Raw genomic sequence first — 144,179 nt, forward strand, 5'->3', positions numbered from 1 at the left:
AAACATATTTTTGATATAGCAGTTATGAAACACTCTTTTTGTAGAAAATGCAAGTGGAGATTCGGAGCGCTAAGAGGGTAATAGTGGAAAAAGGAATGTCTTCAAATATAAACTACACAGAATCATTCGGTGAAACTTCTTTCTGATCTGTGCATTCAGCTAACAGAGTTAAACCATACTTTTGATTGAGCAGATCTGAACACTCTTTCTGTTGAAAATGCAACTGGACAATTGGAGCGCTAAGAGCGTAGTAGTGGAAAAAGGAATATATTCAAATATAAACTTCACAGAAGCATTCTGTGAAACTACTTTCTGATCTAAGCATTCAGCTAACAGAGTTAAACCATACATTTGATTGAGCAGTTTTGAAACACTCTTTCTGTAGAAAATGCAAGTGGACATTCGGAGCGCTAAGTGGGTAATAGTGGAAAAAAGAATATGTTCAAATATAAATTACACAGAAGCATTGTATGAAACTACTTTCTGTTCTCTGCATTCAACTAACAGAGTTGAACCTTACTTTTGATTGAGCCTTTCTGAAACACTCTTTCTGTAGAAACTGCAATTGGACATCCTGAGCGCTAAGAGGCCTCTATCGGGAAAAATAATATCTTCAAATAAAAACTACACAGAAGCATTGTGTGAAACTTATTTCTGATATGTTCATTAAGCTAACAGAGTTAAACCATACTTCTGATTGCGCAGTTCTGAACACTCTTTCTGTAGAAAATGCAAGGGGACATTCGGAGCGCTAAGAGGGTAATAGTGGAAAAAGGAATATATTCAAATATAAACTACACAGTAGCATTCTGTGAAAATTCTTTCTGTTCTGTGCATTCAACTAACAGAGTTGAACCTTACTTTTGATTGAGCCGTTCTGAAACACTCTTTCTGTAGAAACTGCAATTGGACATGCTAAGCGCTAAGAGGCCTACATTGGGAAAAAGAATATCTTCAAATGAAAACTACACAGATGCATTCTGTGAAACTTATTTCTGATCTGTAAATTCAGTTAACAGAGATAAAACATATTTTTGATTGAGCAGTTATGAAACACTCTTTTTGTAGAAAATGCAAGTGGAGATTCGGAGCGCTAAGAGGGTAATAGTGGAAAAAGGAATGTCTCCAAATATAAACTACACAGAATCATTCGGTGAAACTTCTTTCTGATCTGTGCATTCAGCTAACAGAGTTAAACCATACTTTTGATTGAGCAGATCTGAACACTATTTCTGTAGCAAATGCAACTGGACATTTGGAGCGCTAAGAGCGTAGTAGTGGAAAAAGGAATATATTCAAATATAAACAACCCAGAAGCATTCTGTGAAACTTCTTTCTGATCTGAGCAATCAGCTAACAGAGTTAAACCATACTTTTGATTGAGCAGTTTTGAAACACTCTGTCTGTAGAAAATGCAACTGGACATTCGTAGCGCTAAGTGGGTAATAGTGGAAAAAAGAATATGTTCAAATATAAACTACACAGAAGCATTGTATGAAACTTCTTTCTGTTCTGTGCATTCAACTAACAGAGTTGAACCTTACTTTTGATGGAGCCGTTCTGAAACACTCTTTCTGTAGAAACTGCAATTGGACATTCGGAGCGCTAAGAGGCCTATATTGGGAAAAAGAATGTCTACAAATAAAAACTACACAGAAGAATTGTGTGAAACTTCTTTCTGTTCTGTTTGTTCAACTAAAAGCGTTGAACCTTAGTTTTGATTGAGCCGTTCTGAAACACTCTTTCTGTAGAAAATGCAAGTGGAGATTCGGAGCGCTAAGAGGGTAATAGTGGAAAAAGGAATGTCTCCAAATATAAACTACACAGAATCATTCTGTGAAACTTCTTTCTGATCTGTGCATTCAGCTAACAGAGTTAAACCATACTTTTGATTGAGCAGATCTGAACACTCTTTCTGTAGAAAATGCAACTGGACATTTGGAGCGCTAAGAGAGTAGTAGTGGAAAAAGGAATATATTCAAATATAAACTACACAGAAGCATTCTGTGAAACTTCTTTCTGATCTGAGCATTCAGCTAACAGAGTTAAACCATACTTTTGATTCAGCAGTTTTGAAACACTCTGACTGTAGAAAATGCAACTGGACATTCGTAGCGCTAAGTGGGTAATAGTGGAAAAAAGAATATGTTCAAATATAAATTACACAGAAGCATTGTATGAAACTTCTTTCTGTTCTCTGCATTCAACTAACAGAGTTGAACCTTACTTTTGATTGAGCCTTTCTGAAACACTCTTTCTGTAGAAACTGCAATTGGACATCCTGAGCGCTAAGAGGCCTCTATTGGGAAAAATAATATCTTCAAATGAAAACTACACAGAAGCATTGTGTGAAACTTATTTCTGATATGTTCATTAAGCTAACAGAGTTAAACCATACTTTTGATTGCGCAGTTCTGAACACTCTTTCTGTAGAAAATGCAAGGGGACATTCGGAGCGCTAAGAGGGTAATAGTGGAAAAAGGAATATATTCAAATATAAACTGCACAGTAGCATTCTGTGAAAATCCTTTCTGTTCTGTGCATTCAACTAACAGAGTTGAACCTTACTTTTGATTGAGCCGTTCTGAAACACTCTTTCTGTAGAAACTGCAATTGGACATGCTAAGCGCTAAGAGGCCTACATTGGGAAAAAGAATATCTTCAAATAAAAACTACACAGATGCATTCTGTGAAACTTATTTCTGATCTGTAAATTCAGTTAACAGAGATAAAACATATTTTTGATTGAGCAGTTATGAAACACTCTTTTTGTAGAAAATGCAAGTGGAGATTCGGAGCGCTAAGAGGGTAATAGTGGAAAAAGGAATGTCTTCAAATATAAACTACACAGAATCATTCGGTGAAACTTCTTTCTGATCTGTGCATTCAGCTAACAGAGTTAAACCATACTTTTGATTGAGCAGATCTGAACACTCTTTCTGTGGAAAATGCAACTGGACATTTGGAGCGCTAAGAGCGTAGTAGTGGAAAAAGGAATATATTCAAATATAAACTACACAGAAGCATTCTGTGAAACTTCTTTCTGATCTGAGCATTCAGCTAACAGAGTTAAACCATACTTTTGATTGAGCAGTTTTGAAACACTCTGTCTGTAGAAAATGCAACTGGACATTCGTAGCGCTAAGTGGGTAATAGTGGAAAAAAGAATATGTTCAAGTATGAACTACACAGAAGCATTGTATGAAACTTCTTTCTGTTCTGTGCATTCAACTAACAGAGTTGAACCTTACTTTTGATTGAGCCGTTCTGAAACACTCTTTCTGTAGAAACTGCGACTGGACATTCTGAGCGCTAAGAGGCCTATATTGGGAAAAAGAATGTCTACAAATAAAAACTACACAGAAGAATTGTGTGAAACTTCTTTCTGTTCTGTCTGTTCAACTAAAAGAGTTGAACCTTAGTTTTGATTGAGCCGTTCTGAAACACTCTTTCTGTAGAAAATGCAAGTGGAGATTCGGAGCGCTAAGAGGGTAATAGTGGAAAAAGGAATGTCTCCAAATATAAACTACACAGAATCATTCTGTGAAACTTCTTTCTGATCTGTGCATTCAGCTAACAGAGTTAAACCATACTTTTGATTGAGCAGATCTGAACACTATTTCTGTAGAAAATGCAACTGGACATTTTGAGCGCTAAGAGAGTAGTAGTGGAAAAAGGAATATATTCAAATATAAACTACACAGAAGCATTCTGTGAAACTTCTTTCTGATCTGAGCATTCAGCTAACAGAGTTAAACCATACTTTTGATTGAGCAGTTTTGAAACACTCTGTCTGTAGAAAATGCAACTGGACATTCGTAGCGCTAAGTGGGTAATAGTGGAAAAAAGAATATGTTCAAATATAAACTACACAGAAGCATTGTATGAAACTACTTTCTGTTCTGTGCATTCAACTAACAGAATTGAACCTTACTTTTGATTGAGCCGTTCTGAAACAATCTATCTGTACAAATTGCAATTGGACATTCGGAGCGCTAAGAGGCCTATATTGGGAAAAAGAATGTCTACAAATAAAAACTACACAGAAGAATTGTGTGAAACTTCTTTCTGTTCTGTTTGTTCAACTAAAAGAGTTGAACCTTATTTTTGATTGAGTCGTTCTGAAACACTCTTTCTGTAGAAAATGCAAGTGGAGATTCGGAGCGCTAAGAGGGTAATAGTGGAAAAAGGAATGTCTCCAAATATAAACTACACAGAATCATTCTGTGAAACTTCTTTCTGATCTGTGCATTCAGCTAACAGAGTTAAACCATACTTTTGATTGAGCAGATCTGAACACTCTTTCTGTAGAAAATGCAACTGGACATTTGGAGCGCTAAGAGAGTAGTAGTGGAAAAAGGAATATATTCAAATATAAACTACACAGAAGCATTCTGTGAAACTTCTTTCTGATCTGAGCATTCAGCTAACAGAGTTAAACCATACTTTTGATTGAGCAGTTTTGAAACACTCTGTCTGTAGAAAATGCAACTGGACATTCGTAGCGCTAAGTGGGTAATAGTGGAAAAAAGAATATGTTCAAATATAAATTACACAGAAGCATTGTATGAAACTACTTTCTGTTCTCTGCATTCAACTAACAGAGTTGAACCTTACTTTTGATTGAGCCTTTCTGAAACACTCTTTCTGTAGAAACTGCAATTGGACATCCTGAGCGCTAAGAGGCCTCTATTGGGAAAAATAATATCTTCAAATAAAAACTACACAGAAGCATTGTGTGAAACTTATTTCTGATATGTTCATTAAGCTAACAGAGTTAAACCATACTTTTGATTGCGCAGTTCTGAACACTCTTTCTGTAGAAAATGCAAGTGGACATTCGGAGCGCTAAGAGGGTAATAGTGGAAAAAGGAATATATTCAAATATAAACTACACAGTAGCATTCTGTGAAAATCCTTTCTGTTCTGTGCATTCAACTAACAGAGTTGAACCTTACTTTTGATTGAGCCGTTCTGAAACACTCTTTCTGTAGAAACTGCAATTGGACATGCTAAGCGCTAAGAGGCCTACATTGGGAAAAAGAATATCTTCAAATAAAAACTACACAGATGCATTCTGTGAAACTTATTTCTGATCTGTAAATTCAGTTAACAGAGATAAAACATATTTTTGATATAGCAGTTATGAAACACTCTTTTTGTAGAAAATGCAAGTGGAGATTCGGAGCGCTAAGAGGGTAATAGTGGAAAAAGGAATGTCTTCAAATATAAACTACACAGAATCATTCGGTGAAACTTCTTTCTGATCTGTGCATTCAGCTAACAGAGTTAAACCATACTTTTGATTGAGCAGATCTGAACACTCTTTCTGTTGAAAATGCAACTGGACAATTGGAGCGCTAAGAGCGTAGTAGTGGAAAAAGGAATATATTCAAATATAAACTTCACAGAAGCATTCTGTGAAACTACTTTCTGATCTGAGCATTCAGCTAACAGAGTTAAACCATACTTTTGATTGAGCAGTTTTGAAACACTCTTTCTGTAGAAAATGCAAGTGGACATTCGGAGCGCTAAGTGGGTAATAGTGGAAAAAAGAATATGTTCAAATATAAATTACACAGAAGCATTGTATGAAACTACTTTCTGTTCTCTGCATTCAACTAACAGAGTTGAACCTTACTATTGATTGAGCCTTTCTGAAACACTCTTTCTGTAGAAACTGCAATTGGACATCCTGAGCGCTAAGAGGCCTCTATTGGGAAAAATAATATCTTCAAATAAAAACTACACAGAAGCATTGTGTGAAACTTATTTCTGATATGTTCATTAAGCTAACAGAGTTAAACCATACTTTTGATTGCGCAGTTCTGAACACTCTTTCTGTAGAAAATGCAAGGGGACATTCGGAGCGCTAAGAGGGTAATAGTGGAAAAAGGAATATATTCAAATATAAACTACACAGTAGCATTCTGTGAAAATTCTTTCTGTTCTGTGCATTCAACTAACAGAGTTGAACCTTACTTTTGATTGAGCCGTTCTGAAACACTCTTTCTGTAGAAACTGCAATTGGACATGCTAAGCGCTAAGAGGCCTACATTGGGAAAAAGAATATCTTCAAATAAAAACTACACAGATGCATTCTGTGAAACTTATTTCTGATCTGTAAATTCAGTTAACAGAGATAAAACATATTTTTGATTGAGCAGTTATGAAACACTCTTTTTGTAGAAAATGCAAGTGGAGATTCGGAGCGCTAAGAGGGTAATAGTCGAAAAAGGAATGTCTCCAAATATAAACTACACAGAATCATTCGGTGAAACTTCTTTCTGATCTGTGCATTCAGCTAACAGAGTTAAACCATACTTTTGATTGAGCAGATCTGAACACTATTTCTGTAGCAAATGCAACTGGACATTTGGAGCGCTAAGAGCGTAGTAGTGGAAAAAGGAATATATTCAAATATAAACAACCCAGAAGCATTCTGTGAAACTTCTTTCTGATCTGAGCAATCAGCTAACAGAGTTAAACCATACTTTTGATTGAGCAGTTTTGAAACACTCTGTCTGTAGAAAATGCAACTGGACATTCGTAGCGCTAAGTGGGTAATAGTGGAAAAAAGAATATGTTCAAATATAAACTACACAGAAGCATTGTATGAAACTTCTTTCTGTTCTGTGCATTCAACTAACAGAGTTGAACCTTACTTTTGATGGAGCCGTTCTGAAACACTCTTTCTGTAGAAACTGCAATTGGACATTCGGAGCGCTAAGAGGCCTATATTGGGAAAAAGAATGTCTACAAATAAAAACTACACAGAAGAATTGTGTGAAACTTCTTTCTGTTCTGTTTGTTCAACTAAAAGCGTTGAACCTTAGTTTTGATTGAGCCGTTCTGAAACACTCTTTCTGTAGAAAATGCAAGTGGAGATTCGGAGCGCTAAGAGGGTAATAGTGGAAAAAGGAATGTCTCCAAATATAAACTACACAGAATCATTCTGTGAAACTTCTTTCTGATCTGTGCATTCAGCTAACAGAGTTAAACCATACTTTTGATTGAGCAGATCTGAACACTCTTTCTGTAGAAAATGCAACTGGACATTTGGAGCGCTAAGAGAGTAGTAGTGGAAAAAGGAATATATTCAAATATAAACTACACAGAAGCATTCTGTGAAACTTCTTTCTGATCTGAGCATTCAGCTAACAGAGTTAAACCATACTTTTGATTGAGCAGTTTTGAAACACTCTGACTGTAGAAAATGCAACTGGACATTCGTAGCGCTAAGTGGGTAATAGTGGAAAAAAGAATATGTTCAAATATGAACTACACAGAAGCATTGTATGAAACTTCTTTCTGTTCTGTGCATTCAACTAACAGAGTTGAACCTTACTTTTGATTGAGCCTTTCTGAAACACTCTATCTGTAGAAATTGCAATTGGACATTCTGAGCGCTAAGAGGCCTATATTGGGAAAAAGAATGTCTACAAATAAAAACTACACAGAAGAATTGTGTGAAACTTCTTTCTGTTTTGTTTGTTCAACTAAAAGAGTTGAACCTTATTTTTGATTGAGCCGTTCTGAAACACTCTTTCTGTAGAAAATGCAAGTGGAGATTCGGAGCGCTAAGAGGGTAATAGTGGAAAAAGGAATGTCTCCAAATATAAACTACACAGAATCTTTCTGTGAAACTTATTTCTGATCTGTGCATTCAGCTAACAGATTTAAACCATACTTTTGATTGAGCAGATCTGAACACTCTTTCTGTAGAAAATGCAACTGGACATTTGGAGCGCTAAGAGATTAGTAGTGGAAAAAGGAATATATTCAAATATAAACTACACAGAAGCATTCTGTGAAACTTCTTTCTGATCTGAGCATTCAGCTAACAGAGTTAAACCATACTTTTGATTGAGCAGTTTTGAAACACTCTGTCTGTAGAAAATGCAACTGGACATTCGTAGCGCTAAGTGGGTAATAGTGGAAAAAAGAATATGTTCATATATAAATTACACAGAAGCATTGTATGAAACTACTTTCTGTTCTCTGCATTCAACTAACAGAGTTGAACCTTACTTTTGATTGAGCCTTTCTGAAACACTCTTTCTGTAGAAACTGCAATTGGACATTCTGAGCGCTAAGAGGCCTCTATTGGGAAAAATAATATCTTCAAATAAAAACTACACAGAAGCATTGTGTGAAACTTATTTCTGATATGTTCATTAAGCTAACAGAGTTAAACCATACTTTTGATTGCGCAGTTCTGAACACTCTTTCTGTATAAAATGCAAGTGGACATTCGGAGCGCTAAGAGGGTAATAGTGGAAAAAGGAATATATTCAAATATAAACTACACAGTAGCATTCTGTGAAAATTCTTTCTGTTCTGTGCATTTAAGTAACAGAGTTGAACCTTACTTTTGATTGAGCCGTTCTGAAACACTCTATCTGTAGAAATTGCAATTGGACATTCGGAGCGCTACGAGGCCTATATTGGGAAAAAGAATGTCTACAAATAAAAACTACACAGAAGAATTGTGTGAAACTTCTTTCTGTTCTGTTTGTTCAACTAAAAGCATTGAACCTTAGTTTTGATTGAGCCGTTCTGAAACACTCTTTCCGTAGAAAATGCAAGTGGAGATTCGGAGCGCTAAGAGGGTAATAGTGGAAAAAGGAATGTCTCCAAATATAAACTACACAGAATCATTCTGTGAAACTTCTTTCTGATCTGTGCATTCAGCTAACAGAGTTAAACCATACTTTTGATTGAGGAGATCTGAACACTCTTTCTGTAGAAAATGCAACTGGACATTTGGAGCGATAAGAGAGTAGTAGTGGAAAAAGGAATATATTCAAATATAAACTACACAGAAGCATTCTGTGAAACTTCTTTCTGATCTGAGCATTCAGCTAACAGAGTTAAACCATACTTTTGATTGAGCAGTTTTGAAACACTCTGTCTGTAGAAAATGCAACTGGACATTCGTAGCGCTAAGTGGGTAATAGTGGAAAAAAGAATATGTTCAAATATAAACTACACAGAAGCATTGTATGAAACTTCTTTCTGTTCTGTGCATTCAACTAACAGAGTTGAACCTTACTTTTGATTGAGCCGTTCTGAAACACTCTTTCTGTAGAAATTGCAATTGGACATTCTGAGCGCTAAGAGGCCTATATTGGGAAAAAGAATGTCTACAAATAAAAACTAAACAGAAGAATTGTGTGAAACTTCTTTCTGTTCTGTTTGTTCTACTAAAAGAGTTGAACCTTAGTTTTGATTGAGCCGTTCTGAAACACTCTTTCTGTAGAAACTGCAATTGGACATTCTGAGCGCTAAGAGGCCTCTATTGGGAAAAATAATATCTTCAAACAAAAACTACACAGAAGCATTGTGTGAAACTTATTTCTGATATGTTCATTAAGCTAACAGAGTTAAACCATACTTTTGATTGCGCAGTTCTGAACACTCTTTCTGTAGAAAATGCAAGTGGACATTCGGAGCGCTAAGAGGGTAATAGTGGAAAAAGGAATATATTCAAATATAAACTACACAGTAGCATTCTGTGAAAATTCTTTCTGTTCTGTGCATTCAACTGAAAGAGTTGAACCTTACTTTTGATTGAGCCGTTCTGAAACACTCTTTGTGTAGAAACTGCAATTGGACATGCTAAGCGCTAAGAGGCCTACATTGGGAAAAAGAATATCTTCAAATAAAAACTACACAGATGCATTCTGTGAAACTTATTTCTGATCTGTAAATTCAGTTAACAGAGATAAAACATATTTTTGATTGAGCAGTTATGAAACACTCTTTTTGTAGAAAATGCAAGTGGAGATTCGGAGCGCTAAGAGGGTAATAGTGGAAAAAGGAATGTCTTCAAATATAAACTACACAGAATCATTCGGTGAAACTTCTTTCTGATCTGTGCATTCAGCTAACAGAGTTAAACCATACTTTTGATTGAGCAGATCTGAACACTCTTTCTGTAGAAAATGCAACTGGACATTTGGAGCGCTAAGAGCGTAGTAGTGGAAAAAGGAATATATTCAAATATAAACTACACAGAAGTATTCTGTGAAACTTCTTTCTGATCTGAGCATTCAGCTAACAGAGTTAAACCATACTTTTGATTGAGCAGTTTTGAAACACTCTGTCTGTAGAAAATGCAACTGGACATTCGTAGCGCTAAGTGGGTAATAGTGGAAAAAAGAATATGTTCAAATATAAACTACACAGAAGCATTGTATGAAACTTCTTTCTGTTCTGTGCATTCAACTAACAGAGTTGAACCTTACTTTTGATTGAGCCGTTCTGAAACACTCTTTCTGTAGAAACTGCAATTGGACATTCTGAGCGCTAAGAGGCCTATATTGGGAAAAAGAATGTCTACAAATAAAAACTACACAGAAGAATTGTGTGAAACTTCTTTCTGTTCTGTTTGTTCAACTAAAAGAGTTGAACCTTAGTTTTGATTGAGCCGTTCTGAAACACTCTTTCTGTAGAAAATGCAAGTGGAGATTCGGAGCGCTAAGAGGGTAATAGTGGAAAAAGGAATGTCTCCAAATATAAACTACACAGAATCATTCTGTGAAACTTCTTTCTGATCTGTGCATTCAGCTAACAGTGTTAAACCATACTTTTGATTGAGCAGATCTGAACACTCTTTCTGTAGAAAATGCAACTGGACATTTGGAGCGATAAGAGAGTAGTAGTGGAAAAGGAATATATTCAAATATAAACTACACAGAAGCATTCTGTGAAACTTCTTTCTGATCTGAGCATTCAGCTAACAGAGTTAAACCATACTTTTGATTGAGCAGTTTTGAAACACTCTGTCTGTAGAAAATGCAACTGGACATTCGTAGCGCTAAGTGGGTAATAGTGGAAAAAAGAATATGTTCAAATATAAACTACACAGAAGCATTGTATGAAACTTCTTTCTGTTCTGTGCATTCAACTAACAGAGTTGAACCTTACTTTTTATTGAGCCTTTCTGAAACACTCTTTCTGTAGAAACTGCAATTGGACATTCTGAGCGCTAAGAGGCCTCTATTGGGAAAAATAATATCTTCAAATAAAAACTACACAGAAGCATTGTGTGAAACTTATTTCTGATATGTTCATTAAGCTAACAGAGTTAAACCATACTTTTGATTGCGCAGTTCTGAACACTCTTTCTGTAGAAAATGCAAGTGGACATTCGGAGCGCTAAGAGGGTAATAGTGGAAAAAGGAATATATTCAAATATAAACTACACAGTAGCATTCTGTGAAAATTCTTTCTGTTCTGTGCATTCAACTAACAGAGTTGAACCTTACTTTTGATTGAGCCGTTCTGAAACACTCTTTCTGTAGTAACTGCAATTGGACATGCTAAGCGCTAAGAGGCCTACATTGGGAAAAAGAATATCTTCAAATAAAAACTACACAGATGCATTCTGTGAAACTTATTTCTGATCTGTAAATTCAGTTAACAGATATAAAACATATTTTTGATTGAGCAGTTATGAAACACTCTTTTTGTAGAAAATGCAAGTGGAGATTCGGAGCGCTAAGTGGGTAACAGTGGAAAAAGGAATGTCTTCAAATATAAACTACACAGAATCATTCGGTGAAACTTCTTTCTGATCTGTGCATTCAGCTAACAGAGTTAAACCATACTTTTGATTGAGCAGATCTGAACACTCTTTCTGTAGAAATTGCAACTGGACATTTTGCGCGCTAAGAGCGTAGTAGTGGAAAAAGGAATATATTCAAATATAAACTACACAGAAGCATTCTGTGAAACTTCTTTCTGATCTGAGCAATCAGCTAACAGAGTTAAACCATACTTTTGATTGAGCAGTTTTGAAACACTCTGTCTGTAGAAAATGCAACTGGACATTCGTAGCGCTAAGCGGGTAATAGTGGAAAAAAGAATATGTTCAAATATAAACTATACAGAAGCATTGTATGAAACTTCTTTCTGTTCTGTGCATTCAACTAACAGAGTTGAACCTTACTTTTGATTGAGCCGTTCTGAAACACTCCTTCTGTAGAAACTGCAATTGGACATTCTGAGCGCTAAGAGGCCTATATTGGGAAAAAGAATGTCTACAAATAAAAACTACACAGAAGAATTGTGTGAAACTTCTTTCTGTTCTGTTTGTTCAACTAAAAGAGTTGAACCTTAGTTTTGATTGAGCCGTTCTGAAACACTCTTTCTGTAGAAAATGCAAGTGGAGATTCGGAGCGCTAAGAGGGTAGTAGTGGAAAAAGGAATATATTCAAATATAAGCTACACAGAAGCATTCTGTGAAACTTCTTTCTGATCTGAGCATTCAGCTAACAGAGTTAAACCATACTTTTGATTGAGCAGTTTAGAAACACTCTGTCTGTAGAAAATGCAACTGGACATTCGTAGCACTAAGTGGGTAATAGTGGAAAAAAGAATATGTTCAAATATAAACTACACAGAAGCATTGTATGAAACTTCTTTCTGTTCTGTGCATTCAACTAACAGAGTTGAACCTTACTTTTGATTGAGCCGTTCTGAAACACTCTTTCTGTAGAAACTGCAATTGGACATTCTGAGCGCTAAGAGGCCTATATTGGGAAAATGAATGTCTACAAATAAAAACTACACAGAAGAATTGTGTGAAACTTCTTTCTGTTCTGTTTGTTCAACTAAAAGAGTTGAACCTTAGTTTTGTTTGAGCCGTTCTGAAACACTCTTTCTGTAGAAAATGCAAGTGGAGATTCGGAGCGCTAAGAGGGTAATAGTGGAAAAAGGAATGTCTCCAAATATAAACTACACAGAATCATTCTGTGAAACTTCTTTCTGGTCTGTGCATTCAGCTAACAGGGTTAAACCATACTTTTGATTGAGCAGATCTGAACACTCTTTCTGTAGAAAATGCAACTGGACATTTGGAGCGCTAAGAGAGTAGTAGTGGAAAAAGGAATATATTCAAATATAAACTACACAGAAGCATTCTGTGAAACTTCTTTCTGATCTGAGCATTCAGCTAACAGAGTTAAACCATACTTATGATTGAGCAGTTTTGAAACACTCTGTCTGTAGAAAATGCAACTGGACATTCGTAGCGCTAAGTGGGTAATAGTGGAAAAAAGAATATGTTCAAATATAAACTACACAGAAGCATTGTATGAAACTTCTTTCTGTTCTGTGCATTCAACTAACAGAGTTGAACCTTACTTTTGATTGAGCCTTTCTGAAACACTCTTTCTGTAGAAACTGCAATTGGACATTCTGAGCGCTAAGAGGCCTATATTGGGAAAAATAATATCTTCAAATAAAAACTACACAGAAGCATTGTGTGAAACTTATTTCTGATATGTTCATTAAGCTAACAGAGTTAAACCATACTTTTGATTGCGCAGTTCTGAACACTCTTTCTGTAGAAAATGCAAGTGGACATTCGGAGCGCTAAGAGGGTAATAGTGGAAAAAGGAATATATTCAAATATAAACTACACAGTAGCATTCTGTGAAAATTCTTTCTGTTCTGTGCATTCAACTGAAAGAGTTGAACCTTACTTTTGATTGAGCCGTTCTGAAACACTCTTTGTGTAGAAACTGCAATTGGACATGCTAAGCGCTAAGAGGCCTACATTGGGAAAAAGAATATCTTCAAATAAAAACTACACAGATGCATTCTGTGAAACTTATTTCTGATCTGTAAATTCAGTTAACAGAGATAAAACATATTTTTGATTGAGCAGTTATGAAACACTCTTTTTGTAGAAAATGCAAGTGGAGATTCGGAGCGCTAAGAGGGTAATAGTGGAAAAAGGAATGTCTTCAAATATAAACTACACAGAATCATTCGGTGAAACTTCTTTCTGATCTGTGCATTCAGCTAACAGAGTTAAACCATACTTTTGATTGAGCAGATCTGAACACTCTTTCTGTAGAAAATGCAACTGGACATTTGGAGCGCTAAGAGCGTAGTAGTGGAAAAAGGAATATATTCAAATATAAACTACACAGAAGTATTCTGTGAAACTTCTTTCTGATCTGAGCATTCAGCTAACAGAGTTAAACCATACTTTTGATTGAGCAGTTTTGAAACACTCTGTCTGTAGAAAATGCAACTGGACATTCGTAGCGCTAAGTGGGTAATAGTGGAAAAAAGAATATGTTCAAATATGAACTACACAGAAGCATTGTATGAAACTTCTTTCTGTTCTGTGCATTCTACTAACAGAGTTGAACCTTACTTTTGATTGAGCTGTTCTGAAACACTCTTTCTGTAGAAATTGCAATTGGACATTCTGAGCGCTAAGAGTCCTATATTGGGAAAAAGAATGTCTACAAATAAAAGCTACACAGAAGAATTGTGTGAAACTTCTTTCTGTTCTGTTTGTTCAACTAAAAGAGTTGAAACTTAGTTTTGATTGAGCCGTTCAGAAACACTCTTTCTGTAGAAAATGCAAGTGGAGATTCGGAGCGCTAAGAGGGTAATAGTGGAAAAAGGAATGTCTCCAAATATAAACTACACAGAATCATTCTGTGAAACTTCTTTCTGATCTGTGCATTCAGCTAACAGAGTTAAACCATACTTTTGATTGAGCAGATCTGAACACTCTTTCTGTAGAAAATGCAACTGGACATTTGGAGCGCTAAGAGTGTAGTAGTGGAAAAAGGAATATATTCAAATATAAACTACACAGAAGCATTCGGTGAAACTTCTTTCTGATCTGAGCATTCAGCTAACAGAGTTAAACCATACTTTTGATTGAGCAGTTTTGAAACACTCTGTCTGTAGAAAATGCAACTGGACATTCGTAGTGCTAAGTGGGTAATAGTGGAAAAAAGAATATGTTCAAATATAAACTACACAGAAGCATTGTATGAAACTCCTTTCTGTTCTGTGCATTCAACTAACAGAGTTGAACTTTACTTTTGATTGAGCCTTTCTGAAACACTCTTTCTGTAGAAACTGCAATTGGACATTCTGAGCGCTAAGAGGCCTCTATTGGGAAAAATAATATCTTCAAATAAAAACTACACAGAAGCATTGTGTGAAACTTATTTCTGATATGTTCATTAAGCTAACAGATTTAAACCATACTTTTGATTGCGCAGTTCTGAAGACTCTTTCTGTAGAAAATGCAAGTGGACATTCGGAGCGCTAAGAGGGTAATAGTGGAAAAAGGAATATATTCAAATATAAACTACACAGTAGCATTCTGTGAAAATTCTTTCTGTTCTGTGCATTCAACTAACAGAGTTGAACCTTACTTTTGATTGAGCCGTTCTGAAACACTCTTTCTGTAGAAACTGCAATTGGACATGCTAAGCGCTAAGAGGCCTACATTGGGAAAAAGAATATCTTCAAATAAAAACTACACAGATGCATTCTGTGAAACTTATTTCTGATCTGTAAATTCAGTTAACAGAGATAAAACATATTTTTGATTGAGCAGTTATGAAACACTCTTTTTGTAGAAAATGCAAGTGGAGATTCGGAGCGCTAAGTGGGTAATAGTGGAAAAAGGAATGTCTTCAAATATAAACTACACAGAATCATTCGGTGAAAGTTCTTTCTGATCTGTGCATTCAGCTAACAGAGTTTAACCATACTTTTGATTGAGCAGATCTGAACACTCTTTCTGTTGAAAATGCAACTGGACATTTGGAGCGCTAAGAGCGTAGTAGTGGAAAAAGGAATATATTCAAATATAAACTACCCAGAAGCATTCTGTGAAACTTCTTTCTGATCTGAGCATACAGCTAACAGAGTTAAACCATACTTTTGATTGAGCAGTTTTGAAACACTGTGTCGGTAGAAAATGCAACTGGACATTCGTAGCGCTAAGTGGGTAATAGTGGAAAAAAGAATATGTTCAAATATAAACTACACAGAAGCATTCTATGAAACTTCTTTCTGTTCTGTGCATTCAACTAACAGAGTTGAACCTTACTTTTGATGGAGCCGTTCTGAAACACTCTTTCTGTAGAAACTGCAATTGGACATTCTGAGCGCTAAGAGGCCTATATTGGGAAAAAGAATGTCTACAAATAAAAACTACACAGAAGAATTGTGTGAAACTTCTTTCTGTTCTGTTTGTTCAACTAAAAGCGTTGAACCTTAGTTTTGATTGAGCCGTTCTGAAACACTCTTTCTGTAGAAAATGCAAGTGGAGATTCGGAGCGCTAAGAGGGTAATAGTGGAAAAAGGAATGTCTCCAAATATAAACTACACAGAATCATTCTGTGAAACTTCTTTCTGATCTGTGCATTCAGCTAACAGAGTTAAACCATACTTTTGATTGAGGAGATCTGAACACTCTTTCTGTAGAAAATGCAACTGGACATTTGGAGCGATAAGAGAGTAGTAGTGGAAAAAGGAATATATTCAAATATAAAATACACAGAAGCATTCTGTGAAACTTCTTTCTGATCTGAGCATTCAGCTAACAGAGTTAAACCATACTTTTGATTGAGCAGTTTAGAAACACTCTGTCTGTAGAAAATGCAACTGGACATTCGTAGCACTAAGTGGGTAATAGTGGAAAAAAGAATATGTTCAAATATAAACTACACAGAAGCATTGTATGAAACTTCTTTCTGTTCTGTGCATTCAACTAACAGAGTTGAACCTTACTTTTGATTGAGCCGTTCTGAAACACTCTTTCTGTAGAAACTGCAATTGGACATTCTGAGCGCTAAGAGGCCTATATTGGGAAAATGAATGTCTACAAATAAAAACTACACAGAAGAATTGTGTGAAACTTCTTTCTGTTCTGTTTGTTCAACTAAAAGAGTTGAACCTTAGTTTTGTTTGAGCCGTTCTGAAACACTCTTTCTGTAGAAAATGCAAGTGGAGATTCGGAGCGCTAAGAGGGTAATAGTGGAAAAAGGAATGTCTCCAAATATAAACTACACAGAATCATTCTGTGAAACTTCTTTCTGGTCTGTGCATTCAGCTAACAGGGTTAAACCATACTTTTGATTGAGCAGATCTGAACACTCTTTCTGTAGAAAATGCAACTGGACATTTGGAGCGCTAAGAGAGTAGTAGTGGAAAAAGGAATATATTCAAATATAAACTACACAGAAGCATTCTGTGAAACTTCTTTCTGATCTGAGCATTCAGCTAACAGAGTTAAACCATACTTATGATTGAGCAGTTTTGAAACACTCTGTCTGTAGAAAATGCAACTGGACATTCGTAGCGCTAAGTGGGTAATAGTGGAAAAAAGAATATGTTCAAATATAAACTACACAGAAGCATTGTATGAAACTTCTTTCTGTTCTGTGCATTCAACTAACAGAGTTGAACCTTACTTTTGATTGAGCCTTTCTGAAACACTCTTTCTGTAGAAACTGCAATTGGACATTCTGAGCGCTAAGAGGCCTATATTGGGAAAAATAATATCTTCAAATAAAAACTACACAGAAGCATTGTGTGAAACTTATTTCTGATATGTTCATTAAGCTAACAGAGTTAAACCATACTTTTGATTGCGCAGTTCTGAACACTCTTTCTGTAGAAAATGCAAGTGGACATTCGGAGCGCTAAGAGGGTAATAGTGGAAAAAGGAATATATTCAAATATAAACTACACAGTAGCATTCTGTGAAAATTCTTTCTGTTCTGTGCATTCAACTGAAAGAGTTGAACCTTACTTTTGATTGAGCCGTTCTGAAACACTCTTTGTGTAGAAACTGCAATTGGACATGCTAAGCGCTAAGAGGCCTACATTGGGAAAAAGAATATCTTCAAATAAAAACTACACAGATGCATTCTGTGAAACTTATTTCTGATCTGTAAGTTCAGTTAACAGAGATAAAACATATTTTTGATTGAGCAGTTATGAAACACTCTTTTTGTAGAAAATGCAAGTGGAGATTCGGAGCGCTAAGAGGGTAATAGTGGAAAAAGGAATGTCTTCAAATATAAACTACACAGAATCATTCGGTGAAACTTCTTTCTGATCTGTGCATTCAGCTAACAGAGTTAAACCATACTTTTGATTGAGCAGATCTGAACACTCTTTCTGTAGAAAATGCAACTGGACATTTGGAGCGCTAAGAGCGTAGTAGTGGAAAAAGGAATATATTCAAATATAAACTACACAGAAGCATTCTGTGAAACTTCTTTCTGATCTGAGCATTCAGCTAACAGAGTTAAACCATACTTTTGATTGAGCAGTTTTGAAACACTCTGTCTGTAGAAAATGCAACTGGACATTCGTAGCGCTAAGTGGGTAATAGTGGAAAAAAGAATATGTTCAAATATGAACTACACAGAAGCATTGTATGAAACTTCTTTCTGTTCTGTGCATTCTACTAACAGAGTTGAACCTTACTTTTGATTGAGCTGTTCTGAAACACTCTTTCTGTAGAAACTGCAATTGGACATTCTGAGCGCTAAGAGGCCTATATTGGGAAAAAGAATGTCTACAAATAAAAGCTACACAGAAGAATTGTGTGAAACTTCTTTCTGTTCTGTTTGTTCAACTAAAAGAGTTGAACCTTAGTTTTGATTGAGCCGTTCAGAAACACTCTTTCTGTAGAAAATGCAAGTGGAGATTCGGAGCGCTAAGAGGGTAATAGTGGAAAAAGGAATGTCTCCAAATATAAACTACACAGAATCATTCTGTGAAACTTCTTTCTGATCTGTGCATTCAGCTAACAGAGTTAAACCATACTTTTGATTGAGCAGATCTGAACACTCTTTCTGTAGAAAATGCAACTGGACATTTGGAGCGCTAAGAGTGTAGTAGTGGAAAAAGGAATATATTCAAATATAAACTACACAGAAGCATTCTGTGAAACTTCTTTCTGATCTGAGCATTCAGCTAACAGAGTTAAACCATACTTTTGATTGAGCAGTTTTGAAACACTCTGTCTGTAGAAAATGCAACTGGACATTCGTAGTGCTAAGTGGGTAATAGTGGAAAAAAGAATATGTTCAAATATAAACTACACAGAAGCATTGTATGAAACTCCTTTCTGTTCTGTGCATTCAACTAACAGAGTTGAACTTTACTTTTGATTGAGCCTTTCTGAAACACTCTTTCTGTAGAAACTGCAATTGTACATTCTGAGCGCTAAGAGGACTCTATTGGGAAAAATAATATCTTCAAATAAAAACTACACAGAAGCATTGTGTGAAACTTATTTCTGATATGTTCATTAAGCTAACAGATTTAAACCATACTTTTGATTGCGCAGTTCTGAACACTCTTTCTGTGGAAAATGCAAGTGGACATTCGGAGCGCTAAGAGGGTAATAGTGGAAAAAGGAATATATTCAAATATAAACTACACAGTAGCATTCTGTGAAAATTCTTTCTGTTCTGTGCATTCAACTAACAGAGTTGAACCTTACTTTTGATTGAGCCGTTCTGAAACACTCTTTCTGTAGAAACTGCAATTGGACATGCTAAGCGCTAAGAGGCCTACATTGGGAAAAAGAATATCTTCAAATAAAAACTACACAGATGCATTCTGTGAAACTTATTTCTGATCTGTAAATTCAGTTAACAGAGATAAAACATATTTTTGATTGAGCAGTTATGAAACACTCTTTTTGTAGAAAATGCAAGTGGAGATTCGGAGCGCTAAGTGGGTAATAGTGGAAAAAGGAATGTCTTCAAATATAAACTACACAGAATCATTCGGTGAAACTTCTTTCTGATCTGTGCATTCAGCTAACAGAGTTAAACCATACTTTTGATTGAGCAGATCTGAACACTCTTTCTGTGGAAAATGCAACTGGACATTTGGAGCGCTAAGTGCGTAGTAGTGGAAAAAGGAATATATTCCAATATAAACTACCCAGAAGCATTCTGTGAAACTTCTTTCTGATCTGAGCATACAGCTAACAGAGTTAAACCATACTTTTGATTGAGCAGTTTTGAAACACTGTGTCGGTAGAAAATGCAACTGGACATTCGTAGCGCTAAGTGGGTAATAGTGGAAAAAAGAATATGTTCAAATATAAACTACACAGAAGCATTGTATGAAACTTCTTTCTGTTCTGTGCATTCAACTAACAGAGTTGAACCTTACTTTTGATGGAGCCGTTCTGAAACACTCTTTCTGTAGAAACTGCAATTGGACATTCTGAGCGCTAAGAGGCCTATATTGGGAAAAAGAATGTCTACAAATAAAAACTACACAGAAGAATTGTGTGAAACTTCTTTCTGTTCTGTTTGTTCAACTAAAAGCGTTGAACCTTAGTTTTGATTGAGCCGTTCTGAAACACTCTTTCTGTAGAAAATGCAAGTGGAGATTCGGAGCGCTAAGAGGGTAATAGTGGAAAAAGGAATGTCTCCAAATATAAACTACACAGAATCATTCTGTGAAACTTCTTTCTGATCTGTGCATTCAGCTAACAGAGTTAAACCATACTTTTGATTGAGGAGATCTGAACACACTTTCTGTAGAAAATGCAACTGGACATTTGGAGCGATAAGAGAGTAGTAGTGGAAAAAGGAATATATTCAAATATAAACTACACAGAAGCATTCTGTGAAACTTCTTTCTGATCTGAGCATTCAGCTAACAGAGTTAAACCATACTTTTGATTGAGCAGTTTTGAAACACTCTGTCTGTAGAAAATGCAACTGGACATTCGTAGCGCTAAGTGGGTAATAGTGGAAAAAAGAATATGTTCAAATATAAACTACACAGAAGCATTGTATGAAACTTCTTTCTGTTCTGTGCATTCAACTAACAGAGTTGAACCTTACTTTTGATTGAGCCGTTCTGAAACACTCTTTCTGTAGAAATTGCAATTGGACATTCTGAGCGCTAAGAGGCCTATATTGGGAAAAAGAATGTCTACAAATAAAAACTAAACAGAAGAATTGTGTGAAACTTCTTTCTGTTCTGTTTGTTCTACTAAAAGAGTTGAACCTTAGTTTTGATTGAGCCGTTCTGAAACACTCTTTCTGTAGAAACTGCAATTGGACATTCTGAGCGCTAAGAGGACTCTATTGGGAAAAATAATATCTTCAAACAAAAACTACACAGAAGCATTGTGTGAAACTTATTTCTGATATGTTCATTAAGCTAACAGAGTTAAACCATACTTTTGATTGCGCAGTTCTGAACACTCTTTCTGTAGAAAATGCAAGTGGACATTCGGAGCGCTAAGACGGTAATAGTGGAAAAAGGAATATATTCAAATATAAACTACACAGTAGCATTCTGTGAAAATTCTTTCTGTTCTGTGCATTCAACTAACAGAGTTGAACCTTACATTTGATTGAGCCGTTCTGAAACACTCTTTCTGTAGAAACTGCAATTGGACATGCTAAGCGCTAAGAGGCCTACATTGGGAAAAAAATATCTTCAAATAAAAACTACACAGATGCACTCTGTGAAACTTATTTCTGATCTGTAAATTCAGTTAACAGAGATAAAACATACTTTTGATTGAGCAGTTATGAAACACTCTTTTTGTAGAAAATGCAAGTGGAGATTCGGAGCGCTAAGAGGGTAATAGTGGAAAAAGGAATGTCTTCAAATATAAACTACACAGAATCATTCGGTGAAACTTCTTTCTGATCTGTGAATTCAGCTAACAGAGTTAAACCATACTTTTGATTGAGCAGATCTGAATACTCTTTCTCTTGAAAATGCAACTGGACATTTGGAGCGGTAAGAGCGTAGTAGTGAAAAAAGTAATATATTCAAATATAAACTACACAGAAGCATTCTGTGAAACTTCTTTCTGATCTGAGCATACAGCTAACAGAGTTAAACCATACTTTTGATTGAGCAGTTTTGAAACTCTCTGTCTGTAGAAAATGCAACTGGACATTCGTAGCGCTAAGTGTGTAATAGTGGAAAAAAGAATATGTTCAAATATAAACTACACAGAAGCATTGTATGAAACTTCTGTCTGTTCTGTGCATTCAACTAACAGAGTTGAACCTTACTTTTGATTGAGCCGTTCTGAAACACTCTTTCTGTAGAAACTGCAATTGGACATTCTGAGCGCTAAGAGGCCTATATTGGGAAAAAGAATGTCTACAAATAAAAACTACACAGAAGAATTGTGTGAAACTGCTTTCTGTTCTGTTTGTTCAACTAAAAGAGTTGAATCTTAGTTTTGATTGAGCCGTTCTGAAACACTCTTTCTGTAGAAAATGCAAGTGGAGATTCGGAGCGCTAAGAGGGTAATAGTGGAAAAAGGAATGTCTCCAAATATAAACTACACAGAATCATTCTGTGAAACTTCTTTCTGATCTGTGCATTCAGCTAACAGAGTTAAACCATAATTTTGATTGAGCAGATCTGAACACTCTTTCTGTAGAAAATGCAACTGGACATTTGGAGCGCTAAGAGAGTAGTAGTGGAAAAAGGAATATATTCAAATATAAACTACACAGAAGCATTCTGTGAAACTTCTTTCTGATCTGAGCATTCAGCTAACAGAGTTAAACCATACTTATGATTGAGCAGTTTTGAAACACTCTGTCTGTAGAAAATGCAATTGGACATTCGTAGCGCTAAGTGGGTAATAGTGGAAAAAAGAATATGTTCAAATATAAACTACACAGAAGCATTGTATGAAACTTCTTTCTGTTCTGTGCATTCAACTAACAGAGTTGAACCTTACTTTTGATTGAGCCTTTCTGAAACACTCTTTCTGTAGAAACTGCAATTGGACATTCTGAGCGCTAAGAGGACTCTATTGGGAAAAATAATATCTTCAAATAAAAACTACACAGAAGCATTGTGTGAAACTTATTTCTGATATGTTCATTAAGCTAACAGAGTTAAACCATACCTTTGATTGCGCAGTTCTGAACACTCTTTCTGTAGAAAATGCAAGTGGACATTCGGAGCGCTACGAGGGTAATAGTGGAAAAAGGAATATATTCAAATATAAACTACACAGTAGCATTCTGTGAAAATTCTTTCTGTTCTGTGCATTCAACTAACAGAGTTGAACCTTACTTTTGATTGAGCCGTTCTGAAACACTCTTTGTGTAGAAACTGCAATTGGACATGCTAAGCGCTAAGAGGCCTACATTAGGAAAAAGAATATCTTCAAATAAAAACTACACAGATGCATTCTGTGAAACTTATTTCTGATCTGTAAATTCAGTTAACAGAGATAAAACATGTTTTTGATTGAGCAGTTATGAAACACTCTTTTTGTAGAAAATGCAAGTGGAGATTCGGAGCGCTAAGAGTGTAATAGTGGAAAAAGGAATGTCTTCAAATATAAACTACACAGAATCATTCGGTGAAACTTCTTTCTGATCTGTGCATTCAGCTAACAGAGTTAAACCATACTTTTGATTGAGCACATCTGAACACTCTTTCTGTTGAAAATGCAACTGGACATTTGGAGCGCAAAGATCGTAGTAGTGGAAAAATGAATATATGCAAATATAAACTACACAGAAGCATTCTGTGAAACTTCTTTCTAATCTGAGCATACAGCTAACAGAGTTAAACCATACTTTTGATTGAGTAGTTTTGAAACTCTCTGTCTGTAGAAAATGCAACTGGACATTCGTAGCTCTAAGTGGGTAATAGTGGAAAAAAGAATATGTTCAAATATAAACTACACAGAAGCATTGTATGAAACTTCTTTCTGTTCTGTGCATTCAACTAACAGATTTGAACCTTACTTTTGATTGAGCCGTTCTGGAACACTCTTTCTGTAGAAACTGCAATTGGACATTCTGAGAGCTAAGAGGCCTATATTGGGAAAAAGAATGTCTACAAATAAAAACTACACAGAAGAATTGTGTGAAACTACTTTCTGTTCTGTTTGTTCAACTAAAAGAGTTGAACCTTAGTTTTGATTGAGCCGTTCTGAAACACTATTTCTGTAGAAAATGCAACTGGACATTTGGAGCGCTAAGAGAGTAGTAGTGGAAAAAGGAATATATGCAAATATAAACTACACAGAAGCATTCTGTGAAACTTCTTTCTGATCTGAGCATTCAGCTAACAGAGTTAAACCATACTTATGATTGAGCAGTTTTGAAACACTCTGTCTGTAGGAAATGCAATTGGACATTCGTAGCGCTAAGTGGGTAATAGTGGAAAAAAGAAAATATTCAAATATAAAGTACACAGAAGCATTGTATGAAACTTCTTTCTGTTCTCTGCATTCAACTAACAGAGTTGAACCTTACTTTTGATTGAGCCTTTCTGAAACACTCTTTCTGTAGAAACTGCAATTGGACATTCTGAGCGCTAAGAGGACTCTATTGGGAAAAATAATATCTTCAAATAAAAACTACACAGAAGCATTGTGTGAAACTTATTTCTGATATGTTCATTAAGCTAACAGAGTTAAACCATACTTTTGATTGCGCAGTTCTGAACACTCTTTCTGTAGAAAATGCAAGTGGACATTCGGAGCGCTACGAGGGTAATAGTGGAAAAAGGAATATATTCAAATATAAACTACACAGTAGCATTCTGTGAAAATTCTTTCTGTTCTGTGCATTCAACTAACAGAGTTGAACCTTACTTTTGATTGAGCCGTTCTGAAACACTCTTTGTGTAGAAACTGCAATTGGACATGCTAAGCGCTAAGAGGCCTACATTAGGAAAAAGAATATCTTCAAATAAAAACTACACAGATGCATTCTGTGAAACTTATTTCTGATCTGTAAATTCAGTTAACAGAGATAAAACATGTTTTTGATTGAGCAGTTATGAAACACTCTTTTTGTAGAAAATGCAAGTGGAGATTCGGAGCTCTAAGAGTGTAATAGTGGAAAAAGGAATGTCTTCAAATATAAACTACACAGAATCATTCGGTGAAACTTCTTTCTGATCTGTGCATTCAGCTAACAGAGTTAAACCATACTTTTGATTGAGCACATCTGAACACTCTTTCTGTTGAAAATGCAACTGGACATTTGGAGCGCTAAGAGCGTAGTAGTGGAAAAAGGAATATATGCAAATATAAACTACACAGAAGCATTCTGTGAAACTTCTTTCTGATCTGAGCATACAGCTAACAGAGTTAAACCATACTTTTGATTGAGCAGTTTTGAAACTCTCTGTCTGTAGAAAATGCAACTGGACATTCGTAGCTCTAAGTGGGTAATAGTGGAAAAAAGAATATGTTCAAATATAAACTACACAGAAGCATTGTATGAAACTTCTTTCTGTTCTGTGCATTCAACTAACAGAGTTGAACCTTACTTTTGATTGAGCCGTTCTGAAACACTCTTTCTGTAGAAACTGCAATTGGACATTCTGAGCGCTAAGAGGCCTATATTGGGAAAATGAATGTCTACAAATAAAAACTACACAGAATAATTGTGTGAAACTACTTTCTGTTCTGTTTGTTCAACTAAAAGAGTTGAACCTTAGTTTTGATTGAGCCGTTCTGAAACACTCTTTCTGTAGAAAATGCAACTGGACTTTTGGAGCGCTAAGAGATTAGTAGTGGAAAAAGGAATATATTCAAATATAAACTACACAGAAGAATTCTGTGAAACTTCTTTCTGATCTGAGCATTCAGCTAACAGAGTTAAACCATACTTATGATTGAGCAGTTTTGAAACACTCTGTCTGTAGAAAATGCAACTGGACATTCGTAGCGCTAAGTGGGTAATAGTGGAAAAAAGAATATTTTCAAATATAAACTACACAGAAGCATTGTATGAAACTTCTTTCTGTTCTGTGCATTCAACTAACAGAGTTGAACCTTACTTTTGATTGAGCCTTTCTGAAACACTCTTTCTGTAGAAACTGCAATTGGACATTCTGAGCGCTAAGAGGCCTATATTGGGAAAAATAATATCTTCAAATAAAAACTACACAGAAGCATTGTGTGAAACTTATTTCTGATATGTTCATTAAGCTAACAGAGTTAAACCATACTTTTGATTGCGCAGTTCTGAACACTCTTTCTGTAGAAAATGCAAGTGGATATTCGGAGCGCTAAGAGGGTAATAGTGGAAAAAGGAATATATTCAAATATAAACTACACAGTAGCATTCTGTGAAAATTCTTTCTGTTCTGTGCATTCAACTAACAGAGTTGAACCTTACTTTTGATTGAGCCGTTCTGAAACACCCTTTGTGTAGAAACTGCAATTGGACATGCTAAGCGCTAAGAGGCCTACATTAGGAAAAAGAATATCTTCAAATAAAAACTACACAGATGCATTCTGTGAAACTTATTTCTGATCTGTAAATTCACTTAACAGAGATAAAACATATTTTTGATTGAGCAGTTATGAAACACTCTTTTTGTAGAAAATGCAAGTGGAGATTCGGAGCGCTAAGAGGGTAATAGTGGAAAAAGGAACGTCTTCAAATATAAACTACACAGAATCATTCGGTGAAACTTCTTTCTGATCTGTGCATTCCGCTAACAGAGTTAAACCATACTTTTGATTGAGCACATCTGAACACTCTTTCTGTTGAAAATGCAACTGGACATTTGGAGCGCTAAGAGCGTAGTAGTGGAAAAAGTAATATATGCAAATATAAACTACACAGAAGCATTCTGTGAAACTTCTTTCTGATCTGAGCATACAGCTAACAGAGTTAAACCATACTTTTGATTGAGCAGTTTTGAAACTCTCTGTCTGTAGAAAATGCAACTGGACATTCGTAGCGCTAAGTGGGTAATAGTGGAAAAAAGGATATGTTCAAATATAAACTACACAGAAGCATTGTATGAAACTTCTGTCTGCTCTGTGCATTCAACTAACAGAGTTGAACCTTTCTTTTGATTGAGCCGTTCTGAAACACTCTTTCTGTAGAAACTGCAATTGGACATTCTGAGCGCTAAGAGGCCTATATTGGGAAAAAGAATGTCTACAAATAAAAACTACACAGAAGAATTGTGTGAAACTACTTTCTGTTCTGTTTGTTCAACTAAAAGAGTTGAACCTTAGTTTTGATTGAGCCGTTCTGAAACACTCTTTCTGTAGAAAATGCAAGTGGAGATTCGGAGCGCTAAGAGGGTAATAGTGGAAAAAGGAATGTCTCCAAATATAAACTACACAGAATCATTCTGTGAAACTTCTTTCTGATCTGTGCATTCAGCTAACAGAGTTAAACCATACTTTTGATTGAGCAGATCTGAACACTCTTTCTGTAGAAAATGCAACTGGACATTTGGAGCGCTAAGAGAGTAGTAGTGGAAAAAGGAATATATTCAAATATAAACTACACAGAAGCATTCTGTGAAACTTCTTTCTGATCTGAGCATTCAGCTAACAGAGTTAAACCATACTTATGATTGAGCAGTTTTGAAACACTCTGTCTGTAGAAAATGCAATTGGACATTCGTAGCGCTAAGTGGGTAATAGTGGAAAAAAGAATATGTTCAAATATAAACTACACAGAAGCATTGTATGAAACTTCTTTCTGTTCTGTGCATTCAACTAACAGAGTTGAACCTTACTTTTGATTGAGCCTTTCTGAAACACTCTTTCTGTAGAAACTGCAATTGGACATTCTGAGCGCTAAGAGGACTCTATTCGGAAAAATAATATCTTCAAATAAAAACTACACAGAAGCATTGTGTGAAACTTATTTCTGATATGTTCATTAAGCTAACAGAGTTAAACCATACTTTTGATTGCGCAGTTCTGAACACTCTTTCTGTAGAAAATGCAAGTGGACATTCGGAGCGCTACGAGGGTAATAGTGGAAAAAGGAATATATTCAAATATAAACTACACAGTAGCATTCTGTGAAAATTCTTTCTGTTCTGTGCATTCAACTAACAGAGTTGAACCTTACTTTTGATTGAGCCGTTCTGAAACACTCTTTGTGTAGAAACTGCAATTGGACATGCTAAGCGCTAAGAGGCCTACATTAGGAAAAAGAATATCTTCAAATAAAAACTACACAGATGCATTCTGTGAAACTTATTTCTGATCTGTAAATTCAGTTAACAGAGATAAAACATGTTTTTGATTGAGCAGTTATGAAACACTCTTTTTGTAGAAAATGCAAGTGGAGATTCGGAGCGCTAAGAGTGTAATAGTGGAAAAAGGAATGTCTTCAAATATAAACTACACAGAATCATTCGGTGAAACTTCTTTCTGATCTGTGCATTCAGCTAACAGAGTTAAACCATACTTTTGATTGAGCACATCTGAACACTCTTTCTGTTGAAAATGCAACTGGACATTTGGAGCGCTAAGAGCGTAGTAGTGGAAAAATGAATATATGCAAATATAAACTACACAGAAGCATTCTGTGAAACTTCTTTCTGATCTGAGCATACAGCTAACAGAGTTAAACCATACTTTTGATTGAGCAGTTTTGAAACTCTCTGTCTGTAGAAAATGCAAATAGACATTCGTAGCTCTAAGTGGGTAATAGTGGAAAAAAGAATATGTTCAAATATAAACTACACAGAAGCATTGTATGAAACTTCTTTCTGTTCTGTGCATTCAACTAACAGATTTGAACCTTACTTTTGATTGAGCCGTTCTGGAACACTCTTTCTGTAGAAACTGCAATTGGACATTCTGAGCGCTAAGAGGCCTATATTGGGAAAAAGAATGTCTACAAATAAAAACTACACAGAAGAATTGTGTGAAACTACTTTCTGTTCTGTTTGTTCAACTAAAAGAGTTGAACCTTAGTTTTGATTGAGCCGTTCTGAAACACTATTTCTGTAGAAAATGCAACTGGACATTTGGAGCGCTAAGAGAGTAGTAGTGGAAAAAGGAATATATTCAAATATAAACTACACAGAAGCATTCTGTGAAACTTCTTTCTGATCTGAGCATTCAGCTAACAGAGTTAAACCATACTTATGATTGAGCAGTTTTGAAACACTCTGTCTGTAGAAAATGCAACTGGACATTCGTAGCGCTAAGTGGGTAATAGTGGAAAAAAGAATATTTTCAAATATAAACTACACAGAAGCATTGTATGAAACTTCTTTCTGTTCTGTGCATTCAACTAACAGAGTTGAACCTTACTTTTGATTGAGCCTTTCTGAAACACTCTTTCTGTAGAAACTGCAATTGGACATTCTGAGCGCTAAGAGGCCTATATTGGGAAAAATAATATCTTCAAATAAAAACTACACAGAAGCATTGTGTGAAACTTATTTCTGATATGTTCATTAAGCTAACAGAGTTAAACCATACTTTTGATTGCGCAGTTCTGAACACTCTTTCTGTAGAAAATGCAAGTGGATATTCGGAGCGCTAAGAGGGTAATAGTGGAAAAAGGAATATATTCAAATATAAACTACACAGTAGCATTCTGTGAAAAATCTTTCTGTTCTGTGCATTCAACTAACAGAGTTGAACCTTACTTTTGATTGAGCCGTTCTGAAACACTCTTTGTGTAGAAACTGCAATTGGACATGCTAAGCGCTAAGAGGCCTACATTAGGAAAAAGAATATCTTCAAATAAAAACTACACAGATGCATTCTGTGAAACTTATTTCTGATCTGTAAATTCAGTTAACAGAGATAAAACATATTTTTGATTGAGCAGTTATGAAACACTCTTTTTGTAGAAAATGCAAGTGGAGATTCGGAGCGCTAAGAGGGTAATAGTGGAAAAAGGAATGTCTTCAAATATAAACTACACAGAATCATTCGGTGAAACTTCTTTCTGATCTGTGCATTCCGTTAACAGAGTTAAACCATACTTTTGATTGAGCACATCTGAACACTCTTTCTGTTGAAAATGCAACTGGACATTAGGAGCGCTAAGAGCGTAGTAGTGGAAAAAGGAATATATGCAAATATAAACTACACAGAAGCATTCTGTGAAACTTCTTTCTGATCTGAGCATACAGCTAACAGAGTTAAACCATACTTTTGATTGAGCAGTTTTGAAACTCTCTGTCTGTAGAAAATGCAACTGGACATTCGTAGCGCTAAGTGGGTAATAGTGGAAAAAAGGATATGTTCAAATATAAACTACACAGAAGCATTGTATGAAACTTCTGTCTGTTCTGTGCATTCAACTAACAGAGTTGAACCTTACTTTTGATTGAGCCGTTCTGAAACACTCTTTCTGTAGAAACTGCAGTTGGACATTCTGAGCGCTAAGAGGCCTATATTGGGAAAAAGAATGTCTACAAATAAAAACTACACAGAAGAATTGTGTGAAACTACTTTCTGTTCTGTTTGTTCCACTAAAAGAGTTGAACCTTAGTTTTGATTGAGCCGTTCTGAAACACTCTTTCTGTAGAAAATGCAAGTGGAGATTCGGAGCGCTAAGAGGGTAATAGTGGAAAAAGGTATGTCTCCAAATATAAACTACACAGAATTAATGTGTGAAACTTTTTCTGATCTGTGCATTCAGCTAACAGAGTTAAACCATACTTTTGATTGAGCAGATCTGAACACTCTTTCTGTAGAAAATGCAACTGGACATTTGGAGCGCTAAGAGAGTAGTAGTGGAAAAAGGAATATATGCAAATATAAACTACACAGAAGCATTCTGTGAAACTTCTTTCTGATCTGAGCATTCACCTAACACAGTTAAACCATACTTATGATTGAGCAGTTTTGAAACACTCTGTCTGTAGAAAATGCAATTGGACATTCGTAGCGCTAAGTGGGTAATAGTGGAAAAAGAATATGTTCAAATATAAACTACACAGAAGCATTGTATGAAACTTCTTTCTGTTCTGTGCATTCAACTAACAGAGTTGAACCTTACTTTTGATTGAGCCTTTCTGAAACACTCTTTCTGTAGAAACTGCAATTGGACATTCTGAGCGCTAAGAGGACTCTATTCGGAAAAATAATATCTTCAAATAAAAACTACACAGAAGCATTTTGTGAAACTTATTTCTGATATGTTCATTAAGCTAACAGAGTTAAACCATACTTTTGATTGCGCAGTTCTGAACACTCTTTCTGTAGAAAATGCAAGTGGACATTCGGAGCGCTACGAGGGTAATAGTGGAAAAAGGAATATATTCAAATATAAACTACACAGTAGCATTCTGTGAAAATTCTTCCTGTTCTGTGCATTCAACTAACAGAGTTGAACCTTACTTTTGATTGAGCCGTTCTGAAACACTCTTTGTGTAGAAACTGCAATTGGACATGCTAAGCGCTAAGAGGCCTACATTAGGAAAAAGAATATCTTCAAATAAAAACTACACAGATGCATTCTGTGAAACTTATTTCTGATCTGTAAATTCAGTTAACAGAGATAAAACATGTTTTTGATTGAGCAGTTATGAAACACTCTTTTTGTAGAAAATGCAAGTGGAGATTCGGAGCGCTAAGAGTGTAATAGTGGAAAAAGGAATGTCTTCAAATATAAACTACACAGAATCATTCGGTGAAACTTCTTTCTGATCTGTGCATTCAGCTAACAGAGTTAAACCATACTTTTGATTGAGCACATCTGAACACTCTTTCTGTTGAAAATGCAACTGGACATTTGGAGCGCTAAGAGCGTAGTAGTGGAAAAAGGAATATATGCAAATATAAACTACACAGAAGCATTCTGTGAAACTTCTTTCTGATCTGAGCATACAGCTAACAGAGTTAAACCATACTTTTGATTGAGCAGTTTTGAAACTCTCTGTCTGTAGAAAATGCAACTGGACATTCGTAGCTCTAAGTTGGTAATAGTGGAAAAAAGAATATGTTCAAATATAAACTACACAGAAGCATTGTATGAAACTTCTTTCTGTTCTGTGCATTCAACTAACAGAGTTGAACCTTACTTTTGATTGAGCCTTTCTGAAACACTCTTTCTGTAGAAACTGCAATTGGACATTCTGAGCGCTAAGAGGCCTATATTGGGAAAAAGAATGTCTACAAATAAAAACTACACAGAAGAATTGTGTGAAACTACTTTCTGTTCTGTTTGTTCAACTAAAAGAATTGAACCTTAGTTTTGATTGAGCCGTTCTGAAACACTCTTTCTGTAGAAAATGCAAGTGGAGATTCGGAGCGCTAAGAGGGTAATAGTGGAAAAAGGTATGTCTCCAAATATAAACTACACAGAATTAATGTGTGAAACTTTTTCTGATCTGTGCATTCAGCTAACAGAGTTAAACCATACTTTTGATTGAGCAGATCTGAACACTCTTTCTGTAGAAAATGCAACTGGACATTTGGAGCGCTAAGAGAGTAGTAGTGGAAAAAGGAATATATGCAAATATAAACTACACAGAAGCATTCTGTGAAACTTCTTTCTGATCTGAGCATTCACCTAACACAGTTAAACCATACTTATGATTGAGCAGTTTTGAAACACTCTGTCTGTAGAAAATGCAATTGGACATTCGTAGCGCTAAGTGGGTAATAGTGGAAAAAGAATATGTTCAAATATAAACTACACAGAAGCATTGTATGAAACTTCTTTCTGTTCTGTGCATTCAACTAACAGAGTTGAACCTTACTTTTGATTGAGCCTTTCTGAAACACTCTTTCTGTAGAAACTGCAATTGGACATTCTGAGCGCTAAGAGGACTCTATTCGGAAAAATAATATCTTCAAATAAAAACTACACAGAAGCATTTTGTGAAACTTATTTCTGATATGTTCATTAAGCTAACAGAGTTAAACCATACTTTTGATTGCGCAGTTCTGAACACTCTTTCTGTAGAAAATGCAAGTGGACATTCGGAGCGCTACGAGGGTAATAGTGGAAAAAGGAATATATTCAAATATAAACTACACAGTAGCATTCTGTGAAAATTCTTCCTGTTCTGTGCATTCAACTAACAGAGTTGAACCTTACTTTTGATTGAGCCGTTCTGAAACACTCTTTGTGTAGAAACTGCAATTGGACATGCTAAGCGCTAAGAGGCCTACATTAGGAAAAAGAATATCTTCAAATAAAAACTACACAGATGCATTCTGTGAAACTTATTTCTGATCTGTAAATTCAGTTAACAGAGATAAAACATGTTTTTGATTGAGCAGTTATGAAACACTCTTTTTGTAGAAAATGCAAGTGGAGATTCGGAGCGCTAAGAGTGTAATAGTGGAAAAAGGAATGTCTTCAAATATAAACTACACAGAATCATTCGGTGAAACTTCTTTCTGATCTGTGCATTCAGCTAACAGAGTTAAACCATACTTTTGATTGAGCACATCTGAACACTCTTTCTGTTGAAAATGCAACTGGACATTTGGAGCGCTAAGAGCGTAGTAGTGGAAAAATGAATATATGCAAATATAAACTACACAGAAGCATTCTGTGAAACTTCTTTCTGATCTGAGCATACAGCTAACAGAGTTAAACCATACTTTTGATTGAGCAGTTTTGAAACTCTCTGTCTGTAGAAAATGCAACTGGACATTCGTAGCTCTAAGTTGGTAATAGTGGAAAAAAGAATATGTTCAAATATAAACTACACAGAAGCATTGTATGAAACTTCTTTCTGTTCTGTGCATTCAACTAACAGAGTTGAACCTTACTTTTGATTGAGCCTTTCTGAAACACTCTTTCTGTAGAAACTGCAATTGGACATTCTGAGCGCTAAGAGGCCTATATTGGGAAAAAGAATGTCTACAAATAAAAACTACACAGAAGAATTGTGTGAAACTACTTTCTGTTCTGTTTGTTCAACTAAAAGAGTTGAACCTTAGTTTTGATTGAGCCGTTCTGAAACACTCTTTCTGTAGAAAATGCAACTGGACATTTGGAGCGCTAAGAGAGTAGTAGTGGAAAAAGGAATATATTCAAATATAAACTACACAGAAGCATTCTGTGAAACTTCTTTCTGATCTGAGCATTCAGCTAACAGAGTTAAACCATACTTATGATTGAGCAGTTTTGAAACACTCTGTCTGTAGAAAATGCAACTGGACATTCGTAGCGCTAAGTGGGTAATAGTGGAAAAAAGAATATTTTCAAATATAAACTACACAGAAGCATTGTATGAAACTTCTTTCTGTTCTGTGCATTCAACTAACAGAGTTGAACCTTACTTTTGATTGAGCCTTTCTGAAACACTCTTTCTGTAGAAACTGCAATTGGACATTCTGAGCGCTAAGAGGCCTATATTGGGAAAAATAATATCTTCAAATAAAAACTACACAGAAGCATTGTGTGAAACTTATTTCTGATATGTTCATTAGGCTAACAGAGTTAAACCATACTTTTGATTGCGCAGTTCTGAACACTCTTTCTGTAGAAAATGCAAGTGGACATTCGGAGCGCTAAGAGGGTAATAGTGGAAAAAGGAATATATTCAAATATAAACTACACAGTAACATTCTGTGAAAATTCTTTCTGTTCTGTGCATTCAACTAACAGAGTTGAACCTTACTTTTGATTGAGCCGTTCTGAAACACTCTTTGTGTAGAAACTGCAATTGGACATGCTAAGCGCTAAGAGGCCTACATTAGGAAAAAGAATATCTTCAAATAAAAACTACACAGATGCATTCTGTGAAACTTATTTCTGATCTGTAAATTCAGTTAACAGAGATAAAACATATTTTTGATTGAGCAGTTATGAAACACTCTTTTTGTAGAAAATGCAAGTGGAGATTCGGAGCGCTAAGAGGGTAATAGTGGAAAAAGGAATGTCTTCAAATATAAACTACACAGAATCATTCGGCGAAACTTCTTTCTGATCTGTGCATTCAGCTAACAGAGTTAAAACATACTTTTGATTGAGCACATCTGAACACTCTTTCTGTTGAAAATGCAACAGGACATTTGGAGCGCTAAGAGCGTAGTAGTGGAAAAAGGAATATATTCAAATATAAACTACACAGAAGCATTCTGTGAAACTTCTTTCTGATCTGAGCATACAGCTAACAGAGTTAAACCATACTTTTGATTGAGCAGTTTTGAAACTCTCTGTCTGTAGAAAATGCAACTGGACATTCGTAGCGCTAAGTGGGTAATAGTGGAAAAAAGAATATGTTCAAATATAAACTACACAGAAGCATTGTATGAAACTTCTGTCTGTTCTGTGCATTCAACTAACAGAGTTGAACCTTACTTTTGATTGAGCCGTTCTGAAACACTCTTTCTGTGGAAACTGCAGTTGGACATTCTGAGCGCTAAGAGGCCTATATTGGGAAAAAGAATGTCTACATATAAAAACTACACAGAAGAATTGTGTGAAACTACTTTCTGTTCTGTTTGTTCCACTAAAAGAGTTGAACCTTAGTTTTGATTGAGCCGTTCTGAAACACTCTTTCTGTAGAAAATGCAAGTGGAGATTCGGAGCGCTAAGAGGGTAATAGTGGAAAAAGGAATGTCTCCAAATATAAACTACGCAGAATCAATCTGTGAAACTTCTTTCTGATCTGTGCATTCAGCTAACAGAGTTAAACCATACTTTTGATTGAGCAGATCTGAACACTCTTTCTGTAGAAAATGCAACTGGACATTTGGAGGGCTAAGAGAGTAGTAGTGGAAAAAGGAATATATGCAAATATAAACTACACAGAAGCATTCTGTGAAACTTCTTTCTGATCTGAGCATTAACCTAACAGAGTTAAACCATACTTATGATTGAGCAGTTTTGAAACACTCTGTCTGTAGAAAATGCAATTGGACATTCGTAGCGCTAAGTGGGTAATAGTGGAAAAAAGAATATGTTCAAATATAAACTACACAGAAGCATTGTATGAAACTACTTTCTGTTCTGTGCATTCAACTAACAGAGTTGAACCTTACTTTTGATTGAGCCTTTCTGAAACACTCTTTCTGTAGAAACTGCAATTGGACATTCTGAGCGCTAAGAGGCCTCTATTGGGAAAAATAATATCTTCAAATAAAAACTACACAGAAGCATTGTGTGAAACTTATTTCTGATATGTTCATTAAGCTAACAGAGTTAAACCATACTTTTGATTGCGCAGTTCTGAACACTCTTTCTGTAGAAAATGCAAGTGGACATTCGGAGCGCTACGAGGGTAATAGTGGAAAAAGGAATATATTCAAATATAAACTACACGGTAGCATTCTGTGAAAATTCTTTCTGTTCTGTGCATTCAACTAACAGAGTTGAACCTTACTTTTGATTGAGCCGTTCTGAAACACTCTTTGTGTAGAAACTGCAATTTGACATGCTAAGCGCTAAGAGGCCTACATTAGGAAAAAGAATATCTTCAAATAAAAACTACACAGATGCATTCTGTGAAACTTATTTCTGATCTGTAAATTCAGTTAACAGAGATAAAACATATTTTTGATTGAGCAGTTATGAAACACTCTTTTTGTAGAAAATGCAAGTGGAGATTCGGAGCGCTAAGAGGGTAATAGTGGAAAAAGGAATGTCTTCAAATATAAACTACACAGAATCATTCGGTGAAACTTCTTTCTGATCTGTGCATTCAGCTAACAGAGTTAAACCATACTTTTGATTGAGCACATCTGAATACTCTTTCTGTTGAAAATGCAACTGGACATTTGGAGCGCTAAGAGCGTAGTAGTGGAAAAAGGAATATATGCAAATATAAACTACACAGAAGCATTCTGTGAAACTTCTTTCTGATCTGAGCATACAGCTAACAGAGTTAAACCATACTTTTGATTGAGCAGTTTTGAAACTCTCTGTCTGTAGAAAATGCAACTGGACATTCGTAGCGTTAAGTGGGTAATAGTGGAAAAAAGAATATGTTCAAATATAAACTACACAGAAGCATTGTATGAAACTCCTTTCTGTTCTGTGCATTCAACTAACAGAGTTGAACCTTACTTTTGATTGAGCCGTTCTGAAACACTCTTTCTGTAGAAACTGCAATTGGACATTCTGAGCGCTAAGAGGCCTATATTGGGAAAAAAATGTCTACAAATAAAAACTACACAGAAGAATTGTGTGAAACTACTTTCTGTTCTGTTTGTTCAACTAAAAGAGTTGAACCTTAGTTTTGATTGAGCCGTTCTGAAACACTCTTTCTGTAGAAAATGCAAGTGGAGATTCGGAGCGCTAAGAGGGTAATAGTGGAAAAAGGAATGTCTCCAAATATAAACTACACAGAATCATTCGGTGAAACTTCTTTCTGATCTGTGCATTCAGCTAACAGAGTTAAACCATACTTTTGATTGAGCACATCTGAACACTCTTTCTGTTGAAAATGCAACTGGACATTTGGAGCGCTAAGAGCGTAGTAGTGGAAAAAGGAATATATGCAAATATAAACTACACAGAAGCATTCTGTGAAACTTCTTTCTGATCTGAGCATACAGCTAACAGAGTTAAACCATACTTTTGATTGAGCAGTTTTGAAACTCTCTGTCTGTAGAAAATGCAACTGGACATTCGTAGCGCTAAGTGGGTAATAGTGGAAAAAAGAATATGTTCAAATATAAACTACACAGAAGCATTGTATGAAACTTCTTTCTGTTCTGTGCATTCAACTAACAGAGTTGAACCTTACTTTTGATTGAGCCGTTCTGAAACACTCTTTCTATAGAAACTGCAATTGGACATTCTGAGCGCTAAGAGGCCTATATTGGGAAAAAGAATGTCTACAAATAAAAACTACACAGAAGAATTGTGTGAAACTAATTTCTGTTCTGTTTGTTCAACTAAAAGAGTTGAACCTTATTTTTGATTGAGCCGTTCTGAAACACTGTTTCTGTAGAAATTGCAAGTGGAGATTCGGAGCGCTAAGAGGGTAATAGTGGAAAAAGGAATGTCTCCAAATATAAACTACACAGAATCATTCTGTGAAACTTCTTTCTGATCTGTGCATTCAGCTAACAGAGTTAAACCATACTTTTGATTGAGCAGATCTGAACACTCTTTCTGGAGAAAATGCAACTGGACATTTGGAGCGCTAAGAGAGTAGTAGTGGAAAAAGGAATATATTCAAATATAAACTACACAGAAGCATTCTGTGAAACTTCTTTCTGATCTGAGCATTCAGCTAACAGAGTTAAACCATACTTATGATTGAGCAGTTTTGAAACACTCTGTCTGTAGAAAATGCAACTGGACATTCGTAGCGCTAAGTGGGTAATAGTGGAAAAAAGAATATGTTCAAATATAAACTACACAAAAGCATTGTATGAAACTTCTTTCTGTTCTGTGCATTCAACTAACAGAGTTGAACCTTACTTTTGATTGAGCCGTTCTGAAACACTCTTTCTGTAGAAACTGCAATTGGACATTCTGAGCGCTAAGAGGCCTATATTGGGAAAAAGAATGTCTACAAATAAAAACTACACAGAAGAATTGTGTGAAACTACTTTCTGTTCTGTTTGTTCAACTAAAAGAGTTGAACCTTAGTTTTGATTGAGCCGTTCTGAAACACTCTTTCTGTAGAAAATGCAAGTGGAGATTCGGAGCGCTAAGAGGGTAATAGTGGAAAAAGGAATGTCTCCAAATATAAACTACACAGAATCATTCTGTGAAACTTCTTTCTGATCTGTGCATTCAGCTAACAGAGTTAAACCATACTTTTGATTGAGCAGATCTGAACACTCTTTCTGTAGAAAATGCAACTGGACATTTGGAGCGCTAAGAGAGTAGTAGTGGAAAAAGGAATATATTCAAATATAAACTACACAGAAGCATTCTGTGAAACTTCTTTCTGATCTGAGCATTCAGCTAACAGAGTTAAACCATACTTATGATTGAGCAGTTTTGAAACACTCTGTCTGTAGAAAATGCAACTGGACATTCGTAGCGCTAAGTGGGTAATAGTGGAAAAAAGAATATGTTCAAATATAAACTACACAGAAGCATTGTATGAAACTTCTTTCTGTTCTGTGCATTCAACTAACAGAGTTGAACCTTACTTTTGATTGAGTCTTTCTGAAACACTCTTTCTGTAGAAACTGCAATTGGACATTCTGAGCGCTAAGAGGCCTATATTGGGAAAAATAATATCTTCAAATAAAAACTACACAGAAGCATTGTGTGAAACTTATTTCTGATATGTTCATTAAGCTAACAGAGTTAAACCATACTTTTGATTGCGCAGTTCTGAACACTCTTTCTGTAGAAAATGCAAGTGGACATTCGGAGCGCTAAGAGGGTAATAGTGGAAAAAGGAATATATTCAAATATAAACTACACAGTAGCATTCTGTGAAAATTCTTTCTGTTCTGTGCATTCAACTAACAGAGTTGAACCTTACTTTTGATTGAGCCGTTCTGAAACACTCTTTGTGTAGAAACTGCAATTGGACATGCTAAGCGCTAAGAGGCCTACATTAGGAAAAAGAATATCTTCAAATAAAAACTACACAGATGCATTCTGTGAAACTTATTTCTGATCTGTAAATTCAGTTAACAGAGATAAAACATATTTTTGATTGAGCAGTTATGAAACACTCTTTTTGTAGAAAATGCAAGTGGAGATTCGGAGCGCTAAGGGGGTAATAGTGGAAAAAGGAATGTCTTCAAATATAAACTACACAGAATCATTCGGTGAAACTTCTTTCTGATCTGTGCATTCAGCTAACAGAGTTAAACCATACTTTTGATTGAGCACATCTGAACACTCTTTCTGTTGAAAATGCAACTGGACATTTGGAGCGCTAAGAGCGTAGTAGTGGAAAAAGGAATATATGCAAATATAAACTACACAGAAGCATTCTGTGAAACTTCTTTCTGATCTGAGCATACAGCTAACAGAGTTAAACCATACTTTTGATTGAGCAGTTTTGAAACTCTCTGTCTGTAGAAAATGCAACTGGACATTCGTAGCGCTAAGTGGGTAATAGTGGAAAAAAGAATATATTCAAATATAAACTACACAGAAGCATTGTATGAAACTTCTTTCTGTTCTGTGCATTCAACAAACAGAGTTGAACCTTACTTTTGATTGAGCCGTTCTGAAACACTCTTTCTGTAGAAACTGCAATTGGACATTCTGAGCGCTAAGAGGCCTATATTGGGAAAAAGAATGTCTAAAAATAAAAACTACACAGAAGAATTGTGTGAAACTACTTTCTGTTCTGTTTGTTCAACTAAAAGAGTTGAACCTTATTTTTGATTGAGCCGCTCTGAAACACTCTTTCTGTAGAAAATGCAAGTGGAGATTCGGAGCGCTAAGAGGGTAATAGTGGAAAAAGGAATGTCTCCAAATATAAACTACACAGAATCATTCTGTGAAACTTCTTTCTGATCTGTGCATTCAGCTAACAGAGTTAAACCATACTTTTGATTGAGCAGATCTGAACACTCTTTCTGTAGAAAATGCAGCTGGACATTTGGAGCGCTAAGAGAGTAGTAGTGGAAAAAGGAATATATTCAAATATAAACTACACAGAAGCATTCTGTGAAACTTCTTTCTGATCTGAGCATTCAGCTAACAGAGTTAAACCATACTTATGATTGAGCAGTTTTGAAACACTCTGTCTGTAGAAAATGCAACTGGACATTCGTAGCGCTACGTGGGTAATAGTGGAAAAAAGAATATTTTCAAATATAAACTACACAGAAGCATTGTATGAAACTTCTTTCTGTTCTGTGCATTCAACTAACAGAGTTGAACCTTACTTTTGATTGAGCCTTTCTGAAACACTCTTTCTGTAGAAACTGCAATTGGACATTCTGAGCGCTAAGAGGCCTCTATTGGGAAAAATAATATCTTCAAATAAAACTACACAGAAGCATTGTGTGAAACTTATTTCTGATATGTTCATTAAGCTAACAGAGTTAAACCATACTTTTGATTGCGCAGTTCTGAACACTCTTTCTGTAGAAAATGCAAGTGGACATTCGGAGCGCTAAGAGGGTAATAGTGGAAAAAGGAATATATTCAAATATAAACTACACAGTAGCATTCTGTGAAAATTATTTCTGTTCTGTGCATTCAACTAACAGAGTTGAACCTTACTTTTGATTGAGCCGTTCTGAAACACTCTTTCTGTAGAAACTGCAATTGGACATGCTAAGCGCTAAGAGGCCTACATTAGGAAAAAGAATATCTTCAAATAAAAACTACACAGATGCATTCTGTGAAACTTATTTCTGATCTGTAAATTCAGTTAACAGAGATAAAACATATTTTTGATTGAGCAGTTATGAAACACTCTTTTTGTAGAAAATGCAAGTGGAGATTCGGAGCGCTAAGAGGGTAATAGTGGAAAAAGGAATGTCTTCAAATATAAACTACACAGAATCATTCTGTGAAACTTCCTTCTGATCTGTGCATTCAGCTAACAGAGTTAAACCATACTTTTGATTGAGCAGATCTGAACACTCTTTCTGTTGAAAATGCAACTGGACATTTGGAGCGCTAAGAGCGTAGTAGTGGAAAAAGGAATATATTCAAATATAAACTACACAGAAGCATTCTGTGAAACTTCTTTCTGATCTGAGCATTCAGCTAACAGAGTTAAACCATACTTTTGATTGAGCAGTTTTGAAACACTCTGTCTGTAGTAAATGCAACTGGACATTCGTAGAGCTAAGTGGGTAATAGTGGAAAAAAGAATATGTTCAAATATAAACTACACAGAAGCATTGTATGAAACTACTTTCTGTTCTGTGCATTCAACTAACAGAGTTGAACCTTACTTTTGATTGAGCCTTTCTGAAACACTCTTTCTGTAGAAACTGCAAGTGGACATTCTGAGCGCTAAGAGGCGTATATTGGGAAAAATAATATCTTCAAATAAAAACTACACAGAAGCATTGTGTGAAACTTATTTCTGATATGTTCATTAAGCTAACAGAGTTAAACCATACTTTTGATTGCGCAGTTCTGAACACTCTTTCTGTAGAAAATGCAAGTGGACATTCGGAGCGCTAAGAGGGTAATAGTGGAAAAAGGAATATATTCAAATATAAACTACACAGTAGCATTCTGTGAAAATTCTTTCTGTTCTGTGCATTCAACTAACAGAGTTGAACCTTACTTTTGATTGAGCCATTCTGAAACACTGTTTCTGTAGAAACTGCAATTGGACATGCTAAGCGCTAAGAGGCCTACATTGGGAAAAAGAATATCTTCAAATAAAAACTACACAGATGCATTCTGTGAAACTTATTTCTGATCTGTAAATTCAGTTAACAGAGATAAAACATATTTTTGATTGAGCAGTTATGAAACACTCTTTTTGTAGAAAATGCAAGTGGAGATTCGGAGCGCTAAGAGGGTAATAGTGGAAAAAGGAATGTCTTCAAATATAAACTACACAGAATCATTCGGTGAAACTTATTTCTGATCTGTGCATTCAGCTAACAGAGTTAAAACATACTTTTGATTGAGCAGATCTGAACACTCTTTCTGTTGAAAATGCAACTGGACATTTGGAGCGCTAAGAGCCTAGTAGTGGAAAAAGGAATATATTCAAATATAAACTACACAGAAGCATTCTGTGAAACTTCTTTCTGATCTGAGCATACAGCTAACAGAGTTAAACCATACTTTTGATTGAGGAGTTTTGACACTCTCTGTCTGTAGAAAATGCAACTGGACATTCGTAGCGCTAAGTGGGTAATAGTGGAAAAAAGAATATGTTCAAATATAAACTACACAGAAGCATTGTATGAAACTTCTTTCTGTTCTGTGCATTCAACTAACAGAGTTGAACCTTACTTTTGATTGAGCCGTTCTGAAACACTCTTTCTATAGAAACTGCAATTGGACATTCTGAGCGCTAAGAGGCCTATATTGGGAAAAAGAATGTCTACAAATAAAAACTACACAGAAGAATTGTGTGAAACTACTTTCTGTTCTGTTTGTTCAACTAAAAGAGTTGAACCTTAGTTTTGATTGAGCCGTTCTGAAACACTCTTTCTGTAGAAAATGCAAGTGGAGATTCGGAGCGCTAAGAGGGTAATAGTGGAAAAAGGAATGTCTCCAAATATAAACTACACAGAATCATTCTGTGAAACTTCTTTCTGATCTGTGCATTCAGCTAACAGAGTTAAACCATACTTTTGATTGAGCAGATCTGAACACTCTTTCTGTAGAAAATGCAACTGGACATTTGGAGCACTAAGAGAGTAGTAGTGGAAAAAGGAATATATTCAAATATAAACTACACAGAAGCATTCTGTGAAACTTCTTTCTGATCTGAGCATTCAGCTAACAGAGTTAAACCATACTTATGATTGAGCAGTTTTGAAACACTCTGTCTGTAGAAAATGCAACTGGACATTCGTAGCGCTAAGTGGGTAATAGTGGAAAAAAGAATATGTTCAAATATAAACTACACAGAAGCATTGTATGAAACTTCTTTCTGTTCTGTGCATTCAACTAACAGAGTTGAACCTTACTTTTGATTGAGCCTTTCTGAAACACTCTTTCTGTAGAAACTGCAATTGGACATTCTGAGCGCTATGAGGCCTATATTGGGAAAAATAATATCTTCAAATAAAAACTACACAGAAGCATTGTGTGAAACTTATTTCTGATATGTTCACTAAGCTAACAGAGTTAAACCATAATTTTGATTGCGCAGTTCTGAACACTCTTTCTGTAGAAAATGCAAGTGGACATTCGGAGCGCTAAGAGGGTAATAGTGGAAAAAGGGATATATTCAAATATAAACTACACAGTAGCATTCTGTGAAAATTCTTTCTGTTCTGTGCTTTCAACTAACAGAGTTGAACCTTACTTTTGATTGAGCCGTTCTGAAACACTCCTTCTGTAGAAACTGCAATTGGACATCCTAAGCGATAAGAGGCCTACATTGGGAAAAAGAATATCTTCAAATAAAAACTACACAGATGCATTCTGTGAAACTTATTTCTGATCTGTAATTGCAGTTAACAGAGATAAAACATATTTTTGATTGAGCAGTTAAGAAACACTCTTTTTGTAGAAAATGCAAGTGGAGATTCGGAGCGCTAAGAGGGTAATAGTGGAAAAAGGAATGTCTTCAAATATAAACTACACAGAATCATTCGGTGAAACTTTTTTCTGATCTGCGCATTCAGCTAACAGAGTTAAACCATACTTTTGATTGAGTAGATCTGAACACTCTTTCTGTAGAAAATGCAACTGGACATTTGGAGCGCTAAGAGAGTAGTAGAGGAAAAAGGAATATATTCAAATATAAACTACACAGAAGCATTCTGTGAAACTTCTTTCTGATATGAGCATTCAGCTAACAGAGTTAAACCATACTTATGATTGAGCAGTTTTGAAACACTCTGTCTGTAGAAAATGCAACTGGACATTCGTAGCGCTAAGTGGGTAATAGTGGAAAAAAGAATATTTTCAAATATAAACTACACAGAATCATTGTATGAAACTTCTTTCTGTTCTGTGCATTCAACTAACAGAGTTGAACCTTACTTTTGATTGAGCCTTTCTGAAACACTCTTTCTGTAGAAACTGCAATTGGACATTCTGAGCGCTAAGAGGCCTATATTGGGAAAAATAATATCTTCAAATAAAAACTACACAGAAGCATTGTGTGAAACTTATTTCTGATATGTTCATTAAGCTAACAGAGTTAAACCATACTTTTGATTGCGCAGTTCTGAACACTCTTTCTGTAGAAAATGCAAGTGGACATTCGGAGCGCTATGAGGGTAATAGTGGAAAAAGGAATATATTCAAATATAAACTACACAGTAGCATTCTGTGAAAATTCTTTCTGTTCTGTGCATTCAACTAACAGAGTTGAACCTTACTTTTGATTGAGCCGTTCTGAAACACTCTTTCTGTAGAAACTGCAATTGGACATGCTAAGCGCTAAGAGGCCTACATTGGGAAAAAGAATATCTTCAAATAAAAACTACACAGATGCATTCTGTGAAACTTATTTCTGATCTGTAAATTCAGTTAACAGAGATAAAACATATTTTTGATTGAGCAGTTATGAAACACTCTTTTTGTAGAAAATGCAAGTGGAGATTCGGAGCGCTAAGAGAGTAATAGTGGAAAAAGGAATGTCTTCAAATATAAACTACACAGAATCATTCGGTGAAACTTCTTTCTGATCTGTGCATTCAGCTAACAGAGTTAAACCATACTTTTGATTGAGCAGATCTGAACACTCTTTCTGTTGAAAATGCAACTGGACATTTGGAGCGCTAAGAGCGTAGTAGTGGAAAAAGGAATATTTTCAAATATAAACTACACAGAAGCATTCTGTGAAACTTCTTTCTGATCTGAGCATTCAGCTAATAGAGTTAAACCATACTTTTGATTGAGCAGTTTTGAAACACTCTGTCTGTAGAAAATGCAACTGGACATTCGTAGCGCTAAGTGGGTAATAGTGGAAAAAAGAATATGTTCAAATATAAACTACACAGAAGCATTGTATGAAACTTCTTTCTGTTCTGTGCATTCAACTAACAGAGTTGAACCTTACTTTTGATTGAGCCTTTCTGAAACACTCTTTCTGTAGAAACTGCAAGTGGACATTCTGAGCGCTAAGAGGCCTATATTGGGAAAAATAATATCTTCAAATAAAAACTACACAGAAGCATTGTGTGAAATTTATTTCTGATATGTTCATTAAGCTAACAGAGTTAAACCATACTTTTGATTGCGCAGTTCCGAACACTCTTTCTGTAGAAAATGCAAGTGGACATTCGGAGCGCTAAGAGGGTAATAGTGGAAAAAGGAATATATTCAAATATAAACTACACAGTAGCATTCTGTGAAAATTCTTTCTGTTCTGTGCATTCAACTAACAGAGTTGAACCTTACTTTTGATTGAGCCGTTCTGAAACACTCTTTCTGTAGAAACTGCAATTGGACATTATGAGCGTTAAGAGGCCTATATTGGGAAAAAGAATGTCTACAAATAAAAACTACACAGAAGAATTGTGTGAAACTTCTTTCTGTTCTGTTTGTTCAACTAAAAGAGTTGAACCTTAGTTTTGATTGAGCCGTTCTGAAACACTCTTTCTGTAGAAAATGCAAGTGGAGATTCGGAGAGCTAAGAGGGTAATAGTGGAAAAAGGAATGTCTCCAAATATAAACTACACAGAATCATTCTGTGAAACTTCTTTCTGATCTGTGCATTCAGCTAACAGAGTTAAACCATACTTTTGATTGAGCAGTTTTGAAACACTCTGTCTGTAGAAAATGCAACTGAACATTCGTAGCGCTAAGTGGGTAATAGTGGAAAAAAGAATATGTTCAAATATAAACTACACAGAAGCATTGTATGAAACTTCTTTCTGTTCTGTGCATTCAACTAACAGAGTTGAACCTTACTTTTGATTGAGCCTTTCTGAAACACTCTTTCTGTAGAAACTGCAATTGGACATTCTGAGCGCTAAGAGGCCTCTATTGGGAAAAATAATATCTTCAAATAAAAACTACACAGAAGCATTGTGTGAAACTTATTTCTGATATGTTCATTAAGCTAAAAGAGTTAAACCATACTTTTGATTGCGCAGTTCTGAACACTCTTTCTGTAGAAAATGCAAGTGGACATTCGGAGCGCTAAGAGGGTAATAGTGGAAAAAGGAATATATTCAAATATAAACTACACAGTAGCATTCTGTGAAAATTCTTTCTGTTCTGTGCATTCAACTAACAGAGTTGAACCTTACTTTTGATTGAGCCGTTCTGAAACACTCTTTCTGTAGAAACTGCAATTGGACATGCTAAGCGCTAAGAGGCCTACATTGGGAAAAAGAATATCTTCAAATAAAAACTACACAGATGCATTCTGTGAAACTTATTTCTGATCTGTAATTGCAGTTAACAGAGATAAAACATATTTTTGATTGAGCAGTTATGAAACACTCTTTTTGTAGAAAATGCAAGGGGAGATTCGGAGCGCTAAGAGGGTAATAGTGGAAAATGGAATGTCTTCAAATATAAACTACACAGAAGCATTCTGTGAAACTTCTTTCTGATCTGAGCATTCAGCTAACAGAGTTAAACCATACTTATGATTGAGCAGTTTTGAAACACTCTGTCTGTAGAAAATGCAACTTTACATTCGTAGCGCTAAGTGGGTAATAGTGGAAAAAAGAATATTTTCAAATATAAACTACACAGAAGCATTGTATGAAACTTCTTTCTGTTCTGTGCATTCAACTAACAGAGTTGAACCTTACTTTTGATTGAGCCTTTCTGAAACACTCTTTCTGTAGAAACTGCAATTGGACATTCTGAGCGCTAAGAGGCCTATATTGGGAAAAATAATATCTTCAAATAAAAACTACACAGAAGCATTGTGTGAAACTTATTTCTGATATGTTCATTAAGCTAACAGAGTTAAACCATACTTTTGATTGCGCAGTTCTTAACACTGTTTCTGTAGAAAATGCAAGTGGACATTCGGAGCGCTAAGAGGGTAATAGTGGAAAAAGGAATATATTCAAATATAAACTACACAGTAGCATTCTGTGAAAATTCTTTCTGTTCTGTGCATTCAACTAACAGAGTTAAACCTTACTTTTGATTGAGCCGTTCTGAAACACTCCTTCTGTAGAAACTGCAATTGGACATGCTAAGCGCTAAGAGGCCTACATTGGGAAAAATAATATCTTCAAATAAAAACTACACAAATGCATTCTGTGAAACTTATTTCTGATCTGTAATTTCAGTTAACAGAGATAAAACATATTTTTGATTGAGCAGTTATGAAACACTCTTTTTGTAGAAAATGCAAGTGGACATTCGGAGCGCTAAGAGGGTAATAGTGGAAAAAGGAATGTCTTCAAATATAAACTACACAGAATCATTCGGTGAAACTTCTTTCTGATCTGTGCATTCAGCTAACAGAGTTAAACCATACTTTTGATTGAGCAGATCTGAACACTCTTTCTGTTGAAAATGCAACTGGACATTTGGAGCGCTAAGAGCGTAGTAGTGGAAAAAGGAATATATTCAAATATAAACTACACAGAAGCATTCTGTGAAACTTCTTTCTCATCTGAGCATACAGCTAACAGAGTTAAACCATACTTTTGATTGAGCAGTTTTGAAACACTCTGTCTGTAGAAAATGCAACTGGACATTCGTAGCGCTAAGTGGGAAATAGTGGAAAAAAGAATATGTTCAAATATAAATTACACAGAAGCATTGTATGAAACTTCTTTCTGTTCTCTGCATTCAACTAACAGAGTTGAACCTTACTTTTGATTAAGCCTTTCTGAAACACTCTTTCTGTAGAAACTGCAATTGGACATTCTGAGCGCTAAGAGGCCTCTATTGGGAAAAATAATATCTTCAAATAAAAACTACACAGAATCATTGTGTGAAACTTATTTCTGATATGTTCATTAAGCTAACAGAGTTAAACCATACTTTTGATTGCGCAGTTCTGAACACTCTTTCTGTAGAAAATGCAAGTGGACATTCGGAGCGCTAAGAGGATAATAGTGGAAAAAGGAATGTCTCCAAATATAAACTACACAGAATCATTCTGTGAAACTTCTTTCTGATCTGTGCATTCAGATAACAGAGTTAAACCATACTTTTGATTGAGCAGATCTGAACACTCTTTCTGTAGAAAATGCAACTGGACATTTGGAGCGCTAAGAGAGTAGTAGTGGAAAAAGGAATATATTCAAATATAAACTACACAGAAGCATTCTGTGAAACTTCTTTCTGATCTGAGCATTCAGCTAACAGTGTTAAACCATACTTTTGATTGCGCCGTTCTGAAACACTCTTTCTGTAGAAACTGCAATTGGACATGCTAAGCGCTAAGAGGCCTACATTGGGAAAAAGAATATCTTCAAATAAAAACTACACAGATGCATTCTGTGAAACTTATTTCTGATCTGTAATTGCAGTTAACAGAGATAAAACATATTTTTGATTGTGCAGTTATGAAACACTCTTTTTGTAGAAATTGCAAGGGGAGATTCGGAGCGCTAAGAGGGTAATAGTGGAAAAAGGAATCTCTTCAAATATAAACTACACAGAAGCATTCTGTGAAACTTCTTTCTGATCTGAGCATTCAGCTAACAGAGTTAAACCATACTTATGATTGAGCAGTTTTGAAACACTCTGTCTGTAGAAAATGCAACTGGACATTCGTAGCGCTAGGTGGGTAATAGTGGAAAAAAGAATATTTTCAAATATAAACCACACAGAAACATTGTATGAAACATCTTTCTGTTCTGTGCATTCAACTAACAGAGTTGAACCTTACTTTTGATTGAGCCTTTCTGAAACACTCTTTCTGTAGAAACTGCAATTGGACATTTTGAGCGCTAAGTGGCCTCTATTGGGAAAAATAATATCTTCAAATAAAAACTACACAGAAGCATTGTGTGAAACTTATTTCTGATATGTTCATTAAGCTAACAGAGTTAAACCATACTTTTGATTGCGCAGTTCTGAACACTGTTTCTGTAGAAAATGCAAGTGGACATTCGGAGCGCTAAGAGGGTAATAGTGGAAAAAGTAATATATTCAAATATAAACTACACAGTAGCATTCTGTGAAAATTCTTTCTGTTCTGTGCATTCAACTAACAGAGTTAAACCTTACTTTTGATTGAGCCGTTCTGAAACACTCCTTCTGTAGAAACTGCAATTGGACATGCTAAGCGCTAAGAGGCCTACATTGGGAAAAATAATATCTTCAAATAAAAACTACACAAATGCATTCTGTGAAACTTATTTCTGATCTGTAATTTCAGTTAACAGAGATAAAACATATTTTTGATTGAGCAGTTATGAAACACTCTTTTTGTAGAAAACGCAAGTGGACATTCGGAGCGCTAAGAGGGTAATAGTGGAAAAAGGAATGTCTTCAAATATAAACTACACAGAATCATTCGGTGAAACTTCTTTCTGATCTGTGCATTCAGCTAACAGAGTTAAACCATACTTTTGATTGAGCAGATCTGAACACTCTTTCTGTTGAAAATGCAACTGGACATTTGGAGCGCTAAGAGCGTAGTAGTGGAAAAAGGAATATATTCAAATATAAACTACACAGAAGCATTCTGTGAAACTTCTTTCTCATCTGAGCATACAGCTAACAGAGTTAAACCATACTTTTGATTGAGCAGTTTTGAAACACTCTGTCTGTAGAAAATGCAACTGGACATTCGTAGCGCTAAGTGGGAAATAGTGGAAAAAAGAATATGTTCAAATATAAATTACACAGAAGCATTGTATGAAACTTCTTTCTGTTCTCTGCATTCAACTAACAGAGTTGAACCTTACTTTTGATTAAGCCTTTCTGAAACACTCTTTCTGTAGAAACTGCAATTGGACATTCTGAGCGCTAAGAGGCCTCTATTGGGAAAAATAATATCTTCAAATAAAAACTACACAGAATCATTGTGTGAAACTTATTTCTGATATGTTCATTAAGCTAACAGAGTTAAACCATACTTTTGATTGCGCAGTTCTGAACACTCTTTCTGTAGAAAATGCAAGTGGACATTCGGAGCGCTAAGAGGATAATAGTGGAAAAAGGAATGTCTCCAAATATAAACTACACAGAATCATTCTGTGAAACTTCTTTCTGATCTGTGCATTCAGATAACAGAGTTAAACCATACTTTTGATTGAGCAGATCTGAACACTCTTTCTGTAGAAAATGCAACTGGACATTTGGAGCGCTAAGAGAGTAGTAGTGGAAAAAGGAATGTATTCAAATATAAACTACACAGAAGCATTCTGTGAAACTTCTTTCTGATCTGAGCATTCAGCTAACAGTGTTAAACCATACTTTTGATTGCGCCGTTCTGAAACACTCTTTCTGTAGAAACTGCAATTGGACATGCTAAGCGCTAAGAGGCCTACATTGGGAAAAAGAATATCTTCAAATAAAAACTACACAGATGCATTCTGTGAAACTTATTTCTGATCTGTAATTGCAGTTAACAGAGATAAAACATATTTTTGATTGTGCAGTTATGAAACACTCTTTTTGTAGAAAATGCAAGGGGAGATTCGGAGCGCTAAGAGGGTAATAGTGGAAAAAGGAATGTCTTCAAATATAAACTACACAGAAGCATTCTGTGAAACTTCTTTCTGATCTGAGCATTCAGCTAACAGAGTTAAACCATACTTATGATTGAGCAGTTTTGAAACACTCTGTCTGTAGAAAATGCAACTGGACATTCGTAGCGCTAAGTGGGTAATAGTGGAAAAAAGAATATTTTCAAATATAAACTACACAGAAACATTGTATGAAACATCTTTCTGTTCTGTGCATTCAACTAACAGAGTTGAACCTTACTTTTGATTGAGCCTTTCTGAAACACTCTTTCTGTAGAAACTGCAATTGGACATTTTGAGCGCTAAGAGGCCTCTATTGGGAAAAATAATATCTTCAAATAAAAACTACACAGAAGCATTGTGTGAAACTTATTTCTGATATGTTCATTAAGCTAACAGAGTTAAACCATACTTTTGATTGCGCAGTTCTGAACACTCTTTCTGTAGAAAATGCAAGTAGACCTTCCGAGCGCTAAGAGGGTAATAGTGGAAAAAGGAATATATTCAAATATAAACTACACAGTAGCATTCTGTGAAAATTCTTTCTGTTCTGTGCATTCAACTAACAGAGTTGAACCTTACTTTTGATTGAGCCGTTCTGAAACACTCTTTCTGTAGAAACTGCAATTGGACATGCTAAGCGCTAAGAGGCCTACATTGGGAAAAAGAATATCTTCAAATAAAAACTACACAGATGCATTCCGTGAAACTTATTTCTGATCTGTAAATTCAGTTAACAGAGATAAAACATATTTTTGATTGAGCAGATATGAAACACTCTTTTTGTAGAAAATGCAAGTGGAGATTCGGAGCGCTAAGAGGGTAATAGTGGAAAAAGGAATGTCTTCAAATATAAACTACACAGAATCATTCGGTGAAACTTCTTTCTGATCTGTGCATTCAGCTAACAGAGTTAAACCATACTTTTGATTGAGCAGATCTGAACACTATTTCTGTAGAAAATGCAACTGGACATTTGGAGCGCTAAGAGAGTAGTAGTGGAAAAAGGAATATATTCAAATATAAACTACACAGAATCATTCTGTGAAACTTCTTTCTGATCTGAGCATTCAGCTAACAGAGTTAAACCATACTTATGATTGAGCAGTTTTGAAACACTCTGTCTGTAGAAAATGCAACTGGACATTCGTAGCGCTAAGTGGGTAATAGTGGAAAAAAGAATATTTTCAAATATAAACTACACAGAAGCATTGTATGAAACTTCTTTCTGTTCTGTGCATTCAACTAACAGAGTTGCACCTTACTTTTGATTGAGCCTTTCTGAAACACTCTTTCTTTAGAAACTGCAATTGGACATTCTGAGCGCTAAGAGGCCTATATTGGGAAAAATAATATCTTCAAATAAAAACTACACAGAAGCATTGTGTGAAACTTATTTCTGATATGTTCATTAAGCTAACAGAGTTAAACCATACTTTTGATTGCGCAGTTCTGAACACTCTTTCTGTAGAAAATGCAAGTGGACATTCGGAGCGCTAAGAGGGTAATAGTGGAAAAAGGAATATATTCAAATATAAACTACACAGTAGCATTCTGTGAAAATTCTTTCTGTTCTGTGCATTCAACTAACAGAGTTGAACCTTACTTTTGATTGAGCCGTTCTGAAACACTCTTTGTGTAGAAACTGCAATTGGACATGCTAAGCGCTAAGAGGCCTACATTAGGAAAAAGAATATCTTCAAATAAAAACTACACAGATGCATTCTGTGAAACTTATTTCTGATCTGTAAATTCAGTTAACAGAGATAAAACATATTTTTGATTGAGCAGTTATGAAACACTCTTTTTGTAGAAAATGCAAGTGGAGATTCGGAGCGCTAAGAGGGTAATAGTGGAAAAAGAATGTCTTCAAATATAAACTACACAGAATCATTCTGTGAAACTTCTTTCTGATCTGTGCATTCAGCTAACAGAGTTAAACCATACTTTTGATTGAGCAGATCTGAACACTCTTTCTGTTGAAAATGCAACTGGACATTTGGAGCGCTAAGAGCGTAGTAGTGGAAAAAGGAATATATTCAAATATAAACTACACAGAAGCACTCTGTGAAACTTCTTTCTGATCTGAGCATTCAGCTAACAGAGTTAAACCATACTTTTGATTGAGCAGTTTTGAAACACTCTGTCTGTAGAAAATGCAACTGGACATTCGTAGCGCTAAGTGGGTAATAGTGGAAAAAAGAATATGTTCAAATATAAACTACACAGAAGCATTGTATGAAACTTCTTTCTGTTCTGTGCATTCAACTAACAGAGTTGAACCTTACTTTTGATTGAGCCTTTCTGAAACACTCTTTCTGTAGAAACTGCAATTGGACATTCTGAGCGCTAAGAGGCCTATATTGGGAAAAATAATATCTTCAAATAAAAACTACACAGAAGCATTGTGTGAAACTTATTTCTGATATGTTCATTAAGCTAACAGAGTTAAACCATACTTTTGATTGCGCAGTTCTGAACACTCTTTCTGTAGAAAATGCAAGTGGACATTCGGAGCGCTAAGAGGGTAATATTGGAAAAAGGAATATATTCAAATATAAACTACACAGTAGCATTCTGTGAAAATTCTTTCTGTTCTGTGCATTCAACTAACAGAGTTGAACCTTACTTTTGATTGAGCCGTTCTGAAACACTCCTTCTGTAGAAACTGCAATTGGACATGCTAAGCGCTAAGAGGCCTACATTGGGAAAAAGAATATCTTCAAATAAAAACTACACAGATGCATTCTGTGAAACTTATTTGTGATCTGTAATTGCAGTTAACAGAGATAAAACATATTTTTGATTGAGCAGTTATGAAACACTCTTTTTGTAGAAAATGCAAGTGGAGATTCGGAGCGCTAAGAGGGTAATAGTGGAAAAAGGAATGTCTTCAAATATAAACTACACAGAATCATTCGGTGAAACTTTTTTCTGATCTGCGCATTCAGCTAACAGAGTTAAACCATACTTTTGATTGAGTAGATCTGAACACTCTTTCTGTAGAAAATGCAACTGGACATTTGGAGCGCTAAGAGAGTAGTAGAGGTAAAAGGAATATATTCAAATATAAACTACACAGAAGCATTCTGTGAAACTTCTTTCTGATCTGAGCATTCAGCTAACAGAGTTAAACCATACTTATGATTGAGCAGTTTTGAAACACTCTGTCTGTAGAAAATGCAACTGGACATTCGTAGCGCTAAGTGGGTAATAGTGGAAAAAAGAATATTTTCAAATATAAACTACACAGAAGCATTGTATGAAACTTCTTTCTGTTCTGTGCATTCAACTAACAGAGTTGAACCTTACTTTTGATTGAGCCTTTCTGAAACACTCTTTCTGTAGAAACTGCAATTGGACATTCTGAGCGCTAAGAGGGCTATATTGGGAAAAATAATATCTTCAAATAAAAACTACACAGAAGCATTGTGTGAAACTTATTTCTGATATGTTCATTAAGCTAACAGAGTTAAAAAATACTTTTGATTGCGCAGTTCTGAACACTCTTTCTGTAGAAAATGCAAGTGGACATTCGGAGCGCTATGAGGGTAATAGTGGAAAAAGGAATATATTCAAATATAAACTACACAGTAGCATTCTGTGAAAATTCTTTCTGTTCTGTGCATTCAACAAACAGAGTTGAACCTTACTTTTGATTGAGCCGTTCTGAAACACTCTTTCTGTAGAAACTGCAATTGGACATGCTAAGCGCTAAGAGGCCTACATTGGGAAAAAGAATATCTTCAAATAAAAACTACACAGATGCATTCTGTGAAACTTATTTCTGATCTGTAAATTCAGTTAACAGAGATAAAACATGTTTTTGATTGAGCAGTTATGAAACACTCTTTTTGTAGAAAATGCAAGTGGAGATTCGGAGCGCTAAGAGGGTAATAGTGGAAAAAGGAATGTCTTCAAATATAAACTACACAGAATCATTCTGTGAAACTTCTTTCTGATCTGTGCATTCAGCGAACAGAGTTAAACCATACTTTTGATTGAGCAGATCTGAACACTCTTTCTGTTGAAAATGCAACTGGACATTTGGAGCGCTAAGAGCGTAGTAGTGGAAAAAGGAATATATTCAAATATAAACTACACAGAAGCATTCTGTGAAATTTCTTTCTGATCTGAGCATTCAGCTAATAGAGTTAAACCATACTTTTGATTGAGCAGTTTTGAAACACTCTGTCTGTAGAAAATGCAACTGGACATTCGTAGCGCTAAGTGGGTAATAGTGGAAAAAAGAATATGTTCAAATATAAACTACACAGAAGCATTGTATGAAACTTCTTTCTGTTCTGTGCATTCAACTAACAGAGTTGAACCTTACTTTTGATTGAGCCTTTCTGAAACACTCTTTCTGTAGAAACTGCAAGTGGACATCCTGAGCGCTAAGAGGCTTATATTGGGAAAAATAATATCTTCAAATAAAAACTACACAGAAGCATTGTGTGAAACTTATTTCTGATATGTTCATTAAGCTAAAAGAGTTAAACCATACTTTTGATTGCGCAGTTCTGAACACTCTTTCTGTAGAAAATGCAAGTGGACATTCGGAGCGCTAAGAGGGTAATAGTGGAAAAAGGAATATATTCAAATATAAACTACACAGTAGCATTCTGTGAAAATTCTTTCTGTTCTGTGCATTCAACTAACAGAGTTGAACCATACTTTTGATTGAGCCGTTCTGAAACACTCTTTGTGTAGAAACCGCAATTGGACATGCTAAGCGCTAAGAGGCCTACATTAGGAAAAAGAATATCTTCAAATAAAAACTACACAGATGCATTCTGTGAAACTTATTTCTGATCTGTAATTGCAGTTAACAGAGATAAAACATATTTTTGATTGAGCAGTTATGAAACATTCTTTTTGTAGAAAATGCAAGTGGAGATTCGGAGCGCTAAGAGGGTAATAGTGGAAAAAGGAATGTCTTCAAATATAAACTACACAGAATCATTCGGTGAAACTTTTTTCTGATCTGCGCATTCAGCTAACAGAGTTAAACCATACTTTTGATTGAGTAGATCTGAACACTCTTTCTGTAGAAAATGCAACTGGACATTTGGAGCGCAAAGAGAGTAGTAGAGGAAAAAGGAATATATTCAAATATAAACTACACAGAAGCATTCTGTGAAACTTCTTTCTGATCTGAGCATTCAGCTAACAGAGTTAAACCATACTTATGATTGAGCAGTTTTGAAACACTCTGTCTGTAGAAAATGCAACTGGACATTCGTAGCGCTAAGTGGGTAATAGTGGAAAAAAGAATATTTTCAAATATAAACTACACAGAAGCATTGTATGAAACTTCTTTCTGTTCTGTGCATTCAACTAACAGAGTTGAACCTTACTTTTGATTGAGCCTTTCTGAAACACTCTTTCTGTAGAAACTGCAATTGGACATTCTGAGCACTAAGAGGCCTATATTGGGAAAAATAATATCTTCAAATAAAAACTACACAGAAGCATTTTGTGAAACTTATTTCTGATATGTTCATTAAGCTCACAGAGTTAAACCATACTTTTGATTGCGCAGTTCTGAACACTCTTTCTGTAGAAAATGCAAGTGGACATTCGGAGCGCTATGAGGGTAATAGTGGAAAAAGGAATATATTCAAATATAAACTACACAGTAGCATTCTGTGAAAATTCTTTCTGTTCTGTGCATTCAACAAACAGAGTTGAACCTTACTTTTGATTGAGCCGTTCTGAAACACTCTTTCTGTAGAAACTGCAATTGGACATGCTAAGCGCTAAGAGGCCTACATTGGGAAAAAGAATATCTTCAAATAAAAACTACACAGATGCATTCTGTGAAACTTATTTCTGATCTGTAAATTCAGTTAACAGAGATAAAACATGTTTTTGATTGAGCAGTTATGAAACACTCTTTTTGTAGAAAATGCAAGTGGAGATTCGGAGCGCTAAGAGGGTAATAGTGGAAAAAGGAATGTCTTCAAATATAAACTACACAGAATCATTCGGTGAAACTTCTTTCTGATCTGTGCATTCAGCTAACAGAGTTAAACCATACTTTTGATTGAGCAGATCTGAACACTCTTTCTGTTGAAAATGCAACTGGACATTTGGAGCGCTAAGAGCGTAGTAGTGGAAAAAGGAATATATTCAAATATAAACTACACAGAAGCATTCTGTGAAACTTCTTTCTGATCTGAGCATTCAGCTAATAGAGTTAAACCATACTTTTGATTGAGCAGTTTTGAAACACTCTGTCTGTAGAAAATGCAACTGGACATTCGTAGCGCTAAGTGGGTAATAGTGGAAAAAAGAATATGTTCAAATATAAACTACACAGAAGCATTGTATGAAACTTCTTTCTGTTCTGTGCATTCAACTAACAGAGTTGAACCTTACTTTTGATTGAGCCTTTCTGAAACACTCTTTCTGTAGAAACTGCAAGTGGACATTCTGAGCGCTAAGAGGCCTATATTGGGAAAAATAATATCTTCAAATAAAAACTACACAGAAGCATTGTGTGAAACTTATTTCTGATATGTTCATTAAGCTAACAGAGTTAAACCATACTTTTGATTGCGCAGTTCCGAACACTCTTTCTGTAGAAAATGCAAGTGGACATTCGGAGCGCTATGAGGGTAATAGTGGAAAAAGGAATATATTCAAATATAAACTACACAGTAGCATTCTGTGAAAATTCTTTCTGTTCTGTGCATTCAACTAACAGAGTTGAACCTTACTTTTGATTGAGCCGTTCTGAAACACTCTTTCTGTAGAAACTGCAATTGGACATGCTAAGCGCTAAGATGCCTACATTGGGAAAAAGAATATCTTCAAATAAAAACTACACAGATGCATTCTGTGAAACTTATTTCTGATCTGTAAATTCAGTTAACAGAGATAAAACATATTTTTGATTGAGCAGTTATGAAACACTCTTTTTGTAGAAAATGCAAGTGGAGATTCGGAGCGCTAAGAGAGTAATAGTGGAAAAAGGAATGTCTTCAAATATAAACTACACAGAATCATTCGGTGAAACTTCTTTCTGATCTGTGCATTCAGCTAACAGAGTTAAACCATACTTTCGATTGAGCAGATCTGAACACTCTTTCTGTTGAAAATGCAACTGGACATTTGGAGCGCTAAGAGCGTAGTAGTGGAAAAAGGAATATATTCAAATATAAACTACACAGAAGCATTCTGTGAAACTTCTTTCTGATCTGAGCATTCAGCTAATAGAGTTAAACCATACTTTTGATTGAGCAGTTTTGAAACACTCTGTCTGTAGAAAATGCAACTGGACATTCGTAGCGCTAAGTGGGTAATAGTGGAAAAAAGAATATGTTCAAATATAAACTACACAGAAGCATTGTATGAAACTTCTTTCTGTTCTGTGCATTCAACTAACAGAGTTGAACCTTACTTTTGATTGAGCCTTTCTGAAACACTCTTTCTGTAGAAACTGCAAGTGGACATTCTGAGCGCTAAGAGGCCTATATTGGGAAAAATAATATCTTCAAATAAAAACTACACAGAAGCATTGTGTGAAATTTATTTCTGATATGTTCATTAAGCTAACAGAGTTAAACCATACTTTTGATTGCGCAGTTCCGAACACTCTTTCTGTAGAAAATGCAAGTGGACATTCGGAGCGCTAAGAGGGTAATAGTGGAAAAAGTAATATATTCAAATAAAACTACACAGTAGCATTCTGTGAAAATTCTTTCTGTTCTGTGCATTCAACTAACAGAGTTGAACCTTACTTTTGATTGAGCCGTTCTGAAACACTCTTTCTGTAGAAACTGCAATTGGACATTATGAGCGTTAAGAGGCCTATATTGGGAAAAAGAATGTCTACAAATAAAAACTACACAGAAGAATTGTGTGAAACTTATTTCTGTTCTGTTTGTTCAACTAAAAGAGTTGAACCTTAGTTTTGATTGAGCCGTTCTGAAACACTCTTTCTGTAGAAAATGCAAGTGGAGATTCGGAGCGCTAAGAGGGTAATAGTGGAAAAAGGAATGTCTCCAAATATAAACTACACAGAATCATTCTGTGAAACTTCTTTCTGATCTGTGCATTCAGCTAACAGAGTTAAACCATACTTTTGATTGAGCAGATCTGAACACTCTTTCTGTAGAAAATGCAACTGGACATTTGGAGCGCTAAGAGAGTAGTAGTGGAAAAAGGAATATATTCAAATATAAACTACACAGAAGCATTCTGTGAAACTTCTTTCTGATCTGAGCATTCAGCTAAGAGAGTTAAACCATACTTTTGATTGAGCAGTTTTGAAACACTCTGTCTGTAGAAAATGCAACTGGACATTCGTAGCGCTAAGTGGGTAATAGTGGAAAAAAGAATATGTTCAAATATAAACTACACAGAAGCATTGTATGAAACTTCTTTCTGTTCTGTGCATTCAACTAACAGAGTTGAACCTTACTTTTGATTGAGCCTTTCTGAAACACTCTTTCTGTAGAAACTGCAATTGGACATCCTGAGCGCTAAGAGGCCTATATTGGGAAAAATAATATCTTCAAATAAAAACTACACAGAAGCATTGTGTGAAACTTATTTCTGATATGTTCATTAAGCTAAAAGAGTTAAACCATACTTTTGATTGCGCAGTTCTGAACACTCTTTCTGTAGAAAATGCAAGTGGACATTCGGAGCGCTAAGAGGGTAATAGTGGAAAAAGGAATATATTCAAATATAAACTACACAGTAGCATTCTGTGAAAATTCTTTCTGTTCTGTGCATTCAACTAACAGAGTTGAACCTTACTTTTGATTGAGCCGTTCTGAAACACTCTTTCTGTAGAAACTGCAATTGGACATGCTAAGCGCTAAGAGGCCTACATTGGGAAAAAGAATATCTTCAAATAAAAACTACACAGATGCATTCTGTGAAACTTATTTCTGATCTGTAATTGCAGTTAACAGAGATAAAACATATTTTTGATTGAGCAGTTATGAAACATTCTTTTTGTAGAAAATGCAAGGGGAGATTCGGAGCGCTAAGATGGTAATAGTGGAAAATGGAATGTCTTCAAATATAAACTACACAGAAGCATTCTGTGAAACTTCTTTCTGATCTGAGCATTCAGCTAACAGAGTTAAACCATACTTATGATTGAGCAGTTTTGAAACACTCTGTCTGTAGAAAATGCAACTGGACCTTCGTAGCGCTAAGTGGGTAATAGTGGAAAAAAGAATATTTTCAAATATAAACTACACAGAAGCATTGTATGAAACTTCTTTCTGTTCTGTGCATTCAACTAACAGAGTTGAACCTTACTTTTGATTGAGCCTTTCTGAAACACTCTTTCTGTAGAAACTGCAATTGGACATTCTGAGCGCTAAGAGGCCTATATTGGGAAAAATAATATCTTCAAATAAAAACTACACAGAAGCATTGTGTGAAACTTATTTCTGATATGTTCATTAAGCTAACAGAGTTAAACCATACTTTTGATTGCGCAGTTCTGAACACTCTTTCTGTAGAAAATGCAAGTGGACATTCGGAGCGCTAAGAGGGTAATAGTGGAAAAAGGAATATATTCAAATATAAACTACACAGTAGCATTCTGTGAAAATTCTTTCTGTTCTGTGCATTCAACTAACAGAGTTAAACCTTACTTTTGATTGAGCCGTTCTGAAACACTCCTTCTGTAGAAACTGCAATTGGACATGCTAAGCGCTAAGAGGCCTACATTGGGAAAAATAATATCTTCAAATAAAAACTACACAGATGCATTCTGTGAAACTTATTTCTGATCTGTAATTTCAGTTAACAGAGATAAAACATATTTTTGATTGAGCAGTTATGAAACACTCTTTTTGTAGAAAATGCAAGTGGACATTTGGAGCGCTAAGAGGGTAATAGTGGAAAAAGGAATGTCTTCAAATATAAACTACACAGAATCATTCGGTGAAACTTCTTTCTGATCTGTGCATTCAGCTAACAGAGTTAAACCATACTTTTGATTGAGCAGATCTGAACACTCTTTCTGTAGAAAATGCAACTGGACATTTGGAGCGCTAAGAGCGTAGTAGTGGAAAAAGTAATATATTCAAATATAAACTACACAGAAGCATTCTGTGAAACTTCTTTCTGATCTGAGCATTCAGCTAACAGAGTTAAACCATACTTTTGATTGCGCCGTTCTGAAACACTCTTTCTGTAGAAACTGCAATTGGACATGCTAAGCGCTAAGAGGCCTACATTGGGAAAAAGAATATCTTCAAATAAAAACTACACAGATGCATTCTGTGAAACTTATTTCTGATCTGTAATTGCAGTTAACAGAGATAAAACATATTTTTGATTGAGCAGATCTGAACACTCTTTCTGTTGAAAATGCAACTGGACATTTGTAGCGCTAACAGCGTAGTAGTGGAAAAAGGAATATATTCAAATATAAACTACACAGAAGCATTCTGTGAAACTTCTTTCTGATCTGAGCATTCAGCTAACAGATTTAAACCATACTTTTGATTGAGCAGATTTGAAACACTCTGTCTGTAGAAAATGCAACTGGACATTCGTAGCGCTAAGTGGGTAATAGTGGAAAAAAGAATATGTTCAAATATAAACTACACAGAAGCATTGTATGAAACTTCTTTCTGTTCTGTGCATTCAACTAACAGAGTTGAACCTTACTTTTGATTGAGCCTTTCTGAAACACTCTTTCTGTAGAAACTGCAATTGGACATTCTGAGCGCTAAGAGGCCTATATTGGGAAAAATAATATCTTCAAATAAAAACTACACAGAAGCATTGTGTGAAACTTATTTCTGATATGTTCATTAAGCTAACAGAGTTAAACCATACTTTTGATTGCGCAGTTCTGAACACTCTTTCTGTAGAAAATGCAAGTGGACATTCGGAGCGCTAAGAGGGTAATAGTGGAAAAAGGAATATATTCAAATATAAACTACACAGTAGCATTCTGTGAAAATTCTTTCTGTTCTGTGCATTCAACTAACAGAGTTGAACCTTACTTTTGTTTGAGCCGTTCTGAAACACTGTTTCTGTAGAAACTGCAATTGGACATGCTAAGCGCTAAGAGGCCTACATTGGGAAAAAGAATATCTTCAAATAAAAACTACACAGATGCATTCTGTGAAACTTATTTCTGATCTGTAAATTCAGTTAACAGAGATAAAACATATTTTTGATTGAGCAGTTATGAAACACTCTTTTTGTAGAAAATGCAAGTGGAGATTCGGAGCGCTAAGAGGGTAATAGTGGAAAAAGGAATGTCTTCAAATATAAACTACACAGAATCATTCGGTGAAACTTCTTTCTGATCTGTGCATTCAGCTAACAGAGTTAAACCATACTTTTGATTGAGCAGATCTGAACACTCTTTCTGTTGAAAATGCAACTGGACATTTGGAGCGCTAAGAGCGTAGTAGTGGAAAAAGGAATATATTCAAATATAAACTACACAGAAGCAGTCTGTGAAACTTCTTTCTGATCTGAGCATACAGCTAACAGAGTTAAACCATACTTTTGATTGAGCAGTTTTGAAACACTCTGTCTGTAGAAAATGCAACTGGACATTCGTAGCGCTAAGTGGGTAATAGTGGAAAAAAGAATATGTTCAAATATAAACTACACAGAAGCATTGTATGAAACTTCTTTCTGTTCTGTGCATTCAACTAACAGAGTTGAACCTTACTTTTAATTGAGCCGTTCTGAAACACTCTTTCTGTAGAAACTGCAATTGGACATTCTGAGCTTTAAGAAGCCTATATTGGGAAAAAGAATGTCTACAAATAAAAACTACACAGAAGAATTGTGTGAAACTTCTTTCTGTTCTGTTTGTTCAACTATAAGATTTGAACCTTAGTTTTGATTGAGCCGTTCTGAAACACTCTTTCTGTAGAAAATGCAAGTGGAGATTCGGAGCGCTAAGAGGGTAATAGTGGAAAAAGGAATGTCTCCAAATATAAACTACACAGAATCATTCTGTGAAACTTCTTTCTGATCTGTGCATTCAGCTAACAGAGTTAAAACATACTTTTGATTGAGCAGATCTGAACACTCTTTCTGTAGAAAATGCAACTGGACATTTGGAGCGCTAAGAGAGTAGTAGTGGAAAAAGGAATATATTCACATATAAACTACACAGAAGCATTCTGTGAAACTTCTTTCTGATCTGAGCATTCAGCTAACAGAGTTAAACCATACTTTTGATTGAGCAGTTTTGAAACACTCTGTCTGTAGAAAATGCAACTGGACATTCGTAGCGCTAAGTGGGTAATAGTGGAAAAAAGAATATGTTCAAATATAAACTACACAGAAGCATTGTATGAAACTTCTTTCAGTTCTGTGCATTCAACTAACAGAGTTGAACCTTACTTTTGATTGAGCCTTTCTGAAACACTCTTTCTGTAGAAACTGCAATTGGACATTCTGAGCGCTAAGAGGCCTATATTGGGAAAAATAATATCTTCAAATAAAAACTACACAGAAGCATTGTGTGAAACTTATTTCTGATATGTTCATTAAGCTAACAGATTTAAACCATACTTTTGATTGCGCAGTTCTGAACACTCTTTCTGTAGAAAATGCAAGTGGACATTCGGAGCGCTAAGAGGGTAATAGTGGAAAAAGGAATATATTCAAATATAAACTACACAGTAGCATTCTGTGAAAATTCTTTCTGTTCTGTGCATTCAACTAACAGATTTGAACCTTACTTTTGATTGAGCCGTTCTGAAACACTCTTTCTGTAGAAACTGCAATTGGACATGCTAAGCGCTAAGAGGCCTACATTGGGAAAAAGAATATCTTCAAATAAAACCTACACAGATGCATTCTGTGAAACTTATTTCTGATCTGTAAATTCAGTTAACAGAGATAAAACATATTTTTGATTGAGCAGTTATGAAACACTCTTTTTGTAGAAAATGCAAGTGGAGATTCGGAGCGCTAAGAGGGTAATAGTGCAAAAAGGAATGTCTTCAAATATAAACTACACAGAATCATTCGGTGAAAATTCTTTCTGATCTGTGCATTCAGCTAACAGAGTTAAACCATACTTTTGATTGAGCAGATCTGAACACTCTTTCTGTAGAAAATGCAACTGGACATTTGGAGCGCTAAGAGAGTAGTAGTGGAAAAAGGAATATATTCAAATATAAACTACACAGAAGCATTCTGTGAAACTTCTTTCTGATCTGAGCATTCAGCTAACAGAGTTAAACCATACTTTTGATTGAGCAGTTTTGAAACACTCTGTCTGTAGAAAATGCAACTGGACATTCGTAGCGCTAAGTGGGTAATAGTGGAAAAAAGAATATGTTCAAATATAAACTACACAGAAGCATTGTATGAAACTACTTTCTGTTCTGTGCATTCAACTAACAGAGTTGAACCTTACTTTTGATTGAGCCTTTCTGAAACACTCTTTCTGTAGAAACTGCAATTGGACATTCTGAGCGCTAAGAGGCCTCTATTGGGAAAAATAATATCTTCAAATAAAAACTACACAGAAGCATTGTGTGAAACTTATTTCTGATATGTTCGTTAAGCTAACAGAGTTAAACCATACTATTGATTGCGCAGTTCTGAACACTCTTTCTGTAGAAAATGCAAGTGGACATTCGGAGCGCTAAGAGGGTAATAGTGGAAAAAGGAATATATTCAAATATAAACTACACAGTAGGATTCTGTGAAAATTCTTTCTGTTCTGTGCATTCAACTAACAGAGTTGAACCTTACTTTTGATTGAGCCGTTCTGAAACACTCTTTCTGTAGTAACTGCAATTGGACATGCTAAGCGCTAAGAGGCCTACATTGGGAAAAAGAATATCTTCAAATAAAAACTACACAGATGCATTCTGTGAAACTTATTTCTGATCTGTAAATTCAGTTAACAGATATAAAACATATTTTTGATTGAGCAGTTATGAAACACTCTTTTTGTAGAAAATGCAAGTGGAGATTCGGAGCGCTAAGAGGGTAACAGTGGAAAAAGGAATGTCTTCAAATATAAACTACACAGAATCATTCGGTGAAACTTCTTTCTGATCTGTGCATTCAGCTAACAGAGTTAAACCATACTTTTGATTGAGCAGATCTGAACACTCTTTCTGTAGAAAATGCAACTGGACATTTGGAGCGCTAAGAGCGTAGTAGTGGAAAAAGGAATATATTCAAATATAAACTACACAGAAGCATTCTGTGAAACTTCTTTCTGATCTGAGCATTCAGCTAACAGAGTTAAACCATACTTTTGATTGAGCAGTTTTGAAACACTCTGTCTGTAGAAAATGCAACTGGACATTCGTAGCGCTAAGTGGGTAATAGTGGAAAAAAGAATATGTTCAAATATAAACTACACAGAAGCATTGTATGAAACTTCTTTCTGTTCTGTGCATTCAAATAACAGAGTTGAACCTTACTTTTGATTGAGCCGTTCTGAAACACTCTTTCTGTAGAAACTGCAATTGGACATTCTGAGCGCTAAGAGGCATATATTGGGAAAAAGAATGTCTACAAATAAAAACTACACAGAAGAATTGTGTGAAACTTCTTTCTGTTCTGTTTGTTCAACTAAAAGAGTTGAACCTTAGTTTTGTTTGAGCCGTTCTGACACACTCTTTCTGTAGAAAATGCAAGTGCAGATTCGGAGCGCTAAGAGGGTAATAGTGGAAAAAGGAATGTCTCCAAATATAAACTACACAGAATCATTCTGTGAAACTTCTTTCTGATCTGTGCATTCAGCTAACAGAGTTAAACCATACTTTTGACTAAGCAGATCTGAACACTCTTTCTGTAGAAAATGCAACTGGACATTTGGAGCGCTAAGAGAGTAGTAGTGGAAAAAGGAATATATTCAAATATAAACTACACAGAAGCATTCTGTGAAACTTCTTTCTGATCTGAGCATTCAGCTAACAGAGTTAAACCATACTTTTGATTGAGCAGTTTTGAAACACTCTGTCTGTAGAAAATGCAACTGGACATTCGTAGCGCTAAGTGGGTAATAGTGGAAAAAAGAATATGTTCAAATATAAACTACACAGAAGCATTGTATGAAACTTCTTTCTGTTCTGTGCATTCAACTAACAGAGTTGAACCTTACATTTGATTGAGCCTTTCTGAAACACTCTTTCTGTAGAAACTGCAATTGGACATTCTGAGCGCTAAGAGGCCTCTATTGGGAAAAATAATATCTTCAAATAAAAACTACACAGAAGTATTGTGTGAAACTTATTTCTGATATGTTCATTAAGCTAACAGAGTTAAACCATACTTTTGATTGCGCAGTTCTGAACAATCTTTCTGTAGAAAATGCAAGTGGACATTCGGAGCGCTAAGAGTGTAATAGTGGAAAAAGGAATATATTCAAATATAAACTACACAGTAGCATTCTGTGAAAATTCTTTCTGTTCTGTGCATTCAACTAACAGAGTTGAACCTTACTTTTGATTGAGCCGTTCTGAAACACTCTTTCTGTAGTAACTGCAATTGGACATGCTAAGCGCTAAGAGGCCTACATTGGGAAAAAGAATATCTTCAAATAAAAACTACACAGATGCATTCTGTGAAACTTATTTCTGATCTGTAAATTTAGTTAACAGATATAAAACATATTTTTGATTGAGCAGTTATGAAACACTCTTTTTGTAGAAAATGCAAGTGGAGATTCGGAGCGCTAAGAGGGTAACAGTGGAAAAAGGAATGTCTTCAAATATAAACTACACAGAATCATTCGGTGAAACTTCTTTCTGATCTGTGCATTCAGCTAACAGAGTTAAACCATACTTTTGATTGAGCAGATCTGAACACTCTTTCTGTAGAAAATGCAACTGGACATTTGGAGCGCTAAGAGCGTAGTAGTGGAAAAAGGAATATATTCAAATATAAACTACACAGAAGCATTCTGTGAAACTTCTTTCTGATCTGAGCATTCAGCTAACAGAGTTAAACCATACTTTTGATTGAGCAGTTTTGAAACACTCTGTCTGTAGAAAATGCAACTGGACATTCGTAGCGCTAAGTGGGTAATAGTGGAAAAAAGAATATGTTCAAATATAAACTACACAGAAGCATTGTATGAAACTTCTTTCTGTTCTGTGCATTCAACTAACAGAGTTGAACCTTACTTTTGATTGAGCCGTTCTGAAACACTCTTTCTGTAGAAACTGCAATTGGACATTCTGAGCGCTAAGAGGCCTATATTGGGAAAAAGAATGTCAACAAATAAAAACTACACAGAAGAATTGTGTGAAACTTCTTTCTGTTCTGTTTGTTCAACTAAAAGAGTTGAACCTTAGTTTTGATTGAGCCGTTCTGAAACACTCTTTCTGTAGAAAATGCAAGTGGAGATTCGGAGCGCTAAGAGGGTAATAGTGGAAAAAGGAATGTCTCCAAATATAAACTACACAGAATCATTCTGTGAAACTTCTTTCTGATCTGTGCATTCAGCTAACAGAGTTAAACCATACTTTTGATTGAGCAGATCTGAACACTCTTTCTGTAGAAAATGCAACTGGACATTTGGAGCGCTAAGAGCGTAGTAGTGGAAAAAGGAATATATTCAAATATAAACTACACAGAAGCATTCTGTGAAACTTCTTTCTGATCTGAGCATTCAGCTAACAGAGTTAAACCATACTTTTGATTGAGCAGTTTTGAAACACTCTGTCTGTAGAAAATGCAACTGGACATTCGTAGCGCTAAGTGGGTAATAGTGGAAAAAAGAATATGTTAAATATAAACTACACAGAAGCATTGTATGAAACTTCTTTCTGTTCTGTGCATTCAACTAACAGAGTTGAACCTTACTTTTGATTGAGCCGTTCTGAAACACTCTTTCTGTAGAAACTGCAATTGGACATTCTGAGCGCTAAGAGGCCTATATTGGGAAAAAGAATGTCAACAAATAAAAACTACACAGAAGAATTGTGTGAAACTTCTTTCTGTTCTGTTTGTTCAAGTAAAAGAGTTGAACCTTAGTTTTGATTGAGCCGTTCTGAAACACTCTTTCTGTAGAAAATGCAAGTGGAGATTCGGAGCGCTAAGAGGGTAATAGTGGATAAAGGAATGTCTCCAAATATAAACTACACAGAATCATTCTGTGAAACTTCTTTCTGATCTGTGCATTCAGCTAACAGAGTTAAACCATACTTTTGATTGAGCAGATCTGAACACTCTTTCTGTAGAAAATGCAACTGGACATTTGGAGCGCTAAGAGAGTAGTAGTGGAAAAAGGAATATATTCAAATATAAACTACACAGAAGCATTCTGTGAAACTTCTTTCTGATCTGAGCATTCAGCTAACAGAGTTAAACCATACTTTTGATTGAGCAGTTTTGAAACACTCTGTCTGTAGGAAATGCAACTGGACATTCGTAGCGCTAAGTGGGTAATAGTGGAAAAAAGAATATGTTCAAATATAAACTACACAGAAGCATTGTATGAAACTTCTTTCTGTTCTGTGCATTCAGCTAACAGAGTTGAACCTTACTTTTGATTGAGCCTTTCTGAAACACTCTTTCTGTAGAAACTGCAATTGGACATTCTGAGCGCTAAGAGGCCTCTATTGGGAAAAATAATATCTTCAAATAAAAACTACACAGAAGCATTGTGTGAAACTTATTTCTGATATGTTCATTAAGCTAACAGAGTTAAACCATACTTTTGATTGTGCAGTTCTGAACACTCTTTCTGTAGGAAATGCAAGTGGACATTCGGAGCGCTAAGAGGGTAATAGTGGAAAAAGGAATATATTCAAATATAAACTACACAGTAGCATTCTGTGAAAATTCTTACTGTTCTGTGCATTCAACTAACAGAGTTGAACCTTACTTTTGATTGAGCCGTTCTGAAACACTCTTTCTGTAGAAACTGCAATTGGACATGCTAAGCGCTAAGAGGCCTCCATTGGGAAAAAGAATATCTTCAAATAAAAACTACACAGATGCACTCTGTGAAACTTATTTCTGATCTGTAAATTCAGTTAACAGAGATAAAACATATTTTTGATTGAGCAGTTATGAAACACTCTTTTTGTAGAAAATGCAAGTGGAGATTCGGAGCGCTAAGAGGGTAATAGTGGAAAAAGGAATGTCTTCAAATATAAACTACACAGAATCATTTGGTGAAACATCTTTCTGATCTGTGCATTCAACTAACAGAGTTAAACCATACTTTTGATTGAGCAGATCTGAACACTCTTTCTGTTGAAAATGCAACTGGACATTTGGAGCGGTAAGAGCGTAGTAGTGGAAAAAGGAATATATTCAAATATAAACTACACAGAAGCATTCTGTGAAACTTCTTTCTGATCTGAGCATTCAGCTAACAGAGTTAAACCATACTTTTGATTGAGCAGTTTTGAAACACTCTGTCTGTAGAAAATGCAACTGGACATTCGTAGCGCTAAGTGGGTAATAGTGGAAAAAAGTATATGTTCAAATATAAACTACACAGAAGCATTGTATGAAACTTCTTTCTGTTCTGTGCATTCAACTAACAGAGTTGAACCTTACTTTTGATTGAGCCGTTCTGAAACACTCTTTCTGTAGAAACTGCAATTGGACATTCTGAGCGCTAAGAGGCCTATATTGGGAAAAAGAATGTCTACAAATAAAAACTACACAGAAGAATTGTGTGAAACTTCTTTCTGTTCTGTTTGTTCAACTAAAAGAGTTGAACCTTAGTTTTGATTGAGCCGTTCTGAAACACACTTTCTGTAGAAAATGCAAGTGGAGATTCGGAGCGCTAAGAGGGTAATAGTGGAAAAAGGAATGTCTCCAAATATAAACTACACAGAATCATTCTGTGAAACTTCTTTCTGATCTGTGCATTCAGCTAACAGAATTAAACCATACTTTTGATTGAGCAGATCTGAACACACTTTCTGTAGAAAATGCAACTGGACATTTGGAGCGCTAAGAGAGTAGTAGTGGAAAAAGGAATATATTCAAATATAAACTACACAGAAGCATTCTGTGAAACTTCTTTCTGATCTGAGCATTCAGCTAACAGATTTAAACCATACTTTTGATTGAGCAGTTTTGAAACACTCTGTCTGTAGAAAATGCAACTGGACATTCGTAGCGCTAAGTGGGTAATAGTGGAAAAAAGAATATGTTCAAATATAAACTACACAGAAGCATTGTATGAAACTTCTTTCTGTTCTGTGCATTCAACTAACAGAGTTGAACCTTACTTTTGATTGAGCCTTTCTGAAACACTCTTTCTGTAGAAACTGCAATTGGACATTCTGAGCGCTAAGAGGCCTCTATTGGGAAAAATAATATCTTCAAATAAAAACTACACAGAAGCATTGTGTGAAACTTATTTCTGATATGTTCATTAAGCTAACAGAGTTAAACCATACTTTTGATTGCGCAGTTCTGAACACTCTTTCTGTAGAAAATGCAAGTGGACATTCGGAGCGCTAAGAGGGTAATAGTGGAAAAAGGAATATATTCAAATATAAACTACACAGTAGCATTCTGTGAAAATTCTTTCTGTTCTGTGCATTCAACTAACAGAGTTGAACCTTACTTTTGATTGAGCCGTTCTGAAACACTCTTTCTGTAGTAACTGCAATTGGACATGCTAAGCGCTAAGAGGCCTACATTGGGAAAAAGAATATCTTCAAATAAAAACTACACAGATGCATTCTGTGAAACTTATTTCTGATCTGTAAATTTAGTTAACAGATATAAAACATATTTTTGATTGAGCAGTTATGAAACACTCTTTTTGTAGAAAATGCAAGTGGAGATTCGGAGCGCTAAGAGGGTAACAGTGGAAAAAGGAATGTCTTCAAATATAAACTACACAGAATCATTCGGTGAAACTTCTTTCTGATCTGTGCATTCAGCTAACAGAGTTAAACCATACTTTTGATTGAGCAGATCTGAACACTCTTTCTGTTGAAAATGCAACTGGACATTTGGAGCGCTAAGAGCGTAGTAGTGGAAAAAGGAATATATTCAAATATAAACTACACAGAAGCATTCTGTGAAACTTCTTTCTGATCTGAGCATTCAGCTAACAGAGTTAAACCATACTTTTGATTGAGCAGTTTTGAAACACTCTGTCTGTAGAAAATGCAACTGGACATTCGTAGCGCTAAGTGGGTAATAGTGGAAAAAAGAATATGTTCAAATATAAACTACACAGAAGCATTGTATGAAACTTCTTTCTGTTCTGTGCATTCAACTAACAGAGTTGAACCTTACTTTTGATTGAGCCGTTCTGAAACACTCTTTCTGTAGAAACTGCAATTGGACATTCTGAGCGCTAAGAGGCCTATATTGGGAAAAAGAATGTCAACAAATAAAAACTACACAGAAGAATTGTGTGAAACTTCTTTCTGTTCTGTTTGTTCAACTAAAAGAGTTGAACCTTAGTTTTGATTGAGCCGTTCTGAAACACTCTTTCTGTAGAAAATGCAAGTGGAGATTCGGAGCGCTAAGAGGGTAATAGTGGAAAAAGGAATGTCTCCAAATATAAACTACACAGAATCATTCTGTGAAACTTCTTTCTGATCTGTGCATTCAGCTAACAGAGTTAAACCATACTTTTGATTGAGCAGATCTGAACACTCTTTCTGTAGAAAATGCAACTGGACATTTGGAGCGCTAAGAGCGTAGTAGTGGAAAAAGGAATATATTCAAATATAAACTACACAGAAGCATTCTGTGAAACTTCTTTCTGATCTGAGCATTCAGCTAACAGAGTTAAACCATACTTTTGATTGAGCAGTTTTGAAACACTCTGTCTGTAGAAAATGCAACTGGACATTCGTAGCGCTAAGTGGGTAATAGTGGAAAAAAGAATATGTTAAATATAAACTACACAGAAGCATTGTATGAAACTACTTTCTGTTCTGTGCATTCAACTAACAGAGTTGAACCTTACTTTTGATTGAGCCGTTCTGAAACACTCTTTCTGTAGAAACTGCAATTGGACATTCTGAGCGCTAAGAGGCCTATATTGGGAAAAAGAATGTCAACAAATAAAAACTACACAGAAGAATTGTGTGAAACTTCTTTCTGTTCTGTTTGTTCAAGTAAAAGAGTTGAACCTTAGTTTTGATTGAGCCGTTCTGAAACACTCTTTCTGTAGAAAATGCAAGTGGAGATTCGGAGCGCTAAGAGGGTAATAGTGGATAAAGGAATGTCTCCAAATATAAACTACACAGAATCATTCTGTGAAACTTCTTTCTGATCTGTGCATTCAGCTAACAGAGTTAAACCATACTTTTGATTGAGCAGATCTGAACACTCTTTCTGTAGAAAATGCAACTGGACATTTGGAGCGCTAAGAGAGTAGTAGTGGAAAAAGGAATATATTCAAATATAAACTACACAGAAGCATTCTGTGAAACTTCTTTCTGATCTGAGCATTCAGCTAACAGAGTTAAACCATACTTTTGATTGAGCAGTTTTGAAACACTCTGTCTGTAGGAAATGCAACTGGACATTCGTAGCGCTAAGTGGGTAATAGTGGAAAAAAGAATATGTTCAAATATAAACTACACAGAAGCATTGTATGAAACTTCTTTCTGTTCTGTGCATTCAGCTAACAGAGTTGAACCTTACTTTTGATTGAGCCTTTCTGAAACACTCTTTCTGTAGAAACTGCAATTGGACATTCTGAGCGCTAAGAGGCCTCTATTGGGAAAAATAATATCTTCAAATAAAAACTACACAGAAGCATTGTGTGAAACTTATTTCTGATATGTTCATTAAGCTAACAGAGTTAAACCATACTTTTGATTGTGCAGTTCTGAACACTCTTTCTGTAGGAAATGCAAGTGGACATTCGGAGCGCTAAGAGGGTAATAGTGGAAAAAGGAATATATTCAAATATAAACTACACAGTAGCATTCTGTGAAAATTCTTACTGTTCTGTGCATTCAACTAACAGAGTTGAACCTTACTTTTGATTGAGCCGTTCTGAAACACTCTTTCTGTAGAAACTGCAATTGGACATGCTAAGCGCTAAGAGGCCTCCATTGGGAAAAAGAATATCTTCAAATAAAAACTACACAGATGCACTCTGTGAAACTTATTTCTGATCTGTAAATTCAGTTAACAGAGATAAAACATATTTTTGATTGAGCAGTTATGAAACACTCTTTTTGTAGAAAATGCAAGTGGAGATTCGGAGCGCTAAGAGGGTAATAGTGGAAAAAGGAATGTCTTCAAATATAAACTACACAGAATCATTTGGTGAAACATCTTTCTGATCTGTGCATTCAACTAACAGAGTTAAACCATACTTTTGATTGAGCAGATCTGAACACTCTTTCTGTTGAAAATGCAACTGGACATTTGGAGCGGTAAGAGCGTAGTAGTGGAAAAAGGAATATATTCAAATATAAACTACGCAGAAGCATTCTGTGAAACTTCTTTCTGATCTGAGCATTCAGCTAACAGAGTTAAACCATACTTTTGATTGAGCAGTTTTGAAACACTCTGTCTGTAGAAAATGCAACTGGACATTCGTAGCGCTAAGTGGGTAATAGTGGAAAAAAGAATATGTTAAATATAAACTACACAGAAGCATTGTATGAAACTTCTTTCTGTTCTGTGCATTCAACTAACAGAGTTGAACCTTAATTTTGATTGAGCCGTTCTGAAACACTCTTTCTGTAGAAACTGCAATTGGACATTCTGAGCGCTAAGAGGCCTATATTGGGAAAAAGAATGTCAACAAATAAAAACTACACAGAAGAATTGTGTGAAACTTCTTTCTGTTCTGTTTGTTCAAGTAAAAGAGTTGAACCTTAGTTTTGATTGAGCCGTTCTGAAACACTCTTTCTGTAGAAAATGCAAGTGGAGATTCGGAGCGCTAAGAGGGTAATAGTGGATAAAGGAATGTCTCCAAATATAAACTACACAGAATCATTCTGTGAAACTTCTTTCTGATCTGTGCATTCAGCTAACAGAGTTAAACCATACTTTTGATTGAGCAGATCTGAACACTCTTTCTGTAGAAAATGCAACTGGACATTTGGAGCGCTAAGAGAGTAGTAGTGGAAAAAGGAATATATTCAAATATAAACTACACAGAAGCATTCTGTGAAACTTCTTTCTGATCTGAGCATTCAGCTAACAGAGTTAAACCATACTTTTGATTGAGCAGTTTAGAAACACTCTGTCTGTAGGAAATGCAACTGGACATTCGTAGCGCTAAGTGGGTAATAGTGGAAAAAAGAATATGTTCAAATATAAACTACACAGAAGCATTGTATGAAACTTCTTTCTGTTCTGTGCATTCAGCTAACAGAGTTGAACCTTACTTTTGATTGAGCCTTTCTGAAACACTCTTTCTGTAGAAACTGCAATTGGACATTCTGAGCGCTAAGAGGCCTCTATTGGGAAAAATAATATCTTCAAATAAAAACTACACAGAAGCATTGTGTGAAACTTATTTCTGATATGTTTATTAAGCTAACAGAGTTAAACCATACTTTTGATTGTGCAGTTCTGAACACTCTTTCTGTAGGAAATGCAAGTGGACATTCGGAGCGCTAAGGGGGTAATAGTGGAAAAAGGAATATATTCAAATATAAACTACACAGTAGCATTCTGTGAAAATTCATACTGTTCTGTGCATTCAACTAACAGAGTTGAACCTTACTTTTGATTGAGCCGTTCTGAAACACTCTTTCTGTAGAAACTGCAATTGGACATGCTAAGCGCTAAGAGGCCTCCATTGGGAAAAAGAATATCTACAAATAAAAACTACACAGATGCACTCTGTGAAACTTATTTCTGATCTGTAAATTCAGTTAACAGAGATAAAACATATTTTTGATTGAGCAGTTATGAAACACTCTTTTTGTAGAAAATGCAAGTGGAGATTCGGAGCGCTAAGAGGGTAATAGTGGAAAAAGGAATGTCTTCAAATATAAACTACACAGAATCATTTGGTGAAACATCTTTCTGATCTGTGCATTCAACTAACAGAGTTAAACCATACTTTTGATTGAGCAGATCTGAACACTCTTTCTGTTGAAAATGCAACTGGACATTTGGAGCGGTAAGAGCGTAGTAGTGGAAAAAGGAATATATTCAAATATAAACTACACAGAAGCATTCTGTGAAACTTCTTTCTGATCTGAGCATTCAGCTAACAGAGTTAAACAATACTTTTGATTGAGCAGTTTTGAAACACTCTGTCTGTAGAAAATGCAACTGGACATTCGTAGCGCTAAGTGGGTAATAGTGGAAAAAAGAATATGTTCAAATATAAACTACACAGAAGCATTGTATGAAACTTCTTTCTGTTCTGTGCATTCAACTAACAGAGTTGAACCTTACTTTTGATTGAGCCGTTCTGAAACACTCTTTCTGTAGAAACTGCAATTGGACATTCTGAGCGCTAAGAGGCCTATATTGGGAAAAAGAATGTCTACAAATAAAAACTACACAGAAGAATTGTGTGAAACTTCTTTCTGTTCTGTTTGTTCAACTAAAAGAGTTGAACCTTAGTTTTGATTGAGCCGTTCTGAAACACTCTTTCTGTAGAAAATGCAAGTGGAGATTCGGAGCGCTAAGAGGGTAATAGTGGAAAAAAGAATGTCTCCAAATATAAACTACACAGAATCATTCTGTGAAACTTCTTTCTGATCTGTGCATTCAGCTAACAGAGTTAAACCATACTTTTGATTGAGCAGATCTGAACACTCTTTCTGTAGAAAATGCAACTGGACATTTGGAGCGCTAAGAGAGTAGTAGTGGAAAAAGGAATATATTCAAATATAAACTACACAGAAGCATTCTGTGAAAATTCTTTCTGATCTGAGCATTCAGCTAACAGAGTTAAACCATACTTTTGATTGAGCAGTTTTGAAACACTCTGTCTGTAGGAAATGCAACTGGACATTCGTAGCGCTAAGTGGGTAATAGTGGAAAAAAGAATATGTTCAAATATAAACTACACAGAAGCATTGTATGAAACTTCTTTCTGTTCTGTGCATTCAGCTAACAGAGTTGAACCTTACTTTTGATTGAGCCTTTCTGAAACACTCTTTCTGTAGAAACTGCAATTGGACATTCTGAGCGCTAAGAGGCCTCTATTGGGAAAAATAATATCTTCAAATAAAAACTACACAGAAGCATTGTGTGAAACTTATTTCTGATATGTTCATTAAGCTAACAGAGTTAAACCATACTTTTGATTGCGCAGTTCTGAACACTCTTTCTGTAGAAAATGCAAGTGGACATTCGGAGCGCTAAGAGGGTAATAGTGGAAAAAGGAATATATTCAAATATAAACTACACAGTAGCATTCTGTGAAAACTCTTTCTGTTCTGTGCATTCAACTGAGTTGAACCTTACTTTTGATTGAGCCGTTCTGAAACACTCTTTCTGTAGAAACTGCAATTGGACATGCTAAGCGCTAAGAGGCCTACATTGGGAAAAAGAATATCTTCAAATAAAAACTACACAGATGCATTCTGTGAAACTTATTTCTGATCTGTAAATTCAGTTAACAGAGATAAAACATATTTTTGATTGAGCAGTTATGAAACACTCTTTTTGTAGAAAATGCAAGTGGAGATTCGGAGCGCTAAGAGGGTAATAGTGGAAAAAGGAATGTCTTCAAATATAAACTACACAGAATCATTCGGTGAAACTTCTTTCTGATCTGTGCATTCAGCTAACAGAGTTAAACCATACTTTTGATTGAGCAGATCTGAACACTCTTTCTGTTGAAAATGCAACTGGACATTTGGAGCGCTAAGAGCGTAGTAGTGGAAAAAGGAATATATTCAAATATAAACTACACAGAAGCATTCTGTGAAACTTCTTTCTGATCTGAGCATTCAGCTAACAGAGTTAAACCATACTTTTGATTGAGCAGTTTTGAAACACTCTGTCTGTAGAAAATGCAACTGGACATTCGTAGCGCTAAGTGGGTAATAGTGGAAAAAAGAATATGTTCAAATATAAACTACACAGAAGCATTGTATGAAACTTCTTTCTGTTCTGTGCATTCAACTAACAGAGTTGAACCTTACTTTTGATTGAGCCGTTCTGAAACACTCTTTCTGTAGAAACTGCAATTGGACATTCTGAGCGCTAAGAGGCCTATATTGGGAAAAAGAATGTCTACACATAAAAACTACACAGAAGAATTGTGTGAAACTTCTTTCTGTTCTGTTTGTTCAACTAAAAGAGTTGAACCTTAGTTTTGATTGAGCCGTTCTGAAACACTCTTTCTGTAGAAAATGCAAGTGGAGATTCGGAGCGCTAAGAGGGTAATAGTGGAAAAAAGAATGTCTCCAAATATAAACTACACAGAATCATTCTGTGAAACTTCTTTCTGATCTGTGCATTCAGCTAACAGAGTTAAACCATACTTTTGATTGAGCAGATCTGAACACTCTTTCTGTAGAAAATGCAACTGGACATTTGGAGCGCTAAGAGAGTAGTAGTGGAAAAAGGAATATATTCAAATATAAACTACACAGAAGCATTCTGTGAAACTTCTTTCTGATCTGAGCATTCAGCTAACAGAGTTAAACCATACTTTTGATTGAGCAGTTTTGAAACACTCTGTCTGTAGAAAATGCAACTGGACATTCGTAGCGCTAAGTGGGTAATAGTGGAAAAAAGAATATGTTCAAATATAAACTACACAGAAGCATTGTATGAAACTACTTTCTGTTCTGTGCATTCAACTAACAGAGTTGAACCTTAATTTTGATTGAGCCTTTCTGAAACACTCTTTCTGTAGAAACTGCAATTGGACATTCTGAGCGCTAAGAGGCCTCTATTGGGAAAAATAATATCTTCAAATAAAAACTACACAGAAGCATTGTGTGAAACTTATATCTGATATGTTCATTAAGCTAACAGAGTTAAACCATACTTTTGATTGCGCAGTTCTGAACACTCTTTCTGTAGAAAATGCAAGTGGACATTCGGAGCGCTAAGAGGGTAACAGTGGAAAAAGGAATATATTCAAATATAAACTACACAGTAGCATTCTGTGAAAATTCTTTCTGTTCTTTGCATTCAACTAACAGAGTTGAACCTTACTTTTGATGGAGCCGTTCTGAATCACTCTTTCTGTAGAAACTGCAATTGGACATGCTAAGCGCTAAGAGGCCTACATTGGGAAAAAGAATATCTTCAAATAAAAACTACACAGATGCATTCTGTGAAACTTATTTCTGATCTGTAAATTCAGTTGACAGAGATAAAACATATTTTTGATTGAGCAGTTATGAAACACTCTTTTTGTAGAAAATGCAAGTGGAGATTCGGAGCGCTAAGAGGGTAATAGTGGAAAAAGGAATGTCTTCAAATATAAACTACACAGAATCATTCGGTGAAACTTCTTTCTGATCTGTGCATTCAGCTAACAGAGTTAAACCATACTTTTGATTGAGCAGATCTGAACACTCTTTCTGTTGAAAATGCAACTGGACATTTGGAGCGGTAAGAGCGTAGTAGTGGAAAAAGGAATATATTCAAATATAAACTACACAGAAGCATTCTGTGAAACTTCTTTCTGATCTGAGCATTCAGCTAACAGAGTTAAACCATACTTTTGATTGAGCAGTGTTGAAACACTCTGTCTGTAGAAAATGCAACTGGACATTCGTAGCGCTAAGTGGGTAATAGTGGAAAAAAGAATATGTTCAAATATAAACTACACAGAAGCATTGTATGAAACTTCTTTCTGTTCTGTGCATTCAACTAACAGAGTTGAACCTTACTTTTGATTGAGCCGTTCTGAAACACTCTTTCTGTAGAAACTGCAATTGGACATTCTGAGCGCTAAGAGGCCTATATTGGGAAAAAGAATGTCTACAAATAAAAACTACACAGAAGAATTGTGTGAAACTTCTTTCTGTTCTGTTTGTTCAACTAAAAGAGTTGAACCTTAGTTTTGATTGAGCCGTTCTGAAACACTCTTTCTGTAGAAAATGCAAGTGGAGATTCGGAGCGCTAAGAGGGTAATAGTGAAAAAAGGAATGTCTCCAAATATAAACTACACAGAATCATTCTGTGAAACTTCTTTCTGATCTGTGCATTCAGCTAACAGAGTTAAACCATACTTTTGATTGAGCAGATCTGAACACTCTTTCTGTAGAAAATGCAACTGGACATTTGGAGCGCTAAGAGAGTAGTAGTGGAAAAAGGAATATATTCAAATATAAACTACACAGAAGCATTCTGTGAAACTTCTTTCTGATCTGAGCATTCAGCTAACAGAGTTAAACCATACTTATGATTGAGCAGTTTTGAAACACTCTGTCTGTAGAAAATGCAACTGGACATTCGTAGCGCTAAGTGGGTAATAGTGGAAAAAAGAATATGTTCAAATATAAACTACACAGAAGCATTGTATGAAACTTCTTTCTGTTCTGTGCATTCAACTAACAGAGTTGAACCTTACTTTTGATTGAGCCTTTCTGAAACACTCTTTCTGTAGAAACTGCAATTGGACATTCTGAGCGCTATGAGGCCTATATTGGGAAAAATAATACCTTCAAATAAAAACTACACAGAAGCATTGTCTGAAATTTATTTCTGATATGTTCATTAAGCTAACAGAGTTAAACCATACTTTTGATTGCGCAGTTCTGAACACTCTTTCTGTAGAAAATGCAAGTGGACATTCGGAGCGCTAAGAGGGTAATAGTGGAAAAAGGAATATATTCAAATATAAACTACACAGTAGCATTCTGTGAAAATTCTTTCTGTTCTGTGCATTCAACTAACAGAGTTGAACCTTACTTTTGATTGAGCCGTTCTGAAACACTCTTTCTGTAGAAACTGCAATTGGACATGCTAAGCGCTAAGAGGCCTACATTGGGAAAAAGAATATCTTCAAATAAAAACTACACAGATGCATTCTGTGAAACTTATTTCTGATCTGTAAATTCAGTTAACAGAGATAAAACATATTTTTGATTGAGCAGTTATGAAACACTCTTTTTGTAGAAAATGCAAGTGGAGATTCGGAGCGCTAAGAGGGTAATAGTGGAAAAAGGAATGTCTTCAAATATAAACTACACAGAATCATTCGGTGAAACTTCTTTCTGATCTGTGCATTCAGCTAATAGAGTTAAACCATACTTTTGATTGAGCAGATCTGAACACTCTTTCTGTTGAAAATGCAACTGGACATTTGGAGCGCTAAGAGCGTAGTAGTGGAAAAAGGAATATATTCAAATATAAACTACACAGAAGCATTCTGTGAAACTTCTTTCTGATCTGAGCATTCAGCTAACAGAGTTAAACCATACTTTTGATTGAGCAGTTTTGAAACACTCTGTCTGTAGAAAATGCAACTGGACATTCGTAGCGCTAAGTGGGTAATAGTGGAAAAAAGAATATGTTCAAATATAAACTACACAGAAGCATTGTATGAAACTTCTTTCTGTTCTGTGCATTCAACTAACAGAGTTGAACCTTACTTTTGATTGAGCCTTTCTGAAACACTCTTTCTGTAGAAACTGCAATTGGACATTCTGAGCGCTAAGAGGCCTATATTGGGAAAAATAATATCTTCAAATAAAAACTACACAGAAGCATTGTGTGAAACTTATTTCTGATATGTTCATTAAGCTAACAGAGTTAAACCATACTTTTGATTGCGCAGTTCTGAACACTCTTTCTGTAGAAAATGCAAGTGGACATTCGGAGCGCTAAGAGGGTAATAGTGGAAAAAGGAATATATTCAAATATAAACTACACAGTAGCATTCTGTGAAAATTCTTTCTGTTCTGTGCATTCAACTAACAGAGTTGAACCTTACTTTTGATTGAGCCGTTCTGAAACACTCTTTCTGTAGAAACTGCAATTGGACATGCTAAGCGCTAAGAGGCCTACATTGGGAAAAAGAATATCTTCAAATAAAAACTACACAGATGCATTCTGTGAAACTTATTTCTGATCTGTAAATTCAGTTAACAGAGATAAAACATATTTTTGATTGAGCAGTTATGAAACACTCTTTTTGTAGAAAATGCAAGTGGAGATTCGGAGCGCTAAGAGGGTAATAGTGGAAAAATGAATGTCTTCAAATATAAACTACACAGAATCATTCGGTGAAATTTCTTTCTGATCTGTGCATTCAGCTAACAGAGTTAAACCATACTTTTGATTGAGCAGATCTGAACACTCTTTCTGTTGAAAATGTAACTGGACATTTGGAGCGGTAAGAGCGTAGTAGTGGAAAAAGGAATATATTCAAATATAAACTACACAGAAGCATTCTGTGAAACTTCTTTCTGATCTGAGCATACAGCAAACAGAGTTAAACCATACTTTTGATTGAGCAGTTTTGAAACACTCTGTCTGTAGAAAATGCAACTGGACATTCGTAGCGCTAAGTGGGTAATAGTGGAAAAGAGAATATGTTCAAATATAAACTACACAGAAGCATTGTATGAAACTTCTTTCTGTTCTGTGCATTCAACTAACAGAGTTGAACCTTACTTTTGATTGAGCCGTTCTGAAACACTCTTTCTGTAGAAACTGCAATTGGACATTCTGAGCGCTAAGAGGCCTATATTGGGAAAAAGAATGTCTACAAATAAAAACTACACAGAAGAATTGTGTGAAACTTCTTTCTGTTCTGTTTGTTCAACTAAAAGATTTGAACCTTAATTTTGATTGAGCCGTTCTGAAACACTTTTTCTGTAGAAAATGCAAGTGGAGATTCGGAGCGCTAAGAGGGTAATAGTGGAAAAAGGAATGTCTCCAAATATAAACTACACAGAATCATTCTGTGAAACTTCTTTCTGATCTGTGCATTCAGCTAACAGAGTTAAACCATACATTTGATTGAGCAGATCTGAACACTCTTTCTGTAGAAAATGCAACTGGACATTTGGAGCGCTAAGAGAGTAGTAGTGGAAAAAGGAATATATTCAAATATAAACTACACAGAAGCATTCTGTGAAACTTCTTTCTGATCTGAGCATTCAGCTAACGGAGTTAAACCATACTTATGATTGAGCAGTTTTGAAACACTCTGTCTGTAGAAAATGCAACTGGACATTCGTAGCGCTAAGTGGGTAATAGTGGAAAAAAGAATATGTTCAAATATAAACTACACAGAAGCATTGTATGAAACTTCTTGCTGTTCTGTGCATTCAACTAACAGAGTTGAACCTTACATTTGATTGAGCCTTTCTGAAACACTCTTTCTGTAGAAACTGCAATTGGACATTCTGAGCGCTAAGAGGCCTATATTGGGAAAAATAATATCTTCAAATAAAAACTACACAGAAGCATTGTGTGAAACTTATTTCTGATATGTTCATTAAGCTAACAGAGTTAAACCATACTTTTGATTGCGCAGTTCTGAACACTCTTTCTGTAGAAAATGCAAGTGGACATTCGGAGCGCTAAGAGGGTAATAGTGGAAAAAGGAATGTCTTCAAATATAAACTACACAGAATCATTCGGTGAAACTTCTTTCTGATCTGTGCATTCAGCTAACAGAGTTAAACCATACTTTTGATTGAGCAGATCTGAACACTCTTTCTGTTGAAAATGCAACTGGACATTTGGAGCGCTAAGAGCGTAGTAGTGGAAAAAGGAATATATTCAAATATAAACTACACAGAAGCATTCTGTGAAACTTCTTTCTGATCTGAGCATTCAGCTAACAGAGTTAAACCATACTTTTGATTGAGCAGTTTTGAAACACTCTGTCTGTAGAAAATGCAACTGGACATTCGTAGCGCTAAGTGGGTAATAGTGGAAAAAAGAATATGTTCAAATATAAACTACACAGAAGCATGGTATGAAACTTCTTTCTGTTCTGTGCATTCAACTAACGGAGTTGAACCTTACTTTGATTGAGCCTTTCTGAAACACTCTTTCTGTAGAAACTGCAATTGGACATTCTGAGCGCTAAGAGGCCTATATTGGGAAAAATAATATCTTCAAATAAAAACTACACAGAAGCATTGTGTGAAACTTATTTCTGATATGTTCATTAAGCTAACAGAGTTAAACCATACTTTTGATTGCGCAGTTCTGAACACTCTTTCTGTAGAAAATGCAAGTGGACATTCGGAGCGCTAAGAGGGTAATAGTGCAAAAAGGAATATATTCAAATATAAAATTCACAGTAGCATTCTGTGAAAATTCTTTCTGTTCTGTGCATTCAACTAACAGTGTTGAACCTTACTTTTGATAGAGCCGTTCTGAAACACTCTTTCTGTAGAAACTGCAATTGGACCTGCTAAGAGCTAAGAGGCCTACATTGGGAAAAAGAATATCTTCAAATAAAAACTACACAGATGCATTCTGTGAAACTTATTTCTGATCTGTAAATTCAGTTAACAGAGATAAAACATATTTTTGATTGAGCAGTTATGAAACACTCTTTTTGTAGAAAATGCAAGTGGAGATTCGGAGCGCTAAGAGGGTAATAGTGGAAAAAGGAATGTCTTCAAATATAAACTACACAGAATCATTCGGTGAAACTTCTTTCTGATCTGTGCATTCAGCTAACAGAGTTAAACCATACTTTTGATTGAGCAGATCTGAACACTCTTTCTGTTGAAAATGCAACTGGACATTTGGAGCGCTAAGAGCGTAGTAGTGGAAAAAGGAATATATTCAAATATAAACTACACAGAAGCATTCTGTGAAACTTCTTTCTGATCTGAGCATTCAGCTAACAGAGTTAAACCATACTTTTGATTGAGCAGTTTTGAAACACTCTGTCTGTAGAAAATGCAACTGGACATTCGTAGCGCTAAGTGGGTAATAGTGGAAAAAAGTATATGTTCAAATATAAACTGCACAGAAGCATTGTATGAAACTTCTTTCTGTTCTGTGCATTCAACTAACAGAGTTGAACCTTACTTTTGATTGAGCCGTTCTGAAACACTCTTTCTGTAGAAACTGCAATTGGACATTCTGAGCGCTAAGAGGCCTATATTGGGAAAAAGAATGTCTACAAATAAAAACTACACAGAAGAATTGTGTGAAACTTCTTTCTGTTCTGTTTGTTCAACTAAAAGAGTTGAACCTTAGTTTTGATTGAGCCGTTCTGAAACACTCTTTCTGTAGAAAATGCAAGTGGAGATTCGGAGCGCTAAGAGGGTAATAGTGGAAAAAAGAATGTCTCCAAATATAAACTACACAGAATCATTCTGTGAAACTTCTTTCTGATCTGTGCATTCAGCTAACAGAGTTAAACCATACTTTTGATTGAGCAGATCTGAACACTCTTTCTGTAGAAAATGCAACTGGACATTTGGAGCGCTAAGAGAGTAGTAGTGGAAAAAGGAATATATTCAAATATAAACTACACAGAAGCATTCTGTGAAACTTCTTTCTGATCTGAGCATTCAGCTAACAGAGTTAAACCATACTTTTGATTGAGCAGTTTTGAAACACTCTGTCTGTAGAAAATGCAACTGGACATTCGTAGCGCTAAGTGGGTAATAGTGGAAAAAAGAATATGTTCAAATATAAACTACACAGAAGCATTGTATGAAACTACTTTCTGTTCTGTGCATTCAACTAACAGAGTTGAACCTTACTTTTGATTGAGCCTTTCTGAAACACTCTTTCTGTAGAAACTGCAATTGGACATTCTGAGCGCTAAGAGGCCTCTATTGGGAAAAATAATATCTTCAAATAAAAACTACACAGAAGCATTGTGTGAAACTTATATCTGATATGTTCATTAAGCTAACAGAGTTAAACCATACTTTTGATTGCGCAGTTCTGAACACTCTTTCTGTAGAAAATGCAAGTGGACATTCGGAGCGCTAAGAGGGTAACAGTGGAAAAAGGAATATATTCAAATATAAACTACACAGTAGCATTCTGTGAAAATTCTTTCTGTTCTGTGCATTCAACTAACAGAGTTGAACCTTACTTTTGATGGAGCCGTTCTGAAACACTCTTTCTGTAGAAACTGCAATTGGACATGCTAAGCGCTAAGAGGCCTACATTGGGAAAAAGAATATCTTCAAATAAAAACTACACAGATGCATTCTGTGAAACTTATTTCTGATCTGTAAATTCAGTTGACAGAGATAAAACATATTTTTGATTGAGCAGTTATGAAACACTCTTTTTGTAGAAAATGCAAGTGGAGATTCGGAGCGCTAAGAGGGTAATAGTGGAAAAAGGAATGTCTTCAAATATAAACTACACAGAATCATTCGTTGAAACTTCTTTCTGATCTGTGCATTCAGCTAACAGAGTTAAACCATACTTTTGATTGAGCAGATCTGAACACTCTTTCTGTTGAAAATGCAACTGGACATTTGGAGCGGTAAGAGCGTAGTAGTGGAAAAAGGAATATATTCAAATATAAACTACACAGAAGCATTCTGTGAAACTTCTTTCTGATCTGAGCATTCAGCTAACAGAGTTAAACCATACTTTTGATTGAGCAGTGTTGAAACACTCTGTCTGTAGAAAATGCAACTGGACATTCGTAGCGCTAAGTGGGTAATAGTGGAAAAAAGAATATGTTCAAATATAAACTACACAGAAGCATTGTATGAAACTTCTTTCTGTTCTGTGCATTCAACTAACAGAGTTGAACCTTACTTTTGATTGAGCCGTTCTGAAACACTCTTTCTGTAGAAACTGCAATTGGACATTCTGAGCGCTAAGAGGCCTATATTGGGAAAAAGAATGTCTACAAATAAAAACTACACAGAAGAATTGTGTGAAACTTCTTTCTGTTCTGTTTGTTCAACTAAAAGAGTTGAACCTTAGTTTTGATTGAGCCGTTCTGAAACACTCTTTCTGTAGAAAATGCAAGTGGAGATTCGGAGCGCTAAGAGGGTAATAGTGAAAAAAGGAATGTCTCCAAATATAAACTACACAGAATCATTCTGTGAAACTTCTTTCTGATCTGTGCATTCAGCTAACAGTGTTAAACCATACTTTTGATTGAGCAGATCTGAACACTCTTTCTGTAGAAAATGCAACTGGACATTTGGAGCGCTAAGAGAGTAGTAGTGGAAAAAGGAATATATTCAAATATAAACTACACAGAAGCATTCTGTGAAACTTCTTTCTGATCTGAGCATTCAGCTAACAGAGTTAAACCATACTTATGATTGAGCAGTTTTGAAACACTCTGTCTGTAGAAAATGCAACTGGACATTCGTAGCGCTAAGTGGGTAATAGTGGAAAAAAGAATATGTTCAAATATAAACTACACAGAAGCATTGTATGAAACTTCTTTCTGTTCTGTGCATTCAACTAACAGAGTTGAACCTTACTTTTGATTGAGCCTTTCTGAAACACTCTTTCTGTAGAAACTGCAATTGGACATTCTGAGCGCTATGAGGCCTATATTGGGAAAAATAATATCTTCAAATAAAAACTACACAGAAGCATTGTGTGAAACTTATTTCTGATATGTTCATTAAGCTAACAGAGTTAAACCATACTTTTGATTGCGCAGTTCTGAACACTCTTTCTGTAGAAAATGCAAGTGGACATTCGGAGCGCTAAGAGGTTAATAGTGGAAAAAGGAATATATTCAAATATAAACTACACAGTAGCATTCTGTGAAAATTCTTTCTGTTCTGTGCATTCAACTAACAGAGTTGAACCTTACTTTTGATTGAGCCGTTCTGAAACACTCTTTCTGTAGAAACTGCAATTGGACATGCTAAGCGCTAAGAGGCCTACATTGGGAAAAAGAATATCTTCAAATAAAAACTACACAGATGCATTCTGTGAAACTTATTTCTGATCTGTAAATTCAGTTAACAGAGATAAAACATATTTTTGATTGAGCAGTTATGAAACACTCTTTTTGTAGAAAATGCAAGTGGAGATTCGGAGCGCTAAGAGGGTAATAGTAGAAAAAGGAATGTCTTCAAATATAAACTACACAGAATCATTCGGTGAAACTTCTTTCTGATCTGTGCATTCAGCTAACAGAGTTAAACCATACTTTTGATTGAGCAGATCTGAACACTCTTTCTGTTGAAAATGCAACTGGACATTTGGAGCGCTAAGAGCGTAGTAGTGGAAAAAGGAATATAGTCAAATATAAACTACACAGAAGCATTCTGTGAAACTTCTTTCTGATCTGAGCATTCAGCTAACAGAGTTAAACCATACTTTTGATTGAGCAGTTTTGAAACACTCTGTCTGTAGAAAATGCAACTGGACATTCGTAGCGCTACGTGGGTAATAGTGGAAAAAAGTATATCTTCAAATATAAACTACACAGAAGCATTGTATGAAATTTCTTTCTGTTCTGTGCATTCAACTAACAGAGTTGAACCTTACTTTTGATTGAGCCGTTCTGAAACACTCTTTCTGTAGAAACTGCAATTGGACATTCTGAGCGCTAAGAGGCCTATATTGGGAAAAAGAATGTCTACAAATAAAAACTACACAGAAGAATTGTGTGAAACTTCTTTCTGTTCTGTTTGTTCAACTAAAAGAGTTGAACCTTAGTTTTGATTGAGCCGTTCTGAAACACTCTTTCTGTAGAAAATGCAAGTGGAAATTCGGAGCGCTAAGAGGGTAATAGTGGAAAAAGGAATGTCTCCAAATATAAACTACACAGAATCATTCTGTGAAACTTCTTTCTGATCTGAGCATTCAGCTAACAGAGTTAAACCATACTTATGATTGAGCAGTCTTGAAACACTCTGTCTGTAGAAAATGCAACTGGACATTCGTAGCGCTAAGAGCGTATTAGTGGAAAAAGGAATATATTCAAATATAAACTACACAGAAACATTCTGTGAAACTTCATTCTGATCTGAGCATTCAGCTAACAGAGTTAAACCATACTTTTGATTGAGCAGTTTCGAAACACTCAGTCTGTAGAAAATGCAACTGGACATTCGTAGCGCTAAGTGGGTAATAGTGGAAAAAAGAATATGTTCAAATATAAACTACACAGAAGCATTGGATGAAACTTCTTTCTGTTCTGTGCATTCAACTAACAGAGTTGAACCTTACTTTTGATTGAGCCTTTCTGAAACACTCTTTCTGTAGAAACTGCAATTGGACATTCTGAGCGCTAAGAGGCCTATATTGGGAAAAAGAATGTCTACAAATAAAAACTACACAGAAGAATTGTGTGAAACTTCTTTCTGTTCTGTTTGTTCAACTAAAAGAGTTGAACCTTAATTTTGATTGAGCCGTTCTGAAACACTCTTTCTGTAGAAAATGCAAGTGGAGATTCGGAGCGCTAAGAGGGTAATAGTGGAAAAAGGAATGTCTCCAGATATATACTACACAGAATCATTCTGTGAAACTTCTTTCTGATCTGTGCATTCAGCTAACAGATCTAAACCATACTTTTGATTGAGCAGATCTGAACACTCTTTCTGTAGAAAATGCAACTGGACATTTGGAGCGCTAAGAGGGTAGTAGTGGAAAAAGGAATATATTCAAATATAAACTACACAGAAGCATTCTGTGAAACTTCTTTCTGATCTGAGCATTCAGCTAACAGAGTTAAACCATACTTATGATTGAGCAGTTTTGAAACACTCTGTCTGTAGAAAATGCAACTGGACATTCGTAGCGCTAAGTGGGTAATAGTGGAAAAAAGAATATGTTCAAATATAAACTACACAGAAGCATTGTATGAAACTTCTTGCTGTTCTGTGCATTCAACTAACAGAGTTGAACCTTACATTTAATTGAGCCTTTCTGAAACACTCTTTCTGTAGAAACTGCAATTGGACATTCTGAGCGCTAAGAGGCCTATATTGGGAAAAATAATATCTTCAAATAAAAACTACACAGAAGCATTGTGTGAAACTTATTTCTGATATGTTCATTAAGCTAACAGAGTTAAACCATACTTTTGATTGCGCAGTTCTGAACACTCTTTCTGTAGAAAATGCAAGTGGACATTCGGAGCGCTAACAGGGTAATAGTGGAAAAAGGAATATATTCAAATATAAACTACACAGTAGCATTCTGTGAAAATTCTTTCTGTTCTGTGCATTCAACTAACAGAGTTGAACCTTACTTTTGATAGAGCCGTTCTGAAACACTCTTTCTGTAGAAACTGCAATTGGACCTGCTAAGCGCTAAGAGGCCTACATTGGGTAAAAGAATATCTTCAAATAAAAACTACACAGATGCATTCTGTGAAACTTATTTCTGATCTGTAAATTCAGTTAACAGAGATAAAACATATTTTTGATTGAGCAGTTATGAAACACTCTTTTTGTGGAAAATGCAAGTGGAGATTCGGAGCGCTAAGAGGGTAATAGTAGAAAAAGGAATGTCTTCATATATAAACTACACAGAATCATTCGGTGAAACTTCTTTCTGATCTGTGCATTCAGCTAACAGAGTTAAACCATACTTTTGATTGAGCAGATCTGAACACTCTTTCTGTTGAAAATGCAACTGGACATTTGGAGCGCTAAGTGCGTAGTAGTGGAAAAAGGAATATAGTCAAATATAAACTACACAGAAGCATTCTGTGAAACTTCTTTCTGATCTGAGCATTCAGCTAACAGAGTTAAACCATACTTTTGATTGAGCAGTTTTGAAACACTCTGTCTGTAGAAAATGCAACTGGACATTCGTAGCGCTAAGTGGGTAATAGTGGAAAAAAGTATATCTTCATATATAAACTACACAGAAGCATTGTATGAAATTTCTTTCTGTTCTGTGCATTCAACTAACAGAGTTGAACCTTACTTTTGATTGAGCCGTTCTGAAACACACTTTCTGTAGAAACTGCAATTGGACATTCTGAGCGCTAAGAGGCCTATATTGGGAAAAAGAATGTCTACAAATAAAAACTACACAGAAGAATTGTGTGAAACTTCTTTCTGTTCTGTTTGTTCAACTAAAAGAGTTGAACCTTAGTTTTGATTGAGCCGTTCTGAAACACTCTTTCTGTAGAAAATGCAAGTGGAAATTCGGAGCGCTAAGAGGGTAATAGTGGAAAAAGGAATGTCTCCAAATATAAACTACACAGAATCATTCTGTGAAACTTCTTTCTGATCTGAGCATTCAGCTAACAGAGTTAAACCATACTTTTGATTGAGCAGATCTGAACACTCTTTCTGTAGAAAATGCAACTGGACATTTGGAGCACTAAGAGAGTAGTAGTGGAAAAACGAATATATTCAAATATAAACTACACAGAAGCATTCTGTGAAACTTCTTTCTGATCTGAGCATTCAGCTAACAGAGTTAAACCATACTTATGATTGAGCAGTCTTGAAACACTCTGTCTGTAGAAAATGCAACTGGACATTCGTAGCGCTAAGTGGGTAATAGTGGAAAAATAATATGTTCAAATATAAACTACACAGAAGCATTGTATGAAACTTCTTGCTGTTCTGTGCATTCAACTAACAGAGTTGAACCTTACATTTGATTGAGCCTTTCTGAAACACTCTTTCTGTAGAAACTGCAATTGGACATTCTGAGCGCTAAGAGGCCTATATTGGGAAAAATAATATCTTCAAATAAAAACTACACAGAAGCATTGTGTGAAACTTATTTCTGATATGTTCATTAAGCTAACAGAGTTAAACCATACTTTTGATTGCGCAGTTCTGAACACTCTTTCTGTAGAAAATGCAAGTGGACATTCGGAGCGCTAAGAGGGTAATAGTGGAAAAAGGAATATATTCAAATATAAACTTCACAGTAGCATTCTGTGAAAATTCTTTCTGTTCTGTGCATTCAACTAACAGAGTTGAACCTTACTTTTGATAGAGCCGTTCTGAAACACTCTTTCTGTAGAAACTGCAATTGGACCTGCTAAGAGCTAAGAGGCCTACATTGGGAAAAAGAATATCTTCAAATAAAAACTACACAGATGCATTCTGTGAAACTTATTTCTGATCTGTTTGTTCAACTAAAAGAGTTGAACCTTAGTTTTGATTGAGCCGTTCTGAAACACTCTTTCTGTAGAAAATGCAAGTGGAGATTCGGAGCGCTAAGAGGGTAATAGTGGAAAAAGGAATGTCTCCAAATATAAACTACACAGAATCATTCTGTGGAACTTCTTTCTGATCTGAGCATTCAGCTAACAGAGTTAAACCATACTTTTGATTGAGCAGATCTGAACACTCTTTCTGTAGAAAATGCAACTGGACATTTGGAGCGCTAAGAGAGTAGTAGTGGAAAAAGGAATATATTCAAATATAAACTACACAGAAGCATTCTGTGAAACTTCTTTCTGATCTGAGCATTCAGCTAACAGAGTTAAACCATACTTTTGATTGAGCAGTTTTGAAACACTCTGTCTGTAGAAAATGCAACTGGACATTCGTAGCGCTAAGTGGGTAATATTGGAAAAAAGAATATGTTCAAATATAAACTACACAGAAGCATTGTATGAAACTTCTTTCTGTTCTGTGCATTCAACTAACAGAGTTGAACCTTACTTTTGATTGAGCCTTTCTGAAACACTCTTTCTGTAGAAACTGCAATTGGACATTCTGAGCGCTAAGAGGCCTATATTGGGAAAAATAATATCTTCAAATAAAAACTACACAGAAGCATTGTGTGAAACTTATTTCTGATATATTCATTAAGCTAAGAGAGTTAAACCATACTTTTGATTGTGCAGTTCTGAACACTCTTTCTGTAGAAAATGCAAGTGGACATTCGGAGCGCTAAGAGGGTAATAGTGGAAAAAGGAATATATTCAAATATAAACTACACAGTAGCATTCTGTGAAAATTCTTTCTGTTCTGTGCATTCAACTAACAGAGTTGAACCTTACTTTTGATTGAGCCGTTCTGAAACACTCTTTCTGTAGAAACTGCAATTGGACATGCTAAGCGCTAACAGGCCTACATTGGGAAAAAGAATATCTTCAAATAAAAACTACACAGATGCATTCTGTGAAACTTATTTCTGATCTGTAAATTCAGTTAACAGAGATAAAACATATTTTTGATTGAGCAGTTATGAAACACTCTTTTTGTAGAAAATGCAAGTGGAGATTCGGAGCGCTAAGAGGGTAAAAGTGGAAAAAGGAATGTCTTCAAATATAAACTACACAGAATCATTCGGTGAAACTTCTTTCTGATCTGTGCATTCAGCTAACAGAGTTAAACCATACTTTTGATTGAGCAGATCTGAACACTCTTTCTGTTGAAAATGCAACTGGACATTTGGAGCGCTAAGAGCGTAGTAGTGGAAAAAGGAATATATTCAAATATAAACTACACAGAAGCATTCTATGAAACTTCTTTCTGATCTGAGCATTCAGCTAACAGAGTTAAACCATACTTTTGATTGAGCAGTTTTGAAACACTCTGTCTGTAGAAAATGCAACTGGACATTCGTAGCGCTAAGTGGGTAATAGTGGAAAAAAGAATATGTTCAAATATAAACTACACAGAAGCATTGTATGAAACTTCTTTCTGTTCTGTGCATTCAACTAACAGAGTTGAACCTTACTTTTGATTGAGCCGTTCTGAAACACTCTTTCTGTAGAAACTGCAATTGGACATTCTGAGCGCTAAGAGGCCTATATTGGGAAAAAGAATGTCTACAAATAAAAACTACACAGAAGAATTGTGTGAAACTTCTTTCTGTTCTGTTTGTTCAACTAAAAGAGTTGAACCTTAGTTTTGATTGAGCCGTTCTGAAACACTCTTTCTGAAGAAAATGCAAGTGGAGATTCGGAGCGCTAAGAGGGTAATAGTGGAAAAAGGAATGTCTCCAAATATAAACTACACAGAATCATTCTGTGAAACTTCTTTCTGATCTGTGCATTCAGCTAACAGAGTTAAACCATACTTTTGATTGAGCAGATCTGAACACTCTTTCTGTAGAAAATGCAACTGGACATTCGGAGCGCTAAGAGAGTAGTAGTGGAAAAAGGAATATATTCAAATATAAACTACACAGAAGCATTCTGTGAAACTTCTTTCTTATCTGAGCATTCAGCTAACAGAGTTAAACCATACTTTTGATTGAGCAGTTTTGAAACACTCTGTCTGTAGAAAATGCAACTGGACATTCGTAGCGCTAAGTGGGTAATAGTGGAAAAAAGAATATGTTCAAATATAAACTACACAGAAGCATTGTATGAAACTTCTTTCTGTTCTGTGCATTCAACTAACAGAGTTGAACCTTACTTTTGACTGAGCCTTTCTGAAACACTCTTTCTGTAGAAACTGCAATTGGACATTCTGAGCGCTAAGAGGCCTATATTGGGAAAAATGATATCTTCAAATAAAAACTACACAGAAGCATTGTGTGAAACTTATTTCTGATATGTTCATTAAGCTAACAGAGTTAAACCATACTTTTGCTTGCGCAGTTCTGAACACTCTTTCTGTAGAAAATGCAAGTGGACATTCGGAGCGCTAAGAGGGTAATAGTGGAAAAAGGAATATATTCAAATATAAACTACACAGTAGCATTCTGTGAAAATTCTTTCTGTTCTGTGCATTCAACTAACAGAGTTGAACCTTACTTTTGATTGAGCCGTTCTGAAACACTCTTTCTGTAGAAACTGCAATTGGACATGCTAAGCGCTAAGAGGCCTACATTGGGAAAAAGAATATCTTCAAATAAAAACTACACAGATGCATTCTGTGAAACTTATTTCTGATCTGTAAATTCAGTTAACAGAGATAAAACATATTTTTGATTGAGCAGTTATGAAACACTCTTTTTGTAGAAAATGCAAGTGGAGATTCGGAGCGCTAAGAGGGTAATAGTGGAAAAAGGAATGTCTTCAAATATAAACTACACAGAATCATTCGGTGAAACTTCTTTCTGATCTGTGCATTCAACTAACAGAGTTAAAGCATACTTTTGATTGAGAAGATCTGAACACTCTTTCTGTTGAAAATGCAACTGGACATTTGGAGCGCTAAGAGCGTAGTAGTGGAAAAAGGAATATATTCAAATATAAACTACACAGAAGCATTCTGTGAAACTTCTTTCTGATCTGAGCATTCAGCTAACAGAGTTAAACCATACTTTTGATTGAGCAGTTTTGAAACACTCTGTCTGTAGAAAATGCAACTTGACATTCGTAGCGCTAAGTGGGTAATAGTGGAAAAAAGAATATGTTCAAATATAAACTACACAGAAGCATTGTATGAAACTTCTTTCTGTTCTGTGCATTCAACTAACAGAGTTGAACCTTACTTTTGATTGAGCCGTTCTGAAACACTCTTTCTGTAGAAACTGCAATTGGACATTCTGAGCGCTAAGAGGCCTATATTGGGAAAAAGAATGTCTACAAATAAAAACTACACAGAAGAATTGTGTGAAACTACTTTCTGTTCTGATAGTTCAACTAAAAGATTTGAACCTTAGTTTTGATTGAGCCGTTCTGAAACACTCTTTCTGTAGAAAATGCAAGTGGAGATTCGGAGCGCTAAGAAGGTAATAGTGGAAAAAGGAATGTCTCCAAATATAAACTACACAGAATCATTCTGTGAAACTTCTTTCTGATCTGTGCATTCAGCTAACAGAGTTAAACCATACTTTTGATTGAGCAGATCTGAACACTCTTTCTGTAGAAAATGCAACTGGACATTTGGAGCGCTAAGAGAGTAGTAGTGGAAAAAGGAATATATTCAAATATAAACTACACAGAAGCATTCTGTGAAACTTCTTTCTGATCTGAGCATTCAGCTAACAGAGTTAAACCATACTTTTGATTGCGCAGTTCTGAACACTCTTTCTGTAGAAAATGCAAGTGGACATTCGGAGCGCTAAGAGGGTAATAGTGGAAAAAGGAATATATTCAAATATAAACTACACAGTAGCATTCTGTGAAAATTCTTTCTGTTCTGTGCATTCAACTAACAGAGTTGAACCTTACTTTTGATAGAGCCGTTCTGAAACACTCTTTCTGTAGAAACTGCAATTGGACCTGCTAAGCGCTAAGAGGCCTACATTGGGAAAAAGAATATCTTCAAATAAAAACTACACAGATGCATTCTGTGAAACTTATTTCTGATCTGTAAATTCAGTTAACAGAGATAAAACATATTTTTGATTGAGCAGTTATGAAACACTCTTTTTGTAGAAAATGCAAGTGGAGATTCGGAGCGCTAAGAGGGTAATAGTAGAAAAAGGAATGTCTTCAAATATAAACTACACAGAATCATTCGGTGAAACTTCTTTCTGATCTGTGCATTCAGCTAACAGAGTTAAACCATACTTTTGATTGAGCAGATCTGAACACTCTTTCTGTTGAAAATGCAACTGGACATTTGGAGCGCTAAGAGCGTAGTAGTGGAAAAAGGAATATAGTCAAATATAAACTACACAGAAGCATTCTGTGAAACTTCTTTCTGATCTGAGCATTCAGCTAACAGAGTTAAACCATACTTTTGATTGAGAAGTTTTGAAACACTCTGTCTGTAGAAAATGCAACTGGACATTCGTAGCGCTAAGTGGGTAATAGTGGAAAAAAGTATATCTTCAAATATAAACTACACAGAAGCATTGTATGAAATTTCTTTCTGTTCTGGGCATTCAACTAACAGAGTTGAACCTTACTTTTGATTGAGCCGTTCTGAAACACTCTTTCTGTAGAAACTGCAATTGGACATTCTGAGCGCTAAGAGGCCTATATTGGGAAAAAGAATGTCTACAAATAAAAACTACACAGAAGAATTGTGTGAAACTTCTTTCTGTTCTGTTTGTTCAACTAAAAGAGTTGAACCTTAGTTTTGATTGAGCCGTTCTGAAACACTCTTTCTGTAGAAAATGCAAGTGGAAATTCGGAGCGCTAAGAGGGTAATAGTGGAAAAAGGAATGTCTCCAAATATAAACTACACAGAATCATTCTGTGAAACTTCTTTCTGATCTGAGCATTCAGCTAACAGAGTTAAACCATACTTTTGATTGAGCAGATCTGAACACTCTTTCTGTAGAAAATGCAACTGGACATTTGGAGCGCTAAGAGAGTAGTAGTGGAAAAACGAATATATTCAAATATAAACTACACAGAAGCATTCTGTGAAACATCTTTCTGATCTGAGCATTCAGCTAACAGAGTTAAACCATACTTATGATTGAGCAGTCTTGAAACACTCTGTCTGTAGAAAATGCAACTGGACATTCGTAGCGCTAAGAGCGTAGTAGTGGAAAAAGGAATATATTCAAATATAAACTACACAGAATCATTCTGTGAAACTTCTTTCTGATCTGAGCATTCAGCTAACAGAGTTAAACCATACTTTTGATTGAGCAGTTTTGAAACACTCTGTCTGTAGAAAATGCAACTGGACATTCGTAGCGCTAAGAGCGTAATAGTGGAAAAAGGAATGTCTTCAAATATAAACTACACAGAATCATTCGGTGAAACTTCTGTCTGATCTGTGCATTCAGCTAACAGAGTTAAACCATATTTTTGATTGAGCAGTTTTGAAACACTCTGTCTGTAGAAAATGCAACTGGACATTCGTAGCGCTAAGTGGGTAATAGTGGAAAAAAGTATATGTTCAAATATAAACTACACAGAAGCATTGTATGAAACTTTTTCTGTTCTGTGCATTCAACTAACAGAGTTCAACCTTACTTTTGATTGAGCCGTTCTGAAACACTCTTTCTGTAGAAACTGCAATTGGACATTGTGAGCGCTAAGAGGCCTATATTGGGAAAAAGAATGTCTACAAATAAAAACTACACAGAAGAATTGTGTGAAACTTCTTTCTGTTCTGTTTGTTCAACTAAAAGAGTTGAACCTTAGTTTTGATTGAGCCGTTCTGAAACACTCTTTCTGTAGAAAATGCAAGTGGAGATTCGGAGCGCTAAGAGGGTAATAGTGGAAAAAGGAATGTCTCCAAATATAAACTACACAGAATCATTCTGTGAAACTTCTTTCTGATCTGTGCATTCAGCTAACAGAGTTAAACCATACTTTTGATTGAGCAGATCTGAACACTCTTTCTGTAGAAAATGCAACTGGACATTTGGAGCGCTAAGAGAGTAGTAGTGGAAAAAGGAATATATTCAAATATAAACTACACAGAAGCATTCTGTGAAACTTCTTTCTGATCTGAGCATTCAGCTAACAGAGTTAAACCATACTTTTGATTGAGCAGTTTTGAAACACTCTGTCTGTAGAAAATGCAACTGGACATTCGTAGCGCTAAGTGGGTAATAGTGGAAAAAAGAATATGTTCAAATATAAACTACACAGAACCATTGTATGAAACTTCTTTCTGTTCTGTGCATTCAACTAACAGAGTTGAACCTTACATTTGATTGAGCCTTTCTGAAACACTCTTTCTGTAGAAACTGCAATTGGACATTCTGAGCGCTAAGAGGCCTATACTGGGAAAAATAATATCTTCAAATAAAAACTACACAGAAGCATTGTGTGAAACTTATTTCTGATATGTTCATTAAGCTAACAGAGTTAAACCATACTTTTGATTGCGCAGTTCTGAACACTCTTTCTGTAGAAAATGCAAGTGGACATTCGGAGCGCTAAGAGGGTAATAGTGGAAAAAGGAATATATTCAAATATAAACTACACAGTAGCATTCTGTGAAAATTCTTTCTGTTCTGTGCTTTGAACTAACAGAGTTGAACCTTACTATTGATTGAGCCGTTCTGAAACACTCTTTCTGTAGAAACTGCAATTGGACATGCTAAGCGCTAAGAGGCCTACATTGGGAAAAAGAATATCTTCAAATAAAAACTAAACAGATGCATTCTGTGAAACTTATTTCTGATCTGTAAATTCAGTTAACAGAGATAAAACATATTTTTGATTGAGCAGTTATGAAACACTCTTTTTGTAGAAAATGCAAGTGGAGAATCGGAGCGCTAAGAGGGTAATAGTAGAAAAAGGAATGTCTTCAAATATAAACTACACAGAATCATTCGGTGAAACTTCTTTCTGATCTGTGCATTCAGCTAACAGAGTTAAACCATACTTTTGATTGAGCAGATCTGAACACTCTTTCTGTTGAAAATGCAACTGGACATTTGGAGCGCTAAGAGCGTAGTAGTGGAAAAAGGAATATATTCAAATATAAACTACACAGAAGCATTCTGTGAAACTTCTTTCTGATCTGAGCATTCAGCTAACAGAGTTAAACCATACTTTTGATTGAGCAGTTTTGAAACACTCTGTCTGTAGAAAATGCAACTGGACATTCGTAGCGCTAAGTGGGTAATAGTGGAAAAAAGTATATGTTCAAATATAAACTACACAGAAGCATTGTATGAAACTTTTTCTGTTCTGTGCATTCAACTAACAGAGTTGAACCTTACTTTTGATTGAGCCGTTCTGAAACACTCTTTCTGTAGAAACTGCAATTGGACATTGTGAGCGCTAAGAGGCCTATATTGGGAAAAAGAATGTCTACAAATAAAAACTACACAGAAGAATTGTGTGAAACTTCTTTCTGTTCTGTTTGTTCAACTAAAAGAGTTGAACCTTAGTTTTGCTTGAGCCGTTCTGAAACACTCTTTCTGTAGAAAATGCAAGTGGAGATTCGGAGCGCTAAGAGGGTAATAGTGGAAAAAGGAATGTCTCCATATATAAACTACACAGAATCATTCTGTGAAACTTCTTTCTGGTCTGAGCATTCAGCTAACAGAGTTAAACCATACTTTTGATAGAGCAGATCTGAACACTCTTTCTGTAGAAAATGCAACTGGACATTTGGAGCGCTAAGAGAGTAGTAGTGGAAAAAGGAATATATTCAAATATAAACTACACAGAAGCATTCTGTGAAACTTCTTTCTGATCTGAGCATTCAGCTAACAGAGTTAAACCATACTTTTGATTGAGCAGTTTTGAAACACTCTGTCTGTAGAAAATGCAACTGGACATTCGTAGCGCTAAGTGGGTAATAGTGGAAAAAAGAATATGTTCAAATATAAACTACACAGAAGCATTGTATGAAACTTCTTTCTGTTCTGTGCATTCAACTAACAGAGTTGAACCTTACTTTTGATTGAGCCTTTCTGAAACAATCTTTCTGTAGAAACTGCAATTGGACATTCTGAGAGCTAAGAGGCCTATACTGGGAAAAATAATATCTTCAAATAAAAACTACACAGAAGCATTGTGTGAAACTTATTTCTGATATGTTCATTAAGCTAACAGAGTTAAACCATACTTTTGATTGCGCAGTTCTGAACACTCTTTCTGTAGAAAATGCAAGTGGACATTCGGAGCGCTAAGAGGGTAATAGTGGAAAAAGGAATATATTCAAATATAAACTACACAGTAGCATTCTGTGAAAATACTTTCTGTTCTGTGCATTGAACTAACAGAGTTGAACCTTACTTTTGATTGAGCCGTTCTGAAACACTCTTTCTGTAGAAACTGCAATTGGACATGCTAAGCGCTAAGAGGCCTACATTGGGAAAAAGAATATCTTCAAATAAAAACTACACAGATGCATTCTGTGAAACTTATTTCTGATCTGTAAATTCAGTTAACAGAGATAAAACATATTTTTGATTGAGCAGTTATGAAACACTCTTTTTGTAGAAAATGCAAGTGGAGATTCGGAGCGCTAAGAGGGTAATAGTGGAAAAAGGAATGTCTTCAAATATAAACTACACAGAATCATTCGGTGAAACTTCTTTCTGATCTGTGCATTCAGCTAACAGTGTTAAACCATACTTGTGATTGAGCAGATCTGAACACTCTTTCTGTTGAAAATGCAACTGGACATTTGGAGCGCTAAGAGCGTAGTAGTGGAAAAAGGAATATATTCAAATATAAACTACACAGAAGCATTCTGTGAAACTTCTTTCTGATCTGAGCATTCAGCTAACAGAGTTAAACCATACTGTTGATTGAGCAGTTTTGAAACACTCTGTCTGTAGAAAATGCAACTGGACATTCGTAGCGCTAAGTGGGTAATAGTGGAAAAAATAATATGTTCAAATATAAACTACACAGTAGCATTGTATGAAACTTCTTTCTGTTCTGTGCATTCAACTAACAGATTTGAACCTTACTTTTGATTGAGCCGTTCTGAAACACTCTTTCTGTAGAAACTGCAATTGGACATTCTGAGCGCTAAGAGGCCTATATTGGGAAAAAGAATGTCTACAAATAAAAACTACACAGAAGAATTGTGTGAAAATACTTTCTGTTCTGATTGTTCAACTAAAAGAGTTGAACCTTAGTTCTGATTGAGCCGTTCTGAAACAGTCTTTCTGTAGAAAATGCAAGTGGAGATTCGGAGCGCTAAGAAGGTAATAGTGGAAAAAGGAATGTCTCCAAATATAAACTACACAGAATCATTCTGTGAAACTTCTTTCTGATCTGTGCATTCAGCTAACAGAGTTAAACCATACTTTTGATTGAGCAGATCTGAACTCTCTTTCTGTAGAAAATGCAAATGGACATTTGGAGCGCTAAGAGAGTAGTAGTAGAAAAAGGAATATATTCAAATATAAACTACACAGAAGCATTCTGTGAAACTTCTTTCTGATCTGAGCATTCAGCTAACAGAGTTAAACCATACTTTTGATTGAGCAGTTTTGAAACACTCTGTCTGTAGAAAATGCAACTGGACATTCGTAGCGCTAAGTGGGTAATAGTGGAAAAAAGAATATGTTCAAATATAAACTACACAGAAGCATTGTATGAAACTTCTTTCTGTTCTGTGCATTCAACTAACAGAGTTGAACCTTACTTTTGATTGAGCCTTTCTGAAACAATCTTTCTGTAGAAACTGCAATTGGACATTCTGAGAGCTAAGAGGCCTATACTGGGAAAAATAATATCTTCAAATAAAAACTACACAGAAGCATTGTGTGAAACTTATTTCTGATATGTTCATTAAGCTAACAGAGTTAAACCATACTTTTGATTGCGCAGTTCTGAACACTCTTTCTGTAGAAAATGCAAGTGGACATTCGGAGCGCTAAGAGGGTAATAGTGGAAAAAGGAATATATTCAAATATAAACTACACAGTAGCATTCTGTGAAAATACTTTCTGTTCTGTGCATTGAACTAACAGAGTTGAACCTTACTTTTGATTGAGCCGTTCTGAAACACTCTTTCTGTAGAAACTGCAATTGGACATGCTAAGCGCTAAGAGGCCTACATTGGGAAAAAGAATATCTTCAAATAAAAACTACACAGATGCATTCTGTGAAACTTATTTCTGATCTGTAAATTCAGTTAACAGAGATAAAACATATTTTTGATTGAGCAGTTATGAAACACTCTTTTTGTAGAAAATGCAAGTGGAGAATCGGAGCGCTAAGAGGGTAATAGTAGAAAAAGGAATGTCTTCAAATATAAACTACACAGAATCATTCGGTGAAACTTCTTTCTGATCTGTGCATTCAGCTAACAGAGTTAAACCATACTTTTGATTGAGCAGATCTGAACACTCTTTCTGTTGAAAATGCAACTGGACATTTGGAGCGCTAAGAGCGTAGTAGTGGAAAAAGGAATATATTCAAATATAAACTACACAGAAGCATTCTGTGAAACTTCTTTCTGATCTGAGCATTCAGCTAACAGAGTTAAACCATACTTTTGATTGAGCAGTTTTGAAACACTCTGTCTGTAGAAAATGCAACTGGACATTCGTAGCGCTAAGTGGGTAATAGTGGAAAAAAGTATATGTTCAAATATAAACTACACAGAAGCATTGTATGAAACTTTTTCTGTTCTGTGCATTCAACTAACAGAGTTGAACCTTACTTTTGATTGAGCCGTTCTGAAACACTCTTTCTGTAGAAACTGCAATTGGACATTGTGAGCGCTAAGAGGCCTATATTGGGAAAAAGAATGTCTACAAATAAAAACTACACAGAAGAATTGTGTGAAACTTCTTTCTGTTCTGTTTGTTCAACTAAAAGAGTTGAACCTTAGTTTTGCTTGAGCCGTTCTGAAACACTCTTTCTGTAGAAAATGCAAGTGGAGATTCGGAGCGCTAAGAGGGTAATAGTGGAAAAAGGAATGTCTCCATATATAAACTACACAGAATCATTCTGTGAAACTTCTTTCTGGTCTGAGCATTCAGCTAACAGAGTTAAACCATACTTTTGATAGAGCAGATCTGAACACTCTTTCTGTAGAAAATGCAACTGGACATTTGGAGCGCTAAGAGAGTAGTAGTGGAAAAAGGAATATATTCAAATATAAACTACACAGAAGCATTCTGTGAAACTTCTTTCTGATCTGAGCATTCAGCTAACAGAGTTAAACCATACTTTTGATTGAGCAGTTTTGAAACACTCTGTCTGTAGAAAATGCAACTGGACATTCGTAGCGCTAAGTGGGTAATAGTGGAAAAAAGAATATGTTCAAATATAAACTACACAGAAGCATTGTATGAAACTTCTTTCTGTTCTGTGCATTCAACTAACAGAGTTGAACCTTACTTTTGATTGAGCCTTTCTGAAACAATCTTTCTGTAGAAACTGCAATTGGACATTCTGAGAGCTAAGAGGCCTATACTGGGAAAAATAATATCTTCAAATAAAAACTACACAGAAGCATTGTGTGAAACTTATTTCTGATATGTTCATTAAGCTAACAGAGTTAAACCATACTTTTGATTGCGCAGTTCTGAACACTCTTTCTGTAGAAAATGCAAGTGGACATTCGGAGCGCTAAGAGGGTAATAGTGGAAAAAGGAATATATTCAAATATAAACTACACAGTAGCATTCTGTGAAAATACTTTCTGTTCTGTGCATTGAACTAACAGAGTTGAACCTTACTTTTGATTGAGCCGTTCTGAAACACTCTTTCTGTAGAAACTGCAATTGGACATGCTAAGCGCTAAGAGGCCTACATTGGGAAAAAGAATATCTTCAAATAAAAACTACACAGATGCATTCTGTGAAACTTATTTCTGATCTGTAAATTCAGTTAACAGAGATAAAACATATTTTTGATTGAGCAGTTATGAAACACTCTTTTTGTAGAAAATGCAAGTGGAGATTCGGAGCGCTAAGAGGGTAATAGTGGAAAAAGGAATGTCTTCAAATATAAACTACACAGAATCATTCAGTGAAACTTCTTTCTGATCTGTGCATTCAGCTAACAGTGTTAAACCATACTTGTGATTGAGCAGATCTGAACACTCTTTCTGTTGAAAATGCAACTGGACATTTGGAGCGCTAAGAGCGTAGTAGTGGAAAAAGGAATATATTCAAATATAAACTACACAGAAGCATTCTGTGAAACTTCTTTCTGATCTGAGCATTCAGCTAACAGAGTTAAACCATACTTTTGATTGAGCAGTTTTGAAACACTCTGTCTGTAGAAAATGCAACTGGACATTCGTAGCGCTAAGTGGGTAATAGTGGAAAAAATAATATGTTCAAATATAAACTACACAGTAGCATTGTATGAAACTTCTTTCTGTTCTGTGCATTCAACTAACAGAGTTGAACCTTACTTTTGATTGAGCCGTTCTGAAACACTCTTTCTGTAGAAACTGCAATTGGACATTCTGAGCGCTAAGAGGCCTATATTGGGAAAAAGAATGTCTACAAATAAAAACTACACAGAAGAATTGTGTGAAAATACTTTCTGTTCTGATTGTTCAACTAAAAGAGTTGAACCTTAGTTCTGATTGAGCCGTTCTGAAACAGTCTTTCTGTAGAAAATGCAAGTGGAGATTCGGAGCGCTAAGAAGGTAATAGTGGAAAAAGGAATGTCTCCAAATATAAACTACACAGAATCATTCTGTGAAACTTCTTTCTGATCTGTGCATTCAGCTAACAGAGTTAAACCATACTTTTGATTGAGCAGATCTGAACTCTCTTTCTGTAGAAAATGCAAATGGACATTTGGAGCGCTAAGAGAGTAGTAGTAGAAAAAGGAATATATTCAAATATAAACTACACAGAAGCATTCTGTGAAACTTCTTTCTGATCTGAGCATTCAGCTAACAGAGTTAAACCATACTTTTGATTGAGCAGTTTTGAAACACTCTGTCTGTAGAAAATGCAACTGGACATTCGTAGCGCTAAGTGGGTAATAGTGGAAAAAAGAATATGTTCAAATATAAACTACACAGAAGCATTGTATGAAACTTCTTTCTGTTCTGTGCATTCAACTAACAGAGTTGAACCTTACTTTTGATTGAGCCTTTCTGAAACAATCTTTCTGTAGAAACTGCAATTGGACATTCTGAGAGCTAAGAGGCCTATACTGGGAAAAATAATATCTTCAAATAAAAACTACACAGAAGCATTGTGTGAAACTTATTTCTGATATGTTCATTAAGCTAACAGAGTTAAACCATACTTTTGATTGCGCAGTTCTGAACACTCTTTCTGTAGAAAATGCAAGTGGACATTCGGAGCGCTAAGAGGGTAATAGTGGAAAAAGGAATATATTCAAATATAAACTACACAGTAGCATTCTGTGAAAATACTTTCTGTTCTGTGCATTGAACTAACAGAGTTGAACCTTACTTTTGATTGAGCCGTTCTGAAACACTCTTTCTGTAGAAACTGCAATTGGACATGCTAAGCGCTAAGAGGCCTACATTGGGAAAAAGAATATCTTCAAATAAAAACTACACAGATGCATTCTGTGAAACTTATTTCTGATCTGTAAATTCAGTTAACAGAGATAAAACATATTTTTGATTGAGCAGTTATGAAACACTCTTTTTGTAGAAAATGCAAGTGGAGATTCGGAGCGCTAAGAGGGTAATAGTGGAAAAAGGAATGTCTTCAAATATAAACTACACAGAATCATTCGGTGAAACTTCTTTCTGATCTGTGCATTCAGCTAACAGTGTTAAACCATACTTGTGATTGAGCAGATCTGAACAATCTTTCTGTTGAAAATGCAACTGGACATTTGGAGCGCTAAGAGCGTAGTAGTGGAAAAAGGAATATATTCAAATATAAACTACACAGAAGCATTCTGTGAAACTTCTTTCTGATCTGAGCATTCAGCTAACAGAGTTAAACCATACTTTTGATTGAGCAGTTTTGAAACACTCTGTCTGTAGAAAATGCAACTGGACATTCGTAGCGCTAAGTGGGTAATAGTGGAAAAAATAATATGTTCAAATATAAACTACACAGTAGCATTGTATGAAACTTCTTTCTGTTCTGTGCATTCAACTAACAGAGTTGAACCTTACTTTTGATTGAGCCGTTCTGAAACACTCTTTCTGTAGAAACTGCAATTGGACATTCTGAGCGCTAAGAGGCCTATATTGGGAAAAAGAATGTCTACAAATAAAAACTACACAGAAGAATTGTGTGAAAATACTTTCTGTTCTGATTGTTCAACTAAAAGAGTTGAACCTTAGTTCTGATTGAGCCGTTCTGAAACAGTCTTTCTGTAGAAAATGCAAGTGGAGATTCGGAGCGCTAAGAAGGTAATAGTGGAAAAAGGAATGTCTCCAAATATAAACTACACAGAATCATTCTGTGAAACTTCTTTCTGATCTGTGCATTCAGCTAACAGAGTTAAACCATACTTTTGATTGAGCAGATCTGAACTCTCTTTCTGTAGAAAAAGCAAATGGACATTTGGAGCGCTAAGAGAGTAATAGTAGAAAAAGGAATATATTCAAATATAAACTACACAGAAGCATTCTGTGAAACTTCTTTCTGATCTGAGCATTCAGCTAACAGAGTTAAACCATACTATTGATTGAGCAGTTTTGAAACACTCTGTCTGTAGAAAATGCAACTGGACATTCGTAGCGCTAAGTTGGTAATAGGGGAAAAAAGAATATGTTCAAATATAAACTACACAGAAGCATTGTATGAAACTTCTTTCTGTTCTGTGCATTCAACTAACAGAGTTGAACCTTACTTTTGACTGAGCCTTTCTGAAACACTCTTTCTGTAGAAACTGCAATTGGACATTCTGAGCGCTAAGAGGCCTATATTGGGAAAAATAATATCTTCAAATAAAAACTACACAGAAGCATTGTGTGAAACTTATTTCTGATATGTTCATTAAGCTAACAGAGTTAAACCATACTTTTGATTGCGCACTTCTGAACACTCTTTCTGTAGAAAATGCAAGTGGACATTCGGAGCACTAAGAGGGTAATAGTGGAAAAAGGAATATATTCAAATATAAACTACACAGTAGCATTCTGTGAAAATTCTTTCTGTTCTGTGCATTCAACTAACAGAGTTGAACCTTACTTTTGATTGAGCCGTTCTGAAACACTCTTTCTGTAGAAACTGCAATTGGACATGCTAAGCGCTAAGAGGCCTACATTGGGAAAAAGAATATCTTCAAATAAAAACTACACAGATGCATTCTGTGAAACTTATTTCTGATCTGTAAATTCAGTTAACAGAGATAAAACATATTTTTGATTGAGCAGTTATGAAACACTCTTTTTGTAGAAAATGCAAGTGGAGATTCGGAGCGCTAAGAGGGTAATAGTGGAAAAAGGAATGTCTTCAAATATAAACTACACAGAATCATTCGGTGAAACTTCTTTCTGATCTGTGCATTCAGCTAACAGAGTTAAACCATACTTTTGATTGAGCAGATCTGAACACTCTTTCTGTTGAAAATGCAACTGGACATTTGGAGCGCTAAGAGCGTTGTAGTGGAAAAAGGAATATATAGAAATATAAACTACACAGAAGCATTCTGTGAAACTTCTTTGTGATCTGAGCATTCAGCTAACAGAGTTAAACCATACTTTTGATTGAGCAGTTTTGAAACACTCTGTCTGTAGAAAATGCAACTGGACATTCGTAGCGCTAAGTGGGTAATAGTGGAAAAAAGAATATGTTCAAATATAAACTACACAGAAGCATTGTATGAAACTTCTTTCTGTTCTGTGCATTCAACTAACAGAGTTGAACCTTACTTTTGATTGAGCCGTTCTGAAACACTCTTTCTGTAGAAACTGCAATTGGACATTCTGAGCGCTAAGAGGCCTATATTGGGAAAAAGAATGTCTACAAATAAAAACTACACAGAAGAATTGTGTGAAACTACTTTCTGTTCTGATTGTTCAACTAAAAGAGTTGAACCTTAGTTTTGATTGAGCCGTTCTGAAACACTCTTTCTGTAGAAAATGCAAGAGGAGATTCGGAGCGCTAAGAGGGTAATAGTGGAAAAAGGAATGTCTCCAAATATAAACTACACAGAATCATTCTGTGAAACTTCTTTCTGACCTTTGCATTCAGCTAAAAGGTTTAAACCATACTTTTGATTGAGCAGATCTGAACACTCTTTCTGTAGAAAATACAACTGGACATTTGGAGCGCTAAGAGAGTAGTAGTGGAAAAAGGAATATATTCAAATATAAACTGCACAGAAGCATTCTGTGTAACTGCTTTCTGATCTGAGCATTCAGCTAACAGAGTTAAACCATACTTTTGATTGAGCAGTTTGAAACACTCTGTCTGTAGAAAATGCAACTGGACATTCGTAGCGCTAAGTGGGTAATAGTGGAAAAAAGAATATGTTCAAATATAAACTACACAGAAGCATTGTATGAAACTTCTTTCTGTTCTGTGCATTCAACTAACAGAGTTGAACCTTACTTTTGATTGAGCCTTTCTGAAACACTCTTTCTGTAGAAACTGCAATTGGACATTCTGAGCGCTAAGAGGCCTCTATTGGGAAAAATAATATCTTCAAATAAAAACAACACAGAAGCATTTTGTGAAACTTATTTCTGATATGTTCATTAAGCTAACAGAGTTAAACCATACTTTTGATTGCGCAGTTCTGAACACTCTTTCTGTAGAAAATGCAAGTGGACATTCGTAGCGCTAAGAGGGTAATAGTGGAGAAAGGAATATATTCAAATATAAACTACACAGTAGCATTATGTGAAAATTCTTTCTGTTCTGTGCATTCAACTGACAGAGTTGAACCTTACTTTTGATTGAGCCGTTCTGAAACACTCTTTCTGTAGAAACTGCAATTGGACATTCTGAGCGCTAAGAGGCCTATATTGGGAAAAAGAATGTCTACAAATAAAAACTACACAGAAGAATTGTGTGAAACTTCTTTCTGTTCTGTTTGTTCAACTAAAAGATTTGAACCTTAGTTTTGATTGAGCCGTTCTGAAACACTCTTTCTGTAGAAAATGCTAGTGGAGATTCGGAGCGCTAAGAGGGTAATAGTGGAAAAAGGAATGTCTCCAAATATAAACTACACAGAATCATTCTGTGAAACTTCTTTCTGATCAGTGCATTCAGCTAACACAGTTAAACCATACTTTTGATTGAGCAGATCTGAACACTCTTTCTGTAGAAAATGCAACTGGACATTTGGAGCGCTAAGAGAGTAGTAGTGGAAAAAGGAATATATTCAAATATAAACTACACAGAAGCATTCTGTGAAACTTCTTTCTGATCTGAGCATTCAGCTAACAGAGTTAAACCATACTTTTGATTGAGCAGTTTTGAAACACTCTGTCTGTAGAAAATGCAACTGGACATTCGTAGCGCTAAGTGGGTAATAGTGGAAAAAAGAATATGTTCAAATATAAACTACACAGAAGCATTGTATGAAACTTCTTTCTGTTCTGTGCATTCAACTAACAGAGTTGAACCTTACTTTTGATTGAGCCTTTCTGAAACACTCTTTCTGTAGAAACTGCAATTGGACATTCTGAGCGCTAAGAGGCCTCTATTGGGAAAAATAAAATCTTCAAATAAAAACTACACAGAAGCATTGTGTGAAACTTATTTCTGATATGTTCATTAAGCTAACAGAGTTAAACCATACTTTTGATTGCGCAGTTCTGAAAACTCTTTCTGTAGAAAATGCAAGTGGACATTCGGAGCGCTAAGAGGGTAATAGTGGAAAAAGGAATATATTCAAGTATAAACTACACAGTAGCATTCTGTGAAAATCCTTTCTGTTCTGTGCATTCAACTAACAGAGTTGAACCTTACTTTTGATTGAGCCGTTCTGAAACACTCTTTCTGTAGAAACTGCAATTGGACATGCTAAGCGCTAAGAGGCCTACATTGGGAAAAAGAATATCTTCAAATAAAAACTACACAGATGCATTCTGTGAAACTTATTTCTGATCTGAAAATTCAGTTAACAGAGATAAAACATATTTTTGATTGAGCAGTTATGAAACACTCTTTTTGTAGAAAATGCAAGTGGAGATTCGGAGCGCTAAGAGGGTAGTAGTGGAAAAAGGAATGTCTTCAAATATAAACTACACAGAATCATTCGGTGAAACTTCTTTCTGATCTGTGCATTCAGCTAGCAGAGTTAAACCATACTTTTGATTGAGCAGATCTGAACACTCTTTCTGTTGAAAATGCAACTGGACATTTGGAGCGCTAAGAGCGTAGTAGTGGAAAAAGGAATATATTCAAATATATACTACACAGAAGCATTCTGTGAAACTTCTTTCTGATCTGAGCATTCAGCTAACAGAGTTAAACCATACTTTTGATTGAGCAGTTTTGAAACACTCTGTCTGTAGAAAATGCAACTGGACATTCGTAGCGCTAAGTGGGTAATAGTGGAAAAAAGAATATGTTCAAATATAAACTACACAGAAGCATTGTATGAAACTTCTTTCTGTTCTGTGCATTCAACTAACAGAGTTGAACCTTACTTTTGATTGAGCCTTTCTGAAACACTCTTTCTGTAGAAACTGCAATTGGACATTCTGCGCGCGAAGAGGCCTATATTGGGAAAAATAATATCTTCAAATAAAAACTACACAGAAGCATTGTGTGAAACTTATTTCTGTTCTGTTTGTTCAACTAAAAGAGTTGAACCTTAGTTTTGATTGAGCCGTTCTGTAACAGTCTTTCTGTAGAAAATGCAAGTGGAGATTCGGAGCGCTAAGAGGGTAATAGTGGAAAAAGGAATGTCTCCAAAGATAAACTACACAGAATCATTCTGTGAAACTTCTTTCTGATCTGTGCATTCAGCTAACAGATTTAAACCATACTTTTGATTGAGCAGATCTGAACACTCTTTCTGTAGAAAATGCAACTGGACATTTGGAGCTCTAAGAGAGTAGTAGTGGAAAAAGGAATATATTCAAATATAAACTACACAGAAGCATTCTGTGAAACTTCTTTCTGATCTGAGCATTCAGCTAACAGAGTTAAACCATACTTTTGATTGAGCAGTTTTGAAACACTCTGTCTGTAGAAAATGCAACTGGACATTTGGAGCGCTAAGAGCGTAGTAGTGGAAAAAGGAATATATTCAAATATAAACTGCACAGAAACATTCTGTGTAACTGCTTTCTGATCTGAGCATTCAGCTAACAGAGTTAAACCATACTTTTGATTGAGCAGTTTTGAAACACTCTGTCTGTAGAAAATGCAACTGGACATTCGTAGCGCTAAGTGGGTAATAGTGGAAAAAAGAATATGTTCAAATATAAACTACACAGAAGCATTGTATGAAACTTCTTTCTGTTCTGTGCATTCAACTAACAGAGTTGAACCTTACTTTTGATTGAGCCTTTCTGAAACACTCTTTCTGTAGAAACTGCAATTGGACATTCTGAGCGCTAAGAGGCCTCTATTGGGAAAAATAATATCTTCAAATAAAAACAACACAGAAGCATTGTGTGAAACTTATTTCTGATATGTTCATTAAGCTAACAGAGTTAAACCATACTTTTGATTGCGCAGTTCTGAACACTCTTTCTGTAGAAAATGCAAGTGGACATTCGTAGCGCTAAGAGGGTAATAGTGGAGAAAGGAATATATTCAAATATAAACTACACAGTAGCATTATGTGAAAATTCTTTCTGTTCTGTGCATTCAACTGACAGAGTTGAACCTTACTTTTGATTGAGCCGTTCTGAAACACTCTTTCTGTAGAAACTGCAATTGGACATTCTGAGCGCTAAGAGGCCTATATTGGGAAAAAGAATGTCTACAAATAAAAACTACACAGAAAAATTGTGTGAAACTTCTTTCTGTTCTGTTTGTTCAACTAAAAGAGTTGAACCTTAGTTTTGATTGAGCCGTTCTGAAACACTCTTTCTGTAGAAAATGCAAGTGGAGATTCGGAGCGCTAAGAGGGTAATAGTGGAAAAAGGAATGTCTCCAAATATAAACTACACAGAATCATTCTGTGAAACTTCTTTCTGATCTGTGCATTCAGCTAACAGAGTTAAACCATACTTTTGATTGAGCAGATCTGAACACTCTTTCTGTAGAAAATGCAACTGGACATTTGGAGCGCTAAGAGAGTAGTAGTGGAAAAAGGAATATATTCAAATATAAACTACACAGAAGCATTCTGTGAAACTTCTTTCTGATCTGAGCATTCAGCTAACAGAGTTAAACCATACTTTTGATTGAGCAGTTTTGAAACACTCTGTCTGTAGAAAATGCAACTGGACATTCGTAGCGCTAAGTGGGTAATAGTGGAAAAAAGAATATGTTCAAATATAAACTACACAGAAGCATTGTATGAAACTTCTTTCTGTTCTGTGCATTCAACTAACAGAGTTGAACCTTACTTTTGATTGAGCCTTTCTGAAACACTCTTTCTGTAGAAACTGCAATTGGACATTCTGAGCGCTAAGAGGCCTTTTTGGGAAAAATAATATCTTCAAATAAAAACTACACAGAAGCATTGTGTGAAACTTATTTCTGATATGTTCATTAAGCTAACAGAGTTAAACCATACTTTTGATTGCGCAGTTCTGAACACTCTTTCTGTAGAAAATGCAAGTGGACATTCGGAGCGCTAAGAGGGTAATATTGGAAAAAGGAATATATTCAAATATAAACTACACAGTAGCATTCTGTGAAAATTCTTTCTGTTCTGTGCATTCAACTAACAGAGTTGAACCTTACTTTTGATTGAGCCGTTCTGAAACACTCTTTCTGTAGAAACTGCAATTGGACATGCTAAGCGCTAAGAGGCCTACATTGAGAAAAAGAATATCTTCAAATAAAAACTACACAGATGCATTCTGTGAAACTTATTTCTGATCTGTAAATTCAGTTAACAGAGATAAAACATATTTTTGATTGAGCAGTTATGAAACACTCTTTTTGTAGAAAATGCAAGTGGAGATTCGGAGCGCTAAGAGGGTAATAGTGGAAAAAGGAATGTCTTCAAATATAAACTACACAGAATCATTCGGTGAAACTTCTTTCTGATCTGTGCATTCAGCTAACAGAGTTAAACCATACTTTTGATTGAGCAGATCTGAACACTCTTTCTGTTGAAAATGCAACTGGACATTTGGAGCGCTAAGAGCGTAGTAGTGGAAAAAGGAATATATTCAAATATAAACTGCACAGAAGCATTCTGTGAAACTTCTTTCTGATCTGAGCATTCAGCTAACAGAGTTAAACCATACTTTTGATTGAGCAGTTTTGAAACACTCTGTCTGTAGAAAATGCAACTGGACATTCGTAGCGCTAAGTGGGTAATAGTGGAAAAAAGAATATGTTCAAATATAAACTACACAGAAGCATTGTATGAAACTTCTTTCTGTTCTGTGCATTCAACTAACAGAGTTGAACCTTACTTTTGATTGAGCCGTTCTGAAACACTCTTTCTGTAGAAACTGCAATTGGACATTCTGAGCGCTAAGAGGCCTATATTGGGAAAAAGAATGTCTACAAATAAAAACTACACAGAAGAATTGTGTGAAACTTCTTTCTGTTCTGTTTGTTCAAATAAAAGATTTGAACCTTAGTTTTGTTGAGCCGTTCTGAAACACTCTTTCTGTAGAAAATGCAAGTGGAGATTCGGAGCGCTAAGGGGGTAATAGTGGAAAAAGGAATGTCTCCAAATATAAACTACACAGAATCATTCTGTGAAACTTCTTTCTGATCTGTGCATTCAGCTAACAGATTTAAACCATACTTTTGATTGAGCAGATCTGAACACTCTTTCTGTAGAAAATGCAACTGGACATTTGGAGCGCTAAGAGAGTAGTAGTGGAAAAAGGAATATATTCAAATATAAACTACACAGAAGCATTCTGTGAAACTTCTTTCTGATCTGAGCATTCAGCTAACAGAGTTAAACCATACTTTTGATTGAGCAGTTTTGAAACACTCTGTCTGTAGAAAATGCAACTGGACATTCGTAGCGCTAAGTGGGTAATAGTGGAAAAAAGAGTATGTTCAAATATAAACTACACAGAAGCATTGTATGAAATTTCTTTCTGTTCTGTGCATTCAACTAACAGAGTTGAACCTTACTTTTGATTGAGCCTTTCTGAAACACTCTTTCTGTAGAAACTGCAATTGGACATTCTGAGCGCTAAGAGGCCTCTATTGGGAAATAAAATATCTTCAAATAAAAACTACACAGAAGCATTGTGTGAAACTTATTTCTGATATGTTCATTAAGCTAACAGAGTTAAACCATACTTTTAATTGCGCAGTTCTGAACACTCTTTCTGTAGAAAATGCAAGTGGACATTCGGAGCGCTAAGAGGGTAATAGTGGAAAAAGGAATATATTCAAATATAAACTACACAGTAGCATTCTGTGAAACTTCATTCTGTTCTGTGCATTCAACTAACAGAGTTGAAGCTTACTTTTGATTGAGCCGTTCTGAAACACTCTTTCTGTAGAAACTGCAATTGGACATGCTAAGCGCTAAGAGGCCTACATTGGGAAAAAGAATATCTTCAAATAAAAAATACACAGATGCATTCTGTGAAACTTATTTCTGATCTGTAAATTCAGTTAACAGAGATAAAACATATTTTTGATTGAGCAGTTATGAAACACTCTTTTTGTAGAAAATGCAAGTGGAGATTCGGAGCGCTAAGAGGGTAATAGTGGAAAAAGGAATGTCTTCAAATATAAACTACACAGAATCATTCGGTGAAACTTTTTTCTGATCTGTGCATTCAGCTAACAGAGTTAAACCATACTTTTGATTGAGCAGATCTGAACACTCTTTCTCTAGAAAATGCAACTGGACATTTGGAGCGCTAAGAGCATAGTAGTGGAAAAAGGAATATATTCAAATATAAACTACACAGAAGCATTCTGTGAAACTTCTTTCTGATCTGAGCATTCAGCTAACAGAGTTAAACCATACTTTTGATTGAGCAGTTTTGAAACACTCTGTCTGTAGAAAATGCAACTGGACATTCGTAGCGCTAAGTGGGTAATAGTGGAAAAAAGAATATGTTCAAATATAAACTACACAGAAGCATTGTATGAAACTTCTTTCTGTTCTGTGCATTCAACTAACAGAGTTGAACCTTACTTTTGATTGAGCCTTTCTGAAACACTCTTTCTGTAGAAACTGCAATTGGACATTCTGAGCGCTAATCGGCCTCTATTGGGAAAAATAATATCTTCCAATAAAAACTACACAGAAGCATTGTGTGAAACTTATTTCTGATATGTTCATTAAGCTAACAGAGTTAAACCATACATTTGATTGCGCAGTTCTGAACACACTTTCTGTAGAAAATGGAAGTGGACATTCGGAGCGCTAAGAGGGTAATAGTGGAAAAAGGAATATATTCAAATATAAACTACACAGTAGCATTCTGAGAAAATTCTTTCTGTTCTGTGCATTCAACTAACAGAGTTGAACCTTACTTTTGATTGAGCCGTTCTGAAACACTCTTTCTGTAGAAACTGCAATTGGACATGCTAAGCGCTAAGAGGCCTACATTGGGAAAAAGAATATCTTCAAATAAAAACTACACAGATGCATTCTGTGAAACTTATTTCTGATCTGTAAATTCAGTTAACAGAGATAAAACATATTTTTGATTGAGCAGTTATGAAACACTCTTTTTGTAGAAAATGCAAGTGGAGATTCGGAGCGCTAAGAGGGTAATAGTGGAAAAAGGAATGTCTTCATATATAAACTACACAGAATCATTCGGTGAAACTTCTTTCTGTTCTGTGCATTCAGCTAACAGAGTTAAACCATACTTTTGATTGAGCAGATCTGAACACTCTTTCTGTTGAAAATGCAACTGGACATTTGGAGCGCTAAGAGCGTAGTAGTGGAAAAAGGAATATATTCAAATATAAACTACACAGAAGCATTCTGTGAAACTTCTTTCTGATCTGAGCATTCAGCTAACAGAGTTAAACCATACTTTTGATTGAGCAGTTTTGAAACACTCTGTCTGTAGAAAATGCAACTGGACATTCGTAGCGCTAAGTGGGCAATAGTGGAAAAAAGAATATGTTCAAATATAAACTACACAGAAGCATTGTATGAAACTTCTTTCTGTTCTGTGCATTCAACTAACAGAGTTGAACCTTACTTTTGATTGAGCCGTTCTGAAGCACACTTTCTGTAGAAACTGCAATTGGACATTCTGAGCGCTAAGAGGCCTATATTGGGAAAAAGAATGTCTACAAATAAAAACTACACAGAAGAATTGTGTGAAACTTCTTTCTGTTCTGTTTGTTCAACTAAAAGAGTTGAACCTTAGTTTTGATTGAGCCGTTCTGAAACACTCTTTCTGTAGAAAATGCAAGTGGAGATTCGGAGCGCTAAGGGGGTAATAGTGGAAAAAGGAATGTCTCCATATATAAACTACACAGAATCATTCTGTGAAACTTCTTTCTGATCTGTGCATTCAGCTAACAGAGTTAAAACATACTTTTGATTGAGCAGATCTGAACACTCTTTCTGTAGAAAATGCAACTGGACATTTGGAGCGCTAAGAGAGTAGTAGTGGAAAAAGGAATATATTCAAATATAAACTACACAGAAGCATTCTGTGAAACTTCTTTCAGATCTGAGCATTCAGCTAACAGAGTTAAACCATACTTTTGATTGAGCAGTTTTGAAACACTCTGTCTGTAGAAAATGCAACTGGACATTCGTAGCGCTAAGTGGGTAATAGTGGAAAAAAGAGTATGTTCAAATATAAACTACACAGAAGCATTGTATGAAATTACTTTCTGTTCTGTGCATTCAACTAACAGAGTTGAACCTTACTTTTGATTGAGCCTTTCTGAAACACTCTTTCTGTAGAAACTGCAATTGGACATTCTGAGCGCTAAGAGGCCTCTATTGGGAAATAAAATATCTTCAAATAAAAACTACACAGAAGCATTGTGTGAAACTTATTTCTGATATGTTCATTAAGCTAACAGAGTTAAACCATACTTTTGATTGCGCAGTTCTGAACACTCTTTCTGTAGAAAATGCAAGTGGACATTCGGAGCGCTAAGAGGGTAATAGTGGAAAAAGGAATATATTCAAATATAAACTACACAGTAGCATTCTGTGAAAATTCTTTCTGTTCTGTGCATTCAACTAACAGAGTTGAACCTTACTTTTGATTGAGCCGTTCTGAAACACTCTTTCTGTAGAAACTGCAATTGGACATGCTAAGCGCTAAGAGGCCTACATTGGGAAAAAGAATATCTTCAAATAAAAACCTCACACATGCATTCTGTGAAACTTATTTCTGATCTGTAAATTCAGTTAACGGAGATTAAACATATTTTTGATTGAGCAGTTATGAAACACTCTTTTTGTAGAAAATGCAAGTGGAGATTCGGAGCGCTAAGAGGGTAATAGTGGAAAAAGGAATGTCTTCAAATATAAACTACACAGAATCATTCGGTGAAACTTCCTTCTGATCTGTGCATTCAGCTAACAGAGTTAAACCATACTTTTGATTGAGCAGATCTGAACACTCTTTCTGTTGAAAATGCAACTGGACATTTGGAGCGCTAAGAGCGTAAGAGTGGAAAAAGGAATATATTCAAATATAAACTACACAGAAGCATTCTGTGAAACTTCTTTCTGATCTGAGCATTCAGCTAACAGAGTTAAACCATACTTTTGATTGAGCAGTTTTGAAACACTCTGTCTGTAGAAAATGCAACTGGACATTCGTAGCGCTAAGTGGGTAATAGTGGAAAAAAGAATATGTTCAAATATAAACTACACAGAAGCATTGTATGAAACCTCTTTCTGTTCTGTGCATTCAACTAACACAGTTGAACCTTACTTTTGATTGAGCCGTTCTGAAACACTCTTTCTGTAGAAACTGCAATTGGACATTCTGAGCGCTAAGAGGCCTATATTGGGAAAAAGAATGTCTACAAATAAAAACTACACAGAAGAATTTTGTGAAACTTCTTTCTGTTCTGTTTGTTCAACTAAAAGAGTTGAACCTTAGTTTTGATTGAGCCGTTCTGAAACACTCTTTCTGTAGAAAATGCAAGTGGAGATTCGGAGCGCTAAGGGGGTAATAGTGGAAAAAGGAATGTCTCCAAATATAAACTACACAGAATCATTCTGTGAAACTTCTTTCTGATCTGTGCATTCAGCTAACAGAGTTAAACCATACTTTTGATTGAGCAGATCTGAACACTCTTTCTGTAGAAAATGCAGCTGGACATTTGGAGCGCTAAGAGAGTAGTAGTGGAAAAAGGAATATATTCAAATATAAACTACACAGAAGCATTCTGTGAAACTTCTTTCTGATCTGAGCATTCAGCTAACAGAGTTAAACCATACTTTTGATTGAGCAGTTTTGAAACACTCTGTCTGTAGAAAATGCAACTGGACATTCGTAGCGCTAAGTGGGTAATAGTGGAAAAAAGAGTATGTTCAAATATAAACTACACAGAAGCATTGTATGAAATTACTTTCTGTTCTGTGCATTCAACTAACAGAGTTGAACCTTACTTTTGATTGAGCCTTTCTGAAACACTCTTTCTGTAGAAACTGCAATTGGACATTCTGAGCGCTAAGAGGCCTCTATTGGGAAATAAAATATCTTCAAATAAAAACTACACAGAAGCATTGTGTGAAACTTATTTCTGATATGTTCATTAAGCTAACAGAGTTAAACCATACTTTTGATTGCGCAGTTCTGAACACTCTTTCTGTAGAAAATGCAAGTGGACATTCGGAGCGCTAAGAGGGTAATAGTGGAAAAATGAATATATTCAAATATAAACTACACAGTAGCATTCTGTGAAAATTCTTTATGTTCTGTGCATTCAACTAACAGAGTTGAACCTTACTTTTGATTGAGCCGTTCTGAAACACTCTTTCTGTAGAAACTGCAATTGGACATGCTAAGCGCTAAGAGGCCTACATTGGGAAAAAGAATATCTTCAAATAAAAACTACACAGATGCATTCTGTGAAACTTATTTCTGATCTGTAAATTCAGTTAACAGAGATAAAACATATTTTTGATTGAGCAGTTATGAAACACTCTTTTTGTAGAAAATGCAAGTGGAGATTCGGAGCGCTAAGAGGGTAATAGTGGAAAAAGGAATGTCTTCAAATATAAACTACACAGAATCATTCGGTGAAACTTCTTTCTGATCTGTGCATTCAGCTAACAGAGTTTAACCATACTTTTGATTGAGCAGATCTGAACACTCTTTCTCTAGAAAATGCAACTGGACATTTGGAGCGCTAAGAGCATAGTAGTGGAAAAAGGAATATATTCAAATATAAACTACACAGAAGCATTCTGTGAAACTTCTTTCTGATCTGAGCATTCAGCTAACAGAGTTAAACCATACTTTTGATTGAGCAGTTTTGAAACACTCTGTAGAAAATGCAACTGGACATTCGTAGCGCTAAGTGGGTAATAGTGGAAAAAAGAATATGTTCAAATATATACTACACAGAAGCATTGTATGAAACTTCTTTCTGTTCTGTGCATTCAACTAACAGAGTTGAACCTTACTTTTGATTGAGCCTTTCTGAAACACTCTTTCTGTAGAAACTGCAATTGGACATTCTGAGCGCTAATCGGCCTCTATTGGGAAAAATAATATCTTCAAATAAAAACTACACAGAAGCATTGTGTGAAACTTATTTCTGATATGTTCATTAAGCTAACAGAGTTAAACCATACTTTTGATTGCGCAGTTCTGAACACTCTTTCTGTAGAAAATGCGAGTGGACATTCGGAGCGCTAAGAGGGTAATAGTGGAAAAAGGAATATATTCAAATATAAACTACACAGTAGCATTCTGTGAAAATTCTTTCTGTTCTGTGCATTCAACTAACAGAGTTGAACCTTACTTTTGATTGAGCCGTTCTGAAACACTCTTTCTGTAGAAACTGCAATTGGACCTGCTAAGCGCTAAGAGGCCTACATTGGGAAAAAGAATATCTTCAAATAAAAACCTCACAGATGCATTCTGTGAAACTTATTTCTGATCTGTAAATTCAGTTAACAGAGATAAAACATATTTTTGATTGAGCAGTTATGAAACACTCTTTTTGTAGAAAATGCAAGTGGAGATTCGGAGCGCTAAGAGGGTAATAGTGGAAAAAGGAATGTCTTCAAATATAAACTACACAGAATCATTCGGTGAAACTTCTTTCTGATCTGTGCATTTAGCTAACAGAGTTAAACCATACTTTTGATTGAGCAGATCTGAACACTCTTTCTGTTGAAAATGCAACTGGACATTTGGAGCGCTAAGAGCGTAGTAGTGGAAAAAGGAATATATTCAAATATAAACTACACAGAAGCATTCTGTGAAACTTCTTTCTGATCTGAGCATTCAGCTAACAGAGTTAAACCATACTTTTGATTGAGCAGTTTTGAAACACTCTGTCTGTAGAAAATGCAACTGGACATTCGTAGCGCTAAGTGGGTAATAGTGGAAAAAAGAATATGTTCAAATATAAACTACACAGAAGCTTTGTATGAAACTTCTTTCTGTTCTGTGCATTCAACTAACACAGTTGAACCTTACTTTGGATTGAGCCGTTCTGAAACACTCTTTCTGTAGAAACTGCAATTGGACATTCTGAGCGCTAAGAGGCCTATATTGGGAAAAAGAATGTCTACAAATAAAAACTACACAGAAGAATTTTGTGAACCTTCTTTCTGTTCTGTTTGTTCATCTAAAAGAGTTGAACCTTAGTTTTGATTGAGCCGTTCTGAAACACTCTTTCTGTAGAAAATGCAAGTGGAGATTCGGAGCGCTAAGAGGGTAATAGTGGAAAAAGGAATGTCTCCAAATATAAACTACAGAGAATCATTCTGTGAAAATTCTTTCTGATCTGTGCATTCAGCTAACAGAGTTAAACCATACTTTTGATTGAGCAGATCTGAACACTCTTTCTGTAGAAAATGCAACTGGACATTTGGAGCGCTAAGAGAGTAGTAGTGGAAAAAGGAATATATTCAAATATAAACTACACAGAAGCATTCTGTGAAACTTCTTTCTGATCTGAGCATTCAGCTAACAGAGTTAAACCATACTTTTGATTGAGCAGTTTTGAAACACTCTGTCTGTAGAAAATGCAACTGGACATTCGTAGCGCTAAGTGGGTAATAGTGGAAAAAAGAATATATTCAAATATAAACTACACAGAAGCATTGTATGAAACTTCTTTCTGTTCTGTGCATTCAACTAACAGATTTGAACCTTACTTTTGATTGAGCCTTTCTGAAACACTCTTTCTGTAGAAACTGCAATTATACATTCTGAGCGCTAAGAGGCCTCTATTGGGAAAAATAATATCTTCAAATAAAAACTACACAGAAGCATTGTGTGAAACTTATTTCTGATATGTTCATTAAGCTAACAGAGTTAAAACATACTTTTGATTGCGCAGTTCTGAACACTCTTTCTGTAGAAAATGCAAGTGGACATTCGGAGCGCTAAGAGGGTAATAGTGGAAAAAGGAATATATTCAAATATAAACTACACAGTAGCATTCTGTGAAAATTCTTTCTGTTCTGTGCATTCAACTAACAGAGTTGAACCTTACTTTTGATTCAGCCGTTCTGAAACACTCTTTCTGTAGAAACTGCAATTGGACATGCTAAGCGCTAAGAGGCCTACATTGGGGAAAATAATATCTTCAAATAAAAACTACACAGATGCATTCTGTGAAAATTATTTCTGATCTGTAAATTCAGTTAACAGAGATAAAACATATTTTTGATTGAGCAGTTATGAAACACTCTTTTTGTAGAAAATGCAAGTTGAGATTCGGAGCGCTAAGAGGGTAATAGTGGAAAAAGGAATGTCTTCAAATATAAGCTACACAGAATCATTCGGTGAAACTTCTTTCTGATCTGTGCATTCAGCTAACAGAGTTAAACCATACTTTTGATTGAGCAGATCTGAACACTCTTTCTGTAGAAAATGCAACTGGACATTTGGAGCGCTAAGAGCGTAGTAGTGGAAAAAGGGATATATTCAAATATAAACTACACAGAAGCCTTCTGTGAAACTTCTTTCTGATCTGAGCATTCAGCTAACAGAGTTAAACCATACTTTTGATTGAGCAGTTTTGAAACACTCTGTCTGTAGGAAATGCAACTGGACATTCATAGCGCTAAGTGGGTAATAGTGGAAAAAAGAATATGTTCAAATATAAACTACACAGAAGCATTGTATGAAACTTCTTTCTGTTCTGTGCATTCAACTAACAGAGTTGAACCTTACTTTTGATTGAGCCGTTCTGAAACACTCTTTCTGTAGAAACTGCAATTGGACATTCTGAGCGCTAAGAGGCCTATATTGGGAAAAATAATGTCTACAAATAAAAACTACACAGAAGAATTGTGTGAAACTTCTTTCTGTTCTGTTTGTTCAACTAAAAGAGTTGAACCTTTGTTTTGATTGAGCCGTTCTGAAACACTCTTTCTGTAGAAAATGCAAGTGGAGATTCGGAGCGCTAAGAGGGTAATAGTGGAAAAAGGAATGTCTCCAAATATAAACTACACAGAATCATTCTGTGAAACATCTTTCTGATCTGTGCATTCAGCTAACAGAGTTAAACCATACTTTTGATTGAGCAGATCTGAACTCTCTTTCTGTAGAAAATGCAACTGGACATTTGGAGCGCTAAGAGAGTAGTAGTGGAAAAAGGAATATATTCAAATATAAACTACACAGAAGCATTCTGTGAAACTTCTTTCTGATCTGAGCATTCAGCTAACAGAGTTAAACCATACTTTTGATTGAGCAGTTTTGAAACACTCTGTCTGTAGAAAATGCAACTGGACATTCGTAGCGCTAAGTGGGTAATAGTGGAAAAAAGAATATGTTCAAATATAAACTACACAGAAGCATTGTATGAAACTTCTTTCCGTTCTGTGCATTCAACTAACACAGTTGAACCTTAGTTTTGATTGAGCCTTTCTGAAACACTCTTTCTGTAGAAACTGCAATTGGACATTCTGAGCGCTAAGAGTCCTATATTGCGAAAAATAATATCTTCAAATAAAAACTACACAGAAGCATTGTGTGAAACTTAATTCTGATATGTTCATTAAGCCAACAGAGTTAAACCATACTTTTGATTGTGCAGTTCTGAACACTCTTTCTGTAGAAAATGCAAGTGGACATTCGGAGCGCTAAGAGGGTAATAGTGGAAAAAGGAATATATTCAAATATAAACTACACAGTAGCATTCTGTGAAAATTCTTTCTGTTCTGTGCATTCAACTAACAGAGTTGAACCTTACTTTTGATTGAGCCGTTCTGAAACACTCTTTCTGTAGAAACTGCAATTGGACATGCTAAGCGCTAAGAGGCCTACATTGGGAAAAAGAATATCTTCAAATAAAAACTACACAGATGCATTCTGTGAAACTTATTTCTGATCTGTAAATTCAGTTAACAGAGATAAAACATATTTTTGATTGAGCAGTTATGAAACACTCTTTTTGTAGAAAATGCAAGTGGAGATTCGGAGCGCTAAGAGGGTAATAGTGGAAAAAGGAATGTCTTCAAATATAAACTACACAGAATCATTCGGTGAAACTTCTTTCTGATCTGTGCATTCAGCTAACAGAGTTAAACGATACTTTTGATTGAGCAGATCTGAACACTCTTTCTGTTGAAAATGCAACTGGACATTTGGAGCGCTAAGAGCGTAGTAGTGGAAAAAGGAATATATTCAAATATAAATTACACAGAAGCATTCTGTGAAACATCTTTCTGATCTGAGCATACAGCTAACAGAGTTAAACCATACTTTTGATTGAGCAGTTTTGAAACACTCTGTCTGTAGAAAATGCAACTGGACATTCGTAGCGCTAATTTGGTAATAGTGGAAAAAAGAATATGTTCAAATATAAACTACACAGAAGCATTGTATGAAACTTTTTTCTGTTCTGTGCATTCAACTAACAGAGTTGAACCTTACTTTTGATTGAGCCTTTCTGAAACACTCTTTATGTAGAAACTGCAATTGGACATTCTGAGCGCTAAGAGGCCTCTATTGGGAAAAATAATATCTTCAAATAAAAACTACACAGAAGCATTGTGTGAAACTTATTTCTGATATGTTCATTAAGCTAACAGAGTTAAACCATACTTTTGATTGCGCAGTTCTGAACACTCTTTCTGTAGAAAATGCAAGTGGACATTCGGAGCGCTAAGAGGGTAATAGTGGAAAAAGGAGTATATTCAAATATAAACTACACAATAGCATTCTGTGAAAATTCTTTCTGTTCTGTGAATTCAACTAACAGAGTTGAACCTTACTTTTGATTGAGCCGTTCTGAAACACTCTTTCTGTAGAAACTGCAATTGGACATGCTAATCGCTAAGAGGACTACATTGGGAAAAATAATATCTTCAAATAAAAACTACACAGAAGAATTGTGTGAAACTTCTTTCTGTTCTGTTTGTTCAACTAAAAGAGTTGAACCTTAGTTTTGATTGAGCCGTTCTGAAACACTCTTTCTGTAGAAAATGCAAGTGGAGATTCGGAGCGCTAAGAGGGTAATAGTGGAAAAAGGAATGTCTCCAAATATAAACTACACAGTATCATTCTGTGAAACTTCTTTCTGATCTGTGCATTCAGCTAAAAGAGTTAAACCATACTTTTGATTGAGCAGATCTGAACACTCTTTCTGTAGAAAATGCAACTGGACATTTGGAGCGCTAAGAGAGTAGTTGTGGAAAAAGGAATATATTCAAATATAAACTACACAGAAACATTCTGTGAAACTTCTTTCTGATCTGAGCATTCAGCTAACAGAGTTAAACCATACTTTTGATTGAGCAGTTTTGAAACACTCTGTCTGTAGAAAATGCAACTGGACATTCGTAGCGCTAAGTGGGTAATAGTGGAAAAAAGAATATGTTCAAATAAAAACTACACAGAAGCATTGTATGAAACTTCTTTCTGTTCTGTGCATTCAACTAACAGAGTTGAACCTTACTTTTGATTGAGCCGTTCTGAAACACTCTTTCTGTAGAAACTGCAATTGGACATTCTTAGCGCTAGGAGGCTTATATTGGGAAAAAGAATGTCTACAAATAAAAACTACACAGAAGAATTGTGTGAAACTTCTTTCTGTTCTGTTTGTTCAACTAAAAGAGTTGAACCTTAATTTTGATTGAGCTGTTCTGAAACACTCTTTCTGTAGAAAACGCAAGTGGAGATTCGGAGCGCTAAGAGGGTAATAGTGGAAAAAGGAGTATATTCAAATATAAACTACACAATAGCATTCTGTGAAAATTCTTTCTGTTCTGTGCATTCAACTAACAGAGTTGAACCTTACTTTTGATTGAGCCGTTCTGAAACACTCTTTCTGTAGAAACTGCAATTGGACATGCTAATCGCTAAGAGGACTACATTGGGAAAAATAATATCTTCAAATAAAAACTACACAGAAGAATTGTGTGAAACTTCTTTCTGTTCTGTTTGTTCAACTAAAAGAGTTGAACCTTAGTTTTGATTGAGCCGTTCTGAAACACTCTTTCTGTAGAAAATGCAAGTGGAGATTCGGAGCGCTAAGAGGGTAATAGTGGAAAAAGGAATGTCTCCAAATATAAACTACACAGTATCATTCTGTGAAACTTCTTTCTGATCTGTGCATTCAGCTAACAGAGTTAAACCATACTTTTGATTGAGCAGATCTGAACACTCTTTCTGTAGAAAATGCAACTGGACATTTGGAGCGCTAAGAGAGTAGTTGTGGAAAAAGGAATATATTCAAATATAAACTACACAGAAACATTCTGTGAAACTTCTTTCTGATCTGAGCATTCAGCTAACAGAGTTAAACCATACTTTTGATTGAGCAGTTTTGAAACACTCTGTCTGTAGAAAATGCAACTGGACATTCGTAGCGCTAAGTGGGTAATAGTGGAAAAAAGAATATGTTCAAATAAAAACTACACAGAAGCATTGTATGAAAATTCTTTCTGTTCTGTGCATTCAACTAACAGAGTTGAACCTTACTTTTGATTGAGCCGTTCTGAAACACTCTTTCTGTAGAAACTGCAATTGGACATTCTTAGCGCTAGGAGGCTTATATTGGGAAAAAGAATGTCTACAAATAAAAACTACACAGAAGAATTGTGTGAAACTTCTTTCTGTTCTGTTTGTTCAACTAAAAGAGTTGAACCTTAATTTTGATTGAGCTGTTCTGAAACCCTCTTTCTGTAGAAAACGCAAGTGGAGATTCGGAGCGCTAAGAGGGTAATAGTGGAAAAAGGAATGTCTCCAAATATAAACTACACAGAATCATTCTGTGAAACATCTTTCTGATCTGTGCATTCAGCTAACAGAGTTAAACCATACTTTTGATTGAGCAGATCTGAACACTCTTTCTGTAGAAAATGCCACTGGACATTTGGAGCGCTAAGAGAGTAGTAGTGGAAAAAGGCATATATTCAAATATAAACTACACAGAAGCATTCTGTGAAACTTCTTTCTGATCTGAGCATTCAGCTAACAGAGTTAAACCATACTTTTGATTGAGCAGTTTTGAAACACTCTGTCTGTAGAAAATGCAACTGGACATTCGTAGCGCTAAGTGGGTAATAGTGGAATAAAGAATATGTTCAAATATAAACTACACAGAAGCATTGTATGAAACTTCTTTCTGTTCTGTGCATTCAACTAACAGAGTTGAACCTTACTTTTGATTGAGCCTTTCTGAAACACTCTTTCTGTAGAAACTGCATTTGGACATTCTGAGCGCTAAGAGGCCTCTATTGGGAAAAATAATATCTTCAAATAAAAACTACACAGAAGCATTGTGTGAAACTTATTTCTGATATGTTCATTAAGCTAACAGAGTTAAACCATACTTTTGATTGCGCAGTTCTGAACACTCTTTCTGTAGAAAATGCAAGTGGACATTCGGAGCGCTAAGAGGGTAATAGTGGAAAAAGGAATATATTCAAATATAAACTACACAGTAGCATTCTGTGAAAATTCTTTCTGTTCTGTGCATTCAACTAACAGAGTTGAACCTTACTTTTGATTGAGCCGTTCTGAAACACTCTTTCTGTAGAAACTGCAATTGGACATGCTAAGCGCTAAGAGGCCTACATTGGGAAAAAGAATATCTTCAAATAAAAACTACACAGATGCATTCTGTGAAACTTATTTCTGATCTGTAAATTCAGTTAACAGAAATAAAACATATTTTTGATTGAGCAGTTATGAAACACTCTTTTTGTAGAAAATGCAAGTGGAGATTCGGAGCGCTAAGAGGGTAATAGTGGAAAAAGGAATGTCTTCAAATATAAACTACACAGAATCATACGGTGAAACTTCTTTATGATCTGTGCATTCAGCTAACAGAGTTAAACCATACATTTAATTGAGCAGATCTGAACACTCTTTCTGTAGATAATGCAACTGGACATTTGGAGCGCTAAGAGCGTAGTAGTGGAAAAAGGAATATATTCAAATATAAACTACACAGAAGCATTCTGTGAAACTTCTTTCTGATCTGAGCATTCAGCTAACAGAGTTAAACCATACTTTTGATTGAGCAGTTTTGAAACACTCTGTCTGTAGAAAATGCAACTGGACATTCGTAGCGCTAAGTGGGTAATAGTGGAAAAAAGAATATGTTCAAATATAAACTACACAGAAGCATTGTATGAAACTTCTTTGTGTTCTGTGCATTCAACTAACAGAGTTGAACCTTACTTTTGATTGAGCCTTTCTGAAACACTCTTTCTGTAGAAACTGCTATTGGACATTCTGAGCGCTAAGAGGCCTCTATTGGGAAAAATAATATCTTCAAATAAAAACTACACAGAAGCATTGTGTGAAACTTATTTCTGATATGTTCATTAAGCTAACAGAGTTAAACCATACTTTTGATTGCGCAGTTCTGAACACTCTTTCTGTAGAAAATGCAAGTGGACATTCGGAGCGCTAAGAGGGTAATAGTGGAAAAAGGAGTATATTCAAATATAAACTACACAATAGCATTCTGTGAAAATTCTTTCTGTTCTGTGCATTCAACTAACAGAGTTGAACCTTACTTTTGATTGAGCCGTTCTGAAACACTCTTTCTGTAGAAATTGCAATTGGACATGCTAAGCGCTAAGAGGCCTCCATTGGGAAAAAGAATATCTTCAAATAAAAACTACACAGATGCATTCTGTGAAACTTATTTCTGATCTGTAAATTCAGTTAACAGAGATAAAACATATTTTTGATTGAGCAGTTATGAAACACTCTTTTTGTAGAAAATGCAAGTGGAGATTCGGAGCGCTAAGAGGGTAATAGTGGAAAAAGGAATGTCTTCAAATATAAACTACACAGAATCATTCGGTGAAACTTCTTTCTGATCTGTGCATTCAGCTAACAGAGTTAAACCATACTTTTGATTGAGCAGATCTGAACACTCTTTCTGTTGAAAATGCAACTGGACATTTGGAGCGCTAAGAGCGTAGTAGTGGAAAAAGGAATATATTCAAATATAAATTACACAGAAGCATTCTGTGAAACTTCTTTCTGATCTGAGCATACAGCTAACAGAGTTAAACCATACTTTTGATTGAGCAGTTTTGAAACACTCTGTCTGTAGAAAATGCAACTGGACATTCGTAGCGCTAAGTGGGTAATAGTGGAAAAAAGAGTATGTTCAAATATAAACTACACAGAAGCATTGTATGAAATTACTTTCTGTTCTGTGCATTCAACTAACAGAGTTGAACCTTACTTTTGATTGAGCCTTTCTGAAACACTCTTTCTGTAGAAACTGCAATTGGACATTCTGAGCGCTAAGAGGCCTCTATTGGGAAATAAAATATCTTCAAATAAAAACTACACAGAAGCATTGTGTGAAACTTATTTCTGATATGTTCATTAAGCTAACAGAGTTAAACCATACTTTTGATTGCGCAGTTCTGAACACTCTTTCTGTAGAAAATGCAAGTGGACATTCGGAGCGCTAAGAGGGTAATAGTGGAAAAATGAATATATTCAAATATAAACTACACAGTAGCATTCTGTGAAAATTCTTTATGTTCTGTGCATTCAACTAACAGAGTTGAACCTTACTTTTGATTGAGCCGTTCTGAAACACTCTTTCTGTAGAAACTGCAATTGGACATGCTAAGCGCTAAGAGGCCTACATTGGGAAAAAGAATATCTTCAAATAAAAACTACACAGATGCATTCTGTGAAACTTATTTCTGATCTGTAAATTCAGTTAACAGAGATAAAACATATTTTTGATTGAGCAGTTATGAAACACTCTTTTTGTAGAAAATGCAAGTGGAGATTCGGAGCGCTAAGAGGGTAATAGTGGAAAAAGGAATGTCTTCAAATATAAACTACACAGAATCATTCGGTGAAACTTCTTTCTGATCTGTGCATTCAGCTAACAGAGTTTAACCATACTTTTGATTGAGCAGATCTGAACACTCTTTCTCTAGAAAATGCAACTGGACATTTGGAGCGCTAAGAGCATAGTAGTGGAAAAAGGAATATATTCAAATATAAACTACACAGAAGCATTCTGTGAAACTTCTTTCTGATCTGAGCATTCAGCTAACAGAGTTAAACCATACTTTTGATTGAGCAGTTTTGAAACACTCTGTAGAAAATGCAACTGGACATTCGTAGCGCTAAGTGGGTAATAGTGGAAAAAAGAATATGTTCAAATATATACTACACAGAAGCATTGTATGAAACTTCTTTCTGTTCTGTGCATTCAACTAACAGAGTTGAACCTTACTTTTGATTGAGCCTTTCTGAAACACTCTTTCTGTAGAAACTGCAATTGGACATTCTGAGCGCTAATCGGCCTCTATTGGGAAAAATAATATCTTCAAATAAAAACTACACAGAAGCATTGTGTGAAACTTATTTCTGATATGTTCATTAAGCTAACAGAGTTAAACCATACTTTTGATTGCGCAGTTCTGAACACTCTTTCTGTAGAAAATGCGAGTGGACATTCGGAGCGCTAAGAGGGTAATAGTGGAAAAAGGAATATATTCAAATATAAACTACACAGTAGCATTCTGTGAAAATTCTTTCTGTTCTGTGCATTCAACTAACAGAGTTGAACCTTACTTTTGATTGAGCCGTTCTGAAACACTCTTTCTGTAGAAACTGCAATTGGACCTGCTAAGCGCTAAGAGGCCTACATTGGGAAAAAGAATATCTTCAAATAAAAACCTCACAGATGCATTCTGTGAAACTTATTTCTGATCTGTAAATTCAGTTAACAGAGATAAAACATATTTTTGATTGAGCAGTTATGAAACACTCTTTTTGTAGAAAATGCAAGTGGAGATTCGGAGCGCTAAGAGGGTAATAGTGGAAAAAGGAATGTCTTCAAATATAAACTACACAGAATCATTCGGTGAAACTTCTTTCTGATCTGTGCATTTAGCTAACAGAGTTAAACCATACTTTTGATTGAGCAGATCTGAACACTCTTTCTGTTGAAAATGCAACTGGACATTTGGAGCGCTAAGAGCGTAGTAGTGGAAAAAGGAATATATTCAAATATAAACTACACAGAAGCATTCTGTGAAACTTCTTTCTGATCTGAGCATTCAGCTAACAGAGTTAAACCATACTTTTGATTGAGCAGTTTTGAAACACTCTGTCTGTAGAAAATGCAACTGGACATTCGTAGCGCTAAGTGGGTAATAGTGGAAAAAAGAATATGTTCAAATATAAACTACACAGAAGCTTTGTATGAAACTTCTTTCTGTTCTGTGCATTCAACTAACACAGTTGAACCTTACTTTGGATTGAGCCGTTCTGAAACACTCTTTCTGTAGAAACTGCAATTGGACATTCTGAGCGCTAAGAGGCCTATATTGGGAAAAAGAATGTCTACAAATAAAAACTACACAGAAGAATTTTGTGAACCTTCTTTCTGTTCTGTTTGTTCATCTAAAAGAGTTGAACCTTAGTTTTGATTGAGCCGTTCTGAAACACTCTTTCTGTAGAAAATGCAAGTGGAGATTCGGAGCGCTAAGAGGGTAATAGTGGAAAAAGGAATGTCTCCAAATATAAACTACAGAGAATCATTCTGTGAAAATTCTTTCTGATCTGTGCATTCAGCTAACAGAGTTAAACCATACTTTTGATTGAGCAGATCTGAACACTCTTTCTGTAGAAAATGCAACTGGACATTTGGAGCGCTAAGAGAGTAGTAGTGGAAAAAGGAATATATTCAAATATAAACTACACAGAAGCATTCTGTGAAACTTCTTTCTGATCTGAGCATTCAGCTAACAGAGTTAAACCATACTTTTGATTGAGCAGTTTTGAAACACTCTGTCTGTAGAAAATGCAACTGGACATTCGTAGCGCTAAGTGGGTAATAGTGGAAAAAAGAATATATTCAAATATAAACTACACAGAAGCATTGTATGAAACTTCTTTCTGTTCTGTGCATTCAACTAACAGATTTGAACCTTACTTTTGATTGAGCCTTTCTGAAACACTCTTTCTGTAGAAACTGCAATTATACATTCTGAGCGCTAAGAGGCCTCTATTGGGAAAAATAATATCTTCAAATAAAAACTACACAGAAGCATTGTGTGAAACTTATTTCTGATATGTTCATTAAGCTAACAGAGTTAAAACATACTTTTGATTGCGCAGTTCTGAACACTCTTTCTGTAGAAAATGCAAGTGGACATTCGGAGCGCTAAGAGGGTAATAGTGGAAAAAGGAATATATTCAAATATAAACTACACAGTAGCATTCTGTGAAAATTCTTTCTGTTCTGTGCATTCAACTAACAGAGTTGAACCTTACTTTTGATTCAGCCGTTCTGAAACACTCTTTCTGTAGAAACTGCAATTGGACATGCTAAGCGCTAAGAGGCCTACATTGGGAAAAATAATATCTTCAAATAAAAACTACACAGATGCATTCTGTGAAAATTATTTCTGATCTGTAAATTCAGTTAACAGAGATAAAACATATTTTTGATTGAGCAGTTATGAAACACTCTTTTTGTAGAAAATGCAAGTTGAGATTCGGAGCGCTAAGAGGGTAATAGTGGAAAAAGGAATGTCTTCAAATATAAACTACACAGAATCATTCGGTGAAACTTCTTTCTGATCTGTGCATTCAGCTAACAGAGTTAAACCATACTTTTGATTGAGCAGATCTGAACACTCTTTCTGTAGAAAATGCAACTGGACATTTGGAGCGCTAAGAGCGTAGTAGTGGAAAAAGGAATATATTCAAATATAAACTACACAGAAGCCTTCTGTGAAACTTCTTTCTGATCTGAGCATTCAGCTAACAGAGTTAAACCATACTTTTGATTGAGCAGTTTTGAAACACTCTGTCTGTAGGAAATGCAACTGGACATTCATAGCGCTAAGTGGGTAATAGTGGAAAAAAGAATATGTTCAAATATAAACTACACAGAAGCATTGTATGAAACTTCTTTCTGTTCTGTGCATTCAACTAACAGAGTTGAACCTTACTTTTGATTGAGCCGTTCTGAAACACTCTTTCTGTAGAAACTGCAATTGGACATTCTGAGCGCTAAGAGGCCTATATTGGGAAAAATAATGTCTACAAATAAAAACTACACAGAAGAATTGTGTGAAACTTCTTTCTGTTCTGTTTGTTCAACTAAAAGAGTTGAACCTTTGTTTTGATTGAGCCGTTCTGAAACACTCTTTCTGTAGAAAATGCAAGTGGAGATTCGGAGCGCTAAGAGGGTAATAGTGGAAAAAGGAATGTCTCCAAATATAAACTACACAGAATCATTCTGTGAAACATCTTTCTGATCTGTGCATTCAGCTAACAGAGTTAAACCATACTTTTGATTGAGCAGATCTGAACTCTCTTTCTGTAGAAAATGCAACTGGACATTTGGAGCGCTAAGAGAGTAGTAGTGGAAAAAGGAATATATTCAAATATAAACTACACAGAAGCATTCTGTGAAACTTCTTTCTGATCTGAGCATTCAGCTAACAGAGTTAAACCATACTTTTGATTGAGCAGTTTTGAAACACTCTGTCTGTAGAAAATGCAACTGGACATTCGTAGCGCTAAGTGGGTAATAGTGGAAAAAAGAATATGTTCAAATATAAACTACAAAGAAGCATTGTATGAAACTTCTTTCCGTTCTGTGCATTCAACTAACACAGTTGAACCTTAGTTTTGATTGAGCCTTTCTGAAACACTCTTTCTGTAGAAACTGCAATTGGACATTCTGAGCGCTAAGAGTCCTATATTGCGAAAAATAATATCTTCAAATAAAAACTACACAGAAGCATTGTGTGAAACTTAATTCTGATATGTTCATTAAGCCAACAGAGTTAAACCATACTTTTGATTGTGCAGTTCTGAACACTCTTTCTGTAGAAAATGCAAGTGGACATTCGGAGCGCTAAGAGGGTAATAGTGGAAAAAGGAATATATTCAAATATAAACTACACAGTAGCATTCTGTGAAAATTCTTTCTGTTCTGTGCATTCAACTAACAGAGTTGAACCTTACTTTTGATTGAGCCGTTCTGAAACACTCTTTCTGTAGAAACTGCAATTGGACATGCTAAGCGCTAAGAGGCCTACATTGGGAAAAAGAATATCTTCAAATAAAAACTACACAGATGCATTCTGTGAAACTTATTTCTGATCTGTAAATTCAGTTAACAGAGATAAAACATATTTTTGATTGAGCAGTTATGAAACACTCTTTTTGTAGAAAATGCAAGTGGAGATTCGGAGCGCTAAGAGGGTAATAGTGGAAAAAGGAATGTCTTCAAATATAAACTACACAGAATCATTCGGTGAAACTTCTTTCTGATCTGTGCATTCAGCTAACAGAGTTAAACGATACTTTTGATTGAGCAGATCTGAACACTCTTTCTGTTGAAAATGCAACTGGACATTTGGAGCGCTAAGAGCGTAGTAGTGGAAAAAGGAATATATTCAAATATAAATTACACAGAAGCATTCTGTGAAACATCTTTCTGATCTGAGCATACAGCTAACAGAGTTAAACCATACTTTTGATTGAGCAGTTTTGAAACACTCTGTCTGTAGAAAATGCAACTGGACATTCGTAGCGCTAATTTGGTAATAGTGGAAAAAAGAATATGTTCAAATATAAACTACACAGAAGCATTGTATGAAACTTTTTTCTGTTCTGTGCATTCAACTAACAGAGTTGAACCTTACTTTTGATTGAGCCTTTCTGAAACACTCTTTATGTAGAAACTGCAATTGGACATTCTGAGCGCTAAGAGGCCTCTATTGGGAAAAATAATATCTTCAAATAAAAACTACACAGAAGCATTGTGTGAAACTTATTTCTGATATGTTCATTAAGCTAACAGAGTTAAACCATACTTTTGATTGCGCAGTTCTGAACACTCTTTCTGTAGAAAATGCAAGTGGACATTCGGAGCGCTAAGAGGGTAATAGTGGAAAAAGGAGTATATTCAAATATAAACTACACAATAGCATTCTGTGAAAATTCTTTCTGTTCTGTGAATTCAACTAACAGAGTTGAACCTTACTTTTGATTGAGCCGTTCTGAAACACTCTTTCTGTAGAAACTGCAATTGGACATGCTAATCGCTAAGAGGACTACATTGGGAAAAATAATATCTTCAAATAAAAACTACACAGAAGAATTGTGTGAAACTTCTTTCTGTTCTGTTTGTTCAACTAAAAGAGTTGAACCTTAGTTTTGATTGAGCCGTTCTGAAACACTCTTTCTGTAGAAAATGCAAGTGGAGATTCGGAGCGCTAAGAGGGTAATAGTGGAAAAAGGAATGTCTCCAAATATAAACTACACAGTATCATTCTGTGAAACTTCTTTCTGATCTGTGCATTCAGCTAAAAGAGTTAAACCATACTTTTGATTGAGCAGATCTGAACACTCTTTCTGTAGAAAATGCAACTGGACATTTGGAGCGCTAAGAGAGTAGTTGTGGAAAAAGGAATATATTCAAATATAAACTACACAGAAACATTCTGTGAAACTTCTTTCTGATCTGAGCATTCAGCTAACAGAGTTAAACCATACTTTTGATTGAGCAGTTTTGAAACACTCTGTCTGTAGAAAATGCAACTGGACATTCGTAGCGCTAAGTGGGTAATAGTGGAAAAAAGAATATGTTCAAATAAAAACTACACAGAAGCATTGTATGAAACTTCTTTCTGTTCTGTGCATTCAACTAACAGAGTTGAACCTTACTTTTGATTGAGCCGTTCTGAAACACTCTTTCTGTAGAAACTGCAATTGGACATTCTTAGCGCTAGGAGGCTTATATTGGGAAAAAGAATGTCTACAAATAAAAACTACACAGAAGAATTGTGTGAAACTTCTTTCTGTTCTGTTTGTTCAACTAAAAGAGTTGAACCTTAATTTTGATTGAGCTGTTCTGAAACACTCTTTCTGTAGAAAACGCAAGTGGAGATTCGGAGCGCTAAGAGGGTAATAGTGGAAAAAGGAGTATATTCAAATATAAACTACACAATAGCATTCTGTGAAAATTCTTTCTGTTCTGTGCATTCAACTAACAGAGTTGAACCTTACTTTTGATTGAGCCGTTCTGAAACACTCTTTCTGTAGAAACTGCAATTGGACATGCTAATCGCTAAGAGGACTACATTGGGAAAAATAATATCTTCAAATAAAAACTACACAGAAGAATTGTGTGAAACTTCTTTCTGTTCTGTTTGTTCAACTAAAAGAGTTGAACCTTAGTTTTGATTGAGCCGTTCTGAAACACTCTTTCTGTAGAAAATGCAAGTGGAGATTCGGAGCGCTAAGAGGGTAATAGTGGAAAAAGGAATGTCTCCAAATATAAACTACACAGTATCATTCTGTGAAACTTCTTTCTGATCTGTGCATTCAGCTAACAGAGTTAAACCATACTTTTGATTGAGCAGATCTGAACACTCTTTCTGTAGAAAATGCAACTGGACATTTGGAGCGCTAAGAGAGTAGTTGTGGAAAAAGGAATATATTCAAATATAAACTACACAGAAACATTCTGTGAAACTTCTTTCTGATCTGAGCATTCAGCTAACAGAGTTAAACCATACTTTTGATTGAGCAGTTTTGAAACACTCTGTCTGTAGAAAATGCAACTGGACATTCGTAGCGCTAAGTGGGTAATAGTGGAAAAAAGAATATGTTCAAATAAAAACTACACAGAAGCATTGTATGAAAATTCTTTCTGTTCTGTGCATTCAACTAACAGAGTTGAACCTTACTTTTGATTGAGCCGTTCTGAAACACTCTTTCTGTAGAAACTGCAATTGGACATTCTTAGCGCTAGGAGGCTTATATTGGGAAAAAGAATGTCTACAAATAAAAACTACACAGAAGAATTGTGTGAAACTTCTTTCTGTTCTGTTTGTTCAACTAAAAGAGTTGAACCTTAATTTTGATTGAGCTGTTCTGAAACACTCTTTCTGTAGAAAACGCAAGTGGAGATTCGGAGCGCTAAGAGGGTAATAGTGGAAAAAGGAATGTCTCCAAATATAAACTACACAGAATCATTCTGTGAAACATCTTTCTGATCTGTGCATTCAGCTAACAGAGTTAAACCATACTTTTGATTGAGCAGATCTGAACACTCTTTCTGTAGAAAATGCCACTGGACATTTGGAGCGCTAAGAGAGTAGTAGTGGAAAAAGGCATATATTCAAATATAAACTACACAGAAGCATTCTGTGAAACTTCTTTCTGATCTGAGCATTCAGCTAACAGAGTTAAACCATACTTTTGATTGAGCAGTTTTGAAACACTCTGTCTGTAGAAAATGCAACTGGACATTCGTAGCGCTAAGTGGGTAATAGTGGAATAAAGAATATGTTCAAATATAAACTACACAGAAGCATTGTATGAAACTTCTTTCTGTTCTGTGCATTCAACTAACAGAGTTGAACCTTACTTTTGATTGAGCCTTTCTGAAACACTCTTTCTGTAGAAACTGCATTTGGACATTCTGAGCGCTAAGAGGCCTCTATTGGGAAAAATAATATCTTCAAATAAAAACTACACAGAAGCATTGTGTGAAACTTATTTCTGATATGTTCATTAAGCTAACAGAGTTAAACCATACTTTTGATTGCGCAGTTCTGAACACTCTTTCTGTAGAAAATGCAAGTGGACATTCGGAGCGCTAAGAGGGTAATAGTGGAAAAAGGAATATATTCAAATATAAACTACACAGTAGCATTCTGTGAAAATTCTTTCTGTTCTGTGCATTCAACTAACAGAGTTGAACCTTACTTTTGATTGAGCCGTTCTGAAACACTCTTTCTGTAGAAACTGCAATTGGACATGCTAAGCGCTAAGAGGCCTACATTGGGAAAAAGAATATCTTCAAATAAAAACTACACAGATGCATTCTGTGAAACTTATTTCTGATCTGTAAATTCAGTTAACAGAAATAAAACATATTTTTGATTGAGCAGTTATGAAACACTCTTTTTGTAGAAAATGCAAGTGGAGATTCGGAGCGCTAAGAGGGTAATAGTGGAAAAAGGAATGTCTTCAAATATAAACTACACAGAATCATACGGTGAAACTTCTTTATGATCTGTGCATTCAGCTAACAGAGTTAAACCATACATTTAATTGAGCAGATCTGAACACTCTTTCTGTAGATAATGCAACTGGACATTTGGAGCGCTAAGAGCGTAGTAGTGGAAAAAGGAATATATTCAAATATAAACTACACAGAAGCATTCTGTGAAACTTCTTTCTGATCTGAGCATTCAGCTAACAGAGTTAAACCATACTTTTGATTGAGCAGTTTTGAAACACTCTGTCTGTAGAAAATGCAACTGGACATTCGTAGCGCTAAGTGGGTAATAGTGGAAAAAAGAATATGTTCAAATATAAACTACACAGAAGCATTGTATGAAACTTCTTTGTGTTCTGTGCATTCAACTAACAGAGTTGAACCTTACTTTTGATTGAGCCTTTCTGAAACACTCTTTCTGTAGAAACTGCTATTGGACATTCTGAGCGCTAAGAGGCCTCTATTGGGAAAAATAATATCTTCAAATAAAAACTACACAGAAGCATTGTGTGAAACTTATTTCTGATATGTTCATTAAGCTAACAGAGTTAAACCATACTTTTGATTGCGCAGTTCTGAACACTCTTTCTGTAGAAAATGCAAGTGGACATTCGGAGCGCTAAGAGGGTAATAGTGGAAAAAGGAGTATATTCAAATATAAACTACACAATAGCATTCTGTGAAAATTCTTTCTGTTCTGTGCATTCAACTAACAGAGTTGAACCTTACTTTTGATTGAGCCGTTCTGAAACACTCTTTCTGTAGAAATTGCAATTGGACATGCTAAGCGCTAAGAGGCCTCCATTGGGAAAAAGAATATCTTCAAATAAAAACTACACAGATGCATTCTGTGAAACTTATTTCTGATCTGTAAATTCAGTTAACAGAGATAAAACATATTTTTGATTGAGCAGTTATGAAACACTCTTTTTGTAGAAAATGCAAGTGGAGATTCGGAGCGCTAAGAGGGTAATAGTGGAAAAAGGAATGTCTTCAAATATAAACTACACAGAATCATTCGGTGAAACTTCTTTCTGATCTGTGCATTCAGCTAACAGAGTTAAACCATACTTTTGATTGAGCAGATCTGAACACTCTTTCTGTTGAAAATGCAACTGGACATTTGGAGCGCTAAGAGCGTAGTAGTGGAAAAAGGAATATATTCAAATATAAATTACACAGAAGCATTCTGTGAAACTTCTTTCTGATCTGAGCATACAGCTAACAGAGTTAAACCATACTTTTGATTGAGCAGTTTTGAAACACTCTGTCTGTAGAAAATGCAACTGGACATTCGTAGCGCTAAGTGGGTAATAGTGGAAAAAAGAATATATTCAAATATAAACTACACAGAAGCATTGTATGAAACTTTTTTCTGTTCTGTGCATTCAACTAACAGAGTTGAACCTTACTTTTGATTGAGCCGTTCTGAAACACTCTTTCTGTAGAAACTGCAATTGGACATTCTGAGCGCGAAGAGGCCTATATTGGGAAAAATAATATCTTCAAATAAAAACTACACAGAAGCATTGTGTGAAACTTATTTCTGATATGTTCATTAAGCTAACAGAGTTAAACCATACTTTTGATTGCGCAGTTCTGAACACTCTTTCTGTAGAAAATGCAAGTGGACATTCGGAGCGCTAAGAGGGTAATAGTGGAAAAAGGAATATATTCAAATATAAACTACACAGTAGCATTCTGTGAAAATACTTTCTGTTCTGTGCATTCAACTAACAGAGTTGAACCTTACTTTTGATTGAGCCATTCTGAAACACTCTTTCTGTAGAAACTGCAATTGGACATTCTGAGTGCTAAGAGGCCTATATTGGGAAAAAGAATGTCTACAAATAAAAACTACACAGAAGAATTGTGTGAAACTTCTTTCTGTTCTGTTTGTTCAACTAAAAGAGTTGAACCTTAGTTTTGATTGAGCCGTTCTGAAACACTCTTTCTGTAGAAAATGCAAGTGGAGATTCGGAGCGCTAAGAGGGTAATAGTGGAAAAAGGAATGTCTCCAAATATAAACTACACAGAATCATTCTGTGAAACTTCTTTCTGATCTGTGCATTCAGCTAACAGAGTTAAACCATACTTTTGATTGAGCAGATCTGAACACTCTTTCTGTAGAAAATGCAACTGGACATTTGGAGCGCTAAGAGAGTAGTAGTGGAAAAAGGAATATATTCAAATATAAACTACACAGAAGCATTCTGTGAAACTTCTTTCTGATCTGAGCATTCAGCTAACAGAGTTAAACCATACTTTTGATTGAGCAGTTTTGAAACACTCTGTCTGTAGAAAATGCAACTGGACATTCGTAGCACTATGTGGGTAATAGTGGAAAAAAGAATATGTTCAAATATAAACTACACAGAAGCATTGTATGAAACTTCTTTCTGTTCTGTGCATTCAACTAACAGAGTTGAACCTTACTTTTGATTGAGCCTTTCTGAAACACTCTTTCCGTAGAAACTGCAATTGGACTTTCTGAGCGCTAAGAGGCCTCTATTGGGAAAAATAATATCTTCAAATAAAAACTACACAGAAGCATTGTGTGAAACTTATTTCTGATATTTTCATTAAGCTAACAGAGTTAAACCATACTTTTGATTGCGCAGTTCTGAACACTCTTTCTGTAGAAAATGCAAGTGGACATTCGGAGCGCTAAGAGGGTAATAGTGGAAAAAGGAATATATTCAAATATAAACTACACAGTAGCATTCTGTGAAAATTCTTTCTGTTCTGTGCATTCAACTAACAGAGTTGAACCTTACTTTTGATTGAGCCGTTCTGAAACACTCTTTCTGTAGAAACTGCAATTGGACGTGCTAAGCGCTAAGAGGCCTCCATTGGGAAAAAGAATATCTTCAAATAAAAACTACACAGATGCATTCTGTGAAACTTATTTCTGATCTGTAAATTCAGTTAACAGAGATAAAACATATTTTTGATTGAGCAGTTATGAAACACTCTTTTTGTAGAAAATGCAAGTGGAGATTCGGAGCGCTAAGAGGGTAATAGTGGAAAAAGGAATGTCTTCAAATATAAACTACACAGAATCATTCGGTGAAACTTCTTTCTGATCTGTGCATTCAGCTAACAGAGTTAAACCATACTTTTGATGGAGCAGATCTGAACACACTTTCTGTTGAAAATGCAACTGGACATTTGGAGCGCTAAGAGCGTAGTAGTGGAAAAAGGAATATATTCAAATATAAATTACATAGAAGCATTCTGTGAAACTTCTTTCTGATCTGAGCATACAGCTAACAGAGTTAAACCATACTTTTGATTGAGCAGTTTTGAAACACTCTGTCTGTAGAAAATGCAACTGGACATTCGTAGCGCTAATTTGGTAATAGTGGAAAAAAGAATATGTTCAAATATAAACTACACAGAAGCATTGTATGAAACTTTTTTCTGTTCTGTGCATTCAACTAACAGAGTTGAACCTTACTTTTGATTGAGCCGTTCTGAAACACTCTTTCTGTAGAAACTGCAATTGGACATTCTGAGCGCGAAGAGGCCTATATTGGGAAAAATAATATCTTCAAATAAAAACTACACAGAAGCATTGTGTGAAACTTATTTCTGATATGTTCATTAAGCTAACAGAGTTAAACCATACTTTTGATTGCGCAGTTCTGAACACTCTTTCTGTAGAAAATGCAAGTGGACATTCGGAGCGCTAAGAGGGTAATAGTGGAAAAAGGAATATATTCAAATATAAACTACACAGTAGCATTCTGTGAAAATACTTTCTGTTCTCTGCATTCAACTAACAGAGTTGAACCTTACTTTTGATTGAGCCGTTCTGAAACACTCTTTCTGTAGAAACTGCAATTGGACATTCTGAGTGCTAAGAGGCCTATATTGGGAAAAGAATGTCTACAAATAAAAACTACACAGAAGAATTGTGTGAAACTTCTTTCTGTTCTGTTTGTTCAACTAAAAGAGTTGAACCTTAGTTTTGATTGAGCCGTTCTGAAACACTCTTTCTGTAGAAAATGCAAGTGGAGATTCGGAGCGCTAAGAGGGTAATAGTGGAAAAAGGAATGTCTCCAAATATAAACTACACAGAATCATTCTGTGAAACTTCTTTCTGATCTGTGCATTCAGCTAACAGAGTTAAACCATACTTTTGATTGAGCAGATCTGAACACTCTTTCTGTAGAAAATGCAACTGGACATTTGGAGCGCTAAGAGAGTAGTAGTGGAAAAAGGAATATATTCAAATATAAACTACACAGAAGCATTCTGTGAAACTTCTTTCTGATCTGAGCATTCAGCTAACAGAGTTAAACCATACTTTTGATTGAGCAGTTTTGAAACACTCTGTCTGTGGAAAATGCAACTGGACATTCGTAGCACTATGTGGGTAATAGTGGAAAAAAGAATATGTTCAAATATAAACTACACAGAAGCATTGTATGAAACTTCTTTCTGTTCTGTGCATTCAACTAACAGAGTTGAACCTTACTTTTGATTGAGCCTTTCTGAAACACTCTTTCCGTAGAAACTGCAATTGGACTTTCTGAGCGCTAAGAGGCCTCTATTGGGAAAAATAATATCTTCAAATAAAAACTACACAGAAGCATTGTGTGAAACTTATTTCTGATATTTTCATTAAGCTAACAGAGTTAAACCATACTTTTGATTGCGCAGTTCTGAACACTCTTTCTGTAGAAAATGCAAGTGGACATTCGGAGCGCTAAGAGGGTAATAGTGGAAAAAGGAATATATTCAAATATAAACTACACAGTAGCATTCTGTGAAAATTCTTTCTGTTCTGTGCATTCAACTAACAGAGTTGAACCTTACTTTTGATTGAGCCGTTCTGAAACACTCTTTCTGTAGAAACTGCTATTGGACATGCTAAGCGCTAAGAGGCCTACATTGGGAAAAAGAATATCTTCAAATAAAAACTACACAGATGCATTCTGTGAAACTTATTTCTGATCTGTAAATTCAGTTAACAGAGATAAAACATATTTTTGATTGAGCAGTTATGAAACACTCTTTTTGTAGAAAATGCAAGTGGAGATTCGGAGCGCTAAGAGGGTAATAGTGGAAAAAGGAATGTCTTCAAATATAAACTACACAGAATCATTCGGTGAAACTTCTTTCTGATCTGTGCATTCAGCTAACAGAGTTAAACCATACTTTTGATTGAGCAGATCTGAACACTCTTTCTGTAGAAAATGCAACTGGACATTTGGAGCGCTAAGAGCGTAGTAGTGGAAAAAGGAATATATTCAAATATAAACTACACAGAAGCATTCTGTGAAACTTCATTCTGATCTGAGCATTCAGCTAACAGAGTTAAACCATACTTTTGATTGAGCAGTTTTGAAACACTCTGTCTGTAGAAAATGCAACTGGACATTCGTAGCGCTAAGTGGGTAATAGTGGAAAAAAGAATATGTTCAAATATAAACTACACAGAAGCATTGTATGAAACTTCTTTCCGTTCTGTGCATTCAACTAACACAGTTGAACCTTAGTTTTGATTGAGCCTTTCTGAAACACTCTTTCTGTAGAAACTGCAATTGGACATTCTGAGCGCTAAGAGTCCTATATTGCGAAAAATAATATCTTCAAATAAAAACTACACAGAAGCATTGTGTGAAACTTAATTCTGATATGTTCATTAAGCCAACAGAGTTAAACCATACTTTTGATTGTGCAGTTCTGAACACTCTTTCTGTAGAAAATGCAAGTGGACATTCGGAGCGCTAAGAGGGTAATAGTGGAAAAAGGAATATATTCAAATATAAACTACACAGTAGCATTCTGTGAAAATTCTTTCTGTTCTGTGCATTCAACTAACAGAGTTGAACCTTACTTTTGATTGAGCCGTTCTGAAACACTCTTTCTGTAGAAACTGCAATTGGACATGCTAAGCGCTAAGAGGCCTACATTGGGAAAAAGAATATCTTCAAATAAAAACTACACAGATGCATTCTGTGAAACTTATTTCTGATCTGTAAATTCAGTTAACAGAGATAAAACATATTTTTGATTGAGCAGTTATGAAACACTCTTTTTGTAGAAAATGCAAGTGGAGATTCGGAGCGCTAAGAGGGTAATAGTGGAAAAAGGAATGTCTTCAAATATAAACTACACAGAATCATTCGGTGAAACTTCTTTCTGATCTGTGCATTCAGCTAACAGAGTTAAACCATACTTTTGATTGAGCAGATCTGAACACTCTTTCTGTTGAAAATGCAACTGGACATTTGGAGCGCTAAGAGCGTAGTAGTGGAAAAAGGAATATATTCAAATATAAATTACACAGAAGCATTCTGTGAAACTTCTTTCTGATCTGAGCATACAGCTAACAGAGTTAAACCATACTTTTGATTGAGCAGTTTTGAAACACTCTGTCTGTAGAAAATGCAACTGGACATTCGTAGCGCTAATTTGGTAATAGTGGAAAAAAGAATATGTTCAAATATAAACTACACAGAAGCATTGTATGAAACTTTTTTCTGTTCTGTGCATTCAACTAACAGAGTTGAACCTTACTTTTGATTGAGCCTTTCTGAAACACTCTTTATGTAGAAACTGCAATTGGACATTCTGAGCGCTAAGAGGCCTCTATTGGGAAAAATAATATCTTCAAATAAAAACTACACAGAAGCATTGTGTGAAACTTATTTCTGATATGTTCATTAAGCTAACAGAGTTAAACCATACTTTTGATTGCGCAGTTCTGAACACTCTTTCTGTAGAAAATGCAAGTGGACATTCGGAGCGCTAAGAGGGTAATAGTGGAAAAAGGAGTATATTCAAATATAAACTACACAATAGCATTCTGTGAAAATTCTTTCTGTTCTGTGCATTCAACTAACAGAGTTGAACCTTACTTTTGATTGAGCCGTTCTGAAACACTCTTTCTGTAGAAACTGCAATTGGACATGCTAATCGCTAAGAGGACTACATTGGGAAAAATAATATCTTCAAATAAAAACTACACAGAAGAATTGTGTGAAACTTCTTTCTGTTCTGTTTGTTCAACTAAAAGAGTTGAACCTTAGTTTTGATTGAGCCGTTCTGAAACACTCTTTCTGTAGAAAATGCAAGTGGAGATTCGGAGCGCTAAGAGGGTAATAGTGGAAAAAGGAATGTCTCCAAATATAAACTACACAGTATCATTCTGTGAAACTTCTTTCTGATCTGTGCATTCAGCTAACAGAGTTAAACCATACTTTTGATTGAGCAGATCTGAACACTCTTTCTGTAGAAAATGCAACTGGACATTCGTAGCGCTAAGTGGGTAATAGTGGAAAAAAGAATATGTTCAAATATAAACTACACAGAAGCATTGTATGAAACTTCTTTCCGTTCTGTGCATTCAACTAACACAGTTGAACCTTAGTTTTGATTGAGCCTTTCTGAAACACTCTTTCTGTAGAAACTGCAATTGGACATTCTGAGCGCTAAGAGTCCTATATTGCGAAAAATAATATCTTCAAATAAAAACTACACAGAAGCATTGTGTGAAACTTAATTCTGATATGTTCATTAAGCCAACAGAGTTAAACCATACTTTTGATTGTGCAGTTCTGAACACTCTTTCTGTAGAAAATGCAAGTGGACATTCGGAGCGCTAAGAGGGTAATAGTGGAAAAAGGAATATATTCAAATATAAACTACACAGTAGCATTCTGTGAAAATTCTTTCTGTTCTGTGCATTCAACTAACAGAGTTGAACCTTACTTTTGATTGAGCCGTTCTGAAACACTCTTTCTGTAGAAACTGCAATTGGACATGCTAAGCGCTAAGAGGCCTACATTGGGAAAAAGAATATCTTCAAATAAAAACTACACAGATGCATTCTGTGAAACTTATTTCTGATCTGTAATTTCAGTTAACAGAGATAAAACATATTTTTGATTGAGCAGTTATGAAACACTCTTTTTGTAGAAAATGCAAGTGGAGATTCGGAGCGCTAAGAGGGTAATAGTGGAAAAAGGAATGTCTTCAAATATAAACTACACAGAATCATTCGGTGAAACTTCTT

Source organism: Symphalangus syndactylus, chromosome 16, assembly GCF_028878055.3.
Source record: "Symphalangus syndactylus isolate Jambi chromosome 16, NHGRI_mSymSyn1-v2.1_pri, whole genome shotgun sequence".
NCBI classification, from domain to species: Eukaryota; Metazoa; Chordata; class Mammalia; order Primates; family Hylobatidae; genus Symphalangus; species Symphalangus syndactylus.